We start from the raw sequence: 144,179 nt of genomic DNA, 5'->3' as shown, positions 1-144,179 counted from the left end.
AACACACCATCTTCCATCTCTGTAGTTCTACTTAGGCCATGTCACTTTTCCTCTTCCCTTATCTCTTAGAATCTGTAACTAACTGGGTAAGCTATTGATAATATTCAATATTCACTTTATTTTTTTTAAATTTATTATTATTTTTTTTATTAAATAACTTTTTATTGACAGAACCCATGCCAGGGTAACTTTTCACAACATTATCCCTTGCACTCACCTCTGTTCTGATTTTTCCCCTCCCTCCCTTCACCCCCTCCCCAAGATGACAAGCAGTCCTATACATGTTAAATAGATTACAGTAGATCTTGGATACAATATATGTGTGCAGAACCGAACAGTTTTCTTGTTGCTCAGGGAGGATTGGATTTAGAAGGTATAAATAACCTGGGAGGAAGAACAAAAATGCAAGCAGTTTACATTCATTTCCTAGTGTTCTTTCTTTGGGTGTAGCTGCTTCTGTTCATCCTTGATCAATTGAAACTAAGTTAGATCTTGTCTTTGTTGAAGAAATCCACTTCCTTCAGAATACATCCTCATACAGTATCGTTGTTGAGGTATATAATGATTTCCTGGTTCTGCTCATTTCGCTCAGCATCAGTTCATGTAAGTCTCGCCAATCCTTTCTGTATTCGTCCTGCTGGTCATTTCTTACAGAACAATAATATTCCATAACATTCATATAGCACAATTTACTCAACCATTCTCCAATTGATGGGTATCCATTCATTTTCAATATTCACTTTAAATAAATACTTCCTGAAGCATAAAAGGTCAGCATTAAAGACCTGAAAGACCTTCCTCTTACATGAGTCCTTTCCTCATCTCCTGAGCTGCTAATGCTCCCTGTCCCATTAAAATGTATTTATCTTATTTATGCTTTGTATTTATTTATATGCATACATGGTCTTTCCCAATGTACAATAGAAACTCCTTGAGGACTGAGATTTTTTGGTTTTTCTTTCGTGTCTCTAGTATCTAGAAGGGTCCATGGCACTTAGCAGGTACATTGTAAGTGCAGGGAGACTGAGCTAAGAAAGCTTCATAGGGAGATGGCATTGGGTTTTGAAGGGAGAAAAATGCATGAAGGGCATTGAACAAATGCATGAAGATAAGAGATGGCATGTTGAGTTAAGCAAATAGTGTGGATGGAATACAGTAAGGAAAAAAGAATACTATAACTCAAAGCTGAAAAAGGAACTTGATTCCAGATTGTAGAATGCTTTAAATGTCAGACTCAGGAGTCTGTATATATTTTCTAAGAAGTAATAGGGCATTGATGTTTTTAATAAAAATTTGAGTAAAGGAATGATGTGTGTCATATAAAGATTATTTTTGTCAACTGTGTGAATGGTGGAATAGAGAAGGGGGAGAGAGAATGGAGATAGGGTTACTGATTAGAAGCCTATGGTAATAGTCTAAATGAATAATTTGGGACTTGGGCTAGAATGAAGCTTGAAGAGAAGCTTCCTGCATCTTAGTCTGCTCTATGTACTCTAGTCTGATGACCCTTACATCCTGGCTGTTTCTTGAACACAACACTTTGGATACAAATTTCGTGTCTTTTTCTTGGCTGTTCCCCATGTCTGGAGAGTTCTCCCTCCTCATTTCTGTCTTCTGGGTTCACTGGCTTTCTTTAATTGTCAGCTAAAATCCCACCTTCTATGAGAAGCCTTTCCCAGTCTTCCTTAATGCTAGTACCTTCCCTCTATTAATTGTCTTGTGTTTGCACAAAGCTAGTTGCATAATGGGGCAGTGAGTATCAAATTCCAATGTGATCTCAAACACTTACTAGTTGCAAGACTCTGAACAAGTTATTCAACCATGTTTGCCTCAGTTTCCTCATCTATAAAATGTGCTGGAGAAAGAAATGGCAAACCACAAAATATCTTTGCCAAGAAAACCCAAAATGGGATCATGAAGAATCAGACATAACTGAAATAATCGATCAGCAACAACCACAATCTTTGCACATTGTCTCCTACATTAGATTGTGAGTTTCTTGAATCCAGGGATTGATTTTACTTGCTTGTAGGCAGGAGATAAGGAGTGGTTGAAGATAAAAGGGAGAAAATGATAAATTGAACAGAGTCTAAGAAAGACGGGAGATGATGGGATCAAAGATGCAAGTTGAGATGGTATCCTTGACGATGAACAAGGCTAACTAATCTTCTGAGACAGATGGAATAAGGATGGGCAAAAATATCAAGGAGTTTTGAGGTATTGAAGTAAGGGAGGTAAGGGAAATCAAAATTTTAATTTCCTTTTTTTTCAAAATTAAATTAACTTTCTTTTTTTCAAAATTAATTTTTTTCATTTTGTTTTTTATAACATGGTTGCCACTTAATATGACCCTTCTTATACTAGAACTCTCCATTGTAAGAGCAATGAGAAAAGTTAAAGAAAACCAACATGGTGATTGATCAAATAGGTGACATTTTTCATTTAACATTTCTTTTTCATTTAACATGTTTCAGTTAAATAGAAAGCAAAATTATCTTCTAACCAACAAGGTATGGCATCCAAAAGCTTAAGAGGCAAAGAAGAAGTCAGGGAAAGTTATCATGTGGGAAATAGTTTAGAAACTCAATCAGGGATGAACCAAAGAATTGCCATTTTGAAGTAAGGGCCCATTTGAGGGCATTTGTGATTCTTCCAGTGATATTCTTCATTTTGTCAGTAGAAATAAAGAATGAAGATGATGGGCATGATGAGGTTTGAGGATTGATAAATTGTGAATGGCAAAAGATCAAGGAAATTAAGGGTAAAGGAAAACTGGTGAACCAAAGGGTTGAAAGTCAAGCCAGAACTTTAGGGTTGGAAGGGACCTTAGAAATCTTCTACCAGTGGTCATAGGATGCCTTTATACTCTTTTTAAAAAAGCTTTTTATTTTCAAAACATATGCATAGATAATTTTCAACATTCACCCTTGCAAAGCCTTGTGTTCCAAATTTTTTCTCCTTCCTTTTCCCTTATTCTCTTCCCTAGATGTCAAGTAATCCAATATATGTTACACATGTGCAATTCTATACATGTTTTCACAATTACCATGCTACACAAGAAAAATCAGATCAAAAAGGATAAAAAATTAGAAATAAAATAAAATGCAAGCAAACAATAACAAAAAGGTGAAAATATTTTGTTGTGATTCACACTCAATCCCCACAGTCTCTCTCTAGGTATAGATGGCTTTCTCCATCACAAGATCATTGGAACTGGCCTGAATCACCTTGCTGTTGAGAAGAGCCACATCCATCAGAATTGATCATCATATAGTATTCTTGAAGTATATAATGATCTCCTAGTTCTGCTCACTTCACTCAACATCAGTTCATGCAAGTCTCTCCAGGCCTTTCTGAAATCATCCTGCTGGTTATTTCTTACATAACAATAATATTCCATAATATTCATATACCATAACTTATGCAGCCATTCTCCAATTTATGGGCATCCACTCAGTTTCCAGTTCCTTGTCACTACAACAAGGGCTGCCTCAAAAATTTTTGCACATGTGCACCCCTTTACACTCTTAAAAATTATTGAGGAAAATAAAGAGCTTGTGTTTATTTGGGTGTTATATATGTATACATACATACATATATCTCAATATTTATCATTTAGAAATTAAAATGCCTTAGTATTTTTATGGACATAGTTTTGACTTTGTGGATCCTCTAAAACAGTCACAAGGACTTTAAGAATCATTGATCTTGTTTGACTAATTTGTTCATTTTATAGATGAGGAAACTAAGATTCTTAAGAGATTCAGTGATTTGCTAACTTCATACAACTACTGGATCTTCCAATGGAGACTTTATTTTTAGTTTTCTAGCTTTCAAACCTCCCAGACGCCTAAGTATCAATCTTAAGATTCTTTCCTCTCCTTTTGGTCCCTAAATTAATGTGGAAGTTCACCTCCCAATTGTTCATTTGAATTATCATTTATCCCTCTCCATCTTCTTCATGATCATATAGTTAGCATTTATATAGCACTTTAAGGTTTACAAACTATTTTGCACATTATTTCACCCTCACAACCACTTGGGAGGTAGGTGTTACTATTATCAAATAATTTTGAAGATGAGAAAACTGAGGCAGACATTTAGGGTTATACAGTTATAGTGAGTGTCTGAGGCTGCATTTGAATGCAGGTCTTCCTAACTCCAAGTCCTGTACTCTAACCAATGAGTTACCTAGTTTCCTCTAAAGAAAAATGCTTCGGAATGAATTAATGGAAAAGAATCTAGCAAGTCTTTAATCATATGTCAGACACTGTGCTAAGCTTTGGGAACAAAAAATCTCTGTCTTCTGGGAGTTTACATTATAATAGGGGGAATGGTGTCCAAGAAGAGCGTTTTTGGTCTGGGAAGTCACAAGGGTGATGACTGGTGCAATAAAACAGGTGATTAGCACACATTTTCCAGAAAATAGAAACCATCATTGTTGATTGGATTATAGATTCCAGAGCAACGGGTGGAAAAAAATTATGGTGTTGACACAGATGTGATGGAGAGGTGGAAAATGACTTCAGTGAAGAACCATGGTTGGATGTGAGGCTGACTAAACTACTATTTTTTAAATTAAAAAACCCCAACAACTCTAACAATTTCCAATCTGTTCTGGAATCATTGCAGTTTTAACCTCATTTGCTATATCCTCTATTCACATATATAATTTTGCACAATTACCCAGTATAACAATGGGCAAAAAATGTATTAATTTATTTGAGAAGGATATTCTCATCTCCTTCCTCTCCTATTCCCTGACATCAAATATATCACCAAGTCCTTTTGATTTTTCCAAAGCATCTTCCTTTTTAACCTTATTACTTCCATGTTATCCACACACTCATTATCTTATTCATGGATCACTTTAGTGTTGTTCTAAATGGTCTTCTTGCCTCTAATTACTCCTGTAATTGATATGCAACTTTTCTCTGGATTTCCACAGATTATAGTTTAGTGGAGGGGTCTTTGAAATTATTAAAATTTATTTCAACTAGTAATTTATCTTCCTTGGCTTATTCTGTGCCCCCTGACCAGTTTCTTGGGAAAATCTAAGGTTAACAGAATTCAGAATAGACAAGGACTGGGTATCGATAGAGTAAACCATTTAATTGGGCCATAATTTCTAAGTAAAGGCAATCAAAAACCAGTCTTAGCAAGTATTCCCAAATGAGTGCAATCTTATTTCCTTTTTCCACCAGAGTAGCCAGGAAAAGAATCCCTTCTGAAATTCGTGCCCCTGAAAAGCCAAAGCCAAAGTCACCTGGCAAAGGTAGAGAATCTTAATGTGCACAGTTCCTGAAGAAATGTTTAATTCACAATGTCAAGCGCTATTGTGCATTTATTTGTTCAACAAGCATTTATTTTATAAGCAGTGGGATGGAGCTGTTAGCAGATCAGAGAGTCAGAAAGACCTAAGATAAAATTCCACCTTCGAGACCTATTGGCCTCTGTCTCTGGGCAAATCACTTAACTGCTCAGTGCCCCAGGCAGCTGTCTAAGACTATAAATTATAAAGCAATTGTTGATCCACTTTGGAAAAAAGTAGTTCTTCCCTAGTGAATTCTTCCCTGGTATAGAGAACAGAAAGTAGTCCACTTTATAGTAATGCAGAATACATTAAGAAGAGTAATGGGCCATAAGGTGGTCCTTGGAATCAGTTTGAGAAAAGCTTTAGAAACCAAAGAGAAGAATTTGTATTTATTGTAGAAGTGAGAGGAAGCACTGAAATGTCTTGGGCTCCTGATTGAAAAGATTAGAACTGCATTACAGGAATATGAATCTGGCAGCTTGTGGAGGATAATTGTCCAGGTGTGAGATGATGTACCAAGGGGCAGGGGCAGTGTCACCTTATTACTGTCAAGGTCACTACTAGTCACCTTGAGTCACAACCTAAGTGTCACAATTAATCTGAATTAGTTTCCATGGATTCTACTTTCATTTCTAATGGAGAAGGAGAGAGTTTTAGGAAGAGAAGACATTACTTTGTCCTACCCTCTATGTAGGGACATGTCCTAGGATTCTGTTCTGGGCCCTCTTGTTTCTCTCCTTAGCTTTCATCACTATGAAGAGGAATAATGTTCCAGACATGGAAGACAGCTACTGGGAATGGATAGAATTGGGAGAGGAAGTGTCTTATGCAAGGAACTGGATTGGAAAGTATGTGAGGGTGAGTAAGATGTCTTGCCTCTCTCCCTTCAAGTCCATCCTCTGCTCAACTATCAAATTAATCTGCCTAAAGTACAGGTTTAACCATGTCATTTCCCTAGTCAATAAACCCATACAATTGTTTCCTACTGCCTCTGGCATCAAAAATAAAACCCTCTGTTTGGTATTCAAAGCCCTTCATAATATGATACCTTCCTACCTTTCCAGTCATGTTAGTTTTAGTCATCCTCACAGACTGCCCAGTCCACTGACATTGGTTTTTCACAAGATAATTCCTCTACCAACTCTGTTTTTAGTATTTTGTATGCCTAGAACTCTCTCTCTCTGTCTCTGTCTCTGTCTCTGTCTCTGTCTCTGTCTCTGTCTCTCTCTCTCTTCATAGAGATAAAAGTTGAATCTGTGGGAGCTAATTAGATCACAGAGAGAAAGAGGGGGGCCCAGCACAAAGCCCTGGTGCATACCCCTGCATAGAGTTTAAGACAAAGATAGTGAGCCAGCAAAGGATGCTGAGGGCAGTAAGATAAGAGAACCAGCAAAGAGCATTGTCTGTTATAAAAACCTTGGGGACAGTTGTCTCATTGATCAACAGTATCAAATATTGCAGAGAATATTCAGGAAAGAAGTTTGAGATAAGGTCAATGGATTTGGAATTTAATAAATTATATGTTAAGAATGTAATGAGCAATTTTTGTTGAATGATGGGTTGGATGCCAGATTGTAAAAGACTGAGAACTGAGTAGAAGAAGATAATGTGGATGGTATGGAAAATACAGTTTAGATTGGCTAGGTATGAATGGAAATTAGTCCAAGAGTTAAAAGGGTATATTCAAATTGGTTACCTCTACAGTCAAGATTGGGAAGCAAGAAAGTGAAATCTGAGCACAGGTGATGGCTTGGAAGAGCATGGAGGTATGGTGTGACTGAAATCATGGTGAGGATGAAAAATAACTTTGGGAAGAATGAATAGTACAGGGAAAAGTGGAAAGATAGGGGTTATAATCTATCTATCTATCTGTAAATTTCAGAGCACATTTATCAGATAAATGATAGCCAGAACAAGATTCTGACCATTCTGGTATGTGGCTGAGATGAAAGAAAGGGGTAATGGGGGAAAGGAATAAAAATTTACATAGTCCTACTATATGCAAAGCATAGTGGTAAATGTTTTTGATTTTTATAAGTAATCTCATTTGATTCTTATAATAAGTCACTGAGGAAGTTTTTTTTACAGACAGTTTTAACAGCTTTTTCTTTTTTCCAGTTGAAAAAAACTGAGGTGAACAGAAGTTAAATGACTTGCCAGGATCTTCTAGCTAGTAAATGTCTGACGGCGGATTTGAACTCATTCCAGGCCCTTGCACTACCAGCTGCCTCTAAAGGTGTAGGTCTTCAACTTCTTAGTCACAACTAGATGTTTCCTTTTTCTTCTTGGCTCTCCTTAGCATACAAAAAGACTGTGCCATTGCTTCCCCTGTTTCCTCTCCAGACACAATCATTGCCATTCATCTCCCTCCATCAAATGTCTCATAATTCGATCATCCCATATTACAGTCTCATAAAATCAAAGTTCTGGGAACTTCTCCAACCAACAATCATATCCATTTCCTTTTTCAATCCATTTTCTACATGGCTCTCATGCCAATCTGAAAACCACTTTGCATATATTCCCTTCCTCTTCTTCTTCTAAAACCTCAATAACTCCCCATTACTTATAGCAAGGCTCTTAAACTTTTTTCCACTTATGACCCATTTTTTGTCTGAGAAATTTTTATGTGACCCCTGGGTATATAGGTACATAAATTAGGAATACAAATCAAACATTTGCTGATAATAAATCATAATTTCATGACCCTCACCTTTAGTTATATGACCCCATATGGGGTCATTCACCACAATTTAGGATCTATAGGATAATAAATTCTCTAGCCTGGTATTCAAGGGCTCTCCACAGTCTGTCTTTTATCTGCCTTTCCAAATTTACCTCCCCTTCTCCCCTGTTCAGATCTTCCACTTTTGCTGTACTAGATTTCTCATTGTTTCCTAAACATGCATATTGCTTTTATTTATATACTTTTTATATTTATATATTTATATACATCCATATACTTTTATTTATATGATTGAATGAGGTGGTATATATTTAGGAGGCAGCAAGGAAGAAAATGGGATAAAGGAACATGCTCTGGAGGCTGGCTTAGCTCTTCCTGGAAACTTTTCTCTGGGAGTCCAGTTTGGAGGGTGGAATATCAGCTCTGGTAGGGAAGAAAATAGTTGAGAGTGAATAAACATGGGGTCAGGGACTTCAGAGGTGTAGAAATGTGAGTTATTATATAAACATGAGCTGTCTTTAGAGTTGAAGGCAATGCCTAATCATAGAAGGCACTTTCATTTTTGATAATGTTAGTAATCCACTAGAAAAACTGAAAGAAAGGTTAAATTTGAAAGTATCTGGTTAACAAGAAAAATCCAAAATGCTCCTTTTATGTATTCTGGTTAATAGAGTATTTACTATATTATAACTACATGATACAAAAGACAAAAATAATGATATCTAGAAATCTGCTTTATATACTTCTAAAGAGTAAAATGTTGAAAGAAATATGAAGTTTATAGAATAACTTAGATTCATGTAGGGTTGTAGGATCCTTGCTTCCATTTAGACTTTTATAGAAGGTCCCATTCATCTGGCTCCTTAGATTGTATAATGTACTTTTTCTCTCTTTTCTTTTCTTTTTCTTTTTTTCCCCTGAGGCAATTGGAGTTAAGTGACTTGCCTAAGGTCACATAGCTAGGAAGAATTAAGTGTCCAGTTTTGAACTCAGGTCTTCCTGACTTCAGAGCTGGTATTCTATCCACCATACCATCTAGCTGCCCCATATAATCTACTTTTTAAAGGGACAACAGGGATTCTTGATCAATTAATGGTTTAATGCCTTTTAATTCCATTAATTTTATTGCACAACTTTTCTCATCGGATAAAGGGTATGGGTATGGTATAGATACCATTTGGTACCTATGGTACAGGTACCTATTAATACCTTGTTCTTTCTGTTGCTTGTGCCTTTTGTGATGTCATCGTTTGAGCCAGAGGGAACTTGATTAATCGATTCTTATAATACTTATAATAATGTGATACTTATTTTATAGATGAAGATGCTTAGAGGGGTTAAATAGCCTGCCCAAGGTCATAAAACTAGTCAACACTAGAACTAGAATTCAAATTCATGTTTCCTGAGTATACAGCCAGCACTCTTGATACTACTCCTACTTTGGATTTGAGTTTCAGCAAAGAGATGGTTTTGCTTTTGTCTCTTATGTTCAAGATACCCACCAGCATCCAGCCAATGATGATATATGTCATCAGGATTGATGGAGACATTTGGCATTTCCATTGAAAAAAGTGTCAGTGTATTTGAAAACTTCATACTTTCATATATTCAATAATTCATAATTCAATAAATGAGAGATATTTAAACCTGGATCCTCCTGGGAACCAATATTCTGACAGCTTATGTGTGTCAAATGAGACTCCAAGAGATCCTCTGGATTCAGAACCAGTATTCCCTGATAGCACAGTACACTTGAAATCTCTGCTTCCTCAGCACAAAAGAAGTATATGTCCAGTTAATTTAATTCTGCTTGCCTAAATTAAACAATTAAATAATTGTTAGATTTCTATTTCCTGATGATGTGCTCGCAAATATTTAACAACCAGCTTTCTAAACAAAAAGCACATACTTTTAAGTTCAATCTGCATTAATGTTTTCTCCATCATTTTTAGAAGTCTAGAAGTAAAAAAAAAAAAAAATCAATCCCTGATTTGTAGTGTTTACCAGTTTTTGAGGTATAAAAATGTTCACTCTGAAAATTTAACAATAACCTCTCTTGAACTGGTACAAGCTGGCCCTCTCACATTCCTATCATTTCTCTTGTTTGTTATATGAGTAGTCAAAATGACGACTTCCTGTTTCTTTTAGAAAGAAATTATTAAGACTGTTATTTAGATACTATGCAGAATAAGCTTGTTCCTAACATCCACCAATTTATGCCAATGCATTTGGCATTGACCTTTCATGGAGACTTTCTCACCTTGGTCAGTTTCCTGGAAATTTTGAAAAAAACCTTTTTACCATAACCAGGCTTTGTGTAACCTCCTGTCATCTGGGGGTACAGATGGATGGACTCTGCTCAAGCTTAGGACAAAACAAAAGGTAGCCAGAAATGGAATCTTAGTCACTCTGTTTCCAAGACAACCAAAGAGCAGCAAAGGGTAAATTTAAGATGTCCCAGATAACCAGAGGTTTTGAGCTAAAGATCATGGATCATCATTAATTCTATCAGAGCTCTTCAGAAGTTTCTGCTGGTTCTTGGTGGGGACTCCTTTGGTCTGACATCCAGATTCAAGTGATCTTAAAATTGTCTATGTTGGAAGGGTGAAAAGAGAGGTCATCATCTTGTGAGCATTTAATAGGTCTGGGAATAATAAAGATTTGCAAGGTGAGAAGGATCATTCCCCTCTTGCCTGTTGCTTTGTGCATACTTTTATCCCCTTTCTGGAAATCCCAACTAATATCACATCTTTTACTGGAAGCCTTCCCTGACTCCTCTCAGTCCTGGGAAACACATTAGGTTTAACAAGGCTAAAATTTCCCACTGTGTCTGGGGCCATTGCCAGTTGCTCTCACCTATGTCTCACTCCTGGTCTTAGATGGCTCTGGAAGACAGAGTGAGGTTGATGAACGCACTGGTCAGTCTCACTTAAATCCTATTCACTTGCAAGTCAAGACATCCCCTCCTGATGCCGTTGGTCCTCCTCCAGGACTAAGGACAAGCTGACTTTTTAATTCTAATGCCTTCCCTCTGTCATTATTTCCCATTTATTCTGTATATAGCTCATTTGTACATATTACATGTTGTCTCTTCCATTAGATTGTAAACTCCTTGAGGGCAGGGAATGGCTTTTGCTTCTTTTTTATCTCCAGTATTTAGCAACGTACCTGATTGTGATTTATTTCTGTTTATTAAACAGAAAATTGATTTTTATTTGTTGCTCTGGGAGCAGTAATCCAATCAAAGCCACCATTGCTCCTAAAAAAAGAGTGATGATTAACTGTCTGACAGTCAACTCACCTTTGACTTTTGAAGCTCTCTTCTTTGGATAATACTTTACTTTTGGTCAATCAGTTAATAAGTAAATAAACATTTTTGCTGTTCACTTATTCCAGTTGTGCACGACACTTTGTGACTCCTCTTGGGACTTTCTTGGCAAAGATATTGGAGTTGTTTACTTTCTCCAGCTTTTATTATAGATGAGGGAACTGAGAGAACTGAGCCCTGTTAAGTGACTTGCCCAGGATCCTACAGCTAGTAAGTTAATAAGATGAGATTGGAACTCAGGAAGATGAGTCTTCCTGACTTCAGACTTGGGGTTCCACCCATTTTGCCCCTTTACTGCCCCAAAATTTGTTAAGTGCTTACTAAGTGTTAGACACTGTGCTAAGTGAATGAAGTATAAAAACACACAAAAACCTTTGTGGGAGTTTATAATCTAATAAGGGAAGACACATAAAAGAAAGCCGAAAAGTTGGAGGGTAGCCTTCTCTACCCAATGTAGAAAGGCATGATGGAGAGGTCCAAAGAAGTCCAGAAGCAGTGGATCAGGTGAGAAATATGGAGAAAAACTACTGAAGCCCCTCCTTAAATAGAAAATGTATTTTCTCTCCTAATAGAACATAAGCTCCATGAGGACAAACAGTGTTTTCCTGTTTGTAACCTCAGGGTTTAGCATAGTAGGTGTTCATAGCAGGGTTCATAGTAGGTGCTAGATAAATATTTCCTATTATTAATGGAGAAAAAGGATTTTTTGATCAGTGCTGACTGGTGATTCTTTCTGAATACTGTTGTTGACTCCTCTGCAAGGTAGGAGATGTAGAGAAAAAATACATACTTTTCCTGTTAAATAGAGTTGTTGTTGTTTTGTGACCCCTGGATTTTGTCCATGGGATTTTGTTAACAAAGGGGCTGGAGTGGTTTGCTATTTGCTTTTCCAGTAGATTAAGGTAAACAGAGATTGAGTGACTTGCCTAGACTCACCCAGCTAGTAAGTGTATAAGGTTACTTTTGAACTCATCTTTCTGACTCCAGGTCTGGTGCTCTATCATTTACCTTAAATGGAATAGGCTTAAGCTAATGAATGTGGTCTTATACCGGTGAAATCTCACTATATAATCCAAAAGTATTGCCTCAGTAAGGGGCTTGACCCACTTGTGGGTCATTCTTTTGGGTTAAAAGCTGCTTGTTTTGTCATCACTTTTTGATAGTCTCCAGAAAATATAATAGATGAGATTCATAGTATTTAGTATGAGTAAGTTTATTTCTCTGATAGAATCGGTAGCTTTTTGATACAGTCTCCAGAAAATATAACAGATGAAATTCATAGTATTTAGTAGGAGTAAGTTTATTTCTCTGATAGAATTTGTAGCTAGTGATCACCATAGTGGGGCTGGAAGTGCTTTTCCTTGTATAATCGTGGGAATAATTCATAAGGATTCTGTCCTTAGAGCATGTTAGTTAGATCTAGTATATAGAACATGCCCAATATTCCCTGCACAATTCTATCCAGCTCCTGGAGGCTTGGGGAGGCTCCTTCTGACTGACACTATGAGGTGATGAAGAATTCTAAAGTCCTAAAGTTCTAAAAGTCCACAATTCCAACAATTAATAATAATAATAATGGTGACAACGATTTGCATTGGTCAAAGCTGATCTGTTTGACTTTGGGTAAGTCCCTTGATCTATTTGTCTCAGTCTCCTCATCTGTAAAATGGAATAATAATAGCATCCTAATGCCCAGTGTTTTTGCGAGGGTCAAATGAGATATTTGTAAAGTACAAATGCCTGGCACAATGCTCGGCGCAGAATGTTATATAAATGTTAGCTATGATTACAAAAGAATTTGTATCCTCTTTTCTCAGGTTTTTTGGCACAAGTAAGAAAGGTTGCTGTGAACTCTAGAGTTGGGGAGAAAAGCTGGCCCTTCCCCTTCTCCCCTCTCCCCAGTCCAATTAGCCACTATCCCTAAGTGCATAGAGCCGATGTTTTTCTTGTATCCATCTTTTCCTGACTGTAGGTGAATGAGATTCTCAAGATGGGAGAGGTGACCCATGAGACCAAGAAATTCATCAAAGCCAACAGAAATTCTAATAGCAGCTGGTGCTAAGTCCAGCAAGGAGCTGCTGCAGCAGCTGAGTGACCCTCTTGACCCAGAGCAGCAGTGGATTGACCCATCAGCTGAGATAACCTCACCCCGTAAGGAGGGAACCCAGCTGAGCAAGGGAATGACTCATCCATCACAAATGCCTCCCCCCAAGTCAGCTCAGTGGAGATCCTCTCAAGAGAGAAAAGCCAGAAATTATGAGGTATCCTACACTATCATGTCTTCTCTGTCTCCATCCTGAAAAGGTACCTCCTTATTGAAAATATGAACCCACACCCTCCAGGGACCTTATGTGTGTGCACAAGGGGAGGATGTATTCTCTGCTCTGAGAGGTGGTTTTGTAAATACTATTCTTGCTAAGCCTTCTAAGTGGCTCTCGCTCTGTAAAAGCTGATTGATGTCAACTGTTCACTTGATACAGGGGAGCACACTATATGGGTGAAACCCTCAGGTATAGAGCTTCGAGGGGAGCTGCAGTGAGCTATTTTTGGGGGACCCAACCTGCCAGTGTGGGTAGTCACTGGGAGATGGAGGAGAGAGGGGGAAAGGGGGAAAGAAAGGGAGAGCGAGAAAGAGACAGAGAGAAAGAGAGAGAGAGAGAGACAGACAGACAGACAGAGAAAGATAGAGGGGGAGAGAGAGAAAGAGGGAGAAAGAGAGAGAAAGAGAGTCAGAGAGAGAGAGAGAGAGAAACAGAGACAGAGATAGAGACAAAGATAGAGAGATACACAGAGAGACAGAGACAGAGATAGAGAGAAACAGAGAGAGAAAGAGATAGAGGGAGGGAGGGAAAGAGCGCACCACATTCACACATTTACAGTGTCTGTGAGTTAGACAGTTTGAGTTTATTTTAAAAAGGATGAAAGTGATGGTAGAATTGGCTTGCCCAAATTCACATAGCTAATGGTAGAATCTGGCTTCAAAACCAGTTCTGTGCATCACCTCTTAAGAAGTGAGATGGGCAGGGAGAAAGGAAAGCCATAACTAGCCTATGTCAAAAGGCGCTTTGTCCCAGAATGTTGGTATGGGGGCAGGAGCCAAGTGGAGTTTAGATGGAAATGCCCTTCTTCCCCAAAGTAACTGATTTCCCCTTGGCACATAGTTCTCTACTGCCCAGTGCTGTCTCACCATCTGTGGGCTCCACTTTCTCCCCAAAAGATCCTGCCCCCGGACACTGTTCTTACATGGCCTCCTAATCCTGGGGTGAGGGTTCTCTTGTCCAGTGGTCAGAAGGGCCTCTGGTCTTTTTCCTCCCTCCCAAAACTTCCCCCAGGCTCCTGCCTTAATAGTTTTAGTCCGAGGTAAAATGTTCCTAATTGAGACTCTGGGAAAAAGCTTCCCCAAGAGATCGGCTCAATTTATGAAGAAATGTCCCTAAGAGTTTGGGGAAAAACCCCATTTGCAGCATCCGAAAGTCTTGAATAGCTTTAAACCTTCCCAGAACCGGTTCCAGAAAACCTTCCTTCCTTGAATTCAGCTGAGACAAGGCCAGGATTAAAAAGCTTTACTAAAATATCAAGGTTGAAAGAGAAAAAGAAAACAAAACTGGGTACAAAGCTGAAAATGATCCTCTCCATAGGCCTTGAGATGTTCTGCTGTGAAACTCTGTCTGGCCGGTTCTGCCTCATGCCCTTGTTCCCCCTTCACCATTCCTAAATTTTCTAACTTGGAAGGGGCTGGGTGGGGAGCCACCTTCCCTCCTATGGTTTCTTTCAAAAACAGAGGAGTTTGTCAGTACCGGAAACTTTTCCACCCATGAAAAAGTTGGTTTATGTGCCCATTATTCCTGCAGACATTCTTACTCTCTTATGGGGCAAGAAAAGAAAAAGGAAAAAAGAAGAACCAGAAAAAAATTTTTTTTCTCTCAGAAGTGAATTCCCTGGATTCTGCAATCTCATTGCTGCCTCTGAATTCTTTCTAATTACTCTGGATTCTTTTGATTCTCACTTTCAAGGTCAAGAAGCATTCTTTTTCTTGATTTCTTGATTTCTTCCTTCCTTCCTTCTTTCCTTCCTTCCTTCCTTCCTTCCTTCCTTCCTTCCTTCCTTCCTTCCTTCCTTCCTTCCTTCCTTCTCCTTTTTCCAACAGGACGTTTACCTAAACAAGTACTGCCAAACTCAGTCCAAGTTATTTTTAGTTTCTCCTTGGCCTACGTGCACTGGGGAAGTATGATCTTCTTATGCACCCTTGCTACAGATGAGCGTTTGATTGGCAAGCTCAGAAATGTTCATTGTGTTTAAATTATAAACTCCCTGCAAGCACAAGGAACCTTTTGTGGGCTTTTAAACTGCATGTCAATATGTGTTCTGGTAGAGCTATAATTGCCTATTATTTCATAGGTTTCTGAATTAAATATTCATTCAACAAAAGCTGAAAATGGTACTAAATCTAAATATATAATACTTTAATATGCAAAAATTACTAATCGGTGTGTTAATGGACCTTTATCAGTGTTCAACTTATGAAAGCAGAGAGGACAATGAATATTATGGCAGTCCTTTGTTTTTAGGCTATTAAAAATACAGAATAATCCACATTTTCACATAACAATGAATTTTTATGTAACAGTGGTAGTCAGTAACTGATAACACAAAATTGTATAAATCGCTTTAATTCTGAGTATGGATATGACTTTCCTAAGGAAAAAAAAATGAGGTTTTCCCCCATTTTTGCCAAGAGTAACCAGACAGCTGCCCTGAAGGGGGGTACCCCACTAAACAGATTCTAGGATGCTTGTTGCTGTTGGTGGAGGGACTGTGATGGGGGAGACTGGAAAAATCTCATCTGGAAGGTAGGCTAACTAACATTCCCCACTTATTGCCACCCATTTCTGTTGATGGTATTTACATAAAGAAGGGTGATTGTAAATGATAGAATCATATAATTTTTTAAAATAAAAAATACTTATTTTTTTCTCCTTTACATTTCCCTTCCTCATCAGAAAAATTCTAAGAAAAATACTTAGTTAAGCAAAACAAATTCCCACACTGATTGATTGATTGCTTGGGCTTGTGTGTGTGCTGTTATTATTCAGTCCCATTTGGAATTTTCTTGGCACAAATAATGGAGTGTACTATTTCCTCCCCCAGCTCATTTTTACAAATGAAGTAACTGAGGCAAATGGAATTAAATGACTTGTTCAAGGTCACAGAGCTAGTAAATGTCTGACACCAGATTTGAAATGATAAAGATGAGTGATCCTGACTCCAGATCTGGTATTCTATCTATTACAGCTAGTCTGTATGTCCTATATGAAGCAGCTAGTCTAAGGTCATATAGAGTTGGGATTTGACAGACATAAATCATTGTCACCATTATCAACAATTAAGATTTGAAATATGGGATCCTGGACTTTTAAAACTGAAAAGAGATCTTAATGATGAGCTAGTTCATCTTGTCTCCCCTTGAATAATTTAAAAAACTGAAGCCTTGGATAGGGGGTGGGGGGAGGATTTAATTGATTAGACTAACGTCTTTAATTCCCCAAAATTCCCTCCCCCCCAAATCAGTTTTTAAAGTTATGAGTTAACAATTATAAATTTTTTTTTTTTTAAGACCAAGAGTTTATTTCCTTAGTATGTGTGCCATGTGGGCTCATCTGGATGTCTCTCTAGCCTATATTTACAAGTCTATTCTCAAAGCACATAATCATCAGGCATGAATTTTCCAGACAAGATTTATACCCAATTCTTTTCTCCTTTATTTCCATACCCATTCACCTAAGTAATGTGTACATAGTGACATGTATTTTCCGGAGGAAACCTAGTATTTTTAAAGTATATGGCTGACCTCCACCATTTTCTCATCTAAGTTCTTTTTTTTTAAGGTCCCAAGAAATTATGGTGATTACATTACTAGAGAAGTATTGAGCTAAATGTTGGCTGGGAATCCATTTACCCATTAGTGCCTAAATTTCCTCCACAATCAGCAAAAAATTGCCAATCACAGCGGAGGACCTCATTAGACTTCCATTTTCTTTCTTTACTTGCTCAGACTTGTGATTTTATTAGTGTCGGGAGTTTGCAGTGAGGGATTTCCTTTTCCAATGCAAGTAGTCACCTTCTGTGTCTTAGAGTGTTGGGCTAGATGAACTCAAATAGAAATGGGGCCACTAAACCAGGCCACACGTGGGAGTGGTGCAGCCTCATGTTTGACGACTTCGGCCGAGGGTATTGAGAAGTAAAATGATTAATTCAGGGTCATTCATCCTGCAATTGTCAGAGGATGAATCTGACTCCAAGTTCAGCTCAGCTTTCTATCTACCACACTGTCACACTTTTATTTCCATTTTCCAAAAAACTATTCTTGTTTTCATTAAGGCAGATTTCTAATGTGGGGTCATCAGTCGAAATAAATGAACAAACCCATTTACACTGGTTTGATAAGCAGTGATCAGTAGATTTTGCTGTTTTTGTTTTTGCTTTAAAAAAAACTTTTGGTTTGTCAGAAGTATTATAGTAGAGAGAGAAGGTGAAATGAATCTTCTACATGGAAAGTTATTATCATTCTCCAGTTTCCTCCATAAGGAAAAACTGTTTTTCTTAAAAAAAAAAAATAGGCCATGTGGACAGAGCACTGGACCTGGAGTCAGGAAGATCTGAGTTCAAATATGGAATCAGATATTTACTAGTTGAGTGACCATGGCCAAGTCATCACTTAACCTATGTTTATCTTAGGTTCTTCATCTATAAAATGGAGATAATAATAGCATCTGCCTCCCAGGATTGTTGTGAGAATAAACTAAGATATTTGTAAAATGTTTTACAAACCTTAAAGTATTATATAAATGCTAGCTATTTCTTATTGTTGTAACTAGAAACTCTGGAGGCAGGACTCAAAGCCAGTCTTACAGGAGCAGATCCTGGGACCCTACTGCTGGGCAGGCCACAGGTAGAGGGAGCAGGCTGGGAGAGGAGAAGCTCCTTTGGGGTGCAGGAAACTCTTGGAATTTTGTATTGGCCAGGAGGCACCAGATTTCAACTTTATCATATTACTACTGACTTTTTTTTGTGAGCCATCTTCCTCAGCCAGAGACAGGTGAGTCAGGGGACTGTTTCAGAGCAGTGATATCAGACACAAACAGGGCCAGCAAATAGTACACAAGGATCCCTGGGGGCTACATGTTGACTTAGAAAACCACAAATTAACACAATCCAGATTTCATTATATTTTTTGATTAAATATTCTCAATTGTATTTTAATCTGGTTCCTGAACAAGGGGGCATGTTTGATACTTCTGCTCCTCAGATATAACCTAAATCCAGAGAAGTGGGAGGCAGAAGATAGGGGGTTCAGTATGGGAGAAAGAGGCAACCTTGGGAAAGGGTTACCAGTGAGATGGAACTAAGTAAGGGAGGGGGATGGTCATGTAGAGCGCAATCAGACTTCACAAAATCCTAGCAAAGATTGATTGCACTGGTAGAAAGAGAGAAGCTGCTATTTTCTATAACTGGGGTATGTCCTATTATTTCAAGAATAAATAAAACCTCTTCAAAAACCTTGAGGAATTTTGCGCTGCCTTTAAAATAAGATAGGAACTTTTTTTGCCTGGCATTTAAGACCTTCCACACTTTGGCTTACATTTTCTCCCACTTTCTTTCTTGGAAGACACTCCATCCACATTTTCAACTATTGAAATGTTTCTCCCTTTAAGATTCAACTTAGGTACCACATTTTCAATGAAATCTTCCCTAATTTCTCCCGTTTCTCCATTAAAAAAAATGGCATGGACTAAGCATAAGAAGGATATAGTATTGTGAGCTTTTGAGTGCAAGGACTGTTTTTTTGTCTTTCTGTATTCTCAGCATATAGCACAGTGCCTGGCACATAGTAGGTGCTTTGAATGAAAGGCACCAATCATTTTTCCACTCTAAGAGAAGGATAGGGAGAGAAAAGGAGGAGGAAGAGAAAGGTGAAAGAAGGAAGGGGGGAGAGAAAAGAGAGGAAGACAGAGAGTGCAGTGAAGAAGAAAGAGAGAGAGACAGAGAGAGAGAGACAGACAGAAAGAGAGACAGAGACAGAGAGAGAGACAGACAGACAGAGAGACAGACAGACAGAGAGAGAGAATTCAAAGTTGTGGATTGAGGAAGGAAACAGAGCGAGAAAATTAGCATTATTATTATTATATTTTTTGTCAGGGCAAAGGCTCTGGGAATTCTGGTTGCTGGTCATCAGAGTGTACTGAAAACTAATTGGATCTTGGGTGCTGAATCCATGAAAGGTCTAGAGAAGATGAATCTGTGTCACAAGGCAGTGACAGCTATGTCCCTGAATATATCTTTTGAACTGTTGATCATGGAACAATATAGGGAACAACATGTCTCACCTCCCCATTAGATCTTTGAGGGAGAGGTCCTGATGGCTTCAAGCCCTGGAATGTTGTTTTAAATGTTAAATGAAACCTAGACAGTTTTCCCCTTCCTTTCCCCCATCCTCTGCTCCAGGAGTACAAGGCTGGTGCCGGGGGCAGAAGAGAGAAAGGAACTTACAGGAGATGTGATGAAGGTAAAATTGACAGGACTTGGCAACAGGTTGGGGAAGAGGAAGGGGTGAGAGAGTGATGAGTGCAGAAGGACACCGGGAGCCCTCAATAAAAATAGGGAGATTAGGAGAAGGTCGGGGCAGTGGGGAGGGGGAAGTGGGAGAAGATGAGGATAGATTGGGAGGGGCGGACAGGAGAGGGGAAGGAATATCATGAGGTCAGTTTTATTCAGTTTACAATCTTAAGAGACATGCAATTTGGTATGTCTTATAAGCCACTTGGAGACTGGAAGTCAAGGCAGAAGACGGGGTCAAAATTAAAACTGATTCATCTAGGGAGAAATCTACATTATAGGTCAGTTATACTAGTTTTGTCTTAGACATTTATGTACATATACACATGTGTATGTATGAGCATATATGTATGTGTACAATTTTATCAGAGGTTTATTCACATATGTGCATATGTGTGTATATATGTATATGTATGTGTATAATTTGTCTTAAATGTTTATCTACATATGTATGTGTATACACATGCATACATATGCACGAATGCATAAATGCATATAGGTATATATGCATGTATTTGTATGTACATGTATACACATATGTGTATATGTGTGAGTGCACATATGTATTTATGTATATGCACACATGTATCTATATATACATAACCATATCGATCCTTAACTGTGGCTCATTTGAGAGAAGTGGGACATAGGAAAGGGCAAAGAATAAAATAAAACGTGCACAGCCGAGAACAAAAGAAAATCTATAAGGAAGCAGAGATGGACAGTTCTGAATAGAGTGTGTTCTATTATTATGCATGCTTTCTTAAAATGGAAATTTATTGTTACACATTTTGAATCCTCCCTTATCTTCTGCCGTGCACATGATAATGTTTTTTCTTTTTCTTTTCTCTTTCGATTTTGTATTTAGGCTTTAAATGAACAAATATAAAAAAAATCCCAGAGAGGACAGGGCAGGACAAATAAATCTCAGAATTGTCTAGGCGGGTAGAGATAGAATAACATAGAAGGAGAGAAGAGGGCTGAGGACAGAGCCTCGGGGCAGCTGGAAAAAGGCCCCTCGAATCCTGTGGGACCCTGGGAAGGAGAGCAGGGAGAGGGGTTATGTAAGATAAGGTGAGATGGGGAAGAGATCACAAGAACATGTTCTCCCTGGTCCAATGCCTTGCATGGTATAGAATGGAATTGGACGTAATTGGTAGGTCTGGGAGTCGGCCGGCCTTGGGTCATCGGGGTTATTCCTTTATGCTTTTTTTCCCCCTTCAACCCAGCATTCTAACAGATTAGGACGTGTGTGGTAGTGCTGGGGAGGAAGGGGAGGGAGAGTCTTTTTTTTTTTTTTTTTTTTTTTTTTTAATAAGGGAAATACAATGATTATAGTTTGACCTCGTACCTGGTCACTGAAGTTGCTTCCTGTTATCGCCCCGAGCTGCACCCTTTGGAACGTAACCCCGAGAAAACATGGGTTTAAAGTCAGAGTCTAGTGATTTCTTGGTTTTATTTTCTCTCTGTAAAGAGGTGCACAGGAAGGAACACAGGCTGCTTTACTCTATTAGAACCTATTGGATTCAGGCTGAACCAAGATATCAAACAACCAGATGAAAAGCGAAAACAATGTCAGATGTTGGGATGTGTTTGAATAACTGGGTGTTTCATTCTTATAGATAAAGCATAAAGGTCAGGGGGCTTTATCAAGCTGTGTTTGTTTTGTAGTACTAACAATCTGTTTGTTCTCTTACCCATCTAAAATCTCAGTTTTTTTTTTAAATTTAATTTTTTTTAATTGCAGGCAAACAAAAATTTTTTAGCATTAACATTTTGATGGGTATCCTTCACCCTAAGTTTATGCCAAATAGGGGTGTGGGGGGGTGGGGGTGTAACAAGACACAGAGAGATAGAGAGAGGGAGGGAGAGGAAAAGAGAGAAGGAAGGAGAGAAGAAGGAAGGGAAGAGAGAGACAGAGACAGACAGAGAGAGACACAGAAAGGGAGAGAGAGACAAAGAGGGAAAGCGAGAGAGAGAGAGAGAGAGAGAGAGAGACAGAGACAGAGAGAAAGAGAGAGAGAGAGAGAGAGAGGAGAGAGAGAGAGAGAGAGAGAAGAGAGGAAGAGAAAGAGAGACAGAGAGAAAGAGAGAGAGAGAGAGAGAGAGAGAGAGAGAGAGAGGAGAGAGAGACACACACAGAGAGAGACAGAGAGAGAGAGAGAGACACGAGAGAGAGAGAGAGAGACAGAGAGAGAACAGAAAGGGAGAGAGAGAGAGAGAGAGAGAGAGAAAGACAGAGACAGACAGAGAGAGAGATACAGAGAGAGAGAGAGAGACAGAGACAGAGAGACAGAGAGACAGACAGAGACAGACAGACAGAGACAGAGACAGAGAGAAAGAGACAGAGACAGAGAGACAGAGAGACAGTGACAGAGAGATAGAGGCAGACTTTCTGATACCTAAAAAACCTCCAAACTGTGAGTTCCATATTCTTTCCCTCTGTTCCCTTTCCCCTCCTTGAGAAAGCAAGTCATTTAATATTGACAAAATCTTTGCTTCTCTTAAAAAGACATTAATTTAAAGGCTGGTTCTTATAAAAATAACAGTTAACATTTCTGTCATGCACTTTACAATTACTATCTCATTTGGCCCCCACAACAGCCCTGGGACGTAGACGCTATTTTTATCCCCTTTTTGCAGATGAGAAAACCGAGGCAAGGAGAGGTGAAGTTGCCCAGGGTCACAAAGCTAGTAAGTGTCTGAGGCTACATTTGAATTCGGGTCTTCCCTAACTCCAGGGCTCTGCATTATGTACCACCTAACTTTCCTTCTTATGCTCAAAGGTACTCTATGAAATGAATGGGAGAGGAAATAGTGGGGAGAGGAAGTCTTTGGGTTCAGTGAGCCCAGCTTTGGCTGCCCTGATCTAAAAGATGGATGGAATTTTTTAATTTTTCAGCTGGATGACGGTGTTTTGCTGAGGTGATCACTGAGTGAAACGAGGAGGAAGGAACTTTGGGGAAAACAGTCACTAGACACAGATACCACCTGCAAGCTGAATCACAGATGTAGCACCTTTCATATGATAAATGGCAACTCTACCCAATCTAGGAAAACAAAGAACTTTTTTGAGAAATAAAGTGGGTCTGTTCTAAGGGGTCTGAGTTTTATCCTCAGCTCCCTCTGGGTCTTCCTTTGTGACTAGGGAGAATTCCCTTTGATTATGTCTGGATATGCAAAACAATTTGAATTGATCCTGTCAGAAGGAATGAGTTCAACTAAATGTCTGCTCATTTTAGCCAACAAGGAAATAAGCAACTAAATGGGCTGAAATATTCATTTTCAAAGAGTTGCTTTGAAGCACCAGTTAGATAAGTGGTATCCCATCTTATTTATTTATTTTTTTAAAATTTTGACATCTGCTTCCTTTTCCCCTCCCTCCCCCCTCCCTTGAGGGAATTTCAGAGGGAGAGAGAAAGAGAGAGACAGGTGGGCTTCCCTGATGGGTCCCCTATATCGTTGTCTCTTCAGTGATGGGCGGGAGAACTACAGCAGCAGTTATCCATCTGGAGATGTCTCAGCAAAAATAGCCACGTCCAATCCAGGTGGTTGGGGGACCTTATTTTCTTTCGGTGGCGGGGGTGGGGGATCATCTTACATATCCCCTGGGATGGGCACAGCCCATTTTAGAGGCCATAATCTAAACATAGCTGTTTGTCTTCACCTTTTGGGGCCATCCCTGTCCTCTCCTTACCTTGCAGGAAGGTGATGTAAGGTGAAGTCTGTAGATTTTTTTCAGATATATATTATATAAATAGACGTTATTTTCATTTCAGAGATTTAACTTTCTCTGAAGGGTTCAGTCATTTTTAATTGCTCATTTAAAAAGGAAATTTGAGATCGCCATGGCTACCATGGAGGGACAGGAAAATAAAACACAATTTTAAAAAGCTCTTCAGTTGGAACACTTCAAAGAATCTCACTTATTGCCCAATTCAGATACTTGAAAGGAGGCAAAATTTGTTAAAAGAGATGTTAATGCTATTCACATGATATGCCAAAGCTGGGACATTTTATATCCCACCCTTATTAGAGAAGCTGGTGTGGGTCTTTACAGGTGAGAGGCGGGGTTGCACAGTATATAGGGTTGGGGTGAATGAGCAGAGAGGAAGTGTGGAAACCTTGTACCCCTTCCTCTTCTATTTTGGCATCCTGAAACAGCATCCATTGGCTCTGAACTAGTTAAAGCAGTTTGTGTCATGGCTCAGGAGGATATGGAGCATCCTAAGATAATAGATTATTAAAACTAGAGAAACATAATTGGGAACCTTTTCAAAATTCAAATGGAATGAGATGTGGTTTATTTAAATGGTTTTTAGGGGAGATTCTAGAATCCAATGGCCAAGCAAATGGTGCTCTCATCCTCTCTCACTCTCCTAATGGGTCTGTGTACTGTGGAGGGTTAAGATTGCTCAGTGGCTGTTTTAAGTTGAAGTTCTGAGTCTTTGAATAAACCTTTCATTCACTTCTTTTCATGGTCTCTTCCCATTCCCTCTAAAATCAAAGATACAAGGGCTGAGGTCATACATTTCAGCTTTCTAGACTAAAGAGGCTGCAAAGAAAGAATCTACCATCCTCATCTGAAACTACAACACATTCTGTGAAATAGCTTCCTGAGAAACCCTCATGAACTATGTGATAAACACTGGAATTGTAGAGACCAAAAGGTGGACTTCTAAACAATCCACTTAATCTTGACAGGTTTCATTTTCCTGATTCATAAAATTAGGAGGTGGTTTGGCTAAAATGATCTTTGATTCAAAAATCTTGAGGAAAAACTCCTGGGAAAATCCGGTCAATTTTTTGGTTTGAATTGGTGATATTTAGAAGTGCAGAGATCTCAAATGTGGGTCAGCCCAGTTTTGATGGTTCTAAGGGCCTAAAGTCAGCAAATTCTTGGCTGATGGATAGATGCTAAGTGTACTGACTCTCAGAAGAGGGGTAGATGGGAGTGTAGTAAAGTCAGGTTACCTGACCTATAGGTAGGACCTATAACCTATAACCTCTTTATAAGCTAGGATCAATGTTACTTCAGTCCTGAACAGTTTGCAGAGTAGGAGGAAGGATTGGGCTTTGGAATTATTACTAGGATCCATCCACATCTTCTATTGGCATGTCACTTTCCACCTTCCTGAAATCTCCTATCACACAGGTACTTTCCCTCTTCTTCCAGATACCTATGTTCTACCCCATTCTTACTCTCAGCTTGCTGTTAAAGAATCCCTGATAAATGATAACTGAGGTACTAATAATAACTAAAGGGTTACTTTATAGTTAATAACTAATTTTAACATTTTAATTTAATTTAACTAATTTAAACTAATTTATAGTTAATAATTAAATTATTAGTACTTCAGTTATGCAACTGAAGTACTAACAATAACTAAAGGGTTAATTGATAACTGAAGTACTAATAATAACTAACGGGTTAATTGATAACTTAAGTGTCAGCTTATGTTTAAGTTATGAATCTTTCCAGTAGTGTCTACATTTTAATAGGGGGACTTTTGAAGACCAAAAGGGCTTTAAGAGCAAAAGAATCCACTCATTATGGTAGAATGGCAGGCAATTGAGGTTGGCACTTTGGGGTCCTTCAGATCATACCATGTAGGTGGCCCCCCTAGGCCACCTTTACTTTACTTTACTTACTAAAAAGGCTAATATGGTGTCCCATTACCGGTAGAAAGGAATCGATGTAATGGCTTTGGGTGGGGGGCATCATTCTTGACTCATCACTTCCAGTCTAATGGAGTTTTTAGTGAAATCATTAGTGCTGGGGGGATGGGGTAAAGGCTGGGCTGTTTCATTTGTCTCATTGGTCCACCTTTCTCACGCAGGAATTTTATATAAAGGGATGCTACCTTCATTGTGTTCACAGCTGCAGCTGTTGCTTTCACTCCCAGTTCTTCCACACCCGCCCACTTTCATCCTGTTCTTTAATGGAAGCATTTGCTTCCTTTTGGTAGTGACTGCTCCCTCTCCTCTGCCATTACCTAAATTGTACTTAGGAAAAGAGGTGGGGAAAAATCAGCGCTGGGGCTGCATTTCAAGAATGCAATAACAGCAGATTTTTTTTTCCCCAGAGGGAATTTAACTTTGTTGATTTGGGGAGCAGAGAAGGAGAAAGAATGAGAACTAGCCGAGGAGCAGTTTGCTTTTATCATTCTGGCCTCTGTCCTGCTCCTCTTGGCTGATGGGAGGAAGGTAACCTCTTTCTTTGGAGAGAGAGACAGCTTGTCAAAGCTTCCTGTCCTAGCTCAGCAGATGAGTTCCAATTCATTGACACGTATAGGGCACACTGCCCTCCCTAGAAACATTAGGACAGACATGAAACTGTACTGGGGTCTCACGGATTCAATCCCTGGGTTCTAAAGCTGGTGAGGGGCCATAGTGATAACAAATGGAGTTTATGACAAAAAAACTTTTTTCATTTAAAAATGTTTTAAATGTTTTATTATTTTATTTTATTTCTTCTTAAATTAAAAACATGTTTTCAGGCTTTTGGTGTTTATGATAAAATCATTCTCCATTCATCCCTGCCATATTGAACCCTCTCTTAGGACAAAGAATCCCATAAAAAATAAACAAAAAAAACCCCATTCAATATAAAGATCATATCCATCAAGATAGATAATATTCTTTCCTATCTAATCTATACCTTTATTTCATAAGGGAGGAGGTATGTGTCATTATTTTTTTTTAAGGAGGCATTTACTGGTTTTTCTCAATGTTTAGGGTTCAAAGTCACTTTAGTAATGTGTTTATTTCCATTGTTGTGGTCATGGTGTAGACCATCTCAGTTCTCCTGGCTTCCTTCAAGTCTCAGCTAAAATCCGACCTTTCCTGAGAAACCCTTCCTAATCCCCCTTAATGTGAAGGCCTCCCTTCCTTTAATTACCTCCAAATTATCCTGCCTATAAGTTTCCTTTGCGTGTTGTCTCCCCTTTAGATTAGGAACTCCTTAAGAACAAAGATTATCTTTGGCCTTTCTTTGTATAGTTAGCACAATGCCTGACACACATAGAGTAGATGCTTAATATATGACTTGATACAAAATCTTTTGATAGATTTCTGAATTCATCTCATTGATCACTTTCTTGCTGCACAAAATATCATATTACTTTGATATTTTTTACTAGCCATTCCCCTATGAATACCCATGTTGTTTTTAGTTCTTTGTCTCTACACAAAGTACTGTTATGAATATTTGGGTATATAGTTAACCTTTGTGTCCATCTATATGACCATTTGTGGAACTGCTGGGTCAGAGAATATGGCCAGTTTGGCTGCTTTCCTTGCATAATTCCAAATGGATACACAATACCTTTCCCCTTCTGCTCCCCTCTCCAGCAGGTGATAGCGACTGTGAATTTCTTGTCATGGGTAGAGGAATAGGTGTCTGTATGGGGATGAATCTCTCATGAATTTCACATCTTGTCTTTCAGTGACCTCTTCTGCATATATATTTTTTTTTTTGGAGAACAAAAGAATCAAGGAGTGGAAGGAAAGTGATGTCTCTGTGTATGTGGAGGGGGCATTATGAACCCCTGAAGTTTTTCTACTTGAGTGGGAAGGGGGAAGACAGAGAGAAGAGGGAGGATGGATCAGTTAAAATGAGAGGATCATAGATTTTCAGCTGAAGGGGGTCATAGAGATTAATACAATCATTGATTTGGAACTGGAAGGAATTTTAGAGATTATCCAGTTCACCCTCTTCTTATCTTATAGATGAGAAAATTGAGACACAGAGAGGAGGAAAGAGAGACAAGGAGGAAAGAGAGAGAGAGAGAGAGTAAGAGAGAGAGAGAGAGAGAGACAGAGAGAGAGAGAGACAGAAAGAGAGACAGAGAGAGAAACAGAGTGAGACAGAGAGATAAAGACAGAGAGACTAAAGAAAGACACAGAGATAGAGACAGAGAGAGACTAAAGAGAGATAGAGACAGAGACATTGAGAAAGAGAGAGAATAGCAGAGGGACAGAGACACAGAGACAGAGAGACAGAGAGAGACAGAGACAGATATACTGGAAGAAGAGAGAAACAGACAGAGACAGAGATGGACAGAGAGACAGAGAAAGAAAGAGGCAGAAAGAGATAAAAAAAGAGACAGAGAGAGGCAGACAGACAGAGACAGAGAGAAAAAGAGAGACTAAAGAAAGAGACAGAGAGACACTGAGAGACAGAAACAGAGACAGAGAATGGCAGAGGGACAGAGACACAGACAGAGAGAGAGATACTGAAAAAGAGAAACAGACGGAGACAGAAGGATAGAGAGACAGAGAAAGAAAGAGTCAGAAAGAGATAAAGAAAGAGAGAGAAAGGGAGAGAGGCAGAGATAGAGACAGAGAGAGACAGAGACAGAGACAGAGAGACAGAGAGAAATGGATAAAGCCAGAGATGGAACTGCCACTATTTCTCCAGGTTTGAGAAGTAGGGAACCACAGACCCCATTAAGACTTTGGGGCAGGATCTCTTTCAGAGGAGCCCTCTCACTTAGAACTGTGACTGATTTTTAAATATACACTTGGACACACACAGTTGCTGATTAAAAATTTTCTATTTTGTCTCCCTCTTTAAAAAACCCCAAACTTGATTCTGTAATGTGGTGAATTCTGGACCTGAGGGGAGGAATGGGACTCAGTATATTGACAGTATATTCCTTGGTGGATACGATGACGCAGAAGAGCAGAGTAATTCCCCAGCGTGCCTTTGCCCCCCTCTGACATATCTCTGACACAAGAGAATTTCCCCAAGGAGAGTGTGAGAAACGGAGGGACAGGGTTTTCCTGTCAGAACTTTTCCCCTCGAGTTCCCTCTTCCCTCCCTTCTCCTCTGGACTTGGCTGCCCGCCACTCAGACAGGCCACATGGTCACTGAGTCTGTGAGCAGATGCTGGGCCCAGAGAGCGTCTCTGGCACACTCAGAGGTCCCATCCCCAGAGAACAGGCTTCCTGGGATGTGGCCGGAGCCCTCTGGCTCCTCTCCCTCCCCCTCTCACAGGGCTGGGAAAGCCTCGGGGCTGAAGGACACAAGTGGCTTTTGTCTCAGGGCGAGCCTGCCCAGCAGCAGGAGCAAGAGAGAAACCGTGTGACATATGAGCTAAAATTATCGTGCCCTCATTTCTGCAGCTGAAAGACAAACACCAATGGAGGCCGTGGGTATTAGCCTGTCGTTCCGCTGGCCTCTGGCTGAGCCATTGTTTAGTCTCAGGCAGGGAGGCCCATCAGGGCCTGGTTCCAAAACGCCGCCGGGAAGGAGACTTCTTCTTGGGTCGTGTCCTTGGGGACCCACAAGGCCGTCCTGCTGTGGGATGGGAGGCAAGAGCCGAGAGGAAATGGGCGGTCTGCAGCTGGCCAGGGGGGGAAGGTCCTCACAGGTGGGCCCAGGTGACTGTCACTCCACTACTATATATAAGTAAAGCCCTGAGTCAGTCTGGGGGGGAGAAGTTGGGACTGGTTCAGAAGGCGTTGGGCCTGGGTAACCTGAGATTCAGGGTGTGAACTCCTTGAGGACAGGGGCTATCTTTTTGTATCCCTTAACTCCTAGTCTTGAATCTGGCACATTAATTAATAAAGTAAGTATTTTAAAAAAATTTATATTTAATAATTATTTATTTAGTTATTTTATAATTAATTGATAATTTAATTATATATATATATATATATATATATATATATATATTTTTTTTTTTTTTTACTGGCTTAGAAAATGAACCTGACTAGTAGCCTAGCCAGAGAGAACAAATCCTTGGATTTACTGTATAGAAGTCAATTGACCTTGATTTAGAAGGATGATGATGTAGTACTTCAAGGTAGTGAGGGACCGAGAGAAGAGAGGGATGGAGTCCTCCAAGATTCCTGCAGGGAGGACTTCTGGCCATACATAGGATTATTGCCCCCATGGCTAGCTTGACAGTTGGTTTTAAATCCCAGCTCCAATTGGCACTGACTAGATGTTTCTTTCTTTCTTCTTCTTCTTTTTTTTTTTTTTTTCAAATTTTAAAAAATTTAGTATTTTACTTTCCCTGTTAATTGCAAAAACAATTTTTAACTGTTTTTTTTTAAACATTTAAAAGCATTCATTTTAAAACCTTTGAGTCTCCAGTCCTTTCCCTCTGTTCTTCCTTCCCCATGTTCCATCATTGAGAAAGCAATTTTATTTATTTATTAATTTTTATTTTTTTGAAAGTAAGCAATTAAATGTAGGTTATACATATGTAGTCATACAAAACATTTCCATATTATTGACTAGATATTGCAATCTTTTTAGAAGCCTGGAAAAATCAAAGTTTGTTCCTAATGAATAAGGAGGCTATATTTCTTGGTATGAGGTCATCCCTAAACAAAATTGTGAAGTAGATAAGTCTGTCTTTGGTGTCTTACCCAATCTTTTGCATACCTTTTTCCCTGCAGTTACCCAAAGTCCTTACATTCTCCTCTCTTCATCCAAACTTACTTTCTGGAAAGAAAATAAAACTTATTCATCCTGAGGCATAAGCAGATAAGTTTCTTTTTCTTTTTTCAATTAAAACTTTTTATTTTCAAAACATATGCATGGATAATTTTTCAACATTGACTCTTGCAAACCTTGTGTTCCAAATTTTCTCCTCCTTTCTCTCACTCTCTCCCCTAGATGGCAAGTAGTCCAATATATGTTAAACATGTTCAAAAATGTTAAATCCAATATATGCACACGTATTTATACAATTATCTTGCTGAACAAGAAAAATCATATCAAAAAGGAAAAAATGAGAAAGGAAGCAAAATGCAAGCAAACAACAACAAAAAGAGTAAAAATGCTATGTTATGTTCCACTCTTAGTTCCCATAGTCCTCTCTCTGGGTGTAGATGACTCTCTTCATCACAAGATCATTGGAACTGGCCTCAATCCAGATAACAAATTTCTGAGGGCAATTTATATTTTAACCTGGAATAAAAAAAAAAGAGAGAGAAAGGAATGAAAGAAATAAAATTTAGTCCTGTCTTGAGTTCCTGAAATTATACCCCCATTGAATTTCAATTCTATTTCAGATTTATTTCTTTATTCTTTCTTTCATTCATTCATTTGAGAAAGAGCATTGGACTTGCCTTGGAGTTAGGAAATCTTGGGTCTGAGATTCTGCTTTGATGTGTGGGACACTGGAGAAATCACATAGTACTAATAAAACTCCCTTTCCCAATCTGTAGAATGAAAATAACAATACTTCCAGTCTTCCCAGTGCTTAAAGTTGTTGTACTGCTTGGATGAGATAATGTATGTAAAATGTTTTATAAGCCTTAAGGTTCTGTATAAATGTCAGCTGTGGTTATTATTCACTCATGTATTCAAAAGCCACTTATTCGACACCTGCTCTATGTAAGACACTGTGGAGGCAGTGAATTTCTGCTCATTGGAGCTCTCCCAGGTTGGATGCCCATTTATTAGGGATATTATAGGAGGGAATCTTTTCAAGGTTTGGGGTAAGCTAGATAGCCACTGAGGTTTGTTTATTCCTGCTCTAAATCCAGTATCCGATGAGCTCTGAAATTCTTTAATTCTATCTAGCAATGTGAAGAAGAATTCAGTAGGAGATCCATTGGGGGAGGTCACATGAATACAAGTAGCTATAGAACAATGGAGAATGTGAAAATGATCATGAGAAAAGTGATAATATTAATAGCTAACATGTGGCAAACAGAAGTCAAGCGCTTGCCCAAGATCATATAACTAGTAACTAACTGACTGAGGCCATATTTGAGCTTATGTCTTTCTGATTCTAATTCCAGTACCCTATTCACTGCACCATCAAGATTATATGGGAGTTCAGAAAGGAGAAATAATTTGGTGTGGAGTTAAAACCTGAAGGATGAATATGCTTTTTAAAGGTAAAAATGAATGGGGAAGATATTTCAGAAAGGGAGAACCACATAAGCAAAGAAACAGACCCAGAAAGTACAGGATATTCTTGAGGAACAACCTCTTTCTGCTATATAATCATTCAGGGCTTTGACTATCAAGCTAAAGAGGCTGAACTTAATTTGATAGGCACTGGGGAACCATTGAAATCTCTTTGAAAATAAAATCTATTGATTTTTTACATTGCTTAGATTTCCCCATTCATCTATCCTCCTTCCCTTTCCCAGAAAGTCCCCCTTACAGCAAAGAATTTTTAAAAATTCAATAAAACTGACAAAACCAATCTACCATTACATTTCACATCTATGAGCCCCAACTTCTGTTAAAGCAGGGAAGAAGCATGTCTCATGATCATCACGTTCTGATCAGAGCTGTGTTTTAGGGAGACTGGTCTGGAAATAGTGTGTGGGATGCTTCAGATTGGAGATGGGGAGTCCAGTTTGGAAGTTACTGCAGTTGTCCAGGTGAAACATAATGGAAGCTTAAAATAGAAGGTGGTAAAAATGGAAAGCAGGGGATAGATCTGAGGTGGAAGGATAAATTAGGACTGAGGATGGATCTGGAAAACTGAGTTATATTTTTGGTTGTCAAAAGGTAGTTTCATACAAAAGTATGTATGGCAGCTCTTTTTGTGATGGCAAAGAATGGGACATTGAGAGAATGCCCATCAAATTGGGAAATGGCTAAACAAGTTGTAGTATATGAGTACAATAGAATACCATTGCTTTATAAGAAATGATGAGCAGACAGATTTCAGGAAAAACTTGGAAAAACTTACATGAACAGAGGGAAATGAGCAGAACCTAGAGAACATTGTACACAGTAACAGCAACTTTGAATGCTGCTTCCTTCATAATATGATTAATATGGAAATATGTTTTACTGGATTGCACCTATATAACCTTTTGCAGTAGAGAATGGAAGTATGATTATTTTCATTTTATAAATGGAGAGAGACTTACTAGCACTATGTGACTTGTCTAGAATATCCCACAGCTATTAAATCAAAACAAGACTTCCTAACTCCAAGGTAAATTCAATGCTCTTTCTTGAATGTATGAATGAATAACAGTACAAAGATCAACTATGATTGACTCAGCTCTTCTCAGCAATACAATGATCCAAGACAAGTCTAAAAGACTCATGATGGAAAATACTATCCACATTCAGAGAAAGAACTGATGCAGATTAAAGCATACTATTTTAACTTTCTTTATTTTTATGTTTTTTTCCCCTTTTGGTCTGTTTCTCCATCCACAACATGACTAATATGGAAATATGATTTGCTGGATTGCACATATACAACCTACAACAAATTGCTTACCACCTTAAGGAGGGGTTAGGGTAGGGAGGGAGAAAAATTTTGAATTCAAAATTTTATATAAAAAAATAAATGTTAAAAAAAGATGTAGTTTCACTTTTATATTCCTGAGAGATAGAGTGTTGTGAGTGGGGGATGCTGAATTTGGGAGAGTGGTCAGTGCCTGCTTGCTCTGCTTTATATCACTTTGACTTTATGAAGCCTGTCTCATTTTCTAAAAAAGGTTATTCATTCCCATTTGAAACTGGCAGCCTGTTACATCTCTTTCTGAGTCAAGAGAAGGAGGAGTTATTTATGAGAATGTGGAAAATCATTAGCTTATTTGGAAGAGATTTAATCACTTCTCCATACTCCAACCTTGGTTAAATGTGAAGTTCCAGGAAACCACACTGTTGCTACACACATTGCTTGAATTTTTTTTCTTATTCTCCACTTTTCCAAGGAATAAGATTTTTTTCCTTTAAATTATATTTAATCATTTCAATTAACATGAATTTGTTTTCTCTCCTTCCTTTCTCCCCAAATGAAAAAAAAAATTGAAAGAAATCTGAAACCCATGTAATAAATATGCATAGTCAAGCAGAAAAAAATTCCTATATTTTCTATGTCCAAAAAAGAAGACCCAAGAGAACATTGTACACAGTAACAACAATATTATAAAGATGACCAAGTGTGAAAGACAGCTCCTCTGATCAAGACAGTGATCCAAAACATTTCCAAAAGATCCATCATGAAAAATGTTATCCATTTCTAGAGAGAAAGCTGGTGAGTTCTGAATGCAAACTGAATCATATCTTTTTAGTTTCTTTAGTTTTCTTTATTTTTTGTTTGTATTTTCTTTTATAACATGGCTAATATGGAAATATGTTTTACATGATTTATATGTATAATTGATATAAAATTACCAATTTGGGTTCAAGGAAAAAATTTGAAACTCAAAATTTTAAAAAAAGTTAAAAAAATTTACATGAAATATTTAATAATTTAATTTCATACAATAATGTAATGATATTTAAATTTTAAATAAAGTAAATAAGATTATATTAAAATAAAAAAGGTTGTTCATCTTTACAATAGTGTCACTATATTGACTGTTTTCTTTATTCTGTTCACTTCATTCTGCATCAGTCCATACAAGTCTTTCCACTGTTTTTCTGAAATTCTCCCCCTTATCTTTTCTTATGGCACATTACAATTCTATGCCACAATTTATTCAGCCATTCCCACATGATGGGAACTCTCTTCATTTCTAATTCTTTGCATGGCTTATATGTTTATTTTCATGCTATGTCAAGTGTTGGAAGAGCCCTATTTAATTCAACTCAATTTAATTCAGCAAACACTTATTAACCACTTATTACATTCAAGGCACTGTGCTAGGTACTGATAGTCCAACTGCTACTGAATTCACGAATCCTGTCTACACTATCCAGTTACTACCTATTGGTTATCAATGATGAGGTACTTGTTAAATTCTTAAGATGCTAATTATATGACTCTTCTTCCTTCTTAAATATTTATAAAATATCCTTTAATAATCCCTTCTAAATTTTCACCAGGATTAAACATCAAACACACTTTTTTGTAATCTGAAACATCAGTCTTCTTTACCCTTTTGAAATTTAAGGCTATTTGCCCTTTTTAAGTCTTAAGGCACCTCTCCAGTTTCCTCAAAGATTATACACTTGGTGTTGATCAATAACTTCTGCAAATTCTTTCAGTACTCTTGGCTTTACAAAATATAATATGGGTATAAGTTTTAGAACAGTGTCACTGAGTAGCAACTACTTAACCTGCTTAAACTATAAAAGGCACAAAAGGTACCACATGTATATGAGCCTTTAGGCTTTTTACTCATCTCAGACCTGCATCATGTAAGCAACTCAAAAAGTCCTGTGTTCCTGATCATCTGTGGCTTGGATCAGGCCTTTTGGGTCCTTCCAGTTGGAGCATTGTTCTGATGGGGCTGTTCCTTGTCCCTTGAGAACTGGTACTGTTGTGGGAATGACCTCCCATGTTAGCCTCCGACTCAGAAACTCTCCTGAACTCATGAAGTTACCATCAGGGTTGGAAGTATTCATTTTTGCTTTGCTGATTGGATTGTGCTCAAGAAGGAAAATAAAAAGCAGAGGGATGTAGCCAAAGACTTAGACACACTTAGGTAGCAAGCACATGTTTTCACAACTGTGGACTTATAGCCAATAGTGATGCTGAAGGGTGTGGGAAGGAGAGACATCCTTTCCCCACCTTGCTGAAAATCCAGAGGAGAAAGAAATTTTGAAAGACTGTATCAGAGAGATAAGACTGTTTCTCCTCAGTCTCTCTAGGTGAGTGGCTATAGTCCACTAAGTGGGCATCTCCTTCTGGTTCTGGCCAGTCATTCTTAGATGCAACCCCAGCAGACTTGGTGGTTAGCAATGGCCAATCAGGACTGGCTGCATCATGTCAGCAAGGAATATGTACTTTGCCTGAAGACAGAATTCATGAAATGGAGTAGTATGAAATAAGGCTAAAAAATAAGTCTGGTAGAAAATAGGTTTTATTTTATTCTCTAGGCAATGGGTAATCACTGAGGGATTTTGAGCAGAGTATGTTGGGTGGTCAGACCTGTGCCTGAGGAAGATTATTTGGTCAGCTGTTTGGTATAGAGATTAAAGAAATGAGAGACTTGTATGTAGGGAGATCAGCCAGGTGACTATTACAGTAGTCCAGGAAAGAGGGAATGAGAGTCATGACAAATATTTTGATTTGGTAAAAGGAACAAAATGGATACATATAGGAGAGGGTTGTGGAAGTAGAATTGGCTGCTCTTAATAATTGATTGGATATAGATGATGAGAAAGGAGGAATAGACAAGTTTATGGATTTAAGTTGTTTTGTGACCTTTCCCAGAGATAAACAATAATAATACAAATAACAATAAAACAATAATACAACTAAACCTCTTATTACCTTAACCATCTTCTTTCTCCCCTATCTCTTCCCAGTTGTAGAACTATAATTATAGTGTATTAATCTATATCCTATGCCTCTACTCACCATCTCTTTCCAAACCAAAATACTACTTCTTGGTCACCATTTCTCTATGTGTTTTCTCCTCCATTAGAATAAAAATTATTTGAAAGATGAAATGATATCTGCTGTTGTTGTAACTTCAGCATGTCTTTGTAACTCAGTATACATCATAAGTGATTAATAAATAATTATCAAATGATTATTTAATAATACTAGTAATGATTATCATTAGCCAATGAGCTATTTGATTATGCTGCCATTTTTTGGATTGTTTTTACTCTCTCCCCATAATGAGTGCCATCTTGTTTCCAGTGTAGCCTTAGACCAAAGATGAAGAAACAGGTATTGTGATGGTGTGGGAGAAGATGGTAATCATTAGGAAAGCCTTGAGTTTCCTTATAAATCAAATCCAACAAGATATGTACTTATTATGATATCATTATTTCTTAATGTGTAGAAAATAGTAAAAAGAGGTTGGAAGAGGGCCAATTATGAGGGAAGCATAGGAGTGAAAATATGGTTCTGTGGGCAATTCCTAATTGTGTTCTCCACACTATCTTTGTCCTGGCTCCTTCTAACAACACCTTGTAGTTGTGTCCTTGACCAGCTTTCCCCAAATTATATCCTCTTCATCAAACTGAAAAGGCTGGAAATTCAGAAAGCATCTTTAATGGCCTGAGGTGTTAAGGCAATGGAACACAGTGGATGCTAAGCACAGTGGATGGAAATGAAATATAACATTTCCCTTGGGTTGTGCTGGGGGTGGAGGATGGCACAGGGGCGGGGGCCTATTGATTGAAGAGAGCCCTGTGTATTTAAGTTATGTTCATTCTCGGGTGATTAATGCTGTGATAAATTCAGACCAACAGTATTAAGATGAAAGTCTTTCCATCCTATTACCATGAGTTATTGAGTCCTCTGGGATATGGTTACATCAGATTCTATTTTCTAAAACAGAAATCTATCTCAAGAGAATTCCAGCAACCAAAATTATATTTACTGATATAGCAGGAGAGAAGCTTCTCTTTTATGAGCCCCTAACTTTGAACATTATCTAGGACACCAAGCAAACTATAGATTTTTATTCTCTAAGTCCATGATGTAAACTACACTTCCTCTTAAAAAATACTCATGGTGTTCATCATAATTGTAACTCTCAATTTCTGGAGCTTGAGCAAATTGCAAAGGTAGGCAAGGGAAAAGATGGGTTCATTTGGAATATGGTGGTCTGGGATACTAATGTCTGGGCTAAAATAGAGAAAAATGAATTTCTAGACACTACTGCTTCTATGCAGTAGGGAAAAAAGCCCTAAGATATATTTCTATCACCTCTGCCATAGTATAAGTCAGGAGAGGAAACTCAAAAGCAAATCCAGAATCAGGGAGGCCTCTGTCCTTACCATTGTGTTCAGAAATGGGTCAGAGGAGAAACAGTCCCACGCTGTCACCACAAGGACAGGACAGTTTGGAAGGAGAGGAAAGATAGAGGTGAAAATGCCCCCGGGTTGGTACCATCCCACCCTGGCAAAGCTCTGGTTGCCCCATCTTAATTATGACTCTGTTTTCCAGGTTGAATTTGAATTTATAGACGTGTTTCACTTGGTGCCTTTGATTAGTCATGTGGAAGATTTGTTTTTAACTCAGTCACCTCTGACTATAGATCCCCTGGGGAACAAATAATATCTATAGGTACCAGGGCTAGGAAGGAAAACTCTGGCAAGCTTAGGGACATCAAACATCTCCATATTTGCTCTCTGCATCTGATCCCCCAGATGGCCATTGTGCACTCCAAGGAACAGACTGCATGTTTTTACACATGTGCTTATTATGGATTTTTTTCCTCTTGGCAGTTGGGGAATCCAGTGTCCTTACCCAGCGAAAGTCTCTCCTTTGGTGAAAAGTGGATTAGCAACCTCATGTGAAAAGACTGTGACCCCAGAAGCATTTCCTAAACAAATTTGGCAGCAAAACCTTTTGGGACTTGATGATATAAATGTATTGATGGAGTTCATACTGCTGCTGGTAGTAGTGGTGAACCTCAAGTGATACAATAACCTCATGATAAAGGGGCTTTGGAGACATTGGGGTGCCCTATATCATAAGAAGTGACTTGGGGTGGGTGACGGAGAGCTGTTTCTGGAAGTAGGAAGATTTTGATTTAAGTCATCTCTCAGACACTCATGGTGTAGCTCCCGGTAAATTCTGCAACCTCTCAGTGCTCAGGGCCACTCTCTGAGGCTCTAAATTGAAGAGTAGGTGTCAATCTGCATTTTTTTGGATGGAATTTCCTCATGTGGGAGTTGTCCACCACACTCATGAATGAGAGGTCTGGTTTAGGACAAAATTGGGAAGAAGATCATAGGAAAAATTTTGGGATACAGAATAGAAGCAACTAATTATTTTTACACCAAAAATTACTCTATGTTTATATGCATAAAATTTCATATTTAATGTTTTAGAGGGAAAGTATTAAAACTTGCCTATATGAGACAGAACACCAGAGGAGAATTTGGGAAATTCTGCGCTGTCAATTTCCCATAGCCCAGCAATTTCCAAATTGAAATTCTTGTGTGGAGGTAAATCAGATCATTAATTTATTTCCCTGTCCCTGAGAAATATCCTGGAGTATTAGAGAGAGTGTTGGTTTGACCAGAAGATCTGGCTTGAAGTTTGCTTGAGATGGATCCTGACTATGATCAAAGGCTCGTCATTAACCTCTTGAGCTCCAAGTTCCTCTGCTAACCTAGTAAAATGGGGATAATAATGCCTATATGATCTTCATCATAGGATTGTTTTAGGGAATGTGCTTTGAAAATTTTAATGAACATTTAAAATGTGTGAATCATTAGTATTCCTCTATTTTTATCTTCCTTAGCATTCTAGTATTTGAAATTTTATTTTTTTTTCAGTTAAACAAGCATTTATTTTTTTCTGTCTTCCACCTCCCTACCCTTTTCCCTCAAGGAAAAAAAACAAAACTCTTATAACAAATATGCATTTTCAAGCAAAAAAGGGGGAAAAAAATCCCCCAGTGTCTTTTCCAACCTTTTTCATCTTTCCTCACACCTCCCATTGCACCTTTCCTCAACCCTTTCAACTTAATAATCCTGCTTTATATTTAACTCAAAAAATTGAGATCATTTGCTGGTCCTACTTTTCTCCTCCACTTCATCTAGCATTACTTAGAAGTTTTCTGATACTGTTTCTTCCTTGGCCCTTGTCTCATATGAAGAGATGGCCTTTCTTTTAGCACAACTATTCCTATTTTATCCTATATTCTTCAGCTGATTGCCATGTCTATCATCCCCATTATTTCACTAATTTTCAATTTCCCTTTTTAATGGTGTTTTATTTTTTGTGTATCCTCTGCCACTGATAAATACGCTGATGTACCTCCTATCCTCAAAACTCCCTACTTGATGCATCTATTTCTGTTAGTAATCAGCAGATATCTTTGTACCTTCATTTCTTTTTCTTTTATTCACTTCTTAGTTCTCTTAAGTCTGTTTTCTAATCTCATCAACCATTCAAATGAAACAGCTCTCTCCAAAGTTATTGTGGATCAATTTATTGCCAAATCAAATGGCTTTCTGTGTGATCCTGAGAAAGTAAGCCACTTAATTTCTCTTTGCCCCAGTCTTCTCATCTGTAGGTGGCTCAATGAACAGAGAGCTGGGCCTGGAGTCAAGAATACTCATCTCCCTCAGTTCAGATACTGCCTCAACAATTACTAGTTGTGTGACATAGGGCAGGTCACTTAATGCTGTCTCAGTTTCCTAATCTGTAAAATGAGCTCGAGAGAGAAATGTCAAAGTAGTGTCTTTGCCAAGGAAACCCCAAATGGATTCATGAAGAGATAGACATGACTGAAATAACTAAACAACCAAAAATATAGATAATAATAGCACCTATCTTCAAAAGTTGTTGTGAGAATTAAATGAGATACTAATTATAAAGTGCTTAACATAGTGCTTAGGACAGAGTAAGCTTTACTATTATTGGCTATTATTATTATAATATATTATTATATATTGGCTATTATTATCATGATCATTATAATTATTGTTGTTAGTGCAATGATCAGTCATTTGTCTTTACAATTTTGTCATTATATACATTGTTTTCCTTATACTGTTCACTTCTCTACAATTCACAAAAATCTATTCAGGTTTTTCTGAAATATTTCCTTTCTACTACATTCATATATCATGATTTGTTCAGCCAGTCCACAATTAATGGACACACTTGTAGTTTCTAGAGCTTTGCCACTACAAAAAGTCTTGCTGTGAATATTTCTATACACATTCTTCTGCTTTAAATGCCCAAAATGAAATTACCTCATTAGTTGGAGTCAGTATTATTGATCTTAGCTCCTGCTTGCCTTCTAATTTGCATTCATAGGAAGTTCATGTCTGAGCAATGGTGTTTAACTCCCAAATCAAAGCTACAGCCAACTCTCATATATACAAACATGGAATAAAGTATATCTCCTCTATCTTCAGTTTGATAAGTGCCCTGAGGACAAGGATAGTATATCATATTGATTTTTGTGTCTCCTATAGTATCCAACAATTTCTAGCACATAGTAGATGCTTAATAAACATTCATTAAATTCATTCAGCAATAGAATGTAAAGACAGAGTCTATTTTTCATTGTTTTCATAGATTTGCAGCTGGGAGAGACCTTAGAGGTCACTTCATTCTTCTTAGTACCTGGCACAGAGTATGCACTTGATAAGTCCTTTTTGGATTGGAGCAATTGTATGAATGAAAATGTTTGTGTATGAAATACAACAAATTTTTATCTTAAATGGAATCTGTTTCATTATTAAATTGCACCCACAGTATCTCTTGTATACCATCTTTTTCTTTCTATCACTTAGAAACAATTCTAGAACAGTTTCCTAGAACAGACTTATAATCATTCATATGGGTTATGTCAGTAGCCTCCTAAGTCATTTTTCAGATTACTTTCCCTTCACCACTACATCCCTCACTGAGAATAATTCATGTTTAAATGGCATCTTATGGTTCCCAAAGTGTGTTCCTCATTAATTCATTCAATAAGCATTTATTAATCACCTATCAGCTGTTAGACATTGGGGATATAAACTCAGAAGAAAAATGGTCCTTGCTATTAAGGAATTTACAATATATTATAATGGAAAGAAGGGAGCAACAAAACAACATGTACATAGAAAATTAATTATAAAACATATATAAAGAAATTTCTAGGGAAAATATTTTTTTCCTCTGGGCCTCAGTTTCCTCATCTGCAAAATGAAGGGGTTAGAATAGATGCTCTTTTAAGTTCTTACCAAGTATAAATCTATTATCCTGTTAGCATAGATAATTAAGTTTTAACTGATTATGGGCTTGTAGGTACATCCAGTTTTAGTCAGGATGAGGAAGGAGAAGTTAGGGGAAACCTATTAGAGGCAACATATCAAATTATCAGAGAATTGGATCTGGAGTCAGGAGCATTCTGATTTCACATAAGACACTGACTAGTGTGTAACCTGGGAAAATCACTTCATTAGTTTCCTTACCTGCAAAATGGAGAGACTTCAAAGGTTCCTTCCAGCTCCAATTTTTTTGGTTCCCAAAGGTCCTTTTCTATTTTCTGCAGTCTCTTTTGGAGATAGAACTAGAAGCAATGGTACTGGTTCAGAAGGTATGTATGTTTTAATAGCTTTTGGTGCATAATTCCAAATTGCTATCCAGAGTGACTGGACTACTTGATAATTCCACCTGTTTTCCCAAAGCCCTGCTAGAAGTATTTGTCATTTTCCTTTAATGTCATTTTTGCCAGTTTAATGGGCATGAGGATGTGCCTCAGAGTTGTTTTAATTTGCATTTTCTAATTATTAGTGATTTAGAGGACTTTTTCATATGCCTTTAGAAAGCTTGGATTTCTTTTTCTGAAGACTTGCCTTTCATTTTCTTTGACTATCAATAGGGTGATAACCCTTATTCTTATAAATTTGAACTAGTTTCTTGTATATCTTAAAAATTAAAACTTTTAAAATAGTATTTTATTTTTTCTCCAGTTACATAATTCTTTTTTTTAAACAAGATTTTGAGTGATACATTTTTTTCCCTTTCTCCCTCTTCCAAAGATACTAGGTATTTTGATATAATTCATACATGTGCCATCGTGTAAAACTTATTCCAGATTAATCAGTTTGAAAGAAGAAACAGATCAAAAGAAAAAAAAAAGAAACAATGAAGTAAATAGAAAAATGTAGGCTTTGGTCTGGATTCAGAGTCCATCAGTTCTTTATCTGGCTGTGGATAGCATATTGAGTTCTTTGTACTGGTCTTGGATAACATTGTGTTACTGAGAAGAGGGGAGTCAGTCATAGTTGATTGTCATACAATGTTGCTGATATTGTGTACAATGTTGTCCTGGTTTGCTTATTTCACTTTGAACCAGTTCATGTAAATCTTTCCAGGTTTTTCTGAAATCTGCTCATTCATCATTCCTTACATTCATATACCATCGCCTGATTATCCAATCACCAATTGACGGCATCCCCTCAGTTTTCAATCTTTTGCCACCATGAAAAGGGCTGCTATAAATATTTTTGCACATGCAGGTCCTTTTTCCTTTTTTTTTTTTTTTTTTTTTTTTTTTTTTTTTTTTTTTTTTTTTGGATCTCTTTGGTATTTAGTAGTGGTATTGTTGGTCAAAGGATATATACAGTTTGGTTGCCTTTTGAACATATTCCAAATTGCTCTCCATAAAGGTTGGGTCACTTCATAGTTCTACCAATAATTCATTAATGTCCCAGTTTTTCCCACATCCTCTTCAACATTTATCACTTTTATGTTATATTGGCCAATCTATAAATGTGGCGTGACATCTCAGAGTTGTTTTAATTTTCATTAAATCTCTAACCAAAAGTGATTTAGAACACTTCTTCATATTTCTATAGATAGTTTTGATTTCATCTGAAAACTGCCTTTTCATATTCTTTTGACCACTTATCAACTGGGAAATGACTTGTATGGAAAGTAGATCTTTATCATAGAAATTTGTTAAGATTTTTCTCTCTATTTCTTTTCTTCTTTTAGCTGAATTAGTTTTGTTTGTGTAAATTAATTGTTCTGTCATCCAAACTGTGAACCTCCCTCTGTCCTTTGGATTGTTCCCCTATCCATAGATCTGATGACCAATTTCTTCCATGTTCTTCTATGATGTTACTCTTTAAATCTTGTACTCATTTGGAGTTTTTCTTGGTACGTAGTATGAGATATTAGTTTATACCTAGCTCGTATTTTCTCTATATTTTGCACTAGAACAAGGAAGCTCTTGCAAAACCTTTTTCTGTCCAGGTGTATAGCCTTGGACTTCTTTTAGAATCTGGGCACGGGAATGATTCACATGCATATTCCTGGTCACATCTCATTCATCCCCAGTGTCTGAGAAGCTCTCTGTCACCCTGTGTTAATCTGAGATACATAAATAATGTATTATGGTTTTTATTTCTTAAATTTTTTTGACAAGGACTTGGTCTGGTGCATTTTCTCAATCTTTGTAGAAGGACTGTGTTGGAGAAGCTTGGCTACATTTCTTCCTGTTCTTTTACCATTTAGTAAGATGCCTGGCACAGAGTAGGCATTTATCATAAATGCCTGTCACTCCTCCACTCAATAAAGTACTATGGCGTCCTATTACCTTCAGGATTAAATTAAAAAAAAAAACTCCTGTTTGTCATTATAAATCTTTTATAACCTATCCCCCTCTTTCCTTTTAGTCTTTTTCTTTTTAATAATAATAGCTCTTCATGACCCTGTTGTAACCTCAATTGCCTCAGCAAAAAAAAAAAAATAGCTTTTATTTTTCAGAATGCATGCAAAAATAGTTTTCAACATTCACCCTTGCAAACATGTGTTCCAAATTTTTCTCCCTCCCTTCCCATCTTCCCTCTCCCCTGGACAAAAAGTAATCCGTTATAGATTAAACATTTGCAATTCTTCTAATCATATTTCCACTTTTATCATGATGCTCAAGAAAAATCAGATCAAAAGGGAAAAAAATGAGAAAGAAAAAACAAGCAAACAAAAAACAAAAATGGTGAAAATATTATGCTGTGATCCATATTTAGTGTCCATAGTCTTCTCTCTGGATGACTTTCTAGTCTTCTTGTACCTTCCTCCCCAACACATATTTTAATCCAATGACAGCAGTCTCCTGACTGTTCCACTAATAAGATACTCTATCTCTTAGCTATCCTCAATGCCTGGATTGCTCTCTCTCCTCAACTCTGTCTATTAATTTCTCTGGCTTCCTTTGAATCCCAACTAAAACTGTATTTCTTACTGAGAATCTTTCCCAACCCCTCTTAATTCTAGGGCCTTTCCCCTATTTATTCTTTTCTATTTATCCCTTATATAACTTCCTTTGCATGTATTTGTTTGTAGATTGTCTTCTCCATTTGAATGCAAGCTCTTTAAGTGCATGTACTATTTTTTTGTTCTTTTTGTATCTTCATATTTAACCAGCTCCTGGTATATCATAGGTGCTTAATAATGTTTATTTGATTAATTTATTGACTTAAGAATGGAATCCAGAGTGAAGCAAGAATGACTGGAGCCTCTCATGACTTGATCATCTGGTCCAGGGATTCACCAATTAAGAAATGGAGGCAGTTCTACATCAAGAAGGCTGCTGGGGAGGAGGTGGAGAATAATTTGGGAATTAATTTCTTGGAAGTGAGAGGTCCCTTGCCTTCTGTTTATCTTCAGGGTCTGCTGCATCAATAGTTTCTGAAAATGCTTCTGATATTTCCTTAGGAAAGAATGTTTATTATTAGTAAAAACATGATGCAATCTCATAACTGAGTCAATCTCTTGGAGTGTCTGAGATAAGCAGGAAATTGAGGCACAGGGCAGAGGGAGAATTCCTCCTTCCTCATAGTTCTATTGGACACTAGAAGGACAGAAGAGTAAATTCATTAACTTGTCATGACTTCTCTCTTGACTGCCTAACCCCACAGCAGACAGCACATCTTACACATTTTCCATATCCCTGGAAAACAGAAGACACTTAATAAATATGTATTGATTTTATTTTATTTGATTCATAACTGAAACACAGAAGACCTGGTGCAGAAGACAACATTAGTCATGGGCCCTTAAGGCAGCTAATTTCTGTAGATGACAGGGTTACGAGTTACTGGGAATAGAAAGGTCTGCCCTGCCAGGAAGTTTCTGGGTCAGCTTCTTATTTAGCCCATTCAAGGGATTTCTCTGAAGTTTCTATGAGAATCATTAGGACTTTGAGAATGTCTTTATAATTTAAAAAAATTCCATTCTGTTAGGGGATTTTTTTATTCTTTGAATCCTGGGAATTTCATGTAAATTTTTGTGGAGGCTGGCCGCAATGGCATTCATAATTTGGAAATATTTTCCACTATCCCTGAAGCTGCTAGTGAGGGGAGGGGGGGCTGAGCTGGGGAGTCAGGCTTTGAAAAAGTATCCAAACCATAGTACTTTGTTTTGACCACAACCCAAACAGCAGGTAACTCAAGCTTAACAGGGGATTCCCCCCCCAATATGGGAGATGTTGTCAGTCTTGACTCTTCGGTGTAATATTTAGCCTTTATTCTCTTCTGCTTTTTCCCACTCCTCAAAGTCACTCCCCTTCCCAGTCACTGTTATCTCCCATTCCCTCCAGACTGGCACATTTAAAGTACCTTGTTTGATTTCTAAATACAGAGCTCTACTGGGTCATACCTATTCAGCCCAGACTCCTACTTCATTGCCTCTTATTCTAGAAGTAATGAAAAAGAACAGAGACCCTTGGGGAGCAAGGTGCCTTTTTCCCAATGTGAAAACACCTCCAAGCCAAAATCAGAGGGGGCTCAAAGTGATAAATGTGTTTTTTTTTAAATAAAGGAACATAATTCAAAATTCACAAATCACAACTCTTATGATAATACCACATCTTCTACTTCTGCTCTGCCTATTTTTAAACTAATTTTGATTATTTAGAGCAATCTAAATTCGCCCCAAATAAATATCTCTTTTTGTGTTTCTGTTAGCAAAAATATTGTCAACACAGAGAATAAGCATACATGTATACATACAGACAGAGTGTAACTAGCAGTCTGGGTACCTCAGGCAAGAAGTAGCAAATGTGTCAAGGATAAGTGGTGGGAAACATGTCCTAAATGATAGGAAGTAGAGGGAGGTGGGCAAGGAAATGTCCTAGGGTGAGGGGAAGAAACACTCCATCTGGTAGCTTTTTATTTTAACTAACTATTCTTGCTAAATAGGTGCTAAGTTCAGTTGTTTATATACTAATAAAGAATTCCATGGTTCTGTCAGCACCCTCTAAACATCAGCATCCTGGGGCAAAGCTCCATCACTCTTCCCTGGTTAAGGCTCAGTTCACAGGCAGACATTCTGAAAACAATATGCTCCTAAACCCTACTCTTCCATTAAGACTCAGCTTTAATGCTATTTTTTCAATAAAGTTTTTTTTTTGATCCTTTAGCCTATAATATTCCCCTTTAGCCCTTGAATATCTTATGTAATAATTAACACCTCTGCACATTTATCAATTTGTACATTATAATATAATTTTTTTTTCTGCTTGTGTCCAGTCTCCCTACCAGATTACACTAGATTGTAAAGCTGCTTAAGGGTAGCTACTTTGTCTGATCTAAAGGTAGCTTTGCTAGCACCTACCATAGAATCCTGCAAACCGTGGGTGCTTAATGAATACTTGCAGAATTCAATACGTAAAACTGTTTGGGGAATTACAGAATGCTTTGCACACAGATTTATGTATACTGTCCTAATTTCTCATTTTCTATTCATGAAGTTGGCATTGCTCCCAGAGCAAAAGAGTATTAATGATGACAATATCTGATGAGAGAAAATAACCTTTTCTCATTTTTGGTTCGTGTCCAGAGAAATTTTAAACATTAAACAGGATAGTTTTTTTGGAAGCAATCTCGCTTATCTTGCAACACTAAATAATCCTGATGAATTGTTTTCCTGGGAAAACCTTTGGGAAAGGATAAGGAGCTTCCATGGATAGAAAAACATGCTTCTGGAAACTTAGGAATTTCAGAAGTTTGAGAAATAATCATCGGGCTTTTTAAAAAAGTCTGAATGGTTTATGTTCAAAGTTTGAGAAGTTATCATCATTTTTTTTTTAAAAGAATGAATGGTTTATCTTCAGAGGAAGGCAGATGTTTAAAAGGAAAAAAGGAGTCAGATTCCATGTTCTTCACATCAGCATCAGCTGAATTCAACTTTATAGATGGTCACAGTTTATAGGTTTATGTGATTGTTAGCATCCATTTCCTACAACTCTACCACCTGTTTTTTTATTTTTTATTTTTTTGTCTTTTATCTAGTGAGCAGTTTTTGATAAGGAGGTAGACACTGTACTGGAAGAAGGTAGGTAGAATACTATACAAGGTCCCATATAATTTTTATTTGTGTCTTTACGCATTTCATTACAGAGATCCTCATCTAAGAAGATGAGGGGTCTTCCTTATTTGTTGCCTACTATACTGTTAGAACATGTAAAATGTCCATTGTTTATTCTTTGCTCTTTTCAACTCACTGAACCATTTCCTTTTTCTAACATTTCTTTTTTATGAAAACTTTTTATTTTCAAAACATGAATAATTTCCAACATTAATCTCTGCAAAATTTGTGTTCCAAAATTTTTTCCTTCCCTTCTTCCTCACCCCCTCCCCAGAGGACAGGTAATCCAATACATGTTAAACATGTGCAATTCATATATATATATATATATATTCATAATTATCTTGCTGCATAAGAAAAATCAGATCAAAAAGGGAAAAAATGAGAAAGAAAACAAAATGCAAGCAAACAACAAGTAAAACGTGAAAATACTATGTTGTGGTCCATACTCAGTTCCCACAGTTCTCTCTCTCTCTCTCGGTGCAGATGGCTCTCTCCTTCACAAGACCATTGGAACTGACCTGAATCACATCTTTGTTGAAAAGAGCCACGTCCATCAGAATTGATCATTGTATAATCTTGTTGTTGCTGCGTACAATATTCTCTTGGTTCTACTCACTTTATTTAGCATCAGTTTGTATAAGTCTCTCCAAGCATTGCTGAAATCATCCTGCTTATTGTTTCTTATAGAAAAACAATATTCTATAATATTAATATACATAACTTATTCAGCCATTTCTCAACAAATGGGCATCCACTCAGCTTTCAGTTTCTTGCCACTATAAAAAGGGCTGCTACAAACATTTTTGCACATATGGGTTCTTTTACTTATTTTATATCATACATTTCTTGTCATCCTTTATTTCAGTTCTTTTTCAGAGTTCGTTATTTGTTAAATGTTGTAAGCTGCTCATATCCATCCATGTGCTGCCTTGTTCCCTCTGAGCGATTAGAGATTAAGTCATCTCTAATTTCTTAGAAATTGTAGTGTTTTGTGGCTTGCAGCCATGTAACTCTCCTGGTAGTAAAAAAAAATAGGGCTTCATGTCTGAGAGAAGTTGGAGTCTCTAAAAAAGCTTTGTCATTTCTTGAAAGCAGTCCATTCCTCTCCTATTTAATTCTGGGCCTAAATCTTTCTCGTCCTCATCCTCGTCCTCGTCCTCCTCCTCCTCTTCCTCCTCCTCCTCCGCTTCCTCCTCCTCCTCCTCCTTCTCCTCCTCCTCCTTCTCCTCCTTCTCCTCCTTCTCTTCCTCCTTCTCCTTCTCCTCCTCTTCCTCCTCCTCCTCTTCCTCCTCCTCCTCCTTCTCCTTCTCCTTCTCCTCCTCCTCCTCCTTCTGCAAATCCTATTATGTTACTGTCAACAAAAACATTTGTATATTTACCATGTTTTACTTACAAGTAAAGCAGATATTAAAATATAAATATAGATATGTATATAACAGGATAAAAGAAAAATGCATGTATACGTGTGCGTGTGTATATGTGTGTGCGCATATACCATGCTAGAAACAAAGCCATTCTGGTGGCTGACATTTTTCATAGTTTTTCCTTTTTATTTCCAAACATTTTTGTTAGTAAAGTCTTGTAATTTTATAATTTTTTTTTTGCTGTCCTTTAATATGTATCATTATGCTTGATAAGTAAAGGTTGGTAGGAAAAGGAAAAAAGTGCTATTTCATAAAAATGTAAGTTGCCTCACTTTTACAAGTTATTGAGAAGCCAACATATTAATAAGCAATAGAAAAAAATAGACTTGAATTGTTGTCATTTATCACTCAACCAATGTGTAGACTTTGAGAAAGCTTCATGCTTCAATACTTCTGCACTATCTGAGAACCCTAGTACCCTTGGGGAGGGGGAGGACAGATTATGTGCTTTACCCATGGCCTAACTTAGTACTGATGTCAGTAGCATAATGGAGAGCAAATTCAAGGTTCAGAGGGTGATGAATGCCTTTAAGGCATTAGAAATTCAAGGTTGATAACCTGGAAAGGCAAAGTTTCTGTTGAATTATTTTCTTTTTTGTCTTGTTCTTTAAAAAAAAATTAGCAAAACTCCTAAAGGACAGGAGAGGCAAGGGAAGGCAACTACAGTTGTTGAATTTGGGTTGGGATAGCAGGGTTCTGGTCTCACCTTCAAAATAATGCAGATTTGTTCTCCTTGGTTTATATCAGAGTCTCTAGATCTGTAGCCAAGAGTCCAACTCTTTGTCCACTTATAGATCTCTCTCTTTGTCTCTGTCTTTGTCTGTCTGTCTCTGTCTGTTTGTGTCCCTGTCTGTTTCTCCCTCTCTCTGTCTCTCTCATTTATATTGCCATTTTGTCTATGTCTACTTGCTTGTCTATTTGCCACCTATCTAAGGACAGATAGCCATTGAATAAGGTTATTCATCTTTCATTCAATCTCAACCAATTTTTGATGTTTGAAAAGAAAACAATTTGTTGAAAGAGAACTTTTGGAAGGTGACATTGTGGTTTACTGTGTCAAATGCTTTCTTTTTAACAGTAAAGAACTGTCTGTCTTCTACCCATCCATATGCACATAAACATATTCAGACACAAGAGTTCAATAGCTGTTTATCTAACTGTGTGACATAATCTGGACAATAAACTTTTTTTTTATTATGCTTGGCTTGTTTTTGTTTAGACTGTGTTCTAGGACTTAATACTATTAGCACAATATCATCTGCAATCATATAAATCTGGAGAATTTCACCATCTATAGAGAGTCTTCTTTAACTTGAACTCTACATGACATCTATATTATTTTAGCAAGCATTTTTGAAGTACCTACAATCTCCCTGTTGTATTCCTTTTCTGATGTTGATGATGATCTCTGTTGTTATATTTTTCAATGAATCTTGAATGATCATGATATTTGGAAAAGGAGACACCTTGTTGAAAGAATGATATTGGACACCTTTAGAAGAATAATAAGATCTTGTATTCTCAACCTCTTTTGGCCAATTGCATGTGGTCTAATGTGGAATATGATTTGCAAAAGATTGCTTATTTCCCAGTAATAAACCTCATATGCACATATAAATTATTCCTATAATCATTTTATTTAGATGGGGAAAAAGGAGATAGATCAGTAGTTGTTGACGTCTTTTTGGTTGCCTTTTTTCAATATAAGAAAAATATGGACCAGGAATAAAAGATGAGAGGTCAAAGATTTGTAGCCTAAAAGTTTCATGGTTATATACCAGGAATATTTTCTTCAAGAACATACTTTCTTTTTCACTGCCAAAATGAGTTGGCAGTAGGTATGATAAGGACCAAATAGCATCACAAAAATGAATTGATTATATATTGACAAATGAGAAATGAATCCTTGCTGATATGGGAGTTATTCCTGAATCAACTATGAGTAATCAGACTAATGATTTGTTAGAGCAAAAAAAATAAAATCAAAATTTGTATAAGAGGAAAGACTGGTGTGACTGATTCCTATACCAACCCCAGTCCAGCTATTATATAGAAACAAAAAGAAGGCATAGTGCCAGAAAAGCCAAGGATCACACACAAGTGTTCTCCTGGGATAGCTAAAACTTCTTTTGCTGTTTACATTTATTCCAGGTAGTTTACATTCTCTGTGAGACTCGAGGTCGCATTCCTAGCCTCTGACCTATCCCTATACACAATTCCATCCTGGTCTAGTCAAACAAGTTATTAATAATGAAAAAATGTTATATGGATAGAGGAAAGAATGTAAACACAAACGAAAATAGTTTTACAAGACATTTAACCAATGTTAATCAAAAGGAGACCAAAAAAAGGAAAAGGAGACCAAAAAGAACCTAAAATACATCAGTGAACAAATACTTTACTTGTTAATTCAGTTCTATTCTCATCTTTACTTTCTTTTATATCATTTTTACCTTCTGTTATGCATATACATAACTGTTACATTAGAAAGCAAGTGTAGTAGCTTTATTGCCTTTTTTTGGGGGGGGAGTTTATTATGAAATCTTTTCAGATATTTTCTTTTATTTTTCTTCTGTTTGTTATTCTCTTTCCATTTTCATCCTTAAATGTTCCTTGGTTGACTCTCTTGTCAAACTTTTTATAACTTGGTTTTACATTCTATTGTTTCTCCCTGTTTCATGGGAGGCAATTCTACATGATCTTCCATTATTCTTCTGTATAGGATTCTATGAACAAATTTATGTTCTAAATTGATTTTATATTTGGCTCCTGTATTTCTCTACTTGGCAAATAAATGAGTAAGGTACTTTTTAGATTCTTTTGATCTCTTTATCATTGCAATTAATTTTTGCATAAAATTATTATAGTCTGTATCTATGTCCTTTTGCATATCCCAGTTTTATTGTCAATAACTTGTTTGATTAGATTATTATGGAACTGATTTTACATTCTCTCTCTCTCTCTCTCTCTCTCTCTCTCTCTCTCTCTCTCTCCTCTTTCTTTCTGTTTCTGTCTCTCTCTGCCTCTGTCTCTGTCTCTTTCTACCTCTGTCTCTCTCTCTGTTTCTCTCTCTCTCTCTCTGCCTCTGTCTCTCTGTTTCTCAATCTCTCTCTCTCTCCTCTCTTTCTGTCTCTGTCTCTGTCTGCCCTCCCTCCTCCTTCCCCTTCCCCTTTCCTTCAATTTTCTTTTTTCTTTGTACTGATATTCATTTTTGCTCTAACAAATCAGAGTTATGTCTGTGCGCAAACATAATTCTGAAATAGCTCTGACACCAATAAAGGAGTCATTTCCTGTCTTTTAAAATGCAATCAACCCTTTCTCTTCCTTCCTTCCTTCCTTTCTTCCTTTCTTTCTTTCTTCCTTTCTTTCTTTCTTTCTTTCTTTCTTTCTTTCTTTCTTTCTTTCTTTCTTTCTTTCTTTCTTTCTTTCTTTCTTTCTTTCTTTCTTCCTTCCTTCCTTCCCTCCTTCCCTCGTTTGTTGCTTCAGTACTTTCTTTGTTTCTTCCTTCTTCCTTCCCTCCCTCCTTCCTTCCTTCCTTCCTTCCTTTCTTCCTTCCTTCCTTCCTTCCTTCCCTCCTTCGTTCCTTTGCTTATTTGTTTGTTTTTTTCCTAGCCAGGTCCTGTGCCTGATAATTCTGCAAGTCTACCTCTCTCTACCTCTTTCATTCCTTATTCATGATTAATGTTTTCCAACATATTTCTTACTATCTTCTCCTATTGCTGTTTTTACACTGAAGTCGCTAAATATCAGAGTATGTGTTGATTTAATTTACAGGACCTAATTGAGTTTTTAGTAGATTCTATGTTTTCATCATCTGCAATAAATGTTAGTTTGTAAGCTAAAATTGTTTTCATGGTGCTCTTTTTGCAAATACTTGAGACTTTTGAGAGAATAAAAATTACTTTGCAAACCTTAACATATATTCATATGAGTTATTATTATTATTAGCAATAAAGAATGACCAAATATCCTGTGAAATGTTGATTCTTGTTTTTGGCCACATGAGTGTGCCTGCCAGAAAGGTTTGGAAATGATCTAGGAAGTGGTATGACAGCCTGATTCCTAGCAAGGTGAAGCAAAAACTCACCTATTAGAATTTTGTGGGCAGACTCTGAATCTTACTGGGTGGAGGATGAGGAAGATGGCAAAATAATTTAAAGGGATTGATAATTATTTTCAATTAATTAGTAAATAATTACTAAAAAAAATGAGAACTCTCATTGAATTTGAGTTGTCTTTATCTTTTCTTCTCTGAAAACTTGTATCTGTTCCCTGTTTTTCCACTCACCTGCTATTACCATAGTTCAATCCGTTATCATCTCTCATCTGGATTATTTTTAACAGTCTTCCATTTATCTGTCTATCTACTTACCTACCTACCTATCTATCTGTCCATCTATCCATCCATCTATACCTCTATCTATTTATCTTATATCTATCTATCTTAACATTCATTAAAAAAAATTAAGTCCCATATTCTCTTATTCCTGCATCTCCCCTTCTCCTTGAAAAAGCAGGCAATATGATATTAATTATACAAGTGGAGTCAGACATATTTCCACAAAACATATTTTCACGTTAGTTGTTACAAACAAATCAAGAAAAATAAAGTTTAAAAAGGTTGCTCCAATCCATACTCAGAATTCATTATTTTCTCTTTGTAGATCATTAACATTTTTCATCACAAGCACTTTGGAATTGTCTTGAATTACTGTTGAGAGAAATTATTATTTTCTATTATATTAATTAATGATTAAATTAATTTTCCTTTCTATTTCCTTATTCAGGGACCAGTCTCTGTATGTCATTCAACCAGTCTCTGAAGGACAAGGTTGATAAATGAATTTGGTCTAATCCTCGGGGTACATGCTCAGAGATCTTAGTTAGGATCCCATCCAACTGGAAGATCTTACTTTTGTTTAGAGTGTAAACAAAATGTAATCTAAGTTAATTCTTGCGTTAGGAAATAAGGAAATATTCCCTTCTAGGCTCTCTCATTGTGGTCTAGGGTACCTGATTTATGAAGTAGAACTAATGAGAGTGATATGGGTAGAGTTGGATTCTTTTGTCCAGATTGCTGGAGGTGGCTGAGTCTCATGATCAAATCACATTCTTGACAGGAAGAGCTGAAGATTTTAGTCCATCTCTTAATTGATATGTTAACTCTCATTATTTACTCACCAATCAGGTTTGATTTTCACCTGCCTTAAATGCCAGGCATTTAAGCATTCAGGGATCTCCATGGTTTTGTCTTTGGTTACTGAGAGAAACCACTGACCATCAGTTTATTGATTACCAGCTAGCCTAATTAATAAATTGATTATTAATTACATGGAAACTGTCTGGGGTTTTGCATTTGTCTCATTGTCTCCATTAGTTAAGTTTTTCACTGTTGATATCATTACAATAATGCTGTATAACAATTTTCTAATTGATTTCTCAGCCTCAAGTCTTTCTCCTTTTATTTATCCTTCACACATATATAAAAACAAACATCTTAAAATACATTTCTTGAGACTTGCTTGCTCAAAAACCTTCTGTGACTCCCCATCACCTATAGGATTAAAAAAAAAACCTCTTTAATCTGAGATTGCAAGTTGTTTATGACCTGGCTCCCATCTTCCTTTCCAGCCTTCTTTAATGGCATTTCCCTCACATTTTCTAAATTCCCACCAAAGTAACATACAGATTATACCCCAAATTGGGCATTTGTATAAATACTCTACTTTGGCTGAAATGAACACTCTCACTTACTCTCACTTTTAAAAAAATGTTTCTTTTGGAGCTTCTGTGTCCTCTGAAACCACCCCTAATTTGTCTGGATCATTTCCTTGCCCTGTTCTGCTGTATTCTTTATTATACATGTCTCTACAGTAGAATCTGCCTTTGAGGCACAATGACACAGAGGCTGCCCAGATTTCTCAGTACAGTGTTAGCTCCGGCAAGTCTTATTAAGTAGGACTTTTAGTTCACTCTGATGAAAGACTATGGGTTTATCCAGACTATGGAAGTCCTTAGAAGCTCAGAGAAGTTGTGACCATAGAAGAATGAATTTTTTGACCATTACAGTTCTTAAAGACCATGTATAGAATTTGAAACGTGCATGGATAGAGAGTCCATAACTTTGTCTTGTTGTCCCTAGGGTGGTCATTCATTCACACATTCAGGCAGATAGAGCCCTGGGCCTGGATTCAGGAAGATCTGAGTGGAAATCCAGCCTTAGCCACTTACTAGTTGTGTGACCCTGGTCAAGTCACCTAAACTCTTTTGGTTTTAGTTTCCTCATCTGTAAAATAGGGATAATAATAGCACCTACTTCCCAGGGTTATTATAAGGATCAAATGATATAATATTTAGAATGTACTTTAGCACAGTTCCTGGCATGTAATAAGAGTTTGTTTCCTTCCTTCTTTCCATATTATTGACCATAGTCAATTGGTGCTTAGGTACTTTAAAAAAAAATTATATGCTCAGAGTTGAAGAGGAAGAGAGTGAGTAGAAATTGCAAAGCTCCTTTAAGAGATAGTGTGATAAATCAAGAGCCTGGAATTCATGTATCTACTCAAACTGTTTGTATCATCCTGGATAAGTCATATAATTCTGTATTCTAGACAGCTCTGTCTGCCATAGGTATTGTGTATCCTCACATCGGGGTTCTCTATATCAATGAAACTCCAGGTCTAGTCCCTATTCCTTTAATGGTCACAGGCTTCTCTGAGAAACAAAGATCCGTGTATTTAATACTAGCATTCTACCAGTACTACTTTATTTATTTACTAATTTTTTCTTTAAAGTTTTGAGTTCTATCTTCTGTCCTTCCTGCATCACTGAGAAAGTAAACACTCAGATATAAGTTATACATGTGCCGTTATGTAAAGCATTTCTATATTAGTAATTTTTTACAAGAAGACTAGAATACAAGAAGACAGAAAATAACATGCATCAGTTTGTATTTAAGTGATATCAGTTCTTTCTCTAGAGATAGGTAGTATACTTCATTATTATGATGAATATAATCTTTAAAAATTTTTAATGGAATTTTATTTTTCAAAATACACGCAAAGATAGTTTTCAATTTTCATTTTTGCAAAACCTTGTGTTGCACATTTTCTCCTTTTCCTTTCCTTCCCCCCTTCCCCTAGACAGCAAGCAATCTAATATAGATTAAACATGTGCAATTCTTCCAAACATATTTCCATATCTGTTATGCTATAAAAAAAATCAGATCAAAAGGAAAAAAAAAACACAAGGAAGAAAAAACAAACAAAGAAACAAACAAACCAACAAGAACATTTTGTGTTTTTGATCCACATTCATTCCCCATAGTGCTCTCTCTGGATATGGAAGGCACTTTCCATCATAAGTCTATTAGAATTGCCTTGAATCACCACATTATTGAGAAGATCCAAGTCTATCAAAGTTGTTGTTACTATGTTAGTTTAGTTCTACTCACTTCATTTGGCATCAGTTCATGTAAATATTTCCAGGTTTTTCCGAAATCCTGTTCATTATTTCTTGTAGAACAATAATATTCTGTTGCACTCTTATACCATTACTTATTCAGCCATCCCCAATTGATGGGCTTCTGCTCAATTTCTAGTTCCTTGCCACTACAAAAAGGGCTGCTAACAAACATTTTTGCAACATATACCAGCTTTACTTTATGGCAGCAACACACAGAATATATCTCTAATTAAATGAAAATAAATATCACAGAGAACGAGAGGACAGTGCATGGTGGGGATGAGCAGGAGTATTAAAGATACCAGAGAAATGTATGCTAGGAAGACAATATGAATTGGTTACGTGGTAATCTATTGATCAATAATTGGGGATCCAGATACCAAAAAAGAAAAGAAAAGAAATAATCACTGCTTTCAAGGAGTTTACTACTATTTGGGAATATGACATCTGGCAAGAGAAATTGAGTAAGCCTGTCTAACACATTGGATGGACCTTTTATAAGAAGACATGGACAAGAATCAGATGGGATGGGCAAGTGTGGATGAGGGAAGGGAGCACCAAATGGTTGTGATAGTACATCCTCTGGGATAGCATCTGAGAAGTATGAGGCACTACATTTTGCTAGTTGGAAAGATAGCTTCATGCACATGTGAAAAGTTAACAAATACAAAGTGTTAATATAAAACAGAGTCATCTAAACTATTCAGATTGCTTGCTGTCTTAGGGTTGGAGAAAGGAAGGAAGGAAGGGAGAAGAAAAAATTTGAAACTCAAAATCTTACAAAAGTGAATATTGAAACCTATCTTTACATGCAATTAAGAAAAAAACACAAAAAATAAAAAAAAATATGTAAAGTAGAATGTAATTTGTCATAATGATATGCTGAGATAAAGGTCATTGTTAAACCTATTTTTTGGTGGGGGGGAGATAGGGAAGGGAGAAGAGTAACAGAAGCAAGGACAGCCTTAGCTGATTCCTCAGAGTTCAGCAACAACAATAATCCAGCACTAAAGATTTTTAGAGATTGTCTAGTTCAATTCTACTTTACAGATGAAAAATCTCTAGCCAGCAAGGTCACAGAGCCCAAGGTCACAGAGCTAGTTAGCAGCAGAAAAGGAATCTTATTTGTCATTTAAGGGAACACCAACTTTTCCTCGGCAGTGGAATTGTTGTGTCTTTAGAATATTATTCTTGAGAACTTCCCATTCTTCCTGGACTGATTTCCTCTGGAGAATTTTAGGTCACTGGATTCTACCAATTTTTCCTCTGAATGCTTCGACATCTGCTTTCTCAAAATAGACAGATATCCTGGAAAGACTTATTTTCTTTTTACTCCCTGTTCATAGTTTTTTAATGTGGGCAGGTTTTGAAACTCTCTCTATAGGAAGCAGGTTGGGGTAGGAGGTGGTGGGATGAAAATTGGCAGGTAGGGAGTGGGGTGTGGGGTGTGTGCATCTATAGATAAAATGGGAATCCTTTAGGTGGGCTACATAAGATCATGGAATGGAGAGCAATAAAAGAGGGAAGGAGAAAGAAAACAAGAATTTATAAAGCACCTATTCTGTGCTAGACACTGTGCTAGCGTTTACAAATATCTACTTTGATCCTCACAACAACCCTTTGAGGTAGGTCCTGTGACCCTCTTTTTACAGTTACAGAAACTGAGATATATAGAGTGACTTTCCCGGAGTCACAGAAGTAAGAAGTTTCAGAGTCAGGATTTGAATTCAGTTCTTCCTGATTCCAGCATCAGTGCCTTTTATCTACTGTGTTACAAAGCCAGTGAGGGACCTTAGAGATACTAGCCGCAAGCCCCTTCATTTTAATGATGAGAAAACTCCAGCCCAGAGACATAAAGTCTCTTGTTTAAATTAATAAAAGTAGTAAGTAGCAAAGCTTGAATTTGAACAAAGGTTTTCTGACCTCTAATTCAGTGTACTTGTAACTATATAGCTGGGTCCCAATTAATGGGAATAATGAATCCTCTGAAGTGGTCACATGTATTGGAATTTGCACTACTTGAGATTGCAATGATGTCAAATAGGGTCATTGGTTTCAGCCCAATGGAAAACTGCACTGTGGATTTGAATAATGTGACCTCTTCAGGGGCTTTATTATTAGCACTAATTGTAGATCTAGCTATATTATGCTAGGAGGCCAAAGATCATATAAGTAAGAAATAGCTTTTCCCTTTCCAAACATTGAATTAGAAGCTTGAAACCAGATTACTCTTCTCTTGTATTTTTAAAAAAATTTATTTATTATATTCATTTTCATTCTCTTCTTGGGTGGTCTCTGTTGCTTTTCATTTCCTTCTGCCTCTGTTCCTTCCCTTCTTGGGTCCTCAACATTGTTAGTATTCTCCATGACAAATGAAATTCAAGAAAACAAGCAATTATTAAGTACTCCTGTGTATATAAGTCCCTATGCTAGGCACTGGGTGAGACAGTAAAATTTAAATTCTTAAATACAAAATTTACATTCTGGTAGTATGATAAGGTTCATATACAGATTAATTATAATAAAAAACAATTTATACCCAGTACATTAGAAATGATTAAAGCAATGTGCTGGGTGGGGGAATCATGAAATTAGAGAAGGCTTCCTGAAGGAAGCCATTTGATTTGGGTTTTAAAGGATAAGTAGGAAGTGAGTGGGCAAAGAAGGAGAGGAAAGACATTACAGGGATTTGTTTTGTGTCTTTGTTAAGTGTCTAGAGGAGAATAATATGACCCAAAACTCATGCTCCCCCTGCCTGGCTGGGATTATAGACATTGGTCACCAGACCTGGCCATTGCAGAATTTTGAACAGAGTGATATGATCACATCTATGTATAAGAAAAATCTATCTAGCAGGAATATGAAGGATAGATTGGAGACCTGAGAAAGGAAACAGAGAAACTTCTAAGTCCAGGATGAGGTTCCGGATTGCAGTCTGTGAGGATGGTATTCAGCAGCAATTTAGGACAATCAGTGACTGAGGGCCACTTGAGCTACAAGCAGTGGTTATTAGGAAGGGAACATAGCTTATTTCAGAACAAATGTGCATTTTCGCAAGACTTCCTGTTTTCTCTGAAGCCCTGGGATACTTAGAGCTATGTTAGTTTATTACTGCTGTACCCTCTTTGTTCACAGCTGATCTGTAATTAGGAAGCCACTGGGACTTGGCTTAAGGTGTCAGCCTCCAGAGGGTTCTCTTTTTCCCCCTGGCAGCCATCCTGGCAGGTGTCCCTGAAAAGATCTTTCTGGCGCTTTATAACCTTCCCCAGGCCTGCAGAATGCATGGGTCTCTTTCCTTGCCCTACCCCTGTAGTTGTCAGTTGGACAATCCTCTGCACTTACCTGCCACCCCCCACTCCCCTCTGCTCTGGGTCACAGCCACCTTGCACCCTTTCTGATATTCTGGGTTCTCACTGGCCATCGATTACCCCCCCCCCCCCCCCCCCCCCCCCCCCCCCCCCCCCCCCCCCCAGCTCTCACTACAGAGATTTCTAATTATAGCTCTAAATTCAGACCTTTTTACAGATCTCGGTAGAAAAACATGCACTTTCACTAAGTTTCCCAAAGATATAAGCCATTACTAAAAGAAAATGAGTTTTGTTTCAACTTTCAAATCTTTTAAAAATGAGATCAAAATCAGAGCTCTTTGCTCTGGGAGGTATATTAAAGATACATCTCTTTCGATCCCCCCCTTACACTTTGTATAAATTCATATAAGTAACCAATGTCAAAGCCAGGATTTAAACCCAAACCCTCTGATTCTAAAGCTTTGCATTGAGCCATATTGCCTGGAGGAGGCTTTTCCTAAGAAGAACTTCCTAGAAATCTGCACCAGAGTTTTCCAGACTTCCTGTCCTCTTCCTCCCCAGGGAGACCCAAATGACGCATCTCACTTCTTTTCATTAGGGTCCCTCTTGCCAGTTTTTCCTGGAGCAGCTGCCTTTTTTTATCTTCTCTGGCTAAACCTTGAGTTTCAATTTTCCTTGTATCATGGAAAACTGTCCAATGTGGACCCAGTGCTGAGGGCATTCTGCAAATTTGTGCTCCTTGGTGGGTTATATACAACATTCCCTGCTTGGTTCCAACTCTAAACATGGAGGCATGGTGAGCCCAGTGACTGAGGGGCACTTGAACTCAAATAAGAGGTATTGGGAGAGGAACAGAGCTTATTTCAGAACAAATGTGCATTTTCACAAGCCTTCCTGTTTTCTCTGAAGCCCTGGGATACTTAGAGCTAGGTTAGTTTATTACTGCTGTATCCTCTTTGTTCGTAGCAGATGTGTAATTAGGAAGCTACTGGGACTTGGCTTAAAGTGTCAGCCTCCAGAGAGTTCCCTTTTTCCCTCTGGCAGCCATCCTGGCAGGTGTCCCTGAGAAGACCTTCCTGGTGCTTTATAACCCTCTCCTGGTCTGCAGAATGCAATGGATCTCTTTCCTTGCTCTCCTCCAGGGGACCCTACACTGTAGGATGGGACTCTGTTCTTCCACAGAGCTCTATTTACATGGTAGAATAGCCTTAATGACTGGACTGGGGATAGGGGTCGGTGTTAGGTGAAGAAGAGGGATTTTCTGATTGGCTGAAAAGCCAAAACTAAATTTGAATATAAAAGAATCTTTACACTCCTTCATTGGACTTTTTCTGATTTTTCTCTTCCCTGAAGTTATGGAAGAACTGATATGAGTCACTGGGTAGTGAGAAGTGCAGCTTAGTACCTATTCCCCCATCTCCAGCTTCCATGTGTCCCTGAGAAAATGGTGATTAATTTTGTCTGTTCTTTCCTGATTTTAGGTGAATGTGTATTCAGCAATGGAATAGACCAGGTTATGACAACATCAGCTTTGAAATTTTGGAGGAACCATCAGCTTTCCGCTTGCAGAGATTGATAGCTGAGATCACAGGTTCTGGTGGCAACAGTAGTCAAGTCCAGCCAGGAATCAGTTCAGTGGCCAAGTAACCTGCTTGACTGAGCCTGGAAGTCTGATTGATCTGTCACTTGAGACACTAATCCTACAAAGAGCCAGCCCAGCTGAGCAAGGGGAGAAACAAGTCCTTGTCAATGCTTTACCTCAAAGATAATTTGGTGGGGATTCCACAAAGAGAGAAAAAGACTTCCATGGGCAGGAATGCTGAGGAACCCCTCATCGCCACCTGTTCCCCACCTCTATGCTCTTAAATATTTCCAGCTTGGGTACATTCTCACCTAGGATTTGTTTATGCAAGGGGGGGAATACTCAGTTTGGAGAAAGTTTTGTCCTTGCTGTACTTCTTAATAAATATCCTTTTCAAAGATCTAATTGATTACAATTGATTGATATGGGCGTGGGGGACAGAATATATCAGCTGGGGGCTTTTGAGCAAAAGTATTATTAGAAATGAATCTTGAGGAGTTTATCATTTAGGGACTTACTGGCTAGTGTGAATGTGAGCTAGAGGAGCATCCCACTAATATTTTTTGAAAATAAAACCTTGTATTCATTATTCATATTCATTCATTCATTCATTCATTTTATTCATTAAGACAAGCATGGATTTTTTTTGGCCTTATCCCCCTTCCCACTTCTCCTGAAGATCTGTAATGTTTAGAATCCCAAAAGTCAGCATGGTAGTTGGAAGATCATGAGAGGAAATGAGATTTGGAGTTAGATTTATTTTTATATATCATCACTTAGTTTATGTGTGAATCTTGAACAAATTCCTTTCCTCTTTAGACCTTAGTTGCCTCATCTGTAAAATGAAGGGACCGAACCAGCTGATTTCTAGGGTCACTGCCTAGAGTGGGCCTTATGAGCCATTTGGTTGCTGTGCGCCAGTCCTGGGGGGGACGGGGGTGGATCAGACAGGGGGAGGATGTCCTACAGCTACTCTTCTAGCTGTAATTAGACATGCAGGTAGAGAGCTGCCCTTGCAGAAGATTGTGTGTTGGGCTCCATATGTGTCACTAGAAAGGCAGAATGAAGCATCAGACAAGGCGTGTCGCCTCTCAAGAACTGGATTGGGCATTGGTCCAAGCCACACACCAGGTTTTGCTCCTGACCATCCAAATGGAACATTATAGAAAGAAAGGTCACATGGCTGCATTCTTTCCCTCCTCTCCCCTCCCTCCCTTCTTTCTCCCATCCTTGCCACCACATCCCCCACTGAACACAGATGGGGCAGATGGTAGGGGGGAGGGGGTCTGGGGGCCTGCTTGGAGCAGAGAGAGTATGAAATAACATCAAACAATTTATGCATTGCACAGTTCCCTTTCTCATTTCCCCTCCTCTCCTGAGAAAGTTCTAATCTACACTTTATTTAAAATGAAGAAATACTCCACAGGTCTAGACAAAAATGGTCCTGTTCATTCCGTTAACATTTCTTGAGTGCCTACTTTATGCACGGCATTTTGTTAAATAAGAATAATATTTCTGTTGCACTTTACATATATTATCTCACAACTCCGTGAAATGAGTACTATTATTACCTCTATTTTACAGATGAGGAAATAAGCTCCAAAAGGTTGTTATTTTTCCATAATCACAAAGCTAGTGGGTAAAAGAGACAGAATTTGAATCCAGTTCTTTCCAACTCAGGATCTAGAACTGTTCACAAAAACACTGGCTATAGAGAATGGGAGAGAGAACTCTAGAGAAACCTGGAAGCAAATAAAGAGGTTTTGCCCTGGCCTCTCTCTGTTTCCTAAAGCCTTTTTCTATCCCCAGGCTTGTTTATTTATTTTGTTGTATTTGTGTGTGTGTGTGTGTGTGTGTGTGTGTGTGTGTGTGTGTACAGCAAGGGTTCCTTCCTCTCCCCATCTTTCCCCTTTTTAGCTTCCTTTCCTCTGGATCCTTTCCCTCATTCCTCCACCTCCACCTTTGTCTCTCCCAGAAACCTGTGAATTCCAGAGAATTCCAGCCTCAGGCAGCTGCCAGGAGTGAGAGCAACAGACAGAGCCTGTGCCATCCTGCAGAAGTCTGCCTGTGCCTCCCCCAACTCTCTGTGTGCGTGTGTGCATCATCTGTAAGAGCTCCCCTCTCCCCCCTCCCCTCCACCTCCCTTTCCTTTTCTTTTCATGAGATTCAGAGCTAGCGGAGGAGCGGGAGCAGCATGTCGCTGCAGTTGTTCTAATCTCGAGGTTCTCGTGGTCAGCCTGGCTGCCCCTCGGCTCTCCAATGTACCAGGCGGCAGCAGACTCTGTCATTCAGGGCCTCACTGAGCCATGCCCAGACGGAGCCCATCCCAGCCGTGTTTCTCCCGCCGCGCTGACCACCACCAGACAGGTAAGGAAGGCAGGGCAGCTAGCATCCCAGGGAGTCAGCCCCTGGGATGCAGCAGAGGCACGGAGAGGGCAGGGCTGCGGGGAGCCGCCCCCTCCCGCAGTCCCTCCCCCTCGAGTCCTCAGGTCCTCCGAGCGCCCCTTCGGCAGCTGACCCCCAACACTGAGCCTGGTTGGGAACAGCAAGCCAGTTAGTTCAAGGGTGGGAAGGCTCTGCTGCTCTGGCCTCTGCTGGAACCCTCATCAATTCCATTAAGCTGCTGCTGTCAAGAGTCTGAAGGTTCTGCCTGCCCTTCTTAATTAGCAGGTCTAAGCTGCACATTGTCTCATCCTTACCTTCTTCCCTATACCAAGTAAAACTCTCCAGGTCCTTTCTCTCTCTCTCTCTCTCTCTCTCTCTCTCTCTCTCTCTCTCTCTCTCTCTCACACACACACACACACACAAACACACACACACATTCTATTTCTCTCTCATTCTGTCTCTATATCTCTCTATTTCTCTGTCTCTGCATCTCTCGCTCTCACATTGTTTCTCTCTCTGTGTCTCTCTCTCTCTTACATTCTGTTTCTCTCTCTCATTCTGTCTCTGTATCTCTCTTTCTCTCTATATCCCTCTCTCTGTCCCTGCATCTCTCGTTCTCTCTCTTTGTCTCTGTTTCTCTCTGTCTCTGTCTTTGTCTCTCTCTTTCTTCTTCTCTCTCTCTTTCTCTCTCTGTTTCTCTGCCTCTGTCTCACTTTGTCTCTCCCTCCTTCTGGCTCTCGTTACAAATCCCTTCGTTCCGCTAATGATTTCAGGCTGCTATCTTAAGGTATGACATCTTCACTTTGTTTTAAGTTTCATTTATTCATTCATTCATTCATTCATTCATTCATTCATTATTTTGTTGTTGTCTTAGCTGCATCATATGCAAATTGGATCTGCTTTGTTTTGAGTTGGGATGCAGGTCAGGTGATAAATGCTGTCTCAGAAGAGCTCAATTTTACAATGGGTTACAGTGAGATAAAAATATGTTGGAGATAGCAGGTTCTAAGCACTGGGTTTGGCATTGGCTAAATGGGTCTCTCCCAAGGCTTTCTTTTAGGGTTGCCTAATGTGTGACTTTCTTTAGAAGCAGTTCTCTCTCCTTGCTGTATAATTTGACATGATCCATTTTATCGGGCACTCTGTAATAAGACCCCTGTGGTCCTGGCCTCCAGGAGTTTGCAATCAAATGAAAGCCCATGCCATCCTCCTTTGGGGCTATTTTTGGTTAGTTTGTTCTTGTAGACTTGGAAAACTTCAAGGTTTTCAGGGAGTGTACAGGAGGCTCTGGAAAGTGGAGGAGGAAGAAAGCTGTTATTATGAGATAATGAGTGCTTTTAAAAAGTTGCAAGGGTTTTTTTAAAAAGCAAAATGGTTTTATTATTGTTTTTATGATTGTTGTTATTATGATTATTTCTGGGGCTATGGCTTCACAATCAATCAAGAAGGTATTTAATGAATACCTGCTGTGTGCTCACTTGGCTTTCTGGGAGAAGTCCGGGTGGGGGAAACAGTGGAGAGAGACATATTTTTGTGTGCGGATTTTCACAATGTAGCCAGACTGGAAGCTGTGCTACTTTTTGTAGGATAGACTCTGGACTGTGAGATTCTCTTGGCCTCTCTCGGACTCCACATACCATTCAGGATACAAATAATACCTAAACATTCTTCATTAAATCCAGTTATCTTTGTTTTCTCAGCCCAGTTGAATAAAACATGTTGCGAATGAGATTTGTTTCCACATGAACCAGTCGACGCCGAACAGAGGAAAATTATTCCTGATCATCCACATGAAATGGATTGTATCCATGACCCTGAGCAGCATCAGCCTCTCAAATGTGAGACAACTCCAGTAGTAACAAGGGCTGGGTGGGGTGAAAGGCTCTGTGTGGATGGCTTAACACAGTCCATTCCCTCTTTGATATTGTAATAGATTCACCTTTTTGTTGATGTATATGCTACCTCCTTCATAACTTTGCAGATCTCAGACTAATTCCTTTCCATCTGCATATCTTTTGTCCATGATCTTTGGTAAAACAGGGTCAGTCCAATGTAATGAAGACTTTCCTCTAGTTCTTTTGACATTTTCACGAATTCTAGTAGAATATATGGGCTTTTCCTTAGTTATCCCTTGTTCCCATCATAAGACTGGTCCACTTCCTTCCCTTCCCCCTAGTCACACATTTCTCTTTTGACACCCTTTCTACCACTTCTATTCATAATTCTGCATTGGCTATAGTACCTCTTAATTGCTTATTGAATGAATCCTCAACTTTATTCAGAGATAGTGGTGTTCTTTGACTTGCAGACATTCAGAATGAATATTGTTTTTAAAAATATGGGCTTGTGTTTCAGAGAAAAGATTGAGATCATTAAAAGCTTTGTACTATTTCCCAGAGTTGGTAACATGATTTCTTTCTCAGTTCATTGACCATTTGCAGTTCTTGTCCCAGATTTGTATAGGATGAACCACCAATTCTATAGATTGTCTAATTGCATAGCAAATTCTGGGGCAGTAGATATTCTTCATCCATTTTTTTTTAATGAATAGGTGGTCCAATTCTTTTGAGCTCATCACTATTTCCTGAAACAATAACAATAGCAACTTGGAATTTGTCTTATTGATTATGAATTGAGATGGTACACAAAAGTCAGCGCATTTCACTTTTTCTAATTTTGTGCTCGTTTCCTTTTTTGTCCAACCACTTAAAGTCTGATCTATTGCTCCTGATGTGCCTAATTTAGATAAGTTCCTTCCTTGGATTCTTTAGTATCGGGGTTCTCCATTTTTAAAAATAATTCCTTTAAGAATAATTTAAGAATGCTTCCTTGACATCAGAATTTACAAGATGTCTATAAGGTGTTTTGAACTCCTTAGAAAAGGGTTCCAGAATGATCAGTGTATCTGAAAAGCTTTTTTACAAAAATTAGAAAAAAAATTCTTTTTACAGATAGAATTCGGTAGGAATTTTTAGCCTTAGTCCTACAGGGGAAAGGGAAGACAGCATGCCTATATCAAGCAGAATTTGTTCACTCTTTCCTTTCAATAGAATGTACCCATAAAATCCCTCCTCTGGTCCCTGGTGCAGATATAAGGGCATATTCAGTACACATATAGAATTTCTCAGTCTACTTCTTGGTTCCAGAAGGGAACTGTTAAAGAGGAAGCTATAGCTGGAAGATTTTCTCCACCATCTCATCTCTGCTCCTGCAGCTATACCCTAGCACCCTAGGTCTAGTTGCTATAGATTTTTCTTTTTGTAAAATTCAAGAAGGCTAGTTGGAATGGGGCAGAGAGGAGATGGAGGGCAGGGAAGGAAACCTGAAAGTTTCCTGCTGGCAGTCATTCATTTAAAGGAAAAAAAAGGATTAGAATGATCTCAACTTATAGGTGGGGGGTTGATACTGGTAGGGATAGAGTGGAATGACTGGGAATTATGCTGGATTTGCTAACTGCAGGCAGCTCTGGATCCTAGCAGTCAATGGTAAAACATTTATTACTGCTTAAGGAGGGCAAGAGATTCATAACTGATGTCCTGACATTGAACAGTGGGAGCAGAAAGTACCTCATTTCTACATCTCTGCTCTAGGCCTTTACCACTGGTCCTGTGGCCTAAGTTTCTGGCACCATTCCCAAAAGTATCATGTAGGACCAACTGACCTGGTCTTTGAAAGGTTCTAGGGATCTGGCTGATGAAGGTGAGAAGGAGCATCATCTATGAGGAATGCTGTGTGAAAGGGACTCATACACCAGAATCCTGGCTAGGGAAGTTGGAGGTGGAATATAAATAGCATTAAAAGCCAAACATGAGGTTATATCCAATTCCAATGGCAAAGAAGTCAAATGAAGTTGCTTGAGCTGGAAAGTGATGTGATAAAAAATTGGCAACTGGGTAAAGATGGTTTGGAAAAGGGAGAGACTTGAAGTAGGAAAACATAAAGGAAGTTTTTTGTTATAGACCAGACAAGAGGAAGCTAAATGGCATAGTGGACAGAGCACTGGTCCTGAAATCAGGAGAACCAGAATTCAAATTCAGCCTCAGGATTGGAGAAGGAAATGGCAAACTCCAATTTCTTTACCAAGAAAACTCCAAATGCAGTCATAGAGAGTCAGATATGACTGAAAACACCAAATAACAATATATTTGTGCATTTTCTCCCCCATTCTAATATTAGCTACTTATGGAGAAAACCTAGGATAAAGTGAATAGAGAAAAGGGAATGGATGTGAATGATATTATAGAGATTTGTCAACTGATTGGGTACACAGGGTGGGAGAGAGTTGAGAATAACTTCCAGGTTGAGGAACTGGAAGGATGGGAATCCCCGAGGCAGAAACATTCCTATTCATGTAGGAGTAAGTATGGTTTTTGATTTTTGTTTTTGTTTGCTGAGATCCACCATAGAACCTTCTTTAATGTCTCCCGGTGGGTAAAGTCAGAACTCAAGTAGCATTTTACTTTTAATGCTTTATTAGTAATTATATGGTAATTGCAATATTTCATAAAAGAACATATTTAGTTCTGTGTTGGTATCATTTTCCTACTAGACAACCAGGTCTCTGATGGCAGAATCTTATGATCTAAATTTTGGATGGGGGAGGGTATTCCCTGACAATAGTTGATAATTCAACTCAATAAACATTTGTTATGGGTTAAAGCATAGGGTTTAGATTTCGTTGTCCTCTCTGAGTTCAAAATTGGACTCAGACAGTGTGGCTTTAGAGGAAGTCACTTAACCCTGATTGCCCAAAGGAAAAAAAAAAGATGTTCTGTCCTCAAAGAGCTTATAGTCTATATAAAGTGTTGGTAAGGGATGTTGGAATAACATTTTCAAGATGAAAAAGATCTTAGCTGTCCCATGGATATGGAGATCTAGCAAAATGAGTTGCTTAAGTGATGGGAGCATTAAAAATTAAATTTGACCCCAATTCCTTTGACTGCAAAGCTAGGCCTCTTTTTATTTCACAATAAATTTGGTTTCTAAAAAAAGTTGCTAAATATACTATAAGATGCTAATTCAGAGAACAAAATATGTACATTTGTAATTATTATGTAATATTTTATTAAATATTTATTGTACACAATGCTGTATTGTACAGCATATAAGGTTCAATATTGGCCTGAACTTTAGGAAACCAACCTTGTGTTTCTCTGAAAACAAATTTATTTGCTATAGGAAAGAGAAAGCCCAAGAAACCAAATAGGATTAGGGAAGTCAGGCAGTTCTATAATGAGAGCAGAAACCAGAACTCAAATACCAGAAGCCAACTATTGTTTACTTTCCAGAAATCACAGCTGTTTCTTTTTTTTAATCTTAGAGAGACTTTTTCTCAGTCTTTTGTAGCTCTGAACATTTGATAAGGGATGAAATAAAATTCGCTTTCTTAATACCTGGGTTCATACATTTAAATGGGGACTTTTATCTTTCTCAAGTGTTTTAATTATGATGACTGTGGGCCAATTTGATATGTGGGCATCTTCCCAAGGAATCATTAAAACCTCACTTTTTTTGTAGCTATTTCAAAAAGCATAATGGATTCTGTCAGCCCTAGGTGCTAGAATTAGGGTCTTTGGCAATTTCTGGGTCAGGGATAATGATCACAGGAAAAATGTAAGAGCTCAGGGCTTTAAGTTTTAGGCTTAATTTTGGTCCTGGAAAAGTTGGAACACTACTTCCTCCCCACTACCACTTCCAACTTTTCCCTTTGTTGCCATAAACTTTCCTTTCAAATTCACTCTATTTAAATTTTTTTTGGATCTATATTGATTATGGTGGCCTTTGTCTACTTGTTCCCCAGTCATCTTCCCTTATTTCTCAAGGAGTTTAGCACCTGGCTCAGTGTCTTTCTTTTCTCAACTCCTACTTTTATATTAGATAGCTTCAATCTTCATATTCTTTGTCTTTCAAACACCCCATTCTCCTATCCTTCTCCTCAAAACTCTTGACCTGCTTCCTCTTCTTCACCTTAGCTAGCACAGATAGTTGTTGATTTCATCATCATTCCACTTTCTTGATCAAAACTCTGGTTCTCATCATTCTCTCTCTCTCCCTGTGTTTTACCCTTCCTTAACCTATCCTTTTCCATCACTGGGCAGAAAGGAGTGATGAAGCAGAGAACCATGAAGTCTCTCTATCCACTAGTTCTTTCCCTCTGTTGAAAGTAAGTTGACTCAGTTGCCCATTGTTCTCAGTCCTGCTTATCAATCAGTATTGAGGGAGGCTCTGCTGGGGAAGGAACAACTAAGTGTGCAGCTTTCTCTATCACCTGTTCTTTGTCAGGTACCCCTACCTGCAAATTGTTACATTCTCACTGCCTTCTTCTGCTGAGGTGGATCTATCTGGATTATCTTAAAATTATCTATGAAAGTTGGCTCCACCTTCAAGCCATTGCTGATCTTTAGTGATCAGCCATATATCACTTCCTTGATGTTTTGCCATTGAACCCAGGTGACTCTGGGGGGAGATTGTGACCTTGCACAACTTTCCCTCACTTAAATCCAGTTCACTTGCATGTCATAGCATCACCTCCCTGATATCATGGTCCTCCTCAACAATGAAGGACAAACAACAACATATGGATTGTCTTAAATTTACCTATAAAAGTTGGCCCTACCTTGGAGCCTTTGCAGCTCTATAATGATCAGTGTACTTACAATAAAATCTTTTAAATTCTCTTTATTCTGAGTTTTGCCTCAGAGTAAAAAGTCCAAATGAAGAATTTTCCTTTCAACATCTCCTTTCTTTAAATGTGTGAAAATTTCTTCCAACCTTAAAAGCTTTCACTAGATTCTACCTCTCTTCAGTTATCATCTTATATCTCTTCTCATTTTCTCAGATAAAATTGTAATAACATTGTCTATTTTAACATTTCCCTTGGGGGAAAATGAATTATCATATGTAAAAAAGTTATTTATACTCATTGCCTTTGTTTCCCTCTTTTCATTCACCTTTCTATCTTTTGTAATCTGACTTCCATTTCATGATTCAACTGAGACTTCTTTCTCCAAAATTACCAATGATTCACAAATTTGATGTTTAGTCTTTCTCCCCCTCAATCCTCTTAGATTGATCCCCCTTTTTTGTCTCTCTACAACCATCTCCAGTCATCTGAATCTATATCTGGCCACTGGATCCAGATGGCTCTGGAGGGGAAAGTGAGGCAGGTGACCTTGCACAGTCTCCCTAACTGAAATTCAATTCACTTGCATGTCATGACATCCCCTCCCTGATGTCATGGTCCTCTTACAGAACAAAGGACAGACACCATCACCAACATTTGATACTGTTAACTACTTTTGGATATTCTTTTCTCTCTGACTCTACCTTCTTCTGGATCTTCTGTTCCCTGACTGACAGCTACTTTTCAGGCTCCTTTGCTGGTTTTTCATCCATTTCATGTCCTATAAAAGTGGGTGATTCCCAAAGTTTCTATTTCAGGTCCTTTTCTCGCTACAAGATTTTTTTTTAGCTCTCATAGCTTTAATTATCATCTCTGTGGAGATGATTCTCAGGTTTGTATATCTAGCTCCAGTCTCTCTCTGACCTCTAGTTCCACATCAATAACCTATTTATTGTACATTACAAACTAGATGTCCTGGAGACATCTCAAACTCAATATGTCAAAAACAGAATTCATTATCTTTCCCCTCAAAATCACCTCTTTACTGAATTTCATTGTTCCCACCGAAAGTATCATTACCCCAGTCTCTCAGATTTGTATTTGTGTATTATCCTGGACTCCTTATTCTCCATTACCCCAGGTATTCAATCAAGTATCAAATCTTGCAATTCTGACTCCACATTTCTCACATCCAGATTCTAAGATTCCACCTTAGTTCAAATCCTCTTCACTTCTATCTAGACTAGAGAAACAGATCCTAGGGGTTAGTATATTGATTGAGAAAACTTAAAATTAATGTGATCAATTCCGTATTGTATTTGTATTTATTTTGTTAAGCATTTCCTTTTTAATCTCAGGGTAGAAGTTGTTTTTTGGGAGAAATATACTATTGTAACAGATACTTAAATGGCATTCCTGCCTCCAATCTACTTTCTTCTTCAATCTATTCTCCACACAATGGCCATTTCCTTAAAAACAGATCTGACCATATCACTTCCTTACTCAGGAAGCACCAGGTATCTTTAAAGTCCCTTATTTCTCTTGCATCTAGGACAAATTGTCTCTTTAAAGGTTTTTTTTTTAATACCTTGGAACCTGGTTCCAACTTCTTCTAGCCTTAATACATGATTACTTCCCTTCCAAAACTTAGCTAAAATGACCTTCTTTCTATATTTTTTACATGTCACTCCATCTCCCATGGACTCTTTGTAATGGCTCTTTTTAAATCTTGAAATGAACTCAGTGCTCACCTCCACGTTATAAAATCCTTCCCTTCTTTTAGGTTGAAGATTAGGGACAGTTTTCTACTTGGAGCCTTTTCAGATCCTCCCCTAACTACCAGGGCCCTAAAGTGCCTTATATTTATTTTGAATACAGAGTATCTCAAAAGTCTTATAGAAGCTCTAAGCTACTGAAGCTTATAAGTTTTAGTAAGCTCATTAGGCTTTAATGGTTTAAAATGCCATTAAGATTTTTGGGATACCTGTAAACTTATTAAGTACATGGACTATCCACCAATACAATGTTCCCTGAAAAAAAATTTTTTTTTTGGTCTTGTATCCCCAGGACTTGGCATAGAATCTGGAAATAGTTGGTGATTAATATACTCTTTTGTTGTTATTTTAATCATGTCTGATTCTTTGTGACTCTATATAAAATTTCCTTGGCAAAGACTTTGAAGTGGTTTGCCATTTCCTCTTCTAGGTCATTTTACAGACAAGGAAACTGAGGCAAACAGAGCCAAATGACTTTCTCAGGCTCTCACAGTTCCTAAATGATTGAGGTCAGATTTGAATTCAGGAAGATGAATTTTCCCAACTCTAATCCTGGTACTCTATCCATTGCTCCACCTAGCTGTCCCCCCTCACCTAGCTGATTAATTGATTGAATTTAGGTCTCATTTTCTGGATGTCCTGGAATCCCAAGAGTTCCGTTCTTTTTTTGCTTTAATTTTTTCAATAATAAAGAAAATAAAGCTGTTTTTAAGGGAATAAACCCATGTTCAGAGAAACAAGATTTAATTTGAAGAAGGAAGGGGCTCTAATTATATTAATGTGGAGTCTGGTATAGCATCATGCATAATACGTACGTAGTCTGTAGATCTCCCTTAAGGCTCATTGCCAAACCCTGGGGAGCCCTTAAAGGGATGGGGGAGACAGAGTATTGTTTATTATGAAATAGAATTTTCTCCTGTGGGGCAAGATCCAAAAGGTATCCTGAGTCATCTCTTCCCACTTGGTATACAATCTTAATATGTGTCTGGTATTCGGGTATGCTTCAGGAAAAGAACCACTGCAAATCAACTGTTCAGTTCTGTCAAAACTGAACACAGTTGTATGGGAGATAAACTTTTCATTTCTTGACAGTTCATGGTTCTTCCATACTGTTTGGTAAAGGATTATGGAACTTTAGGTTGCAGCCATATTCCCAAACCTGATTTGCCTGACTTCTTGTAGCCAGGGTCTGTGGATCCATATTTTGATTTGAGGGACAAGGATAATTATATCAATCATAACTAAATGTTATGATGTTTTACAGTTTAAAAGCACATTGAGTTAGAAAATTACAAATTAGCACTTCTGATTTTGCATTATGTTTTTATTTTGCTAAGCATTTCACAATTATATTTTAATCTGGCATATCAATAGTTCTATGATATAGTTAGTTTAAATATTATTCTTTACTAAACTAATGTAAATTGTCAGTCTCTCCATGTCTTAGTAATTTTCATGAGTTTTTGTGAGTCTAAATTTTTTAACATCTGATGAGAAATCATCATTAGCTGGTGATAATCCTCTCTGAATTTAATTAGACTGGTCCTTGGGCATCAGATTGGGAGGCAGAACCTGTGTGATTCAGCTACTTATTACTTTCATGATCTTGGGTAATTTATTTAACCTCTATGAGCCTCACTTCTGAAATAGAAGGACTGGATAATGAATGAACAAAAAAGTCTTTAAGTACTTACCTCTTCCTCACCTTGTGCTATGTGTTGGGGATACTAATATAAAACCAAAGGTAATCCCTGCCCTCACTGAGCTTACATTCAAAATCAAAAGCATATAAAGGGGCAGTGGTGGCCAGGAAGATAAATTTTGGTCCAGAAAGTTACAGTGAGCAAGAAGGCAAGGGGGAATAAATTGACATACCCCATACAGGAACAAGGGCAATGGTGATTTGATCATGGTTCATAGATCCTGAACTGGAGTGGGTGGAAGAAGGCAGAAAGGGGGAATGAGTCAATTAATGAAGAGGCTGTGGAGGATGTGACAGAGAGGAGGGAATGAAGTGAAATCTGGGTGCCAGCTTTGAAATAAATGGTCTGGGAGAGTTACCAACCAAGACAGCAGGGCTCCTGGATGGGGTATGATCTCTGGTAAGCTTATCTAGGTAGAAAGTGGTGAATGAGGCTGAAGAAGAGATGATGGCCAGAAAGAAGGGAATGAAATAAGAGCTGGACCATGACTTTCTTGAACTAGAAGCCTGGGAGACGCCATCCAAACAGGAGAGTAGGACCCCAAAGAAGAAGTTCTTTCAGGGATATTTCTGATTTCTCACTAAGAATTTGGAGGAGGTGGCTGGAGAGGAGGGAGTAGGTGGGCTGTTAAAGACCTTATAGCTCAACAGAGAACAAAAGGTTAAAATATAACCTAAGAGGTAGCCAAGTGATGAAGTGGATAGAGCCCCACCCTGAAGTCAGGAGGACCTGAATTCACATTTAGTGCCAGACACTTAACACTTCCTAGCTGTGTGACCCTGGGCAACCCCAATTGCCTCAGCAAATAAGGAAGGAATCGAAGAGAACATGGACAGGTATGAATATATAATCTCTTTTATTATTATATATGCTTTCTTGAAATGAAAAATTATTGTTACATATTTTGAATCCTGCTGAGCACATACGAATGTTTTTGTTTTTTTTTAAATTTTCCTTTTCTTTTTTTTTTCCTATTTTTTCCCCCTTATTTCGTATTTAGTTTTAAATAAATAAATAAAATTTTTAAAAAGATCTTATAGCTCTAAATTTATACTCAAAGGCTTTCCAGTTTGGACCAGCCCAAATTTGCTGTCTGCTAGAATGAACTTCAAGAACCTAGGATTATTTTCACCTTGTATTGATATATTTGAGTAGTACTGGAGTAACTGTTATTTCAACTGCAAATATTTAAAAAAATTATTAAATTTTTTTTTACAGTTTGGGAAACTGAGCCACAGGTCAGTAAAGTAGTCCAAAGTTACACAGCTAGGAACTTATAAAGCTATGCACTTATCTCACTTGAATTTCCGTGTTCTCTATACCAGAGGTATCAAAAATGAAATGTGGGCTACGTGCCATCCACAACACTTCTGAGTGTAGCCCGAACCAGATTAGAATGTAATTGGGAAATATTTAACAAAATAATTAAAAATACAATAAAATAATGATAATACTAATATGTAATTTTCTAAGTCAATATGTGGCTTGTAGGGATCTTTATTATGACTCAGTAGGCCCTCTTCCTTTTTGAGTTTGACAGATAATGGGAATAAATATATTAACAGTCAGCAACTCCATTTCGGTTTTAAGCTTCCATTGCTTTAAGCGTCCATTTTGTGACTAAGTTGTGGTTGGATAAACTTTTTTTCTATAACCAGAGGAGTGCTTGAATTTATCAATGATGTGATATCTCCAAAGTTGGTAAACACTTATTAAAAATAGATATATCCCCCGAATCTGGTAAACAACCAACAGACATGGACTATCTTTTATTTTTTGTGTCCTCTATCACCTAATACAGTTCCTGGCATATAGTATGGGCTTGATAAATGATGATTGATTGATTAGTGACTAGGAAAGTAAAGTTTTGATGTTTAGTTTCCTTTCAGGTAAGTTGAGATACATCATTGCAATCATCAATCAGAATTTAGGTGTAATTTTGTAAACACCGTAAGTTAGCATTATAAAAACCCATCCTGCTCCTGTTCTCGTTGAGGACTTGTCCAAATGAGAAAGAGCACCTACCTCTTAAAGATACAGCTTACTGGAGACTTTTAGGAATCAAGTCAGTCATTTATTTCTAACACAATGTTGATATTTATATTGTTAAAGAGTTGATATAGTTTGTGAGCATTGGTGAGTGCAAATTTTACTGGGACACTGTCAATCCTAATAAGCATACATAACCATGAGTCAGGTTTCTTTTTTTAATTTCTTAAAAATATATATTTATTTTTTAAAAATAATAATAGCCTTTTATTTTTCAAAAGTTATACAAAGGTAGTTTTTAACATTTACCCTTGCACAATCTTGTGTTCAAATTTTCCTCTCTCCCTCCCTTTCTTCCCCCTCCCCTAGACATCCAGTAATCCAATATAGGTTAAACATAGGCAATTCTTTTAAACATATTTCCACATTTATCATGATGCACAAGAAAAATCAGATCAAAAGGGAAAACATGAGAAAGAAAAAACAAGGAAGCAAACAATATCAACAAAAATGAAAATACTATGTTGTGATCTGCATTCAGTCCCTTGAGTTCTCTCTCTGGATACATATGGCTCTTTCCATCACAAGACTATTGGAATTGCATAAATCAGATTTTTTTTGTGCACTGTGTGTTACAAGTAGTTTTTTTCTTTTGGAACTCCCTCCAAGAATATAAAGATGGCAGAAAAGTCTATTTTCATAAATTTTAAGAGCAACAAAGAGGAAGTGATTTCTTTTATACCTTGTTTGTCATTTTGGAAGGAAATAATTGCAAAAAATAGCTGACAAAAAGGACGGTCATTTTGACAAGTTTAGGGGCAGGAAGGTAAACAACAGCACTCCCAAGTCATCAAAAACAAACAAATACAAACCTTTCCTAAGCTTGAAAATTGTGTTTGTCTGCCTCTTTATCAGTTTTTCTTGAATCATTTCCTTGATACCAATCCATAAACTAAGGGGTGGTAAAGTATTGCATAAGTACCTCCTTTGTGAATGCTGATTGAACCCATAAGCCAATCAGACATTTAATAACTGCTGAGTATCTTCTGTGAGCCAAGTACTTTGCTAGGGACTGCAGGGGTTGTGGGATGATAAGGAAACACAGAATCTAAGATTGGAAAAGACCTCAGAAATCATTTAATTTGGTCTGTACCTGAACATAAACCCCATTTAAAACAACAACATAATAATGATTGGCATTTATTTGCATTTTAAAATTTGCAAAGCTTTCTTATTATATGCTATCTCATTTGATAAACTCCCATCACTTTGCTCAAAATCTTCCAGGGAAGAATATTTTTTTTTTAGTCAATATTTTGTTTTTGAGTCAATCAATCAGTCAATGAACATCTGTTAAGTGTTTACTATGTGTCAGAAACTGTGCTAAGTGTTGAGAGTACAACAAAAGGTAAAAATACTGTTTCTGTCATCATATTTTAATGGGGGAGACAACATGCAAATAACTATGTACATATAAGAAGTGGGAGGTAATTTTAAGGAGTAAGGAATGGAAAGATCTCCTTCAGAGGTCTTGAAGGAAGCCATCTAAGAGGTGAATAGAAAATGGGAGAGCATTTTAGTGCTTTGCATGGAGTTAGTCACTTAGCATTTATTAGTTATTTACATATGCAAGCACTGTACTAAAGCTCTAAAGGAAGGCAAATAATCTCTGTTCTCCAGGAGCTCATGGTCTGATGGGGCAGAAAACATGGACACGATTATGTGTGAATAAAACCTATAGAGGAAATATTGGGAATCATCAACAAAGGGAAGAGATTAGTATTAAAGAAAATCAGGAAAAATGAGATTTTAATTGGAAGTTGAAGGAAACCAGGAAATTCAGGAGACAGAGATGAGGAGGGAAAGTGTTCCAAGCACTGGGGGCATAGCTAGTGAAAATATCAGGAGGCTCGAAACAGTGTCTTGCTTGAATCAGAAAACAGCAAGGAAGCTAGTATCACTTGATGACTGTGTGAGTGTGTGTAGTAGTGTATGACAAGGTTGAAAGGCAGGAAAGGCCAGATTATGAAGAGTTTTGAACATCAGATAGAGGATTTTATATTTGATCCTGGAGGTGAGAGATACCCACTGGAGTTTATTGAGTGGGGGTGAGGTGGGGGATGACATGATCAGATCTGTGCTTTTGGAAGATTAATTTGACAACTGAGTGGAAGGAGAAATAGACTGGCGAGAGATTTGAAGCAGGGAGACCAGTTGGCTGGCTCTTGCAATAGTCTAAGGGGAGAGGTGATGATGTTCTATTCCAGGGCATCCTCAGTAGCAGAGGATAGAATGGGATGTTAAGACATGTTAAGATGTTAGATAGATGTTAAGCAAGTAAAATTGATAGGACTTAGTAATAGATTTAATATGGTAGAGGAAGAGGAAGGAGACTAAAGAAAGTGAGAAGTTGAGGATGATACCTCCAGTGTGAATTTGATGGCTGCTAACATGGTTGCTATCTGATAGTAATAGAGAGGTTCAAACTTTTGGGGAAAGATAGAATTCCATTCTGAATCCTTTAAATTTAGGATATTTATGGGCTACATGGGTAGAAATGGCTATATGCAAGTTGGAGATGCAAGACTTGGAGGTTAGGAGAAAGATTAGGGATGGCTAAAGCATAGTGGAGAATCATCTGTATAGACTTGACCATTAAAACCATAGGAACTGATGAGATCACTAAGTGAAATAGCAGAGTGGGAGAAGAGAAGAGAGCCTAAAATATTACTTATCTTTTGTGAGTTCTTTGCAAAGAATAGCAAATAGGGCAATGTAACTGGATCGTAAAGAGTTCAGGGAAGGAGAATCAAGACTAGGAAAACTGGAAATATGAGAAAAAAAAAAAACAGGTTGTTGTGAAGGGCTTTAAATGACAATAGAGGATATTAGATTTGATCCTGAAGCTAAGAGGGGATGCAGTGGAGTTTCTTGACTAGGGGAATGACATGGTCAGACCAGCTTGGCTGGTTACATTTTTGGATGGCATTGGTGATCTTCTGGTCACTGGGGATGACCTGATTTCTACCTGTAGGAACTGCTCTTGCTCACTTTCTTTTGCTGTATCTTCATTCAGGTTATACTCACTAATTCTGAGTGTTCCTCAAGGCTCTGTCCTGGACCTTCTCTTCTTCCTTTGTACTGGCTCACTGGGTAATCTCATCAGCTTGCATGAATTCAATTATTGTCTCTCTTCATAGGGTTCTCAGATCCTTTTATCCAAAACCAATCTCTTTCCTGATCTCCATTTTCTGATCTATAGATCTGGAAATCTTGAACTGGATGTCTCAAAGACATCTTAAACTAACATGTCCAAACCTGAACTCATGATATTCTCCCACACCAGTCCTCTCCTAACTTTTCTATTATTGTTGAGGGCCCCACAATCCTTCTAGTCTTTTTAGTAATCTAGAAATCATCCTTGAGCCCTCATTATCTCTCACTACCATCCAATCAGCTGAAGAAAAGTTCTGCTGAAACTATCTTTGCAATATCTCTGTCAACTTGGCCCTTATTATCTTACTTACTTATTACTTTGCAATAGCTTTTGGCTCACCTACTTGCCACAACTCCCTCTCCATTCCTGTCTGTTCCCCACTCTACCATCAAAACATAGGTCTTGACTCCTCTGTTCAATAAACTCCAGGGTCTCCTTATTATTGATGGTCAAATATAAGACCCTGCTTGGTTCTTCATGATCTAATCTCTCTCTCTTTTTTTTTTTTTTTTTTTAGACCTACTTATTTTTTTTTTTAATTTAATAGCCTTTTATTTACAGGATATATGCATGGGTAACTTTACAGCATTAACAATTGCCAAACCTCTTGTTCCAATTTTTCACCTCTTACCCCCACCCCTCCCTAGATGGCAGGATGACCAGTAGATGTTAAATATATTAAAATATAAATTAGATACACAATAAGTATACATGACCAAAACGTTATTTTGCTGTACAAAAAGAATCAGACTCTGAAATATTGTACAATTAGCTTGTGAAGGAAATCAAAAATGCAGGTGTGCATAAATATAGGGATTGGGAATTCAATGTAATGGTTTTTAGTCATCTCCCAGAGTTCTTTTTCTGGGCATAGCTGGTTCAGTTCATTACTGCTCCATTAGAAATGATTTGGTTGATCTCGTTGCTGAGGATGAAATGGAAAAAAATTCCACAGACCAAAACAATACATTTAAAAACTCAATTGGACATATTCATGATCTAATCTCATCCATCCAGTCTTATACCCTATGTCTTCTCACCTCCAAGCATTCCATGGACTCTGTGATTCAGTGACAACAATCTCCTTCCTTGAATAAGACATTTTATCTCCCTACAATGGATTTTTTTACTGGTTGCTCCTGTGCCCGAAGCCCTCTCCCTTCTCATCTCTACCTCTGGTTCTCCTGCCTTCTTTCAGGTCTCAGGTAAAAATCCAACCTTCTGCAAGAAATCTTTCCCCATGCCCCTTATTGCTAAAACCTTCTCTATAGATTATCTCTAATTTTTCCTGCCTATATATTGTTTATACATATATAATGCATGTATATATACATTATACGTGGTTTGCATCTAATCGCCCACATTACACCCTGGGTTCATGACTGCAGAAACTGTTTTTTGCTTTTCTTTGTGTGCCCAACATTTATTATGGTACCTAGCACATAGTAGGCATTTGATAAATGCTTTGACTTGATTTGTATCAAACTGAAATTTTCCTCTTTGCTATTTTTGCTCCCTTGGGTTCTGCTTTCTGGGACTAAGGAAAATCATCCAGTCCTTCATCCATGTGACAGCCTTTTAGGAGAAGAGAGCTGTAATATCTCCTCTAAGTCTTGGTGAAACATTTTGTTCCTTCAGTTAATTATCACACAGTATATTCTTGAGGCCCTAATGTTCTTCAATCAATCCATCAAAAGCTTTACCATCTCTCACATATAGTAAGCACTTAATAAATAATTCACTTAACATCTTCTAAGGCAGTGAGGTGCTGGATCTGAGATCAAATTTGAGTCAGGTTGACTCATTCTCCTGAGTTCAAATTTAATCTCAGACACTTACTAGTTGTATGATCCAGGCAAGTCACTTATTCCTGTTTGCTTCAGTTTCCTCCTCTGTAAAATAAGTTTTAGAAGGAAATGGCCAACCAGTTCAATACCCAAACCGTTTTGACATGAAGAATGAGACATGACTGAAAAATGACTGAACACACACACACACACACACACACACACACATGCCTACTATGTGCTTGGCACTTTGCTGAGTTTTTTGGATTCAAGAAGTGTGAAAGAGTCCTTCCCTCAAGGAACTTACAATCTACCTAGGATAGATAATGCAAAATGGATACAAAGGAATTTCTTGGGAAAGGAATGCCATTTCATTTGTGGGGGCACAAGAAAAGCTTCATGTAATAATAAAAAATGCATTTAAGGTTGAATCCTGAAGAAAACAAATTTAAATGGGAAGTGAGGAAGGAGTGACACAGAAGAGTTGTATCCATCTCCCATTTCTATCCCTTTAAATAGTCCTTATTTTCAAGAAGCTCATATTTTAATGGAGGTAGCCTGGGTTCCAGCTCTAAGTTAGATAGAAAAGTTTCATGGTTTTTAGGGTGCGGCAGCAAAACAGATGAAAATATGTCTTCTTCAATATCATTTCCATGAATAAAGTCATATCCGTTTCTGATGTTAAGCCATTTTTTAATGCCAAAGACTTTGGAAGTTTATATTTGATTCTAAAGTAATAGGGATCTATTAGACTTCATTGACTGTAGGACTCACATGATCAGACTTATGTTTTAGAAAATCAGCTATTTGGAGGATGTATTGGAGTGGAGAGAGACTTGAATCTGGAAAATCAACCAGAAGGATTTTGTACAGGCTAGAGTTAATTGGTTTTGTCAGGAACTGATTGCAATGCTCCAGCTGTGATCTAAGACAGAATCAATCAATCAACAAATCTCTCTCTCTCCTTCCTCTCTCTCAATATAGATATAATTATATATACATCTCTGTCTATCTACCTACTTCATCTTATTTCTTATCTTTACATCTATCTCATGATAGATGCCATTCCTTTATCAATCTCATAATCCTGGGCACTATGATTCTCTTAGTGGAGTCCGAAAATCACATTATTTTCTGTAGATACTCTATCACGTTGTCAATTTTATCAATAAATATAAGTGCCTACTATGTTCTAGGCACTGTGCTACGTGCTCTAGGTACATAGAAAGGCAAAAAGCAATTTCTGCCCTTAAGGAATTTATAATCTAATGGGGGGACAACATGTAAACTACTGTGTATAAGTGAGCTATATATACAATTAAATTCGAAATTACTAGGAGAGGGAAGGCACTAGAATTAAGAGGGATTAGGAAAAGCTTCATGTAGAATAGGGCTTCTTAAACTTTTTCCACTCACAATTCATTTTTGTCTGAGAAATTTTTATGTGACCTCTGGGGAATAGATATATGTATACATATGTTTACTGATAATAAATCATAATTTTGCAATCCCCACATTAAGTTAGGGGGAACCCTATAGGGTTGTGACCCATAGTTTAAGAAGCTGTGGTGTAGAAGATGGGTTTTCATTGGGACTTGAAGGAAACCAGGAAACCCAGGGAGTAAAGAGGGAGAGCATTCAAGGTATTGGAGACAGCCAGAGTAAATGCTTAGAGTTGAGAAATGGGGTGTTTTGTTCAAGAAACATCAAGGAGATCAGTGTCACTGTAACTAAGAGTATATAGAAGGGAATAAAGTGTAAGCTGACTTGGAAAGATGATTGGGTATGGGGTGGGGAAGAGGGAACAAGCTTATGAAGGGCTTTGGATACCAGACAGAGGATTTTTAAAATTTGATCCTGGAGGATCCCTGCCAGGGAATCTACTGAGTAAGGGAGTGACCTAATGATATAAGCATTTATGATAATCGTATTAAATTCTTCCAATAATTATATTGGGGGGGAGGGGGGAGCCAAGAAGTTATATAGCTGCTGGAACATTGGATGCAGAAATGATCTGAGTTCAAATCTGGCCTTAGATACTTTCTAGTTGTATGATCCTGGACAAATCACTTAACCCCAATTGCTGTGCTTTCCCCTTCAAAAGAATAAACGAAAAAATAATTATTTCCACACCTCTTGGGATGTAGGGTATTATTATTATTGTTTCCATTTTATATTTGAGGAAACTGAGATAGGGGTTAAGTGACTTGCTCAGCTAGTGTCTGAGTTCAATTTTGAATTCAGGTTTTCCTGACTCCAAACCTAATGCATTTATCTGTGGTTCCACTTATCTGCTCCCAAAAGGCAAAATCAGTTTCCGTTCTCATAATCATAATGAAGCAGGATGTGCTTGTTCCTTTGGTAGGAAAGTCAAGATTCAAATTCTTTTTTTACTGCAGATACACCATTACCAATTTCTCCCTTATCTATGTATTTATTATAGGGGGATGCTGAAACTAGGGCTAATGCTCTGGAGAGCCCATTGTTAAATTTTCAGCATGAATATTTTGAAATCAGGGAATGCTAACATCAGAATCTGAAATATCACATTGAATGTCTGAGCTTAAGAAAATTTTGAAATGGTAAAAATGTTAATAATGCAGAATACATTTAAAAATATATCCCCATATATTTTTTCCTTCTAGGAAGAATGAGCTTTAAACATTTTTCAGCACACTTCAGAAATGGGAAGAAGATAAGTAAATAACTCGATACAAATAAGATAGATCCAGAGAATATGTCACAATTGAACTAATATTTATAAAGTGCTTAGCACATAGTAAGCACTACACACATGTTATTATTGTTTTATAATTATGATAATTATTATTAGTAATCTCAGAGAGTGAAGCGCTAGCATTTGGTGGGGAAGTGAGAAGGAAAGGCTTCCTGCAGAAATTGAGATTTGAATTAAATCTAAATGGAAATTGGGGAAATTGAAGGGGAGGAGAGGGAGCATTCAGCTTGTGCAGAGACATGCAATTGGAAGGTAGAGTACCCTCTCTGGAGCACGGCAAACAGGTAATAGGGGATGATTTGCAGAATGTCTGAAAGAGAGTTTGGTATACAAAGATTGGAAAGGTGGCAAGGGACCGGATTGCAAAGGGTTCAAAACCACAAACATAATATTTTACATTTAATCCTGGAGAAAATAGGAAGACATTGGAATTTATTGAATAGGAGAGTGACTTGGTCATATCTGTGTTTCAGGATCATTATTTTGGCAACTGAAAAGAGAATGGGAAATGGATCCCCTGCCAACTGCATTGCTCATTCTTTGGTATTGAATTAGAAAACCACGCTTTAACACTATATGTGTTGTATTGTTATTTTTTCAGTTGTGTGACCCTATTTGGGGTTTTCGTGGCAAAGATGCTGGAGTAGTTTGCCATGGAAATAGGGTTAAGTGACACAGTTAGTAAGTGTCTGAGGATAAATTTTAATTCAGGTCCTCCACCTTGCTGCTCCTCCAACTCATTTTACAAATAAGGAAACTGAGGCGAACAGGATTAAATGACTTGCCCAAGGTCATGCAGTATGTGTCCAAGGGTAGATCTGAATTCAGAAAGATAGTTTCTTGATATCAGGCCCAGTGCTCCAGCCACTGTGCTATCTAGCTGTCCGTGTTGTATTGTATTTTATTTATTTTCTTAAACATTTCCAATAACATTTTAATCTGATTCTGAACATTTAGCAGTTTTTTAAAAAATTCCAATTAAAATCACTCTTCTACGGGAAATCTTTCCTCATTCCTCTTATTTTAGTACTTTCCTTATTTTAATTATTTTCTACTTATCCTGTATGTAGCTTGCTGGTACATATTTGCTTATTTGCTAGTTATCTCTCCCATTAGATTGTGAGTTTTTTGAGGGTAGAGACTGTCCTTTGACTCTTTGTATCCCTAATTCTTAGCACAGTGCCTGGCACATAGTAAGCACTTCTTTATTGATAATATATCTTAGAATTTTGTTATGAATCAGAGTTAAGCTTACTGACCTATAATATACAGGCTTTGGTCTCTTCCCTATTTTGAAATGAGGACAACATGAATTCTTCTTCAGGCCTATGGTACCACTTCTGTTCTCCCTTATCCTTCAAAAATCTCTCCCATGCCTCATTAATCACATCTGCCCCCCTTTTTCCAGTGCCCAAGAAGTGTGGGGAGAGCTAGAAAACTTACTGGCAGAAGGCCAAATTCAGCCCTCAGCCTGTTTTTTGTACAGTCCATGTGCTGTACAAAAAAACTTACATTTTATATATTATACAATATATGTAATAAAGCTGTATCTAAAAATATTGAAGCCATACAAGACAGTGCACTGGATCTGGCCTTTGGCCGGAGTTTGCTGACAACTGCCCTAGAATAAAGTTCCTCTTGATTAAGTAAACTAATACTCATTAAGGACAGTTTGGGATTCTCTTTTGATTGTCTGTGTTTGCCTTGAGTTTCAAAATCCCATGAGCCATTTTTATCCTATCTTTTTAAGACCAAAGGTTATCATTTTTGGTAGAGAAAAAAGAAGCAAAATTAAAAGTCAAGAATAAATTTTCAGTTATCGCCCTGTCCAATCTGAGCAGTATTCCAATTCCTTCTTGGATACTTAGTTCTTAAAACATCTAAAAAGAAACAAAGAAAACACTTTAAAGGAAATTGTTTTTGCCTTCGAGGGGACTAACTATCTTTTGGAAGAGAGAAAAACCAATACTCATGTGAGAGAGCAGCCAATATTAGGTGACAACAGTATGCAATTAGGAATTGAACTAGGAAATTCTCAGTGGGTTCTAAGGTTCTAGATGAAACATATCCCAAACCTGAGGTTACTGGCCCAAACTGGAAGTTTTTGTCAATTGCTAAGAATCCACATTTGAATCTCTAGAGAAGCAAACAAATCTTCTGTGACTAGAACAAAAATATGTCCTTTAATACATTTGTTTTATTTTAAGATCTTAATCTATGATTTCATTGGATAGGGAATTCCTTCTTATGCAGGTCAGCATCTGCTCTGCAGCAAGAGAGTTACCTGAGGGACAAGGAGACTTTAAGTGTCCTGCCTAGGATCATACAGCACTTACTTGTCATTGGTAGAATTTGAACTTGGATTTTTCTGGATTCCAAATCAGCTTTCCAGGATTGCTTCTCACTTATTGTCTTTTTTTTTTTTTTTTTTTTTTTTTTTTTTTTTAACTTATTAACCATTTGAAAAAATCTACATTGAGATGAATAAAATACAAATTCATTTGAAAACATTCCTGAATTCATTAAAGCTTTTAGTCATGATACATTCTCCTTAGGCAGCTAGGTGGAATAGTGAATAGAATGCTAGATTTGGGGTTAAAAAACACCCAAGTTCAAATTAGACTTCAGATATTTACTAATTGTGTGACTTTAGGCAAGTCACTTTGCTTGGGCAAATCTTTCAGTTTCCTCAACTACAAAACTGGGTCATAATAGACTTACCTCACAAGATTGTTGTGAGGATCAAATGAGATATTTGTAAAGTGCTTAGTACAGTTCTTGGCACATAGTAGGTACTTAATAAATTCTTATTCTCTTTCCATCTTCAAATATAGAATTAGTCCAACAGATACACTTATATAAATTTATATGTATAAATATAAAATTCATATATATGTACACATATAAATGTAAAATTATATTTACATAGATAACTATATATGTATATATAAATAGTCTCATGTGAGAACGTATGAAATTGTTTTGATATTAAAAAAAGACCCTTCTTACTTATAGAGGTGGGGAACCCCTGCCCTAAACTACACACTATATTCTCCCTGATTTTCCAGTTCAAATACTATTAGTTCTCACAGGTAATAACTACATAATCAAGACATATTTGATTACTGGTCCTGGTAGATTAGGGGACAACAAATGGAGTCACAAAGAATCAAACAAGATTGGAACAACTGAAGAACAAGTCCCTCTGGAGAGACAGTGTAGATATCTTGTTTCTTATTTTTCCAGCCTCTTGAAACAGCTTGCTTTTTTTTTTTTTTTTTTTTTTTTTTTTTTTTTTACAGATGCAAGTAATTTTTGGAAAGTTAGACACTGAAGCTCCCATCATTCAGTGCTGGGATCAATTCTAGGATTTCTCAAAAGAAGCATTTCATGGTATTAGAGATTTAGAGCTGTAACAGAAGTTAGAGGCCATCGAGGCTGCCTCCTTTTGTGGATGAGGAATGTAAGAAACTAGAAGTAAATCAATTTGTCCATGGTCACAAGGCTGATGCAAGGTTTGATCTCAGCTCTTCCTGACATCAAGTTCAGTGCCTTTCCTACCACACTATGCTGCCCCACTTAAAAAGACAAGCATAAGAGCAGAGGAGAACAAGACAAAAGGAGGAAAAAAGGAATTAAAAAAGAAAATAACCAGTATGAAGGACCTGGAGTGGGGAGGGGACAGCGGAGAAGGGAGGGAATTGAAGGCCAAGGGGAACGGAAGCAAAAAAGGGGACTTATATAACCTTCTATTGTCCAAGTAGCTCCAAGGGCGGGACAAATGTGTTAACTTATAAATCTCTGCAACACCTCTGGTAGGCAGGTAGGTGGTAAAAATGAATCCTGAAATAATAAGGTTCTATTTATATAGAACCTTTCTCCAAGGAGCTCAAATAGCTACACAGACATTATCCAATTAATCCTCACAACCTCCTTCTAAAGTAGGGAAGTAGCAGTAGATGATCCCCATTTTATAGATGGAGCATTGGAGAACCAAAAAAAAAGGATTTTAGCTGGGGCCAAAGATAGCTAGCTGTCTTCTCCCACAATCAGTGCTGGATTCAACCAGGCAGCTTTTCGGTCCCTTTGGAACCCCATGCCTCCCTGGCTCGAGTTATGACCATTGGTCTCATTTGCAAATGCTAGTGTTGGAAGTGGAACCAGCTTCACTAAAAGCACAGCTCTGCTGGTGTCACTCCCCAGCTCAAGAAACATTAGCGATTCCCTATTTCTTTTAAGATAAAATACACCTAGATATGTGACCCTGGGCAAGGCACTTAACCCCAATTGCCTCAGCAAAAAAAAAAGAAAAAGATAAAATACATATTCTTTAGTTTTACCTCTCTTATAGGCATTTCATATTCCAAAAATGCTTTACAAAATTATATTCTGGACATCTTAAACTCAACATATCCAAAACTGAACTCACTATTTTACCCTTAAATCTTCCCTTACCATCTTTCTTGTTACTATCTAGGTGACCACCATATTTCTTGTTGACTCAGGCTTGCAACTTAGGTGTTATTTCCCTGCTTATTCTCACTATTTCCCATCGAATTTGTTGCCATGTTCTAGCAGTTTTACTTTGCAATATTTCTGGTACATATTGACACAGCCACCACCTTAATACAAGCTGTATCACATACACCCAGGCTATTGTAGCAACCATCTGCTCAGTCTTCTTGCCTCAAGTCTCTTTCTGCTCCAGTCCATTCTTCACTCAGCCCTCAAAGTAAATTCCCTAAAACCTACATCTAACCATGTTATTTCCTTCTCAGTAAATTCCAGTGGCTTTCTATTACCTCCAGATAAAACTCTCTGTGTTTTAAAATCCTTCATAACCTGACCCCTTCCTACCTTTCCAGTACATTTTTCTCCATGTGTTCTATAATTCTGTGTCATGGACTCTTTGCTGTTCTTGGGACAAGATATTCCATCTCCTGACTCTGGACATTTTTATTGACTGTCCCTGGTACCTGGAAAGCTCTCCCCCTCATGTCTACCTCCTGGCTTCTTTCAGATCCCAGTCAAAATCCCAGCTAAAGTTCTGCAATTAACCTCTCTTAATTCTAATGCTTTCCTCCTATTGATTATTTCCAATTTACTCTCTCTCTCTCTCTTGCTTGTATTGATTTGTTTACATGTTGTGTTGTTTTTTTTGTTCCACTGTAAGCTCCTTGAGAGCAGGTCCTAATTTTCCCTTTCCTTTTCTCTTCTGCACTTAGCACAGTAGGTGCTTAATAAATACTGGACTTTCTTACTTAACACCCTTCACAATCTGGCTTTAGTCTGACTTACGAGGCTGATTCTTCATCACTCCCCCTCATTCATTCTACATTCCAGTCAAACTGGCCTATTTGCTGTTCCTTGTATATGACATTTCATCTCTTATCTTTCTATATTTGCACAGCCTGTTCCCATGATTGAAATGCTCTCCTGGAATCCTTAGCTTCCTTCAAAAACTCATTCAAGTATCCGATGCTCCCTGTTCTTGGTACTCTGCCCCTCAAATGGCTTTGTATTTATTTGAGATATGCTTGTTGTCTGCCCTATTAGACCAGAAGCTTTTTGAGGACAGAGATGATTTTATTTATATCCTTATATCCTGTATGACAAATGCAGTTCTTGCCATGTTGTTATGACCCATTGTGACCCTGTAGACCTCATCACACCGTTGCTATTTGTGGTTTATTTATTTATTTATTTACTTTTTTGGCAAAGATACTTGAGTGATTTGCCATTTTCTTCTCCATTGGATTCAGGTAAATATGGTTAAGTAACTTGCCCAGAGTCATATAGTTAATAAGAGTCTGAGGCTGGATTTGAACTCATTCTTTTCTGATTCCAAGCCCAGCATTCCATCTGCTGAGCCACTTAGCTGCCTCCATCTGACACATGTGGGTGCTTAATGAATGTTTGGCACTAGGGATACAAAGACAAAATTGAAAAAACCTGAACTTTTCCAGGAACCTCCATTTTTGAGAAAATGATCCATCCTTCATTTTCTAGACTTTGTCACTGTGTCTTATCTGCCTTCTCCTCCTGTCTTGTACCTCCTTTTCCTATTAGTGTATTCTTTCTGGATTTTCCATTTTGAGGAAAAGCCAAGCACAACCATCCTTCATTCTCAGAACTTTATCTCGTTTCCTCCTCTGTGCTTTTCAGCTCCCTTTTCTGCACCTTTAACTGCACCCTTATAGATGGAGCTGCACCAGTCTTACCCTATTAGTAAATTAGCTGCTTGAGGGCAGGAAATCTATTTCCTTTTGCAAGTATTTGAATCCTCAACTTTAGCACAGCGCCTGGCACACAGGAAGCATTTGATAAATGCTTGCTACTCGGCCAGACTCTGAATGAGGTAGGGTACCAGATTTATAAGCTCTGGCTGGTGACATTGCCTGCCCATCATTGCAAACAAGCCAGCGGGATGCTTGACCCGGGGATAAGGAAACAGGAAAGTAAAAGCTGACTGCTATGTGAATGATGGGCTGAAAGTATAGGTATTTTGGGAGCAAACTCCTTTGGCCAAGTGGCATCTTCCTTGTAGCCTGCCTGTCTCCATGGTAACTCCAAATCATCACAGTTTATGTTGATTCATGTTTCTGCCGTTACTAGGATTGTTCAGAAGTGGAGCTTGCTTTTAAAAGATTTGTAGCAGAGTCTTAGCACACAGGATCAAATTGAAATCTAATACAAAAATGACTGTTTTTATGAAAAGCTTTTAAATATTGTACAGACCTGGGTGGAATATTGGCTAACTAAATGCATGTGGGCCATTTTTGATGGGCTTGTCCATAAACCTCCTGCGTCACTATGGCTTTCTAAAATATTGCATTCTGAAATCTAATTCACTTCCTCTATCATTCCTTTAATTACTCCGTGTGTGTGTGTGTGTGTGTGTGTGTGTGTGTGTGTGATGTGACAATGTCGTGGATTTCCTTGGCTTCTGATGAACTGAGCCCTTTTGTGCAAGAGATACTGGGAAACTCTCCCTTTGAAGGACCAAGGGTATTTGGACTTTCCCAGAGGATTAGCAGCAAGCATTCACTTTCCTCCTTGGCCCCAGTCATCGTAGTTGAATCATTTTTCAGTCAGGTATGACTCTTTGTGACCCCAATAAAGGTTTTTTTTTTTTTTTTTGGCAAAAATATTACAACGCTTTGCCATTGCCTTTTCCAGGTCATTTTACACATAAGAAAAGTGAGGCAGAAAGAGCAAAGTGACTTGTCCAGATTCATATAACTAGTAATTGTCTGAAGAAGAATTTGAATTCAGGTTCTCCTGACTTCAGGGCTGGCACTCCATCCACTTAGGCACAGAGAGTCAGGCTTTCTTGGCTACCATATTGAATCTTTGACTTATCTTGATTCTCTTGGCCACCAAAACCCTAGGTCTGCTTCAGAACCGTGTCTTCCTTATCTATCTGTATTTTATCTTTTACTGGTAAAGTTGATTTTTTAAAAACCTAGATATAAGGCTTTACATTCATCTCTTTTAAATTTCATCTTATTAGAGTCAGTCAAAGAGGGAGTGTGGTCTTTGAGTCAGGAAGATCAAGGTGACTGTCATCTTAGGCAAATCATTTATCCTCTCCAAGTATTGACCATAAGTTGGAAATCAAATGCCAAACTACATTGGTATAGTGTTCTCTCTGAGAGTACCCTATCCTGATGATATCAAAGGTAAAAAAAAAAGGGCATATAATAATGTTACAATTTCTCAAGCAAGTGGGCAAAATGCAGAAATTCTATATGAAATCAGTTTTTATCTCTGGAGATCAAAGTGGTTTCATTTTTGTTTGAAACAAATTGTACATATTTTGGAATTCATATGGCACTGGGGAACTATTATGTTTTGTGACGATTCTCATATTTAGAAATGAAATCAATAAATTTGCATTGATTTCGAGTTAGACATCTGTACACATGGCATTCTGTATATCCACCTATTAAGTCTTTGCTAATTCTACTGAAATTCTTCTCCACAATCCATTCAAATACAATGACATTTTGTGTCTGCCTCAACTCCCTCCTTATTCCAGTGTATTTTCTGCTTAGCTGTCAAACGCAACTTTCCTAAAATTCAGGTCTGACCATATCAACTTTTCTCACTTTGCTTTCCTCACTGAATAAGCTCCAGGGGTTCCTTATCATCTCTAGCATTAAATATAAAACCCTTTGTTTGACTTTTATCCCCTCCTCCCCTTTTTTTTCTGAGACAATTGGAGTTAAGTGACTTGCCCAGGGTCACATAGCTAGGAAGTATTAAGTGTCCAAAGCCATATTTGAACTCGGGTCTTCTTGACTTCAGAGCTGATGCTTATTTCTGTTTTTAACCTGGCCACTCTTCCACCTTTCTAGTGTTCTTAAATCTTCCTCTCTTCCATGAAGATCACAACCCAGTGCTATTGGCCTCCTTGATATTTTTGAATATGACATTCCATTTTGTAACTCCATACATTTTCTGGTTCTCCCCCATCCCTGAAACACTCACTTTGCTGCCTTCTAGCTTATCTGGCTTCCTTCCAGCCTCCATTAAAAAGTCCCACCTTTTTCAGGAAGCCTTCTCTACTCTTCCTTAATCTTAGTATTTTTCCTTTGAGACAACCCACCCAATTTATCCTGTCTCTATCTTGTTTGCACAAGTTATTTGGACATTATCTCTCATTAGCCTATCAGTTCTTTGAGAACTGGAATTGTATTTTATTTTATTTTTATGTTTTGCTTTATATCCCCAGCACTTAGCACAGTCCCTGCTCCACAGAAGGCACTTAATAAATGTTTGTTGATTAACTTATTTATCAAATTAATCGACCCATTCAGTAGGATATCTTGGTTTGAATTTCATCTGCAATTTTAGACAGATGTGTAAATGGGCAAACCACTGTAACCTCAATTAGCCTCACTTTTCTTGTCTATAAAATGGGACAAATAATGCTTATGTTATTCATCTCACAGAGCTGTTTTGAGGAAAGTATTTTGGAAAGTTACTTTGCAAACTTCAAAGTGTTCCACAGATGTAGCTGGAAATTTTTTCATCCAGGGCAAAACCTGGTGTTTTATTAGCATGGTACTGATAGGATAAGTGGAATGAACCTTCTTTGCCATAAGGGCTGCTGGTTGAGGAAAAGTGGAACCTAGGGAGAGACAAATATGACTCTAGTTTGGGGGCTACATGGCAGCTTGGTGTTGGAGCCCTGCCAGTCAGCAAAGAATTGTGAGATGAGGTGTGGGGACATTGGTTGGGATCCAGAGGAAGCATGCCTTTCTCTCTTCAGTGGTACACCCTCCTTGCCATGTCAGTGTCCTGGGACAAAGTATTGTGTGCCCCTTGCTAGTTCTGGCTCTGTGCAGATGTGCATTGTTATTATTGTTAGCTGTGCAGAATAGCACTTGACTTCTAGGGATTTCATATGATGGTTTTTCTATATAATTCCATATGGTCACTTCTGGCATTCTTTATTTGCATTATAGCAAGAAGCTTCACAGAATTCATCTGTATTATTTATACCTGTCAGTCTATTTTTTTTTCATAGTGAAATCTTAAAGTGATCTTAAAGCCTGGAATCAGCCAGGCTATTTCTTTATTAATAAGGAATTGACATTTGGCTAGCAACAGGGCTGAAACCCAGTGGCAGTGAGGAAGTGAAAATCTTATCTTATACCGCTAAAGCCCCTTTGCTGAACTGAGTGACACCATGGACATTATTAGAGCGAGACAATGAGTCACTGTTAGAGACAGCAGTGGAATTTATATTTGGCCCCTGTCATTAGGCAGCAGGCAGGGATCTCCGCATCATTCACTGGCTTGTTAGAATGCAGGTTTTGCATGAAGAATCCTGAGGTGAAAAGTGGGTTTCTTCCAAATCCTCAGAACCACTTTTCCTTAGGGATGCCTCCTATCTCTAGTAGGTTCCTTCTTGATACTTGCAGGTGGAGCTGAATGTCGGACATTCCCTCCCCCCCCCCCTTTCTTAGAGCAAGAAAACTCAAGACTAGGGGCCCCAGGGAGAAAGCCAGGGAGGGTGCAGTTTTGACTCCTCCTATGAAGCTGGGTCTACTCAGAGCTCCTTCTGGGATGGACGCAGGACCTGCAAAGGTCTGAGTGGTCAAGGAGCCTCAGAAGAGGTATGGTAAGAGGGCAGACTTGATAACGGGAGAGATGTCAGAACTGGGCAGAACAAAGGGGAGACTCACTCTTCTGAAAATGCAAAATTACAGGAAGTTGCTAAGTGATAGCGGAGAAAGTGAGGTGATTTTTCACTGTGGGAAGATCCAGGTGAGAGCAGAACATGATAAATGAGCAGGGCTGGGCAGGTAGAGAATAGGGAAGTTTCTCCTTCAGAGAAGAGCAGGGGTCGGGGGAGGGGAGGCGAGACGAGGGGGAGGAGATGGCTGAAATGTGGTACCCTGTGGGAATGCCTTAGGTCTGTGAGACTCCGCGCTGACATGCATGAGGCACAGTAGCAACAGGAAGCCTAGCTGCCTCATGAGCCAGGGAATGGGAGTCCGGTACCTCGGAGCATCTGTCACCTCACGCTGGACCTAATCAAGCACCCAGTAGCCCCCTGCTCACTAGGAGGTTTGGCTGGGTCCGGATCCCCGCCGTCAGCAGCCGTCTGGGGCAAGGATTCCGATTTCCGATCCCGGAGTAGCTCCGGGCTCTCGGACTGCAGCAGAGCTCATTAAAGCCAGACCGATTGGATGCTCGATTGCCAGTTAAGTCGGGGCTGAGGTGGGGGTGGGGCAGGAGGAAGAAATACTTTTATCTGAAATCCCCCTCCCCCTTCCTCCCCCACCCACACTCCTCCCCTCCAAGTCTCCTGGTGCCGAGGCAAGGTTGGGATGTGCTTCTTTTTCATTTAACTGAAGCCCAAGGATCGGAGAATCAGGTTAGCAAGGAGGGAGAGTGCCGGGGAAGGTTCTGATCAGGTGGGCACTTCCTTCATGCTTCCAATGAAAATGGGTGAGCAGACACCGCGTGGCAAAGCCCAGCCGAGCCACCTCCCGCTGGGTGTGGGATGCTTGAGTATTTACTGGATGTGACAAGGCGAGAGGGGAGCTTTCATCTGTACTGCTTGCTGCCTGGCAAAAGTGGTGGGAGGCGTGTGTATGTGTGTGTGAGTGTGTGAGTGTGTGCCCTCACCCACAGGCATGCGTTCTTCGCCCCGCCAAGGATTTGACTGCTAAGAGATAGATTTGCTCTCTCCTCAGAGCTCCTTGACCAGCAGCTTCTCTGACCATCTGGCTGGCAAAGACCCCCAGGCCATGAGGACAGGTCAAAGGCAGTGAGTATGACTTCAATTTCCTCCATCATCTGGGTGCTTATGTGTGCAGAGTACATTATCCATATTTAACTAACCTATCTTTAACCTGCCTCTCTGTGCATATTGATTGCTTTCTCTCTATTGAAGCTCTCAATGGCTCTTACCCTCTCTCCAATCTCGTTTTTTTTTTTTTTTTTCCATTTAACCCTTGGTTTACTTACTACTTGGGTGGAGTGGGGGGCTCTCTCTCCATTCCTCTCCTCGGTCTCTGTCCTCCTATGGAACGCAGGAGGTGGACCTCCCTGAGACAGCCAAGAAGCTATCAAATACCCCACCTTCCCCTTGGTACCTCAGCCCACTCTGCTAAGGTTTTGGGGTAAACTTTGGGTGCCGGACTCTGATGGCTGAGCAAAATCATCGGTTTTGGAACTGGTGAGGGTAGTGAGCGCATCTGTGGAGGGAAGAAGGAGCTCGGGATATGGTAACCCATGGATGGCTTCCCACGGAATAGGATCAGATATTGGGTTTATCAAGGGAACAAAAAAGTTAGCTCGTTTGGGACAGAGGGTCTGGGGAGAGATGACGGAGGGTAGGTTAGGGTGACATAACAGTGTCTGATAGCAGGCAGCTAAGACATCCAGGGAAGGGAATCCGCTGGAGATATGAGTCATTTTAGGGGGAATGGGGGTGGGGAGGGACTGCAGGGGAAATGGGAAGAGAGGTGAGATTGAGGGAGAATATGCCAGGAGATGGCTTGTCAGGTATAGGCAAGTGACCTTGCCTGCTCTTTTTGGGGCATGAGCTCCTAACTGTCACAGTGAAACTTAGAAAGGAAACCTTGAATACTCTGGACACGTGTCTTTTCCTTATATATAGTCACCACTTTGATCAAGAGGAAGACTTAGGGCAAAAGGGGCTAGAAGTATTGATTTCTCCGATTCCCCTTTTAGTTTGAAACTATGGTGGCAGCATAATTGAAGCCAGTGGTTAGAACAGGGATTGGGAACATGTATTCTCTTCCTCGGAACACAATTCCCCAATTTCCTGGAGTAGAGAATTTTTGAAATCATAAAATTTCAAGAGGCTTATTTTAGCCATATCTGTGATTGTATTGCCATAGGAAAATCCCGATCGCTACCTGTTCTGCAACTTAGAAATGCCAAAATAAAGGAAAATTAATTGATTTGCTCAGGGTCATATAAGAAGTGAGAGTTCTCTATCCCTTTTGTAATACTGTTTCTTAAAATGCTAATTAATATATGTATACATACACATATCTCATACACATATGATACATTCCATGTTTATTGCTAGAGTTCCTTTGAGGAACTATTTATGAATGGAATGTCCTGTCTAAAACTTGATTTGAGTTCACATGCAGCTTTTACATTCCCCTAGGTAAGGTTTGAAAATTGTTTCAACATAAAGTTTACACTCCCATATCTAAGAATTCTCCCTTTTCCTCATTGGTGTTTCCTATAACACAGATGACTCTGATTTACTACAAAATAAATCCTTATAAACCATGGATAGTAGAATTTTCAGGTCATAAAAAAATCATTAATAAAAACCAACATTAAGAAGCATTTCTTGTCAGGTCTCTTCTTGTGTTGCTTATCTGCCTCCCCTTGCTCCTGGCTGTTTGTAGCCTTGCAAAGGAGATAACTTGAGGGATGCTAACACCTGAAAAGACTTCCTTGGAGTTTCTCCAACCTCCTTGCGTTGTGTTCTCCCATCACTGACAAACTTGGAGAGGGAGGTACAAGCACACCATTTTGGATCTGTTGGAGGGAGGGATGCAGAAAGGGTCAGCTGGGAGTCATCAGTGTGGATTTGTCTCACCCATTAGTCACCTCAGTTTTGCCCTTGGAGAGGAGAGAGAACAGTGTTTTGGGGACTGACAGCTCAGTCCCTCCCTTGGGTCGCATGTCCCACTTTCTAAATGATGGCCGGTAGTTGGGAAACAGCATCTCCTGGCCAATCTTAAAGCGATCTGAATCCACTCAGCTCATTTTGAACCGAGCAAGCCTGGGTGGGCTGAGGCTTGGCTGAGGACCATTAGGACCCTCCCTTCCTGGATGACCGGGGGCCAAAGCCAACTTGAGAGGAGATGGAGTGAAGGGTTTTGAGAGGGCCCCCTCTTTTACCTAGGATTCTTTGATTTTAGGTGAGAGGACGTGAAAGGGCAAACCCCTCCTCCCCGACTCTTACCTCCTGCCTTGAAGGCCCTGCAAGCCAGCCAATTAAAGGGTTGCCCGTAGTCGGATGCCTGTATGGCGGCCTTACTGATGCCACGGAGGTAACTGAACCATGACATGTATTTTTGCCCCACCTCCTTTCCTTCTTCCTTGCCTCCTGCCTTCCCCTCTGCTTCTGTCCCACTCAAGCTTTCTCCGCCCATGGTACCTCTCTCTCCCCCCGTGCTGCTTTGCCTTGTATGTCCCTAATGGGATTGTGATTTTGTACAATGTCCTCTGCTCCAGGTGGGGGATTCTTTAGTTCCAAACTTTGTGGTTGTCCAGTCTGCTCCCATCATGGAAATGACTGACAGGTGTGAGGATGGAAGCCCAAGGAATTGTGCTAAATTATTTGTTCTTATTATGTTTTTAATTAATTGTTTTTAATGTTTTTTAAATGTTTTTAATTTTTTAATTTAATATTTTTTTATTGGAAAACTCAGTGTTCGCCAGGACAGCTGCTTCAGGGAGGAGTACAAGTTGTTTTTTTCTAACCCCTTCAGGCTATTACTCTAATTCTGATCTTTGGTCCTCCATTCATCTGTTACTTCCAATTTCTTCCACTTGAACTAAACAGGTCATATACAACCTGAGGCTTGACCTAGCCTAGAAAGAAAATAAAACTTGTTCATTCATTCTCAGAATACCATCCGGGAAAGTGTAAGGGCCCCAGGTGATAAAATACCCTGCAGGACCTTGCCAATTAGCCCATATAGATTAGCAAATTATGATTTGCTGAGATTCCTGTAGCAGCCTCTCTTCACCTTTTGAGATAGTATTAAATAATACTAGCACTATTGTGCTAGTTGTGTGTAAAATGGACAAATAGCACGTCCATTTTACAGAGAAGGAAAAACGAGGCTTAATAAGTGGTCTTCCCTTTAAGAAATGGGAGAGCTAGGGCTTTTCTCTGAATCCCGAGCCCAGCACACAACTTTTCAAGTTAGAATCATTGAAAGTACTTTTAAGGGAGCAGTTATTCAACTTCATGTCATATTTTTAAGACCTGAAGCTCAGAGTGGGTGCGATTAATTATTGAAGGCTTGGCTCTTGGCCTAGAGAATGACTTGTGAGCCTTTATGTGGACTCACAAATTTGATAACTTGAGAGTCCTTAATTTGTCATTTAATGCTTTGTTACCCACCCAGGACTCAGACTACCAAAGATGCCAGACATCTGTAACAGCAATGTTACTATGCCCTGGTACTTATTACCAGATGAGAGAAAATATGTTGCAGAGCTATAAATGAGATGACTTAAACTGGGAACTGAAGGAATTGGTAGGGGGACAGACCATGAAGAAATTCTGATTTAATTCTCTTTTGGAAGAGAGACCTCCGTGGAGACTCAAATTTCTGGACTTGAAATGGTTTTGAAGAGATAAAATGTGCCATAGAAATATGCTTCCATTGCACCTAGCCTCCCTTGGATCCAGTGAAGCAGAATAAGATTAGAGAGGAGGGTCTTAAAAGCTGGGCCATGGAGTGGGAAGCTGCTGAGACCAACAGAAAGGGAAGAGAAGGCTTAAAAGGCCACTCCCTTGGCCTCCAGGATTATTGTTTTGCAAGTAAAGAAATGGGCATATACCTTCCCTTATAAATGAAATAAGAATTCTGAACATATGAAGGTGGTGTGAAAGTCAATTTTAGATTTTGTCTCTTTGCGGGGTGATATATATGGCCCACTCCAATTAAAATCTTTCCTATAACTTTGTGACTTTCCAGCCTTAGCGTAATGAACAACATATCATAGAAAGAGAGCAGAAGGTGTTAAAATCTCCAATAGGGAAGAATAATGAGCAAAACGATTAATTAGATTCTATTATAATCAATAACAACAGCTCATATTTATGTAGTGCTTTAAAGTTTGTAAAACATACATTTCCTTGTTTAATCCTTACAAAAAAATCCTGGAGGATAGTGCTTTTATTATCTCCATTTTACAAATGAGGGTCAGAGCAGTTAAGTGACTTGTCCTTGAATCACACACCAAAAGTGTCATAATCAGAATTTGAACCCAGATCTTCCTAATTGTGAATCCAGTATTCTGTTCCATCAGTTATATCATTTTGCCTCTAGAGTCAGCTTAAATGTCCTATGTTTTGATCACAATTACCCTCAAACATTCAAATGAATCTGTGAGCTCACTGACATGAATATTCTCCCCAACAGTACCCATCAAGGCCTCCCCATATTCTGTGAGTCTCATCTGTGTCCTCCCATAAGTTCATTATAGGAGTTCCACCTAAGGTTCTTTGAGGTCTCCTATCAACTCAAAGATACCAGTGGAACATGTGAGCTGCCCATCAGTAATCATATATGAAAATATTGACTGAGGTTGGGCCCTTGCTAATAAATGCAAGTGATGGGTGAGTTGTTGAGATTAAAATGTGTTACCATTTTCATTTGTATTAAGTGATATTAATGAAGGCAGAGAGTTTAGTTAATGAAATGATTAGAGGTGACGTACAAGTGTAAATAGAATCCTAATTGATGAATATATTAATTTTTATTTCTCCCCTTCCCTCTTTAACTTCTACAGGTTTTTTGTTCTAACACAGTCAGGAAAGGTTGCTCTGATGAGGGATCTCAATAACTAGCCCCATCACTAGTTGTAATTAGAGAGGATTCCTCATTCTGCTCAATTCCATGTCATCTTGAGCCTTCATTGCTGCCATTTTGAGCCTTCATTGCCATGGTCTGTGTCTCTCCTGTATAGATAATGGTAACCCATAAGGCTTGATCTTGCCCCTCAAACACTAATGCCCTTCCTTGGACTCAGTGGTCCTTTTTTTTACAATGAGGAATGGTTGCTTACTCTGACCTTCTGTGAGGAGGAGGGAAAGATGCAGATTGTTATTTTGACATCACCATAGCTTCTTTCCCAACAGGGAAACCTGATTTAGAAAGTCTTCCGAGCTAATGACCTTCATTGACTGACTTACCACCAATTTTCTGTAGAAGCTTTAAAAAGCACTAGATCTCCAGGGGGAAAGTTACCTGTTACGTATTCAGGTAGTCAGATAATGCTGCTGCTGATCTTTCTGGTTCCTTCCCTTTTGCTCATGAAATCTCAGGGGTGGTTGTGTGAACTAATGAGCTTCTCAATGCTTTCTGTGTGCACCCCTAGGCACCTTTTCTGTTGATCACTGTTTCTATTACAGTTTCTTTTTTCCTTCTGCTCCTGTTGTTGGTTGCAGGAACAAAGGAATGAGGACTCGCCTGGGATGCTTGTCTCACAAATCAGATTCATGTAGTGATTTCACAGCGATTCTTCCTGACAAGCCAAACCGGGCTCTCAAGTGAGTATGGACATTCAGTTTTGTGTCAGTCACTCAACTGTTAGAGTTCTCTGGTTATCTACCGGGTGGATGAGCTCCAGTCAGTCTACCCTGGAATTATGGTATTCTTAAGAAGCAGTTAAAGGATGTGTGATTTTGCTAATCAGTTTACTTTATAGCAACTTATTTATGCAATGCTTTATGTAAAATAAAATGTTTTAATAAACATCTCATCTTTGTAAATAAAATATTAGCCTCACTCTATGAGTAAATTAACTGGCTCAAAAACACTTTGATGGTCCAGTGAAGAGAGTACTGGACCTGGACCCAAGTTCAAATCCAGCCTTAGACACTTAACTAGCTGTGTGATCTTGGGCGGATCATTTAACCTATCTGCCTTAATTTCCTCATCTGTAAAATGGGGGCAATAATGGCATCTACATCCTAAGGTTATTATGAGGATCAAATGGGATAATATTTGTAAGAATCTTTTCAAATCTTAAAATACTATGTAAATGCTAGCTGTATTATTAAGGCATGTGCCCAAGGTCACACAGATGTAAGTGCTTAAATCAAGACTGAAATTCAGGTCTTTGTACTCTAGGGTCTCCTCCTACAATACTATGTTACTTCTAAATGGTTGTAAAAGAAACATTTATTTCTCTCAGAAATGAATGAAAATCTTATATTTGGTCTCTCTTCTACCTTGGGGAAGCACCAGGAATAATGACTGGAGAGATAATGAGAGAATCTTTTTTTGTCCCTTTCCTCTTAGTATTAAATCTGAGTCCTAGACCTTGAAAACTAAGAAACTGAAATTTGCTTAAAACATCAAATTAATAAATAATAACAATGTTAATTCAGCACTCCCTATGTGCTGAAGGTCTTTCTTGGTTTTTCCTTGAACCTCAAAGATGCCGTGGAATATTTCAGCTACTTACAATGTCATCCCTTGCTCTGTTCAAGACATTTCCTTTTTTGGTTATGCATTTCCTTGGTGGCCATCCTTTTCCAGGATTCCTTCTTGGCTATATATTGCATCCTACTCATGCTCATAATGAGATTTAAGAGTGCCATGTTTGCAGGGGCAGATTTTTGAATAAGACCTTTTGGTTTCGTATATGTCTCCTTCAGCTCCCTTAAAACACTAGGCTGGTAAAGGGAGACATTTCTTCAGGTTATTTCAAATTGTTCTCCAATGAAGCTCTTGTCCAAGGTCCTCTTCAAGCATGGGGGTGATCCTGAGTTTTAGGTCCTATAAAACTTAAAAGGCTTTGAGTATGGATCCTGTCACAGGTCGCTCTAAGTCTCACTTCACTGAGTTCAGAGAGGGTCATTGGCAAGGTGCCCAAAGGGGGATGAATTTAGGGGACCTTTGGGAGAGTCCCAATAGGGATCAGACCAGTGATTTTGTTATAGAGAACTCCTCAGGGAGGAAGTTCTCTCATTCAATGAATTTGACTCCTTCTCCTCAACTTAGAATCTTAGAGAGAAGTCTAGAGTAAGTGCGAGGTTAAGCAGCGTCCCAGGTCACCAAGAAAGCATGTGTCAGAGGCAGATCTGAAACTCCACTCTTCTTGACTTGGAAGTCAACTTTCAAAAAACCATTTCTGGAGACATAGAGGGAATTTTGATCTCTATTGGTGGAAGTAAAGTCATAGATCTTTGATAATTTGAATAATTAATTAATTGGCTAATCTATTTATTTCAAGTTTCTATTTTGTATTATTTTGTGCCAAAGAAGAGGAGGTAGTGGGCTTTGTGAATAGTATTTCAGAATTTTGTTTCTTTTATTCCAGGAGGCTGTCCACAGAAGAAGCCACGAGGTGGGCAGACTCATTTGATGTGCTCCTCTCCCATAAGTGTGAGTAGACTCAGAGCTTCTGATTTTGAGACTCAGACACAGTTTTCATAAGGAGCTTTTCTAGCAACTTTTCTGGGGTGGGATTTTACTCTGAAACTTGAGATTTGTGGGATTAAATGATCAGGGTTTTTAGCTTTGGTTCCTAATTATTGCCAGTAAGTCTAAATGACATTCTCTCCAAGTCCTCAGGACTCCTTAGTTTGATTGTCCATAAAGCAGGTGATACACAGATGTTGTAAAATACTACCATCGATGCTTGAGGTAATAAAGCAAAGGAAAACTTTGTCAGAAATACAAAGGTTCAAATCTTGGTGACTCAGGCAATTTTCCAAGGCTTTCTCTTAATTAAATAAGATAATATTTGTAAATCTCTTAGCACTGTGCCTGGCACATAGTAGCCACTTAAATGTGTATTCCATCCATTCATCTAATCTGCATTGATAGTGGAAATTCCTTACTGAGACGTCTCTAAACTGATGAAATTGCAGCTCTGGTCCCCTCCCCCTAAATGTGGTAGGCACTGGGGAACTTTTTAAAAAATATTTTATTTTCCCAAATACATGCAAAGATAATTTTCAATATTCATTTTTGCAAAACTTTGTGTTCCAAAAATTTTCCCCTCCTTCCTCCTCTCTTTCTTCCCCAAAACAGCAAGTATTCCAATATAAATTAAATATGTGCAGTTCTTCTAAACATATTTCCATATTCGTCATGCTGTGCAAGAAAAATCAGATCAAAAGGGAAAAAAAATATGAGAAAGAAAAAAAAAACCCCAAGCAAACAAAGAACAGCAATAAAAAGGTGAAAATACTATGCTTCCTTCCACATTCAGTCTCCATAATTCTCTCTCTGGATGCAGATGGTACTTTCTATCACAAGTCTATTAGAATTGCCTTGAATCACCTCATTATTGAAAAGAACCAAGTCCATCAAAGTTGTTGTCACTGTATACAATGTTCTCTTGGTTCTGATCACTTTACTTAACATCTGCACTGGGAAACTTTTGATCCAAAGTAGCTTATATTCTTCTAAGAGTATTTTTCTGTTATGTTCTTATGTCCACTGCTTCCCACAAAGCCAAAAGAGACATATGTAAAGTGGCAAAAGCAAGTTATAACAGTAAAGTGATAGTAGTGGTCAAGACTGAGAATGGCCTGCATCAATCGCCAGTTGTCATTGGTAGTGAGCCATTTCACTCCGTTTTTTTCTTTCTCACCCTATTTTGTAAGCCTATTAGTTTATTATAAAATATACTTGTTCTTCTGATGACAGAAGGCTACGTAAATGATATATCTTTTAAAAATTATTTGACTTTGACCTTGTTGAGTAGACTCTATTTCCAGCAAATAATTTGCAATTTACAAATGGAATATAATACCATATAATAAGTTGGGCAAACATCATGGATTCCTGTGAGAGAAACATTGAAATATTTTCTAAGCATTCAGTTTTTTATTTCACATAGGGCATACGTACTCCTTTGATAAAACACATCTTATAGTGGTGGGACAGTATGGGAAAACAAAACTTCCCACAAAAACCTGGTTGGTATTATAGGTTGAACAATTTCTGAGATCATGTTCTTTTATTATTATTATTATAGCTTTTTATTTACAAAACATATGCATGGGTAATTTTTCAACATTGACTCTTGTAAAACCTTCTGTTCCAACTTTTCCCTCCTTCCCCCATCCCCTCCCCTAGAAGTCCCATACATGTTAAATATGTTAAAGTATGGAAACATTTAAATTTCTATCAGTTGCACTGAGAAGAAATAATACAAGGCAGATGCAGTTTGTGTTGGAGACAGGATTCTCAAAAGTTTATCCTGTAAGGGTCGGGACAATTATCTGCCAAATAGGACTTCAGCTTTGACAGTTACTCCTACTCTTTTGAGAGGCTACATTATCTAGAGTCTCATTAGGGCTGTAACAAGTGTCATTTCCAATTTTTCTCTTTTTTTCCCCCATTGGAATGGATTTGTTTCAAGGTCATGTTGAAACTTGGTTTCTGTTGCTGCCTCCAGAGTTGACTCACTGGGTTTATGCCCCTGAGGCTGTTTTCTCATTGGTGAAATGGAGATAAAAATATTCCCTTCCTGTCTCATAGGTGGTGTGAATAATTGAAAATACCCTCATATGGCTTTGAGTTCTTCTATAGAAAGGAGCTATGTAGAAACAAGGTGATATTAGGTGAAGGTATTTTATATTAAATGCATAATAGTATCGTTATGAGAAAAAGATGAACCATCTTGGACTTCAGATGCATTGATTTTTTTTTTTTTTTTTGCCCAAATCACCAATCAGCCATTACAAAGGGCTGATGAGAGCTTTGTCAGACCTTCATACTGACAAAGGACTGTTGGTAGAAGGACGTTCATTTCCACTGTTTCCATCTATGTTTTTAGTTTTATTTATTTATTTTAAAAATGGTTTTAAATTAAAAGTCTTGGTGAATTTTGTTGTATTTTCAGAAATGAAATAGGAAAGACACAGCCTGATGTATTGGATGGAGAGTCAGACTTTAAAACCTGGGTTCAAGTGCCATTGGCTCAGTGGTCACTCAGCCTGGGGAAGTCACTCAGCTCTTAGTACTCCTAGGTGACTCTAAAACTATACATTGGTAAAGTTTGCTCATGAGGAGTTATCTATAAATATATTATCACAGGTCTGGTTCTCCCCCTTTCCTATGTCCTTTTAAAAAATTAATTAGACTTTCTTAGAGTTGGAAGACTAACTGGTTCCATTTAAAGTTTAAAAACAAAACAAGCAAGCGTATTTCTATTATCCTTTTGTGAATCTGATTTCTTTCTGCCTGAGCCACCTTGAACTGGCTGCTTAACATCTCGGTCTCAGTTTCCTTATCTGTAAAACGAAGGGGATGGATTAGGTAGTCTCTGAGGTCCCTTCAAACTGTAAATCTCTGATTCTGTGATGCTTTGTTTTTTCATGTTTGTGTGAAAACTAAAAATCTAAGTCTCTTTGAAAAGAGAAGACTTTATTTGAAAGATTGGTAGAATTTCAGAGGCTATTTTTCAGAGTTTTGGCTAATATTGATCTCTCAGGTATCTTCTAAGTGTGTTTTTATTAGGTCCAGCATGAGGTTTAAGGAGATGTCAGAACCTACTTTAACCTTGAAGGGTATCGACAACATTTTAAAAATCTAATTAATTTGGGTTAGGATGGTGACTTAATTAGTGCTGATTAAGCTTTTCCAGAGGGACCTTGGATGCAATACTCTCTTAGGAGGGACAGCCGTTGATCAGAAGTGTGTAGGGCTTTCAATTAAGACAACAAAATATGTCCTAAAAATGAAAAAGAGGAGAGTGAATTGAATGGTTGGGTCCCAAAGGAATGTATTGAGGTTCCACAAACCCATTCCTTGGTAATTCTTTGTAGCCGGGAAAGACTAAAAGAAATAAGCAGTCTCTGAGTTTCCTTGAGTCGTAACACAAATAATCATGTTTCTTTTTTGCTCTTCTTTAATTCCATCTTTAAACAGAACATAAATAATTAAATATTAGGGCTAGAAGGAAATCATTTGGTCCAATGGTTCTCAAAATTTTTGGTCCCAGAACCTATTTAAACACAAAAAAATGGAAGTCCTTCACCTCCCAAGAGCTTTATGTACGTTTGCTGTTGTTATTGAATCACTTCAGTCATTTGTGATCCCATTTAAAATTTTCTTGGCAAAGATACTGAAGAAGTTTGTCACTTCATTCTCCAACTCATTTTATCGATGAGAAACTGAAGCAAGCAGGGTTAAGTGACTTGTCCAGGATCATATAGCTAGTTATTGTCTGAGGCCAGATTTGAATTCATGAAGACAAATCTTCCTGATTCCAAGCCCAGTGCTCTCTTTACTGTGCTACTTAGCTGTCCCTTCTTACATCTGTAAATATTTACTGCATTAGAAATTAAAATGTCTTGTTATTATTATGAAAATAGTTTTGATTTTTTCTGGTTTCCACAAAAGGGTCTTGAGGACCTTGAAAGGTTCCTGTAGTTTAAGAACTATTGATCTAGTCCAATATCCTCTCTTTACAGAAGATGAAAATGAGACTCAAACAAGATAAGTGGGTTAAAGTCATACTGGCTGTTATTTCTCTCTGCCACTTCATTACCCCTCACATTTCATCTACCTCCTGGATTGGAAGGGAATTTGCCTTTTCACTAGACTATAACCTACTAGATTAAGCATTATGTCAATGCTCTGTCCTGATCAAATGTTTGAGTTTGGACAAATCATTTGGACCTCTCAGCCTCAGTTTCATATTACAATGAGAAAGGTGAACAGTTCTCATATATTTCTATGGAAAAGATGGAGAAAAGTACATTTGGATGAATTCAGAATAGGATAGATCACCATAACTCAAATAATTATTGGTAATGGTTTCATGATACCATAGTGAGAGGGTCAATTTCTAGTACCCAGGGGTCGATGTTTTGCCTTATGCTATTTAACATTTTTACCAGTGACTTGGATAAAGGCATACATGGCACAATCATCAGATCTCCAGTTGACAGAAAACAGAGAGATGGACTGGAGCATTGGGCTCAGTCCAAGAAGATGAAATTCAATTTGGATAAATATCAAGTGTTTGTACTTGGGTAGAAAATACCATAAACACAAGATAGAAAAGATGTAGTTAGATAATAATAGTTCTAAAAAATTAGCTGGGGACTTTATTGGTTTGTGACATCCATGCAAAGTAAAAAAGAAAACAAACAACATGATCTTGGGCTGACTTGATTGCTACATAGCTTTCAGGAATAGGGAAGTGGAAGTCTCACAGCTCTGCCATCATAAGTATTGTGCCGAGTCCATGGATTAAGAAAAATATTGATATGCTCTTAGAGAGTGTTCAGAGGAGGACAACCAGTATGGTAAAGGGACTTCAGTCTAAGTCATATAATTTTTAAAGTAAGTATTTATTAAGCAACTAGTATGTGCTTTGTGCTGAATGCTTCACAAATACTACCTTATTTGATTCAGAATTGGATATGAAGATCATTTCAGGTAATGACAGATGTTTAGCATCATGGAGCACATGATAATCACATTCAAGTATTTAAACCATTGTCCTGTGGAAGGGAAATTAGACCCATTTAGTTTGGTCCCAAAGGACTGAACCAGGAACAGAGGATAGAAGTTGAAATGGGGTCAGTTTAGTCTCAATGTCAACAAAAACTCCTAGTTGGGCTGCCCAAAGTGGACCAGGTCACTAGTGGTCACCTGGGTAGACTTTCCTACTCAAAGGTCTCCAGCCAGAGACTTCATATGACTACGTTTTGGGTATGTTATTATGGGGATCCCTTTGGTGTATCAATTGGACTACAGGGTTGCTGAGGCTTTCTAGCATGCAGGTTTTGTGACTTTGTAACTGTACAGTCCTTTCCAAAGTTCCTCCTAGCTGAAATATTCTGTTAAACCATGTTTTCAGTTACCCATGTCCTCCTAGGCCAAGATCATTTCTCTGCCTTCAAGAAACCTGGACTGAGAAAAAGTCAATCAGCTCCAGGGGGGAGTCTGATTCAGCCAGGCTGCCTGCAGGGTTATGGGAAAACGGATCAAAGCTGAGAAGGGGAAGGTGTTCAGAAGGAGAGCTGCAGGCTCCATGTCAGCATAGTCTTCTGTCTTTCTTGGGTAATATTAGACTGGGAGATTTAATTGACTCACACCCTGTAATAAAGAAAACCCTTTGTGATCTCTAAAATTTTAGGATTAAGTGGTTTGAAAAATGGAATGATATTTGGGAGCAGTTTTATTAAAATTAGACATGAATGTTCTTTACTTAAAAAGATAGTTGAAGAGAAAATACTACTAAGGGATCTGTGGGGAAGGTAGAATAGAATAAAGAGAAACAAAAGATGGACTTTTTTTAGGGATACAAACTGGATCTATGTTGAGGAACTTCCCTTTACCATTTCAAGTGGGCACCCTGTCTGCAGCTTGTCTAGAAAATGGGAGATGAGATGATTTAGCCTGAGTCACCCAGCCAGTAGGTGTCAGAGAGGGGCTTGTATCCAGGTCCTGCTGACTCTGGGTCCAGCTAACTATCCACTTACTACCATACCTGCCTTTATTTTTGCTCAAAGCTGATTCTGAGGTGACAACTGGAAAGGATGTCATGGGGTGCTGAGGTTGTATTCTCTCCTAAATGGTGGTCCCTAATATATTCAGTAAACAGGAATGGGACTTTAATATACTGTCACTTGGAAGTTTTTTCTCTTTTCAATGTAGCGAGAGTTTAGACCTGATTTTTGAAGCATTGGAACTCAGGACTTGTGTGTGTGTGTGTGTGTGTGTGTGTGTGTGTGTGTGTGTGAGAGAGAGAGAGAGAGAGAGAGAGAGAGAAAAAGAGAGAGAGAGAGAGAGAGAGGGGAGAAGGGGAGAGAGGGGAAGAGAAAAGAGGGGGAGAGAGGGGGGAAGAAAGGGAGAGGAAGAAAGAGAGAGGGAGAGAGAGGAAGAGGGGGAAAAGAGAGGGACAGACAGACAGACACACACACACACACACACAGAGAGAGAGAGAGAGAGAGAGAGAGAGAGAGAGAGAGAGGAGAGAAGGGAGGGGAGAGCATATATGTTTTTAGACTAGAGGGGAGAGAATGTCTGCACCATGTACGCATCTGCATTGGAGGGAGGGGAATAGTGTGTGTGTGTGTGTGTGTGTGTGTGTGTGTGTGAAGGCACTCATGCGTGCATGAATCCAATGTACAAGGACATCTCTCTGTCCCAGCATCTCCCACCCCAGTCTGTGAGCTTGATGGAAATTCTATCTGACAGGATGCCGGGGGGCAGGCATGCAGTAGTGCATCTTCAGCCTGTGTTCCTCACGAGGTTTGGACACATGGCTTGTTATTTGTTCAGCTTCCAGTAGGATAGCCTGCTTAACTCTCCTTCCTCTTAGACCTTCCCCCCCCCCCCAAAGAAACAAGGACAGAGATTCATGTGAATTGTAAAAGTGACAGTTATTTTCCTCTCTGTCCTCTCCTCCCCTTACCCCCCTTCCTTCCATTACCTATGATTTCCATACTTGGAGGACACCTCTCCCCCTTCATACGTCCCTACCCTCTTCCGTTCAGGTACCGAGTTGGTCTGTTTTTGCTTCAGTCAGAAAATGCTGAATCACTGGAGTGTTACAGACAAAAGACCCTTTGCATTTGCATGGCTGCCCATCTCCAATAAACACAAACCAGTTCGCACACATTTAAGGACAATCCTTACTTTGAAATCGAGACTGGACCTGATTTTAATTGTATAGAGATTTCCAAGGTGAGGAAACTCTCTCTACCATTGTAGGGTTATATCTTCTCAACAATTTACAATCTTAAGGAATTATCTAAAGCAGAGGGGTCCACAACACTTCCCGGTGTAGTCCCAACCAGGTTAAATATAATTGGGAAACAGCAAAATAAAGCGAGCTACATAGATAATGGTCACACATAGGATTGCATGGTACCACGTATTATATGTATGAAGTTGTTCAGTTGCTTTCAGCCATATTCAACACTTCAGGACCTCATTTGGGGTTTTCGTGGCAGATATTGGAGTAAATAGCTATTTCTCCATGTTTAACATATACATAATATGCATGATATATTGTAACATTAAGAACGTTAAAACAAATTGTTAATGTATCGTTTTCTAAGTTACTATGCTGTCCTTAGGCATCCTTATGCACAATTTAGTGACCCCCTATTCTATGTGAGTTTGATATCATAATGAGGGGGAGTGAGTGATTTCCTCCTCTCCCCCTAACTGTTCCTGACTTTGAAGCCAGCTCACTATCCATTGCATCATATTGGCATTTTTGTTGTGATTGAGTAATTTTTCTGTGTCTGAGGCCAGATTTGAATTTGGGAAGATGAATCTTCCCGGCTCCAGACCCAATACTTATATAGCTGTGTGGTTCTAGGCAAGTCACTTAACCCTGTTTGCTCTAATGTGAAATGGGTGCTATTATTAGCAATATTTTACACTTGAGAAAAACTAAAGCTAGTAAAGCTTCAGTGACTTGTTCAAGGTCACACAGCCAGTGAGGATCTGAGGCAAGATTTCAACCTGTTTTCCTGATTGCAAATTCAGCACTTTTATTTACCACATGCACCACATGTTGACTTGCCACCCATCGTAGTGTAATTTCATTTTACAGATGAGGAGACTGACATTTAGGAAGGTCAAAGAACTTGGCCAATGACTGATGGAGGAGATGACATTGAATTAGGATTTTAAGGATAGAAATTCAGCAAAGAGTTGGAGGGATCATGTAAGGTATTCTCTACCCAAGAAAGAAGGTAAAAGAAGAAGGTACTGTTGAGTCAAAGGCTAAATAGTGAAGGTTAAGGGGGAACAGGTTTAGAGAGAAAGAAAAATAAGAAGCTTAGTTTGAGATATTTGAGTTTGAAGAATATGATGGTATTCATAATCCAGGTAAAAAAGATGAGAGTCTGAAATGCAGAAGAAAATTCCAGACTGGAGAAATAGATTTTTGAGTCTTCTGTTTTAGGTTAATCACTTTGCTTAACTGCTTCACTTAAATCCAATTGGCAAGTCGAGACATCATTTCTAATGTCATGTTCTCTTTGAAAACAAAGGACAAACAACAACAATCTACAGATGTTTAAGTTGCAGTTTAGAAGTAAATGAGATTGCCAAGGGGAAGAATCTAAAAAGGGAAGAGAGATCTCTTTAATGCCAACTAATTCATTTATGATAGGTTCTATGGCTATAATATTCAGAATCATATTTAGGGGAAGGAAGCTATGCCCTTAAGCACAGAGATTTAGGAGCATGAACATTTAATATATGCCTTTTTCAGGGGGTAGATAAACACCTGGTTACTAACTCCTAGTTGTGAAGAATAATTGTTAAAAGGAAAACTATCAGGGGGGGGTGACTCTGTAGATAGAGCACCAGCCTTGAAGTCAGGAGGACTTGAGTTCAAATCTGGACTCAGACACTTAACAGGTCCTAGCTGTGTGACCCTGGGCAAGTCACCCAACCCCAATTGTCTCAGGGAAAAAAAAGGAAAACTATCAGATTACTATTAGTGGTGCGAATAGCATTCACCTTGAGCCACTATAAAAACTTTTGCTACTCAACTAAATGTATCTTAATTACTTGTATTATTTTTATATCATGAATCACAGAGTTTATTTGTATCATTTGTTCCAGGTATCAAAATTACTAGTTATGGTTCTTATACTATCATATTATATACTATTACATTGTATACAATTGTATTATACTATTATATACTCTTGTTTTGGAAAAGCAGAGATTCAGAGATTTAAAATTGAAAAAATCCTTGGAGATCATCTATTCTAGCCCCCTCCACCTCTCAATCTTTGATCATATTATTGTGGATAGTGTACTTAAAAAGTAATAACTAGCATATATAGAATGCCTCAGGGTTTATAATATTATATTTCATCCTCATGACAGCCCTGGGATGTGGGATATCCTTATTTTTCAGATGAAGAAACTGAGGCAGACAGAGTTTAAGTGACTTTTCCACTGTTATACAGCTGATAAGTGTCTAAAGGCTGGCTTTGAACTCAATTTCCTGACTAGTTCTAGCATTCTATCCATTGCCCATTTAGCTCTCAGACTTGTGATTTTCTTAGCATAGGGAACTCCCAGTAAAGAAACTCTCTCATTAGGGTAGACTTGTGACTGTTCTGCAGCTAATGATCTTAGAGACTGCCACAGGTTCTTAGAACTTAAATGACTTGTCCACAAGGCCAGGATTTGAATCCAGGTGTTCCTGACTGCAATGATAACCCCCCTCCCCTTCATAAGCTGTATGAATTCTCATTTATCAATAGGAAGTTTCATAATTATTTCCTCTTGTTAAAGAGCTTCAGGAAAGAGTGCTCAGTTGACTTTTCCCAGAAGTCTTTGGCTTTGCTACTGTTTCCAAATGTAGCCATCTCCTTTGCACTGGAAGCAAGCTGGAGACACTGACCTGGAAGCAGGAAGCCTTGAGCTTAGTCTTGTAGTCCAAGGTGCTATATAAGTGTCAGCTACCATTATTTATTATTATTATTACTGTATTCTAATGTGGAAGATTAAATAGGAACATATAAAAAATATACAGACTAGATGTAAGGTAACTTGAAAGAGGAAAACACTAGCAGCTTATGGAGCTGTCCACTCTGCATCTTTCACCATTTTCTCTGCAGGCAGCCTTCAGCTCCCTCAATGACTCTGTTTCTCTCCTTAAGCCTAGCTTAACATGCAAAATGAAGTGTCTGGACTAAATGACCTTGAAAGTCCTTTTATGGTCTTGTGGCTCAAGAGAGAGACTTGGTTAATTTATGTCTTGTTTGAGCACACATGCATATGTATACATATCCACACAGATGTGTGCAGTCACTCATGGAAGCATGCACATACAAGCTCCAACATCAAACCTCTAGAGAACTTCCTCTAAATGGGCAGGAAAGATGCTTAATTAGTACTTCAGTTACTGACAATTAAAGGCTTAAGAAAATAGCTCCTTCTCTCAAGGACCCTGAGCACAGTGTATAAAGTGATGCAAGGTCAAACTTTGGTCTGGTCTCTGTCCCAGAGATCACAAAGTCCAGAATTTTGAGTTGAAGCTAAACAAATGGGCTTATAAGATTGCTTTTTCTCATGGTCTCCATTCTTACAGTGGAAAGTCTTGGACTTGGTCTCTGTATTCTGTTCAACATCTGCTTAACAGATGACTTAACCCCCCAAACTCTCCCTTCCAATAAGCTGTCATCTTGCTTTTTTTCTACATTTATAAAACTTTATTTGCTTGGTACCCATCAGGGGCTAGGTCTAATGGTAGAAAGACAAGCAGCCATTTAGTTCACATGAAGGGGCCATACAATGAAAAAAACTTATAAATAACTTGTACACCAATACACACATACCCATGTATAGTTCATATGTATAGAAAATATATGTGGCTGGTAGATGGTGCAATAGATAGAGTATCAGTCTTGGAATCAGGAAAACTTATCTTAGAGTTCCAATCTGGCCTCAAATACTTACTGATTGTATGACTCTGGAGTGCGAGACTATTTGTCTCAGTTTCCTCATCTGTAGAATGAGCTGGAGAAGGAAATAACAAATTACTCCAGTATCTTTGCCAAGAAAACTTCAAATGGGGTCATGAAGAATCAGACAAGATTGAAATGACTGAATAATAGTGACAATAGTAAGATATGTGTGTATTTGTATCTCTATATACACACATAGATATATGTGTATATATATGTTCATGTGTATATGTATACATATCTATATATCTATGTATTTATTATGTAAAAGGAGTATAGTATAGTGGATTTGGCGTTAAGAAGCCCTAGGTTCAAATTCTACACCAATCATGAGCTAAATGACTGAACAAGCCCCTTAACCACTTTGAGTCTCTGTCAGTTTCCATGTTTATGAAATGAGGAGGTTTGATTGCATGCTCTCTAAGACCCTTTCTAATTGTAAAACTATGATCCTATCATATAATTAAATATTTCCAATATATGAAAATAAAATTTTTTGGTTTGAATCTGTAATTTCACCAATATGGTAACTCTTGGATTGGAAAATCACTACCCTGAGGCAGAACAGCAACTCCTCTGCAGTCTGTTATCTTATAGAGTTTCCAAGATGCTATGATGTAAATGACTTGTTCATAGTCACACGACTAATGAATCACAGGTGGGACTTGAATCTAAATCTTATTGGCTCCCAGCTGTCCTGTTGCCCATTACACCATTACTTAAATTTTCTTACTTTTTACAAATTCTCATGCTTTCAATGCCCCCGAAAATCTTCTGTCCATGGTATGTAGGATTCTATTTTGTGGTGAATGGTAACATGTGCCTCAGAGCATCATGCAATTGGGGACTACTTATTACTGAGTCTCTAAGTCTCCCCATGATGTTAGCAAACACCCAATAGGACAGCAGGGATAGGAGTTTGTGTGTAATTTGTAAACCTTGCCCAGGCTGAACAAATGCCTTGGTCTCCCTCTGTGCCATCTCCTTCCTTGGCTGGCTAAGTCAGCTTCTCTCCCTCCCGAGTTTTTAACCACCCATTTTCAATCTCTCTCTTTACTGTCAAGTTCTTCCCCCTCCTTTCAGATGTACTGACCATTCATGGGTATCCAGTTTTTGCTCTAATGTATGAACTTGAAAAGAAGAAATAGTCAAAAAGGCTATGCTAGCAAACACATACCTCTGCTATTGATGTATTTGTGGAGATCTTGCAAATCTTTATTAAGGATTTAAAGTCTGCCACTTCTGCAAATTCTACATATTACTCTTGGACTATTTGTTACTGCTATAGTAACAATATGTGGTTTTGGGGAAATATGTAGTTTTTGATTCCCTGCAAGATTCAGATTAAATGTACCTTTCCTGAATCCCCAAGCTGCTAGTGTTTTCTCCTCTGAAGTTACCTTACAGCTAGTCTGTATGTTTTTTATATGTTCTTATTTAATCTTCCACATTAGAATACAGCAACAATAATAATAAATAATGGTAGCTGACATTTATATAGCACCTACGATGTGCTGGGCTCTGTACCACAAGCTTTAGAATTCTCACACTTCATCCTTATTACAGCAATTGGAAGTAGATTTTATTCTTATCTCTATTTTATAGATGGACAAACTGAGACAAACAGATGAAGCGACTTGCCCAGGATCACTTAGCTAATGTGTCTATGGTTCAATTTGAACTCGCGACTCTCTGCCTCTAAACCCAGTGCTTACTCTCTGTCAACTAACCCACTTAGTTTCCTAAATGTAAGTTCCTTGAGGTCAGGGACTATTTCTTGGCTTTCTTTGTATTTCCATTGCTTGTTATTTATTATCTCCTTTATCTATATGTATAGACCTGAAAAGGGCATTTGCTAAAATCTAAAAGTGACAGATCCTCCAACAAGCACATTTATTTCTGCTGTCTTAGAGGGTAATTTAATTCAATTCAGCAGTAAGGTATTTATGCTAGATATAGAGGATATAAAAACAAAGACAAAATGATCTCTGCTCTCAAGGAGCTTATATTCTACTGAGGAGATATAATAGGTACAAGTTAAATTAAGTTGTTGATGATCTCTAGACCTCAGACCCATGGTTGAGTTAGGGGGGTGTCCATCTCAAGCATGTGAAGACTTCCCTTGGTGGAATGGGGCAGATGAGAACAATTTGTTTGAATAGTCATGAAACATCTGAAACAGGGGCTGTGGAGTGCTTAGAGTTTGGCCAGATATTGAGGACCTCTCAAATCATCCAATGAATCCTGGGCCATCACCAGTCATCTTGACTTTTGTCTTGTCACTGTATTTTGAGGACTCTGGAAAAGACACTGAGGTTAAAGATTTGTGCAATTTTGCGTCACTTAAATCCAATTTATACAAGACATTACCCGTGAGATCTTTGGTCCTCTTGGAAAACAAAGCACAAACCACAACAGTAATGACATATACATTGATGAAGAAAGACAAAAAAATGTAAGAGAAATGTGAAGTAATTTTAGCAATGATGGCTGTGATAGTCGTGGTAAGTGAAATCACAAAAGGTCATGCTCTTGAACAAGATTTGATTTTTTCTGAAAGAGAGGTACTCTAGAGCAAGACAGCATATACTGATTCCTTCTTGAAGACCTCTGGTGATGGAAAACTACTACTTCTTGGGGGAATTTATTGTCATTTTGGGCAAATATAATTTTCTGCAAATGTTTCTAAATGTTGAGCTAAATCCTACCTCTTTGTGATGTAAATGTGTTTCCTGGTTTTGCCCCATCCAGCCAAGCTCAGGATCTCTTATCTCTCCCTTATGACCGAGCTTAAATATCTGCATGTCATAAAGAAATTTGATGAAGAAATAGACCCAGAGATGGGAAGTGGCTTTCTTGGGGCTACAGTTGTTTATTGACATAGCCAGGACCATGACCTAGGTCTGGCCTGGCAGAACTGGGGCATTAATTTTGGAGAGCAACTTGTACGATTTCCAATTTCCCTTCTCCTCCCATTGGGAGGACTTCTCACTAGATTTGGCTCTTTCTAAAGATCTGGCTGTAACCTTGTCTTTTGGACAGGTTTATATACAACTTCATTGAGAGCATTATGGCAGTATGCATATGCTCTCTTCCCTTGTCCTACTTTTCATGTCTCCTCACATGTCCAGAGTTAAGTTCTCATCCTTAAGATTCTTCTGTAAGAAAGACCTATAATATTTTCAATTATTGACTGGCTTGCTTTTCCCCTTGACAAATGGCGACATCAATATTCTCCTTCTTTTCCTTTATCTCTTCTAGATCCTCTGCAATCTGGCTCTGATTTCATAATTTAGCCTTAATTGCCTTCTCCAAAGTTGTCACTAATGTCTCTTTTTTTTTGAAAAGAGAGAGTTAAATGAATTTCTCAGAGCCTCACAGTACATTAAGAATCCAATGCTGGGATTTGAATTCAAGTCCTCCTGACTCCAGGTTTAATTCTCTATCCACTACACCATCTGGCTGCCCAGATCAACAGTCTTTTAATTGCCAAATTAAACTGCCAGCATCTTAAACTGTGATTTGTAACCCCATGTGGGGTTTCATAACTTCATATGGGGGGGTCATTAAATTATGATTTATTATCAGTAAATATTTGATTTACATACCCATTTTATATACTCGAAGTCACATAAAATTACTCCAGTGAAAAGGGGTTGCAAGTGGAAAAATTTTAAGAAGCCCTGCTCTAATGAAGTCTCTTAGCTTCAGGATCAAAGATACAGTTCTTTGTTTTGCATTCAAAGCTCTCCACTGCCTGTCCCCTTCCTATAATTATGATCTTTTTGTATTCTTGCTCCCCTCCATAATCTAGTTATTTTGGTTTACTTGCTGCAACTAGAGCCCTCTCCATCTTTCTTTGCTGTAATGTTCTCTTTCTCACCTTTAGATTCTGGAGATTCCTTTAAGACTGGGCTCAAGAGTCACTTCCTCCAGGAAGGAAGCCTTTCATGGTTCCCCAGCTGTTAGTGACATCTCATTTCCTCTATCATTACTTTCATCTACCTTGCATTCATTTTGTATATTTTGACTTACATGTTGCCTTTCCTGTTAGAATGGAAGTTCTTTGAGGGCAGGGACTGTTCTTATTTTAAACTTCTTAGCTCCAGTGCTTAGCAAAGTGCCTCCACAGTAAGCACTTCATAAATGCTGTTTATTGATTTGGTGACAATTAGAATTGTTGAAAAATCATTAAAAGATTTCAACCATGTCTTCCTTTAGGTATTTAATTATCCCAATTTCTGCTTTGTTCTTCAGAGCTCAAGTTGGAGAGCTTCCCTCAGTGTTTCCCTTGACCTTCTTCCTAACTATGACCTGAGGATTGGTACCCTTTAGTGAATCACATACTTGTATTCCACATCTGACTCTACAGTTTTGCCTCTGGCTAAATCATTATGCTTCTAATAAAAAGCTTCCTGTTTTCTCAGCTTTGGTTAGTGTTAGTGTCTTACACAGAGATGCTAAATGGTTCTTAGGAATGCATCATTCCTGGGTAGCTAGATGGTCCAGTGGATAGAGCACCAGCCCTGAAGTCAGGAAGACTTGAGTTCAGATCTGATCTCAGACACTTTGCACTTCCTAACTGTCTGACCCTGGGCAAGTCACTTAACCTCAATTGCCTGAGGGAAAAAAGGAATATACCATTCTAAATTCCTCAGACTCTCTTTTAGTTTTGTAGAAATATTCCCTTCAACTCTGTATCTTAGAAGATTTGTATTAGCTTGCAGAGTGTGGTGCCACCACCATCATGAGCCTTATCTTTCTTATCTTTGCTTATCTCCTTTCCACTCTTTTTACTATTTTTCTATTTTCCACTATGTCTAAGGTGACATTAATACATGCTTGAATACTCAAATGAACCTGTGATTTCATGGATTTGGTTGTTCCTTCCAATGGTGGAGATCACAGCCTACCCATCTCTACCCATCTTCTTATCTGTGTGCAGGGACAGACAAAGGCAGGTAGGAACATTCTGGAAGTCTTTCTCACTTTTTCCTGACCTTGAGAAGATATCATTAGAGTTTCTGGATTGTCCACTTTACCCAACCCACCTTTTCTTCTAGGTGCTTAAATGGATTGAGTATTAGATTTGGAATCAGGAACAAATGAGTTCAAAATTAAATGAGATATTATTTCTATATATGACATTTCCTTTCTTACCTAGAAGTAATTGGTGGTGTAATGGAGAGCTCTGGGCCTGAAATCAGGAAAACCAGAGTTCAAATATGAATCTGGATATATAATGCTATTTGTCACTTAATCTCTGCCTCAGTTCCCTCAACTGTAAAATAAAGGTAAGAATAGCACTTACCTCTCAGGATTGTTATTAGAACCAAAAGAGATAATATTTATAAAAATTTAGCCTCTAGTAGCAATAGAAATTCTTATTCCTCTTCCATTTCTTTTTAAGCAAGACAGTATATTTAAAGCACTTTGCAAAATTTAAGACTGTACATAACGGTTTAGTTATTATTATCTTCCTATTATACATTTCTTTGATGACATCACTTTTTCTGTAAAGTTTCTCATCGGTTATATGCAGTTTCCTAACACATACATACCATATACCCTTTTCTTATACCTTGCAGTTCCCGCCTACTTTAAGTTCTGGGATTCAATGACATCAGCCTCCTTGCTCTTTCTTGAACCAGTCACTCATCTCTAGTCCCTGGGAATTTCTCTGGCTGTTACCCAGGCCTACAATGCTCTCCCTCCCCATCTCCCTCTCTTGACTTTCTTCAAGTCTCAGCTAAACTTCCATCTTCTATAGGAAGACTTAATCCACCCCTCTTAATTCTAATGTCTTTCATCTGTTGACTACTTCCTAAATATCCCATGTATGACTGTACATAGCTGTTGGAAGGTTATCTTCGCAATAGACTGTTAATTCCTAGCGGACTGTCTTTTACCTTTTATTTTTGGTACCCTCAGTATTTAGGACAGCACCAAGCATGTAGTAGGTACTTAAGAAATATTTACATACTCCCAATTGATTGTATATCAATCAGTCAACAAACATTTTTTAAAAAAAATACTAGCTTATTTCTCAATAGTTTTCACTATCTTTAACTTTTTTTTTTGCTGAGGCAATTGGGGTTTAGTGACTTGCCCAGAGTCACACAGCCAGCAAGTGTTAAGTATCTGAGGTCAGATTTGAACTTGGGTCTCCTGACTTCAGAGCTGGTGCTCTATCCACTACACTAACTTGCTGCTCTGACATTTACTCTTGCAAAACCTTGTGTTTCATATTTTTCCTCTCTCCTTCCCCTCCCTCCCTCTCCCCTAGACAGCAAGTAATCCATTATAGGTTCAACAACAACAAGCATTTATTAAGTGCTTACTATGGGTACTGAAGGAGACTACAAAGAAAGTAAAAATCATCTCTGCCCTCAAGGCGCTAACTTCCTAATGATGGGAGAAATTATGCAAATAACTGTTTATACAAGATATCTATCAACTAATTTCCTTCTGTGTGATAGTCATATTTAATTCTTTGGAGACTTGCTGACATGCTGCAACTTGAGTAAAATGTTTGCATGAAAAGGCAGATTTTTGCTTTCATGGGAAGTTTGAGGTCATCTGAGGACCTTTGCAATTTCCTGTTTTCCAGCTCCTTTTCAACTCTGGACCCAAGTTACTGATCTAAAAGGGCATAAGAGCATGGTTTACAGAAAATCCAGGCAGGAAACCCTATAGATAGGGTTTCTCATGCAGAATAAACCTGAAGGGGAGAGAGAAGAGATGATGAATTCACTGGCTGTGAGCCTGCCTGCCTCCTCCTCCCACCCTTCAAACTCAGTCAAGTTTATTTTAGCTGCTGGGCACGTGTGATTGAGCATGTCTATTCCATGCGCATTTGCAGAATTATGCTCTGGTCCTGGGGGAAAGCCCACCTTTTCCAGGATGATCCCAAGGCTGCAGGGGTGCCTTGCCCCCTTCTGATGACTGGGTAGGGGTGAAGCGGCAGGGTCTCAGAATTAGGAGGCAGCCCTGCATCCTGGCAAAGAAGGAACTGTAAATGTATAGCATATTAAGTGGATGATGTTGATAAATCTCACAGAGCTTCTGGGAGAGGGTCTATATGCAAACAACTCTCTAGTTCTAGACAAGCACAGTAAATGGACTTTTAGAAGAGAAATGTTAGAAGAGAAGGGGAGGGGAAATTATTGTCGAAGGGATGGAAAGAAGGAGGCAATAGTAGGAGGGGAGGGAGAGAAAAGGGCAAAGGTTGGGAGGACAAAATGGGGGGAGAGAGAAAAAAGATAAGGGGGCAGGGATAGAGAAGCAGGTGAAAAGACTGCCGGGAAGAGGTAGGAGGTAGATATGGAGGGGGAAGAAAAAGATGTGAGTGGGAAGATCAGAGTGCCTGACTGGGGTCTCATCTAATTAATTTGCCAGCTTGTATAAAAACAGAAAATGTGGGAAAGAAATGCAGAACTGGGGGGGTGAGGAGGTGGGGGTGAGACTCTGGGGCCTCCATCTGCTCTCTGGATCTGGGAAGTGAGTCCACCAGGAGGCTGGACTACTCTGTTCCCATGGTCGTTGTTTAGGGCTGACTCTTCTGTAGGGGCTGGGAGACTCTTTCTCCTCCTCCTCTTCAGTTTCACCAATTAGTTCACAGAATATAAAAAGGAGAATTAAGGGCTGAAGGCTGGGCTAGAGTAGGGAGGAGCAGGAAGCCCCCAGAGTGATGGAGAGAACAGGATGGCAGACAGAAGCCAGGTGGGCATTCTTCAAGCTCTTTATGAGCTCTCTAAAGGCATCTTGGGCACACTCTGTTCCCTAACTAGCTGTGGATTGTTCCAGGTCAAACATGTATCCAGGGAAAGGACACATCTTCCTATCTTCAGCTCTCAAATTTCTTCAAGTTATATAAAACACTTCTGATTTCTTTTCGTTCCCACTAAAGTCGGCATTTGCCAGCCTTCTGTCAGTTAGTCAGTAAAAATGCATATTAAGTGCCCACTATGTGCCAGATACTGTGTTAAGTATTGGAAATGCAAAAAGAGGCTCCCAGGGGTAACAACTTGCAAACATTTATATATAACAAAATATAAGCAAGATAAATTGGAGATAATCAGCTGAAGGGGAGAACTTTCCTACTTCTAGATTTACCTCTTCAATCCATCCCAAAACACAAGCTACCTGCTATGACTGTGGGAGGTAAAAACTTTTAGTGGCCCCCCAACTGCCTCTAAGATAAAAGTAAAAATTTTCAGCCTGGTTTTAAAGCCCTCCCTATAGTTGCTTCCTACTTAGCCGGTCACCTTCCTCTCATAACTACTTTTCTAAGTTGGATGTTACAATTTTCCCTTTCAGTTCAGTTAGTTTATCCCCAAAGTCTACCCCTTCGGATTGGGCTCAGTCAGCCAGACTGTCAACAAGTAATTATTAAATCGTTATTATATGTTAGGCACTGTACCAAGAAAGAAAGAAAGATAAAAATGGTCCCTGCCCTCAAGAAGCTTATATTAGAAATAAGAAAAAAAAAAAACATGAAAATACTGATAAATAAAATCTCAAAGGGGAAGAATAAGAACTGGGGGATTGGGAAATACTTTCTGAAGAAGATAGAATTTAATTTGAGTCTTGAAGGAAGCTAGGAAAATTGAGAGACTGAGTTTTCTGAGGGGGGTAAAAAATTCTGGGGATAGAGGACTATCAGTATAAAGGCAAGGAGTTAGGAGGGTTGTGTTCAGCAATAGTAAGTAGGTTAAGTGTTATCTGGAGAATTCTGGATTTCTTGTTAGGTTCAGCTCAGATACCAATTCTTGATCCCTTCTCTCCCCAGTTAATACTTCCATTTATCTCATTGATTTTTCTGGGCATTTGTTTTAGTTTTCAAGGGAATGTAGGCTCCCAAGAACTATAGGCATATAATAACAATAGTTAACATTGATGTGCCAGGCACTGTATTAAGTGCTTTTCAAATATTATTTCATTTAATTTCTCACAACAACCCTGGGAGGTAGCTACTATTATAATCCCTATTTTACAGATGAGGAAACTGAGGCAAACAGAGGTTAAAGTGACTTGCCACTTAAGTGTGTGAAGTCAAATTTAAACTCAAAATTCAGCATTCTATTGAATTTAATTAAAAGTAGTCAAGTCAATAAGCAATGATTAAATGCTTGCTAAATGCCCTAGTTCTGGAGAAAAGTATTGCTGCCAGTAGAGAGACTGTAGAGAGCCCTGAGATTGAATTGATCTGAAAGTGTAGGGAATTTTGACAAGGTTTCTTAAGGGTTTTGGGCTGTTTATTTTGCTAAGCTCTCTCTGTGCCGCAGTTAGAAAATGGGACCACTGTAGTTATAGTCATCTTGAGATTTGGGCGAATTTTTGGTGAATTGAGGCAATTTTCTAAGTAATAAGAATTATCTGACTATTTGGATAATTGTCTCAATTCTCTGACCTCACCATGCACAAAGAAGGTAACAGTTGATAAGCAAGCTTGGGAGCAGGATTGTTTCCGGGATCGTTGATGACTTCCTGTGTTATGGATTACAGCAGGTAATACTTAAAACTAAAGTCCTAACTATCCACCATCATAAGGCATAGGGAGGGTAAATGGTTTCCTGGAATTGTTCCAGGAGCAGAAAAAGGAACAAAACTCTGATTTTCTCTCAGCAGCTCTAATCCTCAGCCACTCTTTTTGTCTATATGCCTTGTACAACTCCATCAAACTTGAAGAGAGCATGACTTGATGGCCTAGCTGACGGAAGGGGGGAAGGAAGGGAATACACCCCAGCTCTTTGCAATACACTTCAAAAATGGGAAGTAGCAATATATGGCAAAGCCAGAGTCAATGACTCCTGATCTTAAGAATATATTTTCCAAATCTGTTGGGGACCGGACCTAATAAATCAGAGCCAGAGAATGTTTCTTTCTAGCATTCCCACCAACACATCCTGCTGGGATCTTCAAGGGGGCTGGGTGTTTATTAAGCCAGATGTCTTCTAGAGGCCCTCAGGCATCCTTAAATTCATTCTCATTAAGTTATCCTTCCCTTCCTTCCCTCTGTCCATGTAGGATATGATCCCTCACCTAGGAGTCTTCTGGCCAAAGGAATGGAAATAGGGATCACTGAATCTCACAAGATATTTAGACAAAATCATTCTATAAGGGGTCTAGCACTGTACAGTTGTAGAATGTATGGTATGGCTGAGGAGACAAAGCCTCCCCTTGGGTTGCCTCAGGTAAGGTCTTGAGCAAAGGCTGGGTGATCAATTGTTAGGTATATGGTAAAGGGAATTCCTATTAGGTACAGGCTGGATCAGATAAACCTTGGGACATCTTTTAACTTTGAGCTTCTGTGAAAAAATTGAATATAAACAGTGGGTTTAATAAGCACCTGCTGGCTTGAAGCAAAATTGAACTTTTAAAAAGAGAGCAGCCATAGAAGGCTTCACCAAATAGGATTTGATGGAATCTGGATAGATAGAGAGGATCTAATGAAGGTGGGGAAGGAGGAAAGCAGAATAAAGATACTAAGGCAGACTGAGTATCACATGTATGTTGATCATGATGAGAAAGGAGGCTACCTACTGGTCAGCTTGGAGAGATAAAGTGGGGTCCCTTGAATGTTAGACAAAAGAATTTGGATGTAATAGAATACGGAGTCATTGGAGGTTTTTGATGTGGGGCTCAACTCAGAACATTTAAGGGAGATTAATGATATACAGGACAGATTAGTTGGGAGAGAGAGAGATATAAGGGAATCCAAAATAATAATAATAGTAATAATAGCTAAAATGTATACAGCACTTAACTGTGTGCTGGGCACTGTGCTGAGGATTTTACAAATATTATCTCACTCAATACTAACTGCTCTTATTATTCCCATTTTAAAGTTGAGGAAACCGAGGCAGACAGAGGTTGTGCAGGGTCATATAGCTAGATTGAAACACAGGTTTCTGACTCCAGGTCCAACAGTGTATCCACTGCACCTTCTTCATCCTTGGCTGAAAATCCCATCTTGCTGCCTGGAGAATGGAAACCACAAGAGCCATCAGCCAGAAATCACCTTTCTGCCTGACATGGTAGCTTGATTGGCTTTTGTATTGGTTCAGCAATCAAACAGAGGATGGGAATGGAGAGGGTTTCAACTCAATAATGAATCATTCATAGCCAAAGGCAGGGAGAGGATATCTGCCTATGCTTGTTTCTTAGTGGTCCCCTAAGGACAGGCAGAAGTTATCTGTGCATGTTTGAGGGGGAGAAGGGAAGAGGAAGGGAGAGAACCTTTTAACTGGGAAATAGAAAGGGCAGGGGGGAGTTTGGGAAGGCTGAAAAGGAAGAATCTGGGACTTGGGAACTGATTAGTGATGAGAAAGGATGGGAGTCAAGTCAAGGATGCTTTGTATAGTGGAGTAAGGTGAGATGGAGTGGAATAAGGATCGGGACATCTGAGTTATAATCCCAGTTCTACCCCTGAGCTCGTGTGACACTGAGCCCTGTAGACTGTGTCACCTCTCTGGGCTTCAGTATAATAGGTGGGTGTTGTCGGACTGGGTGAGCTTTGAGGTCCCTGTCAGCCGCATAACGTTGTGATTATAAGATTGGTTGTATAAGTGTCAGGAATAGAGGGAAATGAGGCGAGTAGTAGAAACCATGTAATTTACTTCAGACCTTCCTGGCCCTTCTACCCTTAGACTCTACAGCCCTGAGCCAGCTTCAGTAACACCCCGCTTCCAATGCCCATGAATCTCTGACCAAAGAGATCCCGAGAGTCCGTACTTTTAGGATGGTATGGTGGCTGGGGCAATCAGCCATTTAGAACTGGTTATATGTAGGCTCGATTCAACCTCTGCTTTGCATAAGAACACAATATAAATGCAGGTTCCTTCATTATTCTACTTTATCATATTGCTTTCATGCTTCTCTTTAGAATTGTGGGAAAAGTGAAAAGACATGGATGTGAAGGGTTGGGATATGTGTTCAAATCCTGGTTCCACTACTTCTGCAACCTTGGACCAGTCACTTCCCCTATCTGTGGGATAAAATGAGGGAATGGACTAGATTTCTTCTAAGATGTCTTATAGTTCTGAGTCTATGAGCTCATTTCCTCCCCTTTTCCACCACAAGAGCCTTGTGAGGTAAAGTGCAGAGTGGAACCTTCTCCTCTTCTTTCCATGGTTCTATGGTGGTTCTTACTCACCAAGCATTTATTTTGTATCCCATGTGCTAGGCAACGGGAATACAAATTCAATAAGTGAAACAATCTCTACTTACAACGTTTAAAAGTTAGATTTTAACAGTATCCTGGTAGACTGGGTAAAATATTAGGGATTACTAGGATCGTATGGGGTGGGTGTGAAATTTCACGTGTCTGGAGGCTTCCTCCACTTGATGGTAACCCATCATTTAGAAGCTAAGAGATTTAGGGATTTGTCCATAGTCAACACAAGTTTGTTCCTGAGACAGGACTTGAATCTAACTCTTCATGATTTAACTTTGACCATCTGTAGGCTGTATCATTCCTTTATCTAGGAATCATGAATAAATTATGGTTTGTTGATTATGATACTGTTTGATACAACATATGTAATATTACAGTTTTTCAGAGAAGTGACAAATAAGCGAGAAACTCCAAAAGAAAAGTAGAAATAGGAGATTGAAAAGTGGGGTGACAAGGGGACTTTTTTTTTTGCCAATCACACATACTACAGTATCCTGCAAACAGTATCCACTGTCATTAATGTAAGATATTACTTATTTACTTTTAATGGGAATGCTCTTTTTTTTTTTTTGTTTTACACATAATAGTGAGGGGTTCACACTATACTATCCACACTGGTTCCTCTAAGTGCTAACCATAGATTTGTGTAGGATGACTGCTGAAAACTGAGCATCCAATGGGTGACCTTGGAACAGAGAGGGGCTAAATAACCAAACTGGGAATGACCCTATGACCTTGTCTTTCTGAATATCAAGTTTTCAGCAGCTGAACCAAACAGATAAAGGCCAAAGGTTGTTAGGGTATAGATAGCCAGGAGCTATTATCAATCAGAAATAACCAAGCTATCCCTTGAGCTATAGCTGCCTTTGTGATTAACTTCTCCCTTGGGTCATTTCCCAGTTTGGGGGTTAGAGATATGATGCACATACATTGTGCATGTGGACACATAATGCACATATATTATAAGTATATTTCTGAATTCTAAGTCTATGAAAACCTTTAGAACAGAAATTCTTTGTGTGTATCATGGACTCCTTTGGCAATCTGGCAAAACCAATGGACTTCTCAGAATAATTCTTTTAAAATGTATAAAATAAAATACAGAGGATTACAATAATATTAAAATATAGCTTTTAAAATATAAAAAAACCAAGTTCATAATCCCCTAGATTGAGAACTCCTGTTTTAGAGGGTAAAGAAGAGACTGGACTTTGTCTACCCATTCTTCTCCCTTCCTCCACAGTGCTTTAGTCTAATTTTTCCCCCCTTCTCTCATAACAGATGGAGTGGCAGCATTCCGTGCTTTCCTGAAGACTGAGTTCAGTGAGGAGAACTTGGAATTCTGGCTAGCCTGTGAGGAGTTCAAGAAAACTCGATCATCCACCAAGCTGGTTTCCAAGGCCCACAGGATCTTTGAGGAATTTGTAGATGTGCAGGCCCCTCGAGAGGTATGTTGGGGTGAGCACCTTGCTGTCTAGGAGATTTATGCTCATCTTGGCTCTATGTGGTGAAATAGGAGTCTTGTTCCAAGGAGGAATACATTTGTTCCGCATTGAACCTCATCAGCTTTATCTGTTTATAACTACTGCTAAATTGCCAGGGTGGGTGGCAAAGGCTTAGAAATTCAAGAAGAGGAGTAAGAAATAGATAGATAGATAAATAGATAAAGACAGACAAAACATTTATTAAGCACTGCAGACACTATGCTAAGTACTGAGCAAGTAAATAAATACAAGCAAGATAATCCTGTCCTTAAGTAACTAACATTCTAAGGGAAGAAAATAACACATCGTGGGAAACTGGAAAAGGAAATGGTACATGGGTGTGCCGAGAGATGCCTGAGAAAACTGAGAGAACTGAGCAAGAGAAGACCATCCCTGACCAGTTAAACCCCAAGGGGCTTCCAGAGACCAATTTTCTCATTGGGAATGAGATGATGACCAGGGATTTTCTCATCAGGAAGAGATGATGGTAGATTGTAGACTGGAGTAGGGATGTAGCCAGTAGACTGGAGTAGGAATATATTAAGTGATCTTTTAGGTGGTCATGTCTGGAAAGAGCTATTTTGATGTAGCACTCTTGCTAGGCACAAGCCAAAAGGAATTGTTGTTTCAGCTTTCTAATGGGATTTCTTAGAAAGAAGGGAGAGGAGCCTGGGAGAATTAAATCATGTGGGAGGAAATAGAGGGAACAAACATCTATTAAGCACCTCTTATATGACAGTCACTGTACTAAAGGCTTTACAGATATTATCTCATTTGTGATACAAGGCTGAGTTATAACACTGGAGAACTTTGACTATAATCTGTTTAAGATTTTTCATTACCAATTGCCTATTTGCATCGGTAGAGTGAATCATCTTATAAGGACCTCTCCTTATCAATTCAATTACTGGTTCAGTTCCTATCCCTATCTTATTATGTAATTCCCAATTTAGAACATTCTTATATGTACGTAATATAGGTATATAGATACATATGTTGTTCTTTATCTTTGTTCTTGAAGAGGAGCATTACACCAGGGAGAAGATATCGTGATATGAGAGTGAACTAGATTTAAGTGGGGGAGGGCTGTGTAAGGTCACCTGCCTCATTTTCCCCTCCAGAGCCATCTGGGGCACTGGCCAGATATAGATCAAAACAATTGGAGATGGCTCTAGATGCAATGGAAGACCTTGGCTTTTTTAAGCTAAAGTCTAAATATACACACACACAAATACATACATATATATATATATATATATATATATATATATATATATACACTTTTTTTGGGGGGGGGATACAGTTTGTTTGGAAACATTTGTCACTTCCTAATAAATATCCCTTCTTCACAATACTTTGTTATAAAATAGAATTAAGCAAAACAATACAATAGAGTAGGAGGAATACTATTTGGTAACAGAAAGGAAAGATATGTGCTTAAATTATGATAGTTTGGTTCCAGGATGTTCTCTTGGATTAAATTGGAGTCTTGTTGACTTGTGGTCATGGATATGATGCTAAACCTCTTGTCTGCATCAGAGCTTCCCATGTCTCTTTGAATTCATGTCTGTCATTGATTATTATGCAAAAATATTCCATTATATTCATAGGATAGGTAATGGGGCATAGTGGATAGAAAACTAGCCAAAGAACCAAAAGACGTGTTCAAGTCCTTGCATTCAATACCTACTGGATGGGAAGTTATTAAAAATCTCAGACACTCAGAAGTTGTAGGGGCAGCTGGCTGATGCAGTTGATAAAGCCCAGGATCAGAGTCAGGAAGACATGATTTAAAATATAATCTCAGATACTTCGTAGCTGTGTTCTTCTGGGCAAGTCACTTAACCCTGTTCCTCATCTGTAAAATGGGCTGGAGAAGGAAATGGCAAATCACTCCAGTATCTTTGGACATGACTGAACCAAAGTAAGTTGTAGGGAATGTGCCCATTTGCATCAGCAGAAGGAAATATCTTACAAGGACCTCTTCTTATCAATTGAATCACTGGTTTAGTTCCTATTCCTATCTTATTACATAATTCCCAATTTGGAAGGGATGTTTCAAATACCCTTGTGATGTTTTAATGGAAGCCCAGGAAGCATGGAAGGGGGGAACTGTGAAAAAAGTGGGATCTTATCAGATGTGCTTATTTTGCAGTTAAGGAGAAGGGGGTCTGCTTTGGAAATGTCTGCTGAAGGTCTCAGAAATAAAAACCTGTCATTAAATTGAATTTACTTTGAAAAGAGCTCGAGGGAGGTGTCAAGTGCCTTGAGTTCTAACCTCAGTCCCACCAGTAATGTTGAATAGCATATTAGACCTGAAAGGACCTTGGAAATAACCTAATTCAATTCCTCCTCAGTTGATAATTACTCATGTCTGAACAAATCACTCCATTTCTTTGTTCTTTTCTTTCTTCAACTGTCAAGTAGGGATAACTTCCCTTCTTACCTCAGGGGATAAAGATCGAAACCAGTCACCTCTGGGAAAGTGTTTTGACAAGCAGAAAACTTTACAGAGGTACAGCATGGAATAGTAGATGGGAGTTTGAACCCAGGAAAACCTGGGTTTAATCCTGCCTCTGACACATCCTAGCTATAGGCAAATATCAGTATGCTGGGCAATTCCACAGGGAATGTTTTGCACAGATTTCTTTCTTCTAACCCTATTCCTCCTCCATTCTCTCCATCTCCCACATGCTCGCACCTGAACAGAACAAAACAAGGAACATGCAAATATAAATTGTTTATTGTCATTCATAATGATAAAAAACCCTAACAAATTCAAGGTAAGCCTCCAACCACCAGGCTTCTAGCTTCCTTATAATCTTGCTCTTTCTTTATGTCTCCAGGTGAACATAGACTTCCAAACTCGGGAAGAAACAAGAAAGAACATGCAAGAACCCTCTTTAACATGCTTTGACCAAGCCCAGGGGAAAGTGCACAGCCTTATGGAGAAAGACTCTTACCCCCGGTTCCTGAGGTCCAAAATGTACTTAGACCTTCTGACTCAAAGCCAGAGGAGGCTCAGTTAGAGCTGAGATGGGGACCCATGGAAATCACAAGCTTTCCCCTTCCCCCAGCTGCCAAGACCATATTCCAATGTGAACCGCCATCAGTGTTTAACCGCAGTGGAGTTTGGGGTGGGAGGCTGGGGGTGGGAGGCAAAGAGTCAGTGGGGCTTCTTCCACTGTGTGACCCAACCGCCATTTGCCCGGTTGTGTTTGTGTGCGGGTTAGTGGTACTGTCTCACAGCTGTTACCCTTCTCTGGGTCAGAAAATGGCCCTTCATAATGCCTCGGGTCATTTCTGCTGAGAAGGCAGGTTTGCTATGCTGGGCTAATATGTAAATAATGCAAAAGCAATTCACTCCCCTCTCCCTTTTCCCTGGCCACCACATTGTATTATCTGACTTCTTGCTAGTTCCACATCCTTGAGAGGAACGAGGGGGGGAAGATGACTATGGGTCTCTCTGATGGGATTTGTAGTTTAGAAACTGTTGCCAGTCCTGGGTGTTTGGACATCGTTGTACCGGAAAGGAAGTTCCCAGGAATCCTAGGTTACAGGAGATGGAAGGGAAAAAAAAATATTTATTAAGCGCCTACTATGTGCCAGGCACTGTGCTAAGCGCTTTACATTACTATCTCATTTGATAATATATCATTTTATATATACATATTATATATATATATATCATTTGATTTCAGATGGGATTGAATTAGTAATCAGCTATTTCTTTCATTTCCATTGGCCACCATTCAGTGGGGAAAGAATAGGGGTGGGATGGGGAGGTGGGGCCATTGGGACAAGCTGTAGTCACTGCCCATCCTAAATTAGGAGGCTGATAGACTCTCTCTATAGCATTCTGATGAAGGTACCTAACAGGGAGATAAAAGAGTTCATGGCCACAGTCACAGCTGTTTTCTGCTCATAGGGAAGCAGAGGATTCTCTTTTTGATTGAATTTTCTAAGTGTGATCCCCTGGTCGAGGGGAGTCATCTGTGGTGAATGGTGCATTAGACTATTGCCAGGAAGGACAGGGAGGAAGATGTAATGTAGAAGTCCAATCCCCATATTTGTTCAACCATTTTCCAGAGGTGAAATGACCAACAGAAATAATGACAATAGGCTTTCCTAACCCATCTGCCCCATTCTCCTGTGATATCAGATATCACTGCTCTGGCCTCTCAGGATAGAAAATGAATTCACACAACACAGCCAGCCTTTATCCAGGTCCTATTGTCCTTGATTCCAACCCCAAAAGGGAGGACATATAATTAAGATGGGAAAATTAGTCAGGAAGTCTCTTATCTATGTAGTCCTCTAAGATTATATTCCCCACAAAAGATCTCATTAAAGCAACTACTACCCTAAAGATACACTAGCTTTACCTTTTGGTGATAATCCTTGGAAGATGGAATTGGGGGTGATTAAAAAATGGGCAATCATTAGGTTGGGAGTCCAATGGGGCTAGTGTCAGAGAGCTTTACCCATTAATAATTGGAAATTGTTTGGAAGCCCTTTCTGGGATGATGTGTGAGTTACTGGCATCTGGTCTCAGCTACCTAGAATCAAATTAATTTGGGCACGGATGTGTGACCCTCAAGGAGAGAAGCACTTAAGTGAGATAGGAGAAGGGTACCTGTCAGGTGCTTAGTCCCTGGCTAGGATCACAGTGTAGACTGTTCTGCTAAATTAGGGTAAGTAACTATTGGAATAATCATATGTGAAAAGTGACTATGTAGTGCAATGGAAAGAGCCCTGTCCTGGAGTCTGGGTTCCAGTCTCTTTTCTGCCACAATCTACTGTATGACTTTGGACAAGTCATTTCATCTCCTCTGGAAGACTGGTTTTCTTATATGTAGAATGATCAGGGGTGGGGAGGGGTTAGAGCCTCACTAAAGTCCCTTGCAGTTCTGAAATTCTAGGGTTTGAGTTCTTTGTGGTGCCCTCCAGACTCCAGGATCCTCAGCATTTGAGGGATGATGTTGGGATTGCTCCAAAAAAAAAAAAAAAAAAAAAAAGAATATTAAGCAGGGGAATTGAGTTTGGCACCTGAACTCTGGTGGGGCTGGTGATGCTTAGGAGCCAAGCACAAGCACTGCATCCCCTCTTGGGGGTGAGTGAATTATGGCACCTTCACTATTTAAGTGTGTTTTCAAGTAGTGTCCACTTTTCATTCTGTCCTGTCAGCCCACCTTTTCTCCCTTTGCCAGTGGGTGGGGGTCAGTCTCTGGTTAATCTTTTTCTTATTTTTTATTGTTGTCAGGGGTTCTTGCACTGCCAAGGGTGTGTGTGTGTGTGTGTGTGTGTGTGTGTGTGTGTGTGTGTGTGGTGGTGTTGTTGTTGTCAGTGTATCTATATGCAGTAGCATCATGGAATTTAGGGGGTAGGTTCTCCCCCTTTCTTTAGGTCTGTAACTGGGGAGACACCAGGAGTTCCATTCCCAAGAACTCTGGAGCCTGGAAATGGATGTTTCTAAGTAGATCAGGCAGTTCCTCCCCTTCCTTCCCCTTCTTCCCCCAATTCCAATCCTCTCTCCTTCCTGAACCAACAGGAAACCAATTTCAGCTGAAGCTGCCAGAATGAATTTAATGAGATTGCTCTCTTTAAACACAGGGTAAATACTTTAAACCACTGTTTACATAGGAAATTTGCGTCTATGGCCAGCTTTCCTACCAAATTTCAAGCACATCTGAAGGGAAACAACACAGATTTCTGAAGAATCCAAACAAAATTTAAAGGCCCTTTTACTACTCACCTGAGTGGTGGAGGGGTAGGGATGAAAGGGAGGGGAGGATGGGAGGAATCTAAAAAAAGCTAAGCTGTGTCTTCAATTCAGGCTTTAGAGCTTCTTCTAATTACTGGGATGAGCTCTTCAGGTGGGGGTGGTGTCTTGGCAGGTTGGCCACTGTCTCCCCCACAAGAAGGAGGTGTGAAGGACCAAGCCTTAGGATTCTGAGGCTTGGAGCTAAGGGAGGGTGTATGTGGGTGGGTGTGTCCCTTGGTGTATAATAGGTATATTTAGAATGCTGGGTAACATGTGTGATAACAGAGTATCAGATTATAAGGGTGAGGTCCTTTCTCCACAAGGCAGACCCTTTATGTCCTGATTCTCCCCAGAGATTTAAAGTTGTCTTTCCTGCTGCCCTTTCTGGGAGCTTTGGTTAAGTCAAATCTAGATCATTATTATTATTATTATCGTCTGTAATGAAACAAAGAGAAATGTTTACAGCATCAAAAGCAATATCCAAACATACCTCACTCCTGTCCCTTTATCTCTCTCCCCTTCCACTCTCCTTTCCTCTTCCCTTCCCTCCTTTCTCCTCTTCCCTCCTGTCATCCATCACCTGCCTCACCTTTCCCTTAGTATGAGGAATGGTTTTTTCCCATGTAAGTTCTTCCTTTCCTTGCAGGGCTGCTGAGGCTTCTGCTATTGTCTGCCTCCTAGGCATGGTGCTTGCTTTGGTCCTGAAATATGTACAGAGGATAGAATAAAAGCCAGAGCAAGATGGGCAGTAAGGATATTCCCTAACCACCTTCTTCCTTTGGCTTTTGGGGTTGCCCTGAAGTTTGCTGCTGCCCTGGACAAATTAAAAATAAGAACAAAACCAGCCCATCCACTGGAAACTTATTCCAGTTCCCAATTATGGAATGGATGTCCCTTCTTCAATGACATTAGCCAAACAAGGAAAGTCACTCTTAAAGAGGGGGGAGGGCAGAACTAAGCTGCTAAAAAGAGGGCTAAAGATTGGTGAAGACCATTTGGCCGGAGACCCCAAGGATTGATGAGTGTAGGTAAGATCCAGAATTCCAAAAAAGAAAATTTTGTTTACCCCTTGAATTCTATTCAATCTAATAAGACTGTGCCAGTTGTACTAGGTGCCAGAAATAGGGAAATAAAGGTGAAAATTAAGTCTTGCCCTGAAGGAGATTATTCTCTATTGGGCTGCCCTAAACTTTACTCTGCTGGCCAGTTGCCTATAAATCCTCACCAGCCCACCTTGTTCCCCCAGACTAATTTATCTGTGGATAGACAGAGCCTCATGTGCAATCTTAACTGGTGAATGTGCTGAATGGTGGAGAGAGAGGTGCAAGATGGGTCCTTTCTGCAAAGTCTTCCTGATCCCTTTATCACAATGCTTCTTTCCAGCTCACCTGCTTTGTGGATAATTGGGACTGTCCTATTTTAGCTGCCAGCCAAAAGGCTTGGATGTTCTTTTGGTTCCAACCTTTCGGTTTGGGCTGTACCTATGACCTCAAGACCTTATTATTGGTTAGGTGAGAACTCGGGTAAATGAGTGAGGCATGTGTTGGTAAGGTTCTAGTGAGAAGAGTCTCATCGTTCTCCCTAGGGATATCACGTGCTGTGACTCTCATGATTTTTAGCTACCTTTGGGGACAGTTTCTCGGTGGCTTTGCTAGTTCTGTCAGCTGCAAGCCGCTTTCCACTCAAGTTTCTCTATTTTTAAATCAGGGTGAAGAGAGGCAATTGCCCTTTGAGTTTTGTCCACTGGAGAGGCAATCATCCAGTTCCCAGCTAATTTTATTCTCTGGTGCTCTCCACAGAATTTGCTGCTCTGGATTAAACCAAAGCTGTGAAACTGATGCCTTCCCAGGCCATAGAAGGCCCAGCACTGGGTTGGGGGGGGGGGTGATCTGAAGTCTTTCAATGGGGCTTCTTGCTTTGGCTCTGTCCATTGTTAGACTCACTCATCTTAGGCAGTTCTGCAGTCTGGAAACTGAAGCACTAGGACTCTGGGCTATGGAGAAGATTAGGTTGTGGTGAGGGGGAGAGGGATGAATTTGATTTCCCTAGGAGCTGGGAGAGGTGAGGATGTGGGTGGAAGAGATGGGGAGGGAGAGAGGTGGAATGGAAGGAGCAGTAAAGAGGACATATTTCATGATCTTTCCTTGCTCCTTCCTTCCCTCCCTTCCTCTCTTTTTCTTTCTTTCTTTCTTTCTTTCTTTCTTTCTTTCTTTCTTTCTTTCTTTCTTTCTTTCCTTCCTTTCTCCCTCCCTCTTCTTCCTTCCTCCCTCTCTCCTTCCTTTTCTTCTTTCCTCTTTTCTTCCTTTCTCTTCCCTTCCTTTTCTTCTTTCCTCTTTTCTTTCTTTCTTTCTTTCTCTTCCTTCCTTTCATTCATTCTTTCTTTCCTTCCTTTCTCCCTCCCTCTTCTTCCTTCCTCCCTCTCTCCTTCCTTTTCTTCTTTCCTCTTTTCTTCCTTTCTCTTCCCTTCCTTTTTTCTCCTTCTTTCCATCCCTTTTTCCTTCCCTTCCCTCCTTTCTTTTTTCACCTCTCCTCTCCTCTCTTTCTCCCTTTTTCTTTCTCCTTTCCTTCCATCCTCTTCCCTTTCTTCTTCCCCTTTCCATTTTCTTCCCTCTTTTTTTCCCTCTCTCCCCTTCTCTTTTTCTTTCTCCTCCTCTCTCCTTTCTCTCTCTTCTCCTAAAACATCTAGCTTTAGCAGGATCCTCAACAATAAGAAAGGAAAGGAAATGACCAGGATTTTGAAAAGGCTGAACCTCCTTTCTCTAGCACCCTGTGTCCCAGAACCCTTTTATTCCTATCCTTACTCTCTTGTAAGCAAAGCTGAAAAAAGGGTTGTCCATTCCATGAAGTGTTTAAATCTGCCAAGTGTTATCCCTCCTTGAATCTGTAGCTTTCAGCAGTATTAGAAAGCAGAGATGGCAGACTCACACTGGCAGGAAGAGGATAATTTGACATCTGAATAAGGAGGAATCCAAATGTGTAGATCTCTGTCTTCCTACATTTATGACTTCCGAAGACTCCTCATGATGACGTAGTTAGTGGAGAAGGGAGATACCTGGGAATCCTAGGTTGGGGATAAACTTTTTTTTATTGGACCCCTGATCTAAGCAAGTTTAGGGTCTGAATTTTTCCTACAAGCTATTCCCATTCTGCTTCTTAATATTCTTTTGCTCCTGGAGTTCCTTCCCCTTGTTCCAGGAGCAGAGAAGGTGGTTGGGTTTGGAGTGTACGCCAGCCCCTTTGGCACTTCATGCCCCGTGAACACACTTCATGTACCTAACAGATCTATAGCAGCTCATTTGCCATGTAGGTTGGTTGGTGGAGTCCTCACCGAGTTGTTTCATCACTGTGTAAAGTGGAATACTGTCATTCACCTTTACTATAAACAATGCCGTGAGAACATAATAAACTCCGATTGAGCAACCCACCGGGACTGATCTTTTTTGGACCCACGTGGCTAGCTGGCTGACTGTGGGAACCTCTTCAGGTAGCATGTGGACTCCCATGGAGAAAACACGTGCTCGGGCTCTGGAGGGGACTCGGACAGATGGGTCTTTATGGAAAAAAAACTGGTTTGGGGTGTGCTAGCACACATGTCTGTAATCCCTGCTGCCTGGGAGGCTGAGATTGATCTTGAGCTTGAAAGCTCTAAGCTGCAGTGAGCTAAGCCCATCCAGTGTCTATTATAAATTCACATTAATATGATGAACCTCTGGGAATGGGTGAAGGGAGGGGCACTAGGATAAGGAGACACAAACCATCCCAGGTTGGAAATAAAGGGTGCAGATCAAAGTTAGTCCACATGAAAATCAGAATAGGGCTAGCTTTCAGAATAGTGCTCCAGTTTAGGTGAGACAGAAAGACCCAGTTAAAAATTTTTTTTAAAAAAGATATAGACATATATAAACTGAATTTTAATGTTTTGGGGAGGTGATGGGGTAGAAGTGGTAGTTATGGGTAAAGACTCATTGCATAAAGGCAAGGAGGGAAGTATATTTATTTTTTTCCCCTGGAGAAATAAGAAAGTGCCATGGTTGATTTCATTTGTGAGTAGGTCTTACTTTATACAATTGGTATGTTCATCCCAAAGTGTGTCAGTCAACAAATATCTGCTATGTATAAAACACTGAAGGTGGAGGGGTGGGAGTGGGCACAAAGAAATATAGGCTAATCATATAAATAATAAATGACAGTAATACTTACCTTCAAGAATTTATTGTCTAGTGAAGGAAATAAGACATATATAGCAAAAGATATTTTAGGCATTTTAAAATCATCTGAGAAGTAAATCCTTTTTGTAAAATAAAAAACCAAACTTATAAAATCCAAAATAATCATCTTATTCCTGCTTTTATTTTTTGTTTAGGTATTGATATTCTATTTTTTCCCCTTAAAGTGGAGAGACACCATATGAAAGTAATTATTGAAGTACAATCATTTCAGATACTGCTGGAAAAAATTAGCATGGTAGCTTTCTTTATCTGTCTCTGGGTCTTTCTACCCATCAACTCAAGCATCATGCCTCATGCCTGTCATTTTAACAAAGGAGATGTTTTTCTCAGTTCTTCCCCTCCAGAAGTTTCCAAGAAGGACTGATGTCATAGACAGATGGGGAGAGGCGGAGTAGTATTGTGTGATAGAGAAATCCAACCTTGGATCCAGGGATACCTGGATCCAAGTCCCATCTTTAATACTGGCTGTGTGACCCTTGACCACATCACCTGGTCTTCATGCAAGTATCCAAGGTTATAAGTTTCATTAAAATGGTCGCTTTCTAGGTAAAGGTTCTTATACCAGGAAAATCACAGATCCAGACCAAAGCAATAAATCAATTTCATGAATCACTATGAGAAAATTCATACAATGGTGGTCAGTGTTCTGGTGATGAACCTCTTTATACTGAGTTTGTATGACCTAAAAACAAAGTCTGGTTTTCTCTACCTCCCCTTTATTTAAAGCATTTCCCAACGGGTAGAACCTGCCAGGTCTTGTCCTCTCCTATCAGAACCTTGAAAAACTATAAAGTTATGATGAATTATAAGGGGTAGAACTATGGTGGTAGTGACCAACTAGAGCTTTCATATAGAATATGGCATAAAAGGAGAAAATACCTCAAGCTCTCACATTTCATCACCTCCTGCCCATGGTGCCCCATGTCCAAGCACCAATGGTCTACACCTGTTATCTTTATTTTCTCACCATTCTTTCATTCAATTTATTTAGAAACATTTACTAAGTGTTCCTTTTTATTCAAGGCACTCATCCACCACTTGTAGTCTGATTTCAACTGGACCATTCTAGTGAAACTTCTCCCTTTTAATGTCAAAGTCAAAAATGACTTTTTTTATTTAAGACCAAAGCCAATCCCTCAATTCTCCTTGATTTTCTGTCCTGATTTTTCTTGATCTCTCTAAAACATTGTTGACTGGTTCTTTCTTATGCCCTATGTTTTCTGGTTTCCATTAAAATACCTCTTCATCTTGACTTCTTTTACTTTTGATAATTAAAAAAAATCTCTTTCATATCTTCTCTCTTTCTACTTAAGTGACAGCAACAAAGAATGAAACATTGAGATTAAAACACATTGAAACAAAACCATCATTTTGGCAAAAGTAGCCAATATGTTACTGTAGTCTGATATGTGCCATGTTTCATATGCATAATCTTCCACTTCTATAAAAAAAGTGGAAAGTATATTTCCTCCTGTTGTCTGGCCAGGCTTGATTGTTATAAAATTGCAGTGGTCAGTTCTATGTCACTGCTATTATTCTTCCAAGGACCCTGTTGTAGTCACTGTGTATATTTGATTTTTTGGCACACAGTGCACACTTATAGCTTACTTATTATTACATACTCTCACCAGCACAATGGAAACACTAATTATACTTATACTTTTTTATTTTAAATTTTATTTTTTATTATATCTTTTTATATACAAAACATATGCGTGAGTAATTTTTCAACATTAACCCTTGCAAAACCTTCTGTTCCAACTTTTCCTTTCCTTCCCTCCACCTCCTCCCCTAGGTGGCAAGTAGTCGCATACATGTTAAATATGTTAATTATATTTATACTTCTTAATGCTTGCAATCAAACTTTAGGCCAAAACAAACAAGCAATACAAACAACACTCCTCCTTTGGGAACAAACCACCAACTGAATCTTTGAGGTCCCAGGAAACATTTTTTATACTAGTGCTCAGAACAAGGTTTCCTTTCTGCTTAACCAGAGGCAATGTCAGAAACTCTGACAAGTCTACTTCAATGACCATTGCCCTCAAGGGAACATGGGAATGCTCAAATCCCAAATATGGAGAAATGTAAGAGCTTATCCTGGTCAGGACCCAGGAGCAGGCCAAAGGCTATGATCTCAGGTGGATTCCTTAATAGTTTTTAGATGTGGGCATTCCTATTTTGTTTATCACATTATTTCATTGGTAGTTTATTACATAAAATATGGATGAAGTTGTTTAAAATATTTTTCTATTGATGAGGCAACATTAGTTGTGTTAAAAATACAAATGTTGTTCATCAATCATACTACACAAATCTTTTTCTTTTTATTGAAAAACAGTTTACTCCGGGGAATCTAGGTGGATCATCAAGACCAGAGTCAGGAGGTCCTGAGTTCCAATCTTGCTGTAGACATGTACTAGCTGTGTGATCCTGGGCTGTCACTTAACCCTGAATGCCTCCACGCCCCCAGTTCCCTCAAAAAGAAAAACAACTTATTCAAAATAACCCAATCAAAAAATAGAGACTTAGAACAAAGTGGAATCAGTTATATTAAACTGATGAATTTATTTCTTCTCTCTTGTAGAAAACAAAGTAATAGAACTCACTCTTACTATATCTGTTTCCTTTGTTTCAAATCAGCCTTTTTAATCTTTTCTGAATCCTTTATATTCAGCATACCAGACTTGGAGTTAGGAAGATCTCAGTTCAACTCCTCCTCCAGAAGTGGACTAAGCAAATCAATTAACCACCCAGTCTCAGTCTCCTCATTTGTAAAATGGGGATAAAAATAGCATCTACCTCACAGGAGCAAATGAGATAATCCACATAAAAAGAGCTGGAAATCTTAAAGCACTATATCAAAAGTCAATCAACAAGCATTTATTAAGCACCTACGATCTACTAGGCCCCATGTTGTTGTTTGTCCTTCATTCTCAAAGATGACTATGACATTATAGAATTGATACCATGACATATGAGGGAGGCAGGTTTGTCCAAACTCATCAGCCTCCCCTTTTCCTCTGGATTCATCTGGGTCCAGTGGTCAGATACAGATCAAGATGATTGAAGATGTCCCTGGATGCAGTAGGAGACCTTGAACGTTTTAAGCTCAATTTAAACTCAATTTGACTGAGGCAACATCTTCAGTGAATAAGATAATGGCCTTTTTCATCTAGTCAAAAAAAAAATCTGACAATGGTTAATGGAACTGGGGTACAGGAGATCACCTCCTACAGTTAAGGAATAATATTATTGGGGGCCAAGGCTGACTTTGTTATATAACCAGGACTATGAAAATGGAAAGAAAGGCCCAAACAGTCTTATCTCTAAAAGTACTTACATCCTAATGGGGAGACAGCATGTAAATAGCTATGTTCATGTATGTCTATAGAGAAACACATGTGTATATAAACATGAACACATACACATATATTGTATAAACATGGGAGATCATCTCAGAGGGAAGTTACTAGATAAAGCTATTTTGGACAAGACAAAGACATTTTCTTGCATTTATATAGTTTTCCTTTTATCTCTCCAATAGCTCCTTCTCTGGGCTCCCTTGCTATCTCCTTATCTTCCTCCTGCCTTTTAACAGATGACTTCCTAATCTCTGATCTCTTCTTTCTCCAATGGTGATTTCATCTATTCCTACTGCTTGAGTTATCCCTGGGTTTTGATTCTTAAATCCAGCTTCACTTCCAACCTGCCTGTTGCCTATCTCCCCTTGAATCCTGTGCTCACTTCTTGAGCTCACCATAAACAAAATGGAATTCAACTAAAACCTATCCCTACCCCCACCTTCTTGATTTTTGTTCCTATGAATGCCAGTGGCAAAACCAGATATAAATATACTTTTATATAAATACAGAAATTAGATAAAGTTAAGTTCATAAGCACAAAGTCCAATCATATTTTCACTGTCTTCCTCAGAGTGTTGCTGTGAGGAAAACACTTGGTTAATCTTACAATGCAATAGAAAAGGAGTTATTATTATTATTAAAATATAAATGAAAGTAACTTGGTGGCAGATGGATAGAGCATTGGGCCTGCAGTAAGGAAGATTTGAGTTCAAATCTAGCCCTAGAGACAATTGTATGCCAGTGGACTGCCTCAGTTTCTTCATCTGTAAAATGAAAATAATATTACATTATCTTTTGACGCTGTTGAGAGGATAAACTAAAATAATATTTGTAAAGCACTCTATGAACCTTAAAATAATATATTAATGCTAGCTATTATTAATATTATTATTAGCTTCTCCAGAATGCAAAGATCTTAAGGTCTTTGTGAATCAGCACTGCTGTGGAAATTTCTTTAGCAGGTATGTTTTCCATGTGACTACTTGCTAAATAACTAGAATATAGGACCCAGCAGGACCTCCAGAGATGTTTATTAGATGGTTACTATATCATACAATTATGCAGGGTTTTGGGGTATGATGGTAAAAATAAGAAAACAATGCCTGCCCTCAAGGAGTTTATATTCTACTGGACCGTCAAGGATTAAAAAAGAAATCCGTTGTTTTTGTTTTTACATAATCTGCATTTGATATTAGGAATATACCCCTGTTTCCTAATAACAAATAATTAGAGGAAAAAATTCAGAAATACTAATCAGTGCATCAGAAAATTCTGACATATGCAATGGTCTTTCATATCCCCCTAGCTCTGCAAAAAAAAAGAGGGATAGATGCTGCCTAATATCTCCTTTTTTTTAGAGCTAAGTCATAAGTATTTCATAATTTCAATTTTTTTTTGCTTTGGTTCTTTCTATTTACTTTGCTGTAGTCATTTTGTATGTTATTTTCCTAGTTATCATTGTTTCATTTTGTATCAATTCATATGCATAATTCTCTATATTCATCATATTCCTTATTTCTTACAGCTTCTATCACATTCCGGTATCACAACTGGTTTAATTATTCCCCAATAAATAGGAATCTGATTCTCTGTGGGATAGGCAAGTTTACACACTGGATAGTGCTCAGTGCATAGAATGCAGTGATGGGAGGGCAGGTCTGGATGAGGTCCTATGGTGGATGATATATTGTGGTCCAATAGTGGGTGATGCAGGAGACATTATGATGTTGCTGAACACCTGGTGAAGGGGCACAGAGAGTGCTGAGGGTACCAAAGGTTTTGCAGTTCTGCTTAATTTTACCACCACCTGTGGTTCCTCAGTTGGGGGCAGGAGGAGAGGAACATAATGTCGAGAGATAATTATTTCTCCCTTTAAAGACCCTTTATTATTTCTCCATTAACAAAGAGATGATTAGAATCAGAGTGAGGATGGAAACCAGTATAGTTATCCTTTACACATTGTGACTTCCTCCATCTTGATTTTGATATATCATGGGTCAGCATAAGAAATTAAATGGGAATTCTGTGAGAGTTTTGCAGATATCATATGAAGGCCAGCAGATGACACAGAGCCTATGATCAAATATGTGACATAAATTTTATAATAATTTATGACATGTTTATAATATAATTTATAATAAAATAATTAAAATATAATGAAAATTAATGAAAATATAAAAAATAATAAATATAATTAATTTTATAATAAGACTGTAAATATGAAAAAAGAAAAAATTCATATATTTTATCTGGTATGAAGGAAGGGCCAAAATTTTTTACACAGATTTTTCCAGCTCTGCAGGAAGGCACCACACCCCTAACCCCCTTCGTGTGGAAGGGACAACTTAACAGGGATAACTATTATTAAAATGAATATATTCATTGGATTGTCTCTGCTTTGGAGTTAATCTCATCCAAAAGAATGTGACAAATCTCTCTGTCCAATTCTACATTCTTTCCCAATATTTCGCCTTGATTTTCTCCCCTAGGCAGCTGCCTCCATTGACCAAGGCTAAAAGGTATAAGGTGTGTTCAGATAAGATTAGTACTTGAGGTGAGAGAGCTGCCAAGTCTTTTCAGAGCTGCTTTCCACTCTTGGTGCCCATCCTGTGGGAGAGCTTTCCGAGCCTGAATTGAGCTGATCAGCCACAGTGAGACACACTGTGACTTGACTCTAACATAGTGATATTTTACTCCTCTTCGAGAATGAAGAACGGTAATCAATCAGCCTAGGGTTAGTGAGATGCAAAGGTTATTGGATCGGAGCCAGGATGTCTTGACCCTGCTACTTCTTTCTGTCATTTTAGGACCTCAGACAAATATCTTTCCCTCCTTGTTGTGCCTGCTGCAAACTACAGAGCTATTAACATTTGCACTTGAGTCAGGTACAGAAAACAAGAGGCAAGAAGCTAGAGAACATAGCCTAAGTTGATATGGGGAGGTGCAGGTGCTGGGAAATTCTTTAGCTCAGAGATCCCAATACCCTCCTGGAGAGTAACTCTTCCACTTAGGTCTGATGGACTAGGATCAATAAATCAAGATGATGAGGTCCAACAAATCATGATGAGGTCCAACAAGTCATGAAAGTGGGAATCATTTGGAATGAATTCACAGGCTCAAACCATCTCCGTGTCAAGGGGCAAAGCTTTATTATGACTTTTTAACGAGAAGGCAAAGTTCCTAATGAGTCTGCAATTAACCTGGGAAGAGGTGGGACCTTTTATGAGAAAGGGCTAAGGTATGTACCTCGGATAAATCAGTTGGAGGTAGTGGACATCTTGTTTATACAAGATAGGCTCAGGAGTTGAAGGCTATAGCTTAATAACCTCCAGATTGTACAGGAGCTATGGGCATCAGCATAGAAATATAGTCTGTCCAAGTTAATTCCACAGGGTCAGCTTGATTCTCACTGGGTCTACTTAGGTACTGAGCTCCTGCTAGTGACATGGTCTTTTGCTGGAGTCCATTTATTCCATTAAAGAGACAAGGCTAGAAGATAAAAAGCTTAATTATCATTAGGTAGTTCTTACAGACTATAGCAACTCTATTGAATGGATAGAGATACACACATTTACATATAGGCTTTATACAGCTTTAGGATGGGCTGTAAAAGAAATCTCCCAGGTGAGATTTATCAGCCACTTTCAGAGGGTAGAGTAGGGACAAGTTGTTAGGCAATTTGGGGGTTGAGAAATGTCTTAATTTTTAGCATAACCATGGTGTCAATCAAGATCAGGTCTATTACAAGATCCAATTTATTTCCCTATAGTTCATCCCATCTGACTATCTTGGGGGGTCTCTAGTTAATCTCATCAGAAAATCTAGGTGGAATCAGATCGAAGGCTTCCCTTTTGCA

General features: G+C 38.6%; 1 protein-coding gene across 7 annotated transcripts; it reads left to right on the top strand.

Annotated features, from left to right (window-relative positions):
- The first annotated feature begins 63,471 nt into the window (after positions 1–63,471).
- On the top strand, positions 63,472–132,011 carry RGS8 (regulator of G protein signaling 8). 7 transcript variants are annotated; one of them, XM_003767492.3, is made up of 7 exons: positions 94,431–94,551; positions 94,834–94,907; positions 97,054–97,185; positions 100,323–100,424; positions 102,203–102,267; positions 126,763–126,929; positions 129,812–132,011. In XM_003767492.3, the coding sequence occupies exons 3-7, from the start codon at positions 97,160–97,162 to the stop codon at positions 129,992–129,994; spliced, it is 543 nt and encodes a 180-aa protein (XP_003767540.1). In that variant the 5' UTR covers positions 94,431–94,551; positions 94,834–94,907; positions 97,054–97,159; the 3' UTR covers positions 129,995–132,011. The 7 variants fall into 7 exon arrangements, with proteins under 7 accessions (XP_012403176.1, XP_031792863.1, XP_031792866.1 ...); XM_012547722.2 differs by lacking the exons at positions 94,431–94,551; positions 97,054–97,185 and adding an exon at positions 63,472–63,772; XM_031937003.1 differs by lacking the exons at positions 94,431–94,551; positions 97,054–97,185 and adding an exon at positions 65,482–65,628.
- The last annotated feature ends 12,168 nt before the right edge of the window (positions 132,012–144,179 follow it).

This window comes from Sarcophilus harrisii, chromosome 4 (assembly GCF_902635505.1).
Source record: "Sarcophilus harrisii chromosome 4, mSarHar1.11, whole genome shotgun sequence".
NCBI classification, from domain to species: Eukaryota; Metazoa; Chordata; class Mammalia; order Dasyuromorphia; family Dasyuridae; genus Sarcophilus; species Sarcophilus harrisii.
This window is presented reverse-complemented; position numbering and strand designations above follow the sequence as displayed.

Excerpts from the sequence above, each read along its gene's own strand:
- RGS8 (XM_012547722.2), top strand. The coding sequence starts at position 63,665 with ATGTACCAGGCGGCAGCAGACTCTGTCATTCAGGGCCTCACTGAGCCA. Across the intron at positions 63,773-94,833 it reads CGCTGACCACCACCAGACAG|AGCTCCTTGACCAGCAGCTT; the intron begins GTAAGGAAGGCA and ends CTCTCTCCTCAG. Across the intron at positions 100,425-102,202 it reads AAGCCAAACCGGGCTCTCAA|GAGGCTGTCCACAGAAGAAG; the intron begins GTGAGTATGGAC and ends CTTTTATTCCAG.